The sequence below is a fragment of the Ictalurus furcatus genome, chromosome 4, assembly GCF_023375685.1.
Source record: "Ictalurus furcatus strain D&B chromosome 4, Billie_1.0, whole genome shotgun sequence".
NCBI lineage: Eukaryota > Metazoa > Chordata > Actinopteri > Siluriformes > Ictaluridae > Ictalurus > Ictalurus furcatus.
Genome location: NC_071258.1, coordinates 7,371,579 through 7,493,474, shown reverse-complemented (window position 1 = coordinate 7,493,474; position 121,896 = coordinate 7,371,579). Strand labels below are relative to the sequence as shown.

At 38.4% G+C, this 121,896-nt stretch overlaps 3 protein-coding genes across 9 annotated transcripts; 1 reads left to right on the top strand and 2 right to left on the bottom strand.

The window, feature by feature from the left end:
- Positions 1 to 883: 883 nt before the first annotated feature.
- wt1b (WT1 transcription factor b) lies at positions 884 to 21,643 on the top strand. 2 transcript variants are annotated; one of them, XM_053622731.1, is made up of 9 exons: positions 884 to 2,968; positions 6,545 to 6,655; positions 9,238 to 9,328; positions 13,048 to 13,119; positions 17,097 to 17,199; positions 17,953 to 18,100; positions 19,861 to 19,950; positions 20,849 to 20,932; positions 21,067 to 21,643. In XM_053622731.1, the coding sequence occupies exons 1-9, from the start codon at positions 2,605 to 2,607 to the stop codon at positions 21,186 to 21,188; spliced, it is 1,185 nt and encodes a 394-aa protein (XP_053478706.1). In that variant the 5' UTR covers positions 884 to 2,604; the 3' UTR covers positions 21,189 to 21,643. The 2 variants fall into 2 exon arrangements, with proteins under 2 accessions (XP_053478706.1, XP_053478705.1); XM_053622730.1 differs by having other exon boundaries at positions 20,849 to 20,941.
- A 997-nt stretch (positions 21,644 to 22,640) lies between these two features.
- Positions 22,641 to 73,255, bottom strand: kifc3 (kinesin family member C3). Of its 6 annotated transcripts, XM_053622699.1 has the most exons (22): positions 59,125 to 61,110; positions 45,988 to 46,096; positions 42,937 to 43,076; positions 39,632 to 39,818; positions 39,395 to 39,528; positions 38,665 to 38,730; positions 36,929 to 37,060; positions 36,547 to 36,777; positions 33,893 to 34,066; positions 32,471 to 32,618; positions 32,240 to 32,370; positions 31,535 to 31,646; positions 31,163 to 31,341; positions 30,969 to 31,073; positions 30,680 to 30,810; positions 30,161 to 30,284; positions 29,309 to 29,438; positions 28,613 to 28,842; positions 27,130 to 27,282; positions 26,755 to 26,881; positions 25,807 to 25,853; positions 22,641 to 23,487 (listed from the first exon to the last, which is right to left on the bottom strand). In XM_053622699.1, exons 1-22 carry the CDS (start codon positions 59,356 to 59,358, stop codon positions 23,479 to 23,481), a joined length of 3,033 nt encoding a protein of 1,010 aa, XP_053478674.1. In that variant the 5' UTR covers positions 59,359 to 61,110; the 3' UTR covers positions 22,641 to 23,478. The 6 variants fall into 6 exon arrangements, with proteins under 6 accessions (XP_053478674.1, XP_053478675.1, XP_053478677.1 ...); XM_053622700.1 differs by lacking the exon at positions 25,807 to 25,853 and having other exon boundaries at positions 59,125 to 61,105; XM_053622702.1 differs by lacking the exons at positions 22,641 to 23,487; positions 25,807 to 25,853; positions 59,125 to 61,110 and adding exons at positions 45,746 to 45,838; positions 73,030 to 73,255 and having other exon boundaries at positions 26,545 to 26,881.
- Positions 73,256 to 75,112: 1,857 nt separating this feature from the next.
- Positions 75,113 to 108,777, bottom strand: cngb1a (cyclic nucleotide gated channel subunit beta 1a). Its single transcript, XM_053622690.1, has 29 exons — positions 108,668 to 108,777; positions 108,456 to 108,574; positions 108,268 to 108,310; positions 107,902 to 107,919; positions 107,517 to 107,583; positions 105,614 to 105,638; positions 100,783 to 101,119; positions 99,803 to 99,952; positions 98,701 to 98,742; positions 94,774 to 95,062; positions 93,505 to 93,535; positions 92,232 to 92,358; positions 92,055 to 92,072; positions 91,840 to 91,935; positions 90,919 to 91,073; positions 90,036 to 90,254; positions 89,233 to 89,441; positions 88,986 to 89,036; positions 87,585 to 87,740; positions 87,377 to 87,441; positions 85,498 to 85,620; positions 85,244 to 85,385; positions 84,999 to 85,158; positions 83,402 to 83,499; positions 82,735 to 82,818; positions 81,569 to 81,687; positions 81,329 to 81,475; positions 78,293 to 78,470; positions 75,113 to 77,787 (listed from the first exon to the last, which is right to left on the bottom strand). Exons 1-29 carry the CDS (start codon positions 108,772 to 108,774, stop codon positions 77,548 to 77,550), a joined length of 3,615 nt encoding a protein of 1,204 aa, XP_053478665.1. The 5' UTR covers positions 108,775 to 108,777; the 3' UTR covers positions 75,113 to 77,547.
- Positions 108,778 to 121,896: the final 13,119 nt, after the last annotated feature.

Below are 121,896 nucleotides of genomic sequence, written 5' to 3'. Positions count from 1 at the left end.
TTATAATTTTCTTACACTTTTTTAATTTGATAACTTTTTCAGCTGATTGTTTTACTGCTCCTAGTTTTTTTTTTAATTTGACAAGATTATTTGTAGCCTAATTTCAGTCCCTTTGTTTTCTTTGGTTTCTTTGTTACACTCAGCTGCTTTGCAAATAAGAGCTCTACCTTAATGTAATATGAGTTTAAATGATTTAAAGTTGACAATTTTTGAGACAAATTTGGTAGAAAAAGGAGGTCATGCAATTACTGTAACATAGCTCTTGCTTCACTGTATTAAATTTAATCAAATCGTAATGATGAAAGACCGGATGAAATGATGGATTTGGAAATTGAAGCTAAAATCCTGTCAGTGTGCATCTCCGACAGACGTGCAGTGAATCACAGCTTTTCCGGAGTCAAGAATTCCCCCACTGTCCTGCTGTTAGAAGCCAGATGATGCAACAAGACTCAGCATTTCTGCACTCTCACTGACACCACCATCCCCCTCTTCTTCAGTCCATGGAGAGTTGAGTGCAGGGTCAGTGCTGTCATGTTCCCATAGAACCATTTCAGATATCCAGATCCTCAAGTCCTCATTCACATCTCCATACATTTTCAATTCCATTGAAATATGAATTACCTCTTTTGAGTGACCAATGATTGAAAATGGTTGCTATCGGACAGATGTAATCCGATGTTCCATCGATTTGGTCACCTTTCCAGATGTTGTGCAATTGTGAGCCTACATGCCCACTGCCTCATTTAGTGCAAAAGAGTGATATCAGCAGCTAGCGGTCAAAAATGGGAACTGCATCAAGCACTAAGCCTCACGATGCCCCATGCTCACTATGTGAACATATTCCCTCCATTCTGATGTTTCATATGAACCTTAACTGAAGCTCTTAACCTGTATCTGTATGGTTTTATGCATTGATGATTTGCTGGTTGGTGCCAGACAGGCTAGTTTGAATATTATTAAGGAGGTGTACTGGTATTCCCATTAAAGTGGCTGGCGATTGTATATCGTATAGCGGTGTAATAAATATTTATTGCTGTTATTTAATTGCACTGTAAGTCACTCCACTGTGTAGTCAGTTTCTCACCATTGTTGCTGTGGGTGTGGCTGATTAAAAGAGATGCTTGTGGTTATGTTCAGATGCTTTCCAGTGAGTTTACTGCCACAGAGAATTCCACAGTCTCACAGATGGGATGTTTCACAGTCTTTCTCTGTGACTGTGAACATGCTTGTAGTGTGTTCAAGGTATTTTTTTCGACTTCAGCGCCAGAGACACTTTTAATGGCATATTTCTCTTTTTCCCATGAAGCTGAATAATGTCACTGACAAACGACACCTGGAGAAAGCTGCAGAAGTTAATCGCAAAATACATTATACAGCCGAAAATGATTACTAAGATGTCATTTAAAACAATATTACGGTTCTTAATGAAGGGAGAGCCCCGTTCTGTGAGTTCATCTGTTCAATAATTAACCAAAAGTAAAACGACAGCATGTGTTATTACAGATATTACTGGAAATGACAGTGATTTAGCCCAAAATGTAAATAACTGACTTTTTTTCTTTTTCTTTCACGCGCTTTGACTGTTCTGGTGTGAACTCTATATTCATAGAATTATACCAAAAATATTTTAATTATAGTCTCAGTAGTCCATTCATGTAATAGTAAATACAAATCAATGTTTAGGTGCTTTCTCAAACTTGCTGACAGTGATTGTTGTAAAAGTTAAAAAATATTAATGAAAACCAGATGGTCTTCAAAAGAAATGAGAAGTGAAAAAGAGGAAGTTGTGAAAGTTACAGACATTGGAGATTTTCATCATAATGTATTTCATGTTTTTTTATTTTTATTTAATTTTTTTTTTTTTTTTTAGAGATTTTGTGTATAAAGACCAATTGCTCTTCCCCCCCCAGTGTTGGTATTATTTTCATTATTATCTTGTATTCCTGTTAAAGATGATTTAAGGTTTTACATTAAGACAGCTTTAAAGATAACACTCAGTCTATAGATATCCTGCTACTATTCACTATTAATATTACTAATTACCTGTCATTCAAGGCTTACAATCCTAATAAACACTAGTTCTTACCTAGTGGTAATAAACCACACCCCCCCACCCCCACAGACACATTAATCTTGACATTAGTCAGGTCACTGAAAGTGTCCAGAGGAATGACTAAAGCTAATGAAGTGCTCATCATTTCTCCTGTAACTCCTCCTCCGGGGTTGTTTTACATCCGACTCACACAGACAAGCTCCAGACACTGTTAGAAAGGATCGGGGTGACTCCTAGCTCACCCACTCTATCTCCTTGTGCCTCCTCGAACCCTTTTCCATCGCATGATCCTCACGCCTGAAGAACCAAGTCAAGAAGAAGCAGCACTCTGAAGTGCTCACTATGTCGGACTTTGATTTTTAGTGCATCTCTGTGGACTTGGGCAGATCTTCAAACTTGTTTGTAGGAAAACATTTTCGTGATTTTTGCCATAGGGGAAGCATTTGATACCGCTTTTATAAAGATTTCCAAAAAGTTACAGAGAGAAATTTTTGCCCATTGCGTTTTGCACTTGAGTCAATTGTTCTAAACTGACTGAGTCGTGTGGGGTGATGGGATCGGACGTGCGAGATCTGAGTCCCCTCATGCCCGCTGTACCCACTCTACCACCTCTTCCAGGGCCCAACAGCGGAGCTCCTCAGTGGGGTCCGATCGTCGACTTTCACCCCGGCTCTCCATACGGAGCTCTGCCCTCACACTCGTTCATCAAGCAGGAGCCTGGCTGGGGGTCGGTGGACACCCATGATGACGCTCACTGCACCCTCGGTGCCTTCACTGTGCACTTTTCAGGGCAGTTTAACGGAGGCTACAGGTACGGAGCATTCAATGAGCCATCATCTGGACAGAACAGGGGATTCAGTAGCACCCCGTATCTGAGCGGCTGTGCTGAAAATCCTCCAATCCCGAGGAGTCAGAGTAAGTGAGCCTCATTTATCCACCTGCGTGATTTTTTTGCTATAGAGGAAGTGTATGCCAGCTCCTTCAAAATGCTTGTGCAGACCTCCAACAGGATACAGAGCAACATTTTTGTATCTTGCTGAATCAGTAGTAAATAGTAGTATAATAGTAGCAAGTTGTTGAGGAGTTAATTATTCAGGAAACTAGATAAATATAAAGGAACTAATCACGTTATTCAAAAATGGCATATATAAGAGAATCCTTAAAATTAGCACTTAAACACTTACACAATTTCAAGGAAGAGGAAATATCAGTTTATCTCACTGCCCAGATGATTGGATATTATAATTTTATAAACACCATGCCTTCTTTTAAACCTGTATTACTTTCAAATATACTGAACGATTGAATACTGATTCCTCAGTCAGTACTTAAAATGATAGATTTGAACTCTCATAGGGATTACATTTATTATTAATAAAAAGTAACACTGCTTTTATATATATTACTACACATGGAGTGTTAAGTAACATGGTGGAATGTTGATATTTACTGCTTTTTGATTGAGAAACTTTTAATTCAGATTTTGAAATGCAGTTTATAAGTGCAATATTTCAACACAATTAAAAGAAAAAATAAAGCACCGCCGAATGATGAGCTCAGGTTTTCTTAAGCATAACGGCGATGATAAATGATCCCCATCCCTGCCCCCCAAGGCAATGCAATGCTAGAAACTTGTTGGCCAAGAAAGTGTGTGTTTAAATGAGTCAATATCGCTATGATTTCACTGTGAACTTTCAGTGACCTTCAATCACAGGCTAGGATTAAATCTCATGAAAAGGGCCAAGGACTACAAAACATATATGTATACTCTCTCACCTCTCTCTATCTTACTATGTTTTTACTTTATGTCACTACATTACACAAATAGTATGTATTTATGTGATATAGTGAGCAGTAATGATTAATATGCAGACTGAGATGACTGAGATATCAGGATCAAACCCCCGTGCAGGCAATGTTAATGATTTCCAGGTCCTAAATATTTCATTTGTGATATATAAATGTAGTTGAAAGCTACTCCGTGGATGATATATGGATGCGTAGTGGAGTCAGAAGTAATACAGGCTACTTGTCGGACATGAGCTACTACAGGACACACAATGAAATATAATGCAAATATGGGTTAATTAGTAAGGAATAAAAACAGTAGGGCTTGCTTTTATAGGAAAATAATCAACCACATGGTTGTGTGAAGCAAATTTGATTTTCCTATAACAGCAAACCCCAAATACCAAAGCAATTAGCAATTTCTTCTTCTGATTTTTTTAATGGAATTCTTTTTTATCCATTTATTGTTACATTTAACGTTGTGGAATGTCTGGAACAAGTTAGTTACCGTTGTCACTTTGAATATAACAGCTATAAACAATCGTTTCCACAACAGCCTCAGTTCTCTCTCTCTTTAAGCTGATGATAAGAAAAAAAAAATGCAGCTTAATGGAGAACCCAGTTCTATGTCTTGAAGACTTTCTCCACAGTACAAAACTTTGGAGGAACAGCTTTGCCTCTAAGCGTCTTATTTCTTCAATGTAAAATAAACTTCTCCTTACAGACAACGTCACCCGAGAACTGTTTATGTTCGTTGTTGTTGTTATTGTTGTTAAATAACAACGTTAAAAAAAAGTGTTTCTGACCAATCAGATTCAATAATTCAGCGCGACTGTGGTATAAAATAGTTTAACTTCCTTAACTCCTTAACTTATAGATGGCTCCACATTCCCACACCTTTAGAACATAATATTTGCTTATCTGCGCTGCTTTCCATGTACATACAGGATAATAAGCCTTAGGGTTTGGAAATATTCATTTGCAATTTAGCATAATGCACAGAGGCTAATCCACAGAGGCTTGGGAAATATAATATATACATAGCTCTGAAATGTCAAGTTTGAAACCTCAAAGCGGGGATTTAGAGACCCTTAACTATCGCCACCTGTGCAGCTTTAGATCCTGCATAAAGACAAGGAAAATACTTCCTCAAGAAACCTTGAGAGAAGCAGTTAAAGGAAGCATCCTCTTCTATGTAGCTTGGGTATGCACCAAGTGGCAAAAACAAGGATAAACAGCAGAAGAGCAATTCCATATCTAATCAGTGTTGAGTATTAGTGTGATTAGTGTTAGTGTGTATGAATTTTTGGAAACTCTTGTGTAGGTGTATTTGCATGTAGCTGATGCTGACACGTTGTACATTTTGTGATGATGTACAGGTGAAAGTGAAACTAGTCATTTTAATTGCATGTCATCTATTTCATATAGTGTACGGAGGAAGCAACAAATGAATAAATATGTTATACATAAGGAATAAAACACGACAGGGTTGTGATGTTATAGGAAAAGAATCAACTGTGAGCTTGACATGTTTTATTCCTGTTATAACACAACAATTTCACAACGATTGCATTTTTTATTTATTAAAGAATGACATGTTGCGTGTTTTATCCATTTATACTATAGTTACATTAATCTGCGAAACAAATTAGGTCCGGTTATCACTTACATTATAACGGCTATAAACATTTACTCCCTCACCAGCCTCTCTTTCCTCTCTCTCTTGAACTTAAATAAACATTTCCTCACAGAAAACCTTATTATATCATGAATTCCATGGGTTTTTTAATCCATTTATGTGGAGCGTCCACCATACAGTACAAGCCTCTGTGTAAGTTGTTAAAATAGAAATGATAACGTATTAGAACAAGAACATTAATATAAACCTGTGATTTGCCTTGCAGTTGGAACTACCATCAGAACTGCTTGATATGATAAAGTAGATTGCATTGGAGGGCTGAAAACTTGTAAACTTAAGCTGTAAACGAATTATCTGTTAAAACATCGCAATTGTGCAATATTAATACAATTAATACAATATTGTATCTATACAATAATATACATTGTGCCTATACAATAATATACAGTTAATATTGAGATACAATATTGTGTCTATACAATAATATTAAATTAATATCGAGATGCAATAGTGTGCGATTATGAGACAAAAAGTGACAACTGCAAGAAAATCTGCGTAATTTTTTCTCATGTGTGACGGAAGGAGCTTCCATTGGTTTCTGACACTGTATGATAAACTGTTTTATATATATAATGCAGTAGCAGCAATCTTGAAGCCGGAATCACTATCTTCCTCAGCACATAATTTGGTGAGACTCTGGGCAAGCATCAGACTCAAGTAGGAAGTAAAACCGAATTGTGCATTAGAAGTGATTTAGATCAGTATTTTGACCAAAGTGGACCTGCATTTTTATTATTTTTTTATACAAATGTACAAAATGACATTTTGACCAAAGTGTGTAACGACATACAGTTTTAAAAAGAAATTCTCCTACTTGCTGCCAACGGTAGCCTTGTAGCTCAAGTTCAAAATGAAAGAAGCGTCAAACTTCAAAGAAAAGTTGGCAGAACTACATTTGACAGTGGAAAATGTTATAGAACCCTAACCCTAACCCTTTAGAAATATAATGCAAGAGCACTGAGATTATGGGGCTAACTCTTTTTCTCTCTCTTATTCTAATACAGCAGATGTGGATGGAGCGTTAAGTTTTCCCCATACTCCTGTTCACCATGTGCCACCCTTTCCTTGTTCGCACCCATTCAAACCTGAGGATGCTTTGTCACAGTCCACCATGGGTAAGTACACCTGACACACCCACAGACACACACCCACACCCACACATTGCAACAGAATGAGACGTTACATACATTTTAGAGCCACCACTATTATATACTTTACTACACTACATTTGACAAGAGGGTTTCATGGTGGGGTAGTGGCTAGCACGTTTGCCTCACTCCTCCAAGTCTGGGGGTTCGAATCCTGCTGTGTACTCTGGTTTCCTCCACCAATCCAAAGAGGCTAATTGGCACTTCCAAATTGTCCATAGTGTGTGAGGAGGTGTGTGAGTGTGTGTGCGCCCTGCAACGGTTTGGCACTCCATCCAGGGTGTCCCCCACCTTCCCTGGGATAGGCTCCAGGCTCCCCCGCAACCCTGTGTAAGATAAGCAGTATGGAAACTGGATGGATATTTGACAAGAAATATACAGGAAAAAATGTGCTCCGAGTCATTGTGAGGTTAAAATGCAAAAGGAATTTTAGTGTAAATGCGGTAAATCTTGTAAGTGTTTCTTGGTAGAGGGTGTATGTATAGTGTGTAGAAGCTTTGTTCACAGTATATATTATGACTGCATAAAAAGTCATAATATATACTAAATATAATTTGTGAAAAGTGCCATCAATCAGTTGTAACAGTGAAAATAACTATGCATTACATCCCTCTGCTCCAAAAACTGTTCCAATTGGCTTTTAATAAAGGAATAAAACATGACGGTGTGCGCTTATAGGAAAAATATCAACACTGGGGTTGGTGTGATGCAGCCTGATGCAAATCCACCCCAAATGTGATTATTTTCTTATAACAGCATGTCCTGAAGTGTTTTATTCCTCTTATATCACAGCAGTTTATATTATTATTATAGTTAATAAAAAAATTTAAACAAATTTTTATTATAATTATTACAAACATGACTTTTTTTTTTTTTTTTTAAAAAGATGCTTTGTACTTTTTATTGTTATCACTGATATTATAGCAGCTATGAAGAGTTGTTCCACGTTCTCTTGTATGTAAAAATGTGTGTTACTGTGAATACTACAAAAGGCAAAACATTGCCATGGTGGAAACTTCAAGGAACAGCTTTAACTCTACCTTCTATAAAGCACTGGCAACTCCTTCCATGAATGTTAATTAAACATCTATTTGTTTTTTATTATTAAACACCAACACATTTCTGAAATCCATTTATTATAGTCTATTAATACATTTACTGTATGTTTATGCAAGTCCCTCTGATGGCGCTGTTACTATAGAAACAAGGAAGTATCGAACAAATGCATCAATATATACGTATGATTTGAATTAAAACTTGAAATATTGTCAGAGCTGCAGTTCTAGAAAATGAAAACCTTCTGACCAATCAGAATCGAGAATTCAAAGGGCTGTAGTATAGCATGTCTTGTCTGGTAGGCTTCAAATCCTACAAGCGTTCTGATATATTTTCTTTCATATGGCAGTTACTTTTGTTCAAAGTAACTTACAAATGAGGGTGAATACAGTCCAATTATAGAGCCAAGCAGTTGAGGATTAAGAGTCAGACAGTGCTAATCATTAGCAAAGAAATTTAACAACAAGGTAGCAAATTCAATTCGCTCTAATAGGTATCACCTTTCAGTGTAAACACGCAAACAGTCCTCCTCCTCCTCAGTGGAGAAGCTGGAGCAGACTGTGGTAATGGTTAGAAGAATGTATAATATTGCCAGGGGACCCATTTTTACCCCCTCAGTGCTGGTAAATTTAAAGGACCTAATCCTCTTTTAGTTCTTAGTGCTTGATACAGAAATCCATGTGAGTGCTTTATGGGCTTGGAGAACACAGGGACTGTTTGGATAACTGGAGTGAGGAAAAGGCCACACTTCAATATCTACTCCCTGAAGAACAATCTGTTAGTCCTCCTGTAAAGCTTAAACAGGAAAATAGGAGTTGGGGATCATGGAAGTATGAGAGCTTTTTTTTAGTCTGAACATGGTCATAGTCAGAAAATTGAATTGACACAACTTTCTTTCCATGTTTACTAAATTTATCCAAGACAAACTGTGGATGTTTGATTCTTTAGTATTCATCCGAGGAACTAACATGCAATGGAGGCCAGTCTCACTCGAAATCTTGGTTAGTAATTTGAATGCTTCAGACAATGTTGTTAGAACCAAACCATTTAAGTTAAATGTGGAGTTATATTATGATCTGCATAACTTCCATCTCCATCCAGTAGAATCCCGGCTTCAAAACCTGGAATGAAAGAGGAATAAATATACTGTATCGATAAATGTCAGAAGGATACTAATTGCCCTAAAAGAAGTTATTCTAGTTGTCTAAGATGGCTGCCCCTTGTTATTTTCAACTAGACAGTTAAGTTTGTGGATAACAGATAACAGTAATACTGTGTCCTAAATTACATCAGCAAGCGAAAGATGGTTAGGTTGATTTGGGGGAAAACATCACCGTTCCCATAACAACTCAATTGTATGTTCACAAACATTTGAAAAGGAATGAAGACAATACAATGAAAATAATAAATTACACTGATATTCTTTATACTACAGAGAGGAATGGTATATATAAGTCTTTTCACACCAAATTTCATTCCTTTCTTTTTCACAGATGAGCAGCAGTACCTGACCCCGCCCCCTGTCTATGGTTGCCACGCCCCCAGCGACAGCCAGGCTCTTCTTTTACGAAACGGCTACAACAGGTACAGCAGATGTCTTTTTTCCCTCTTACTTACTGGGATTCGTATTTAAAGCAATTTCATTCCTTGAACTAATCTGACATCATTTTCTGTGCTGATGCCAGATTCTTCCTCTGTGTCACTCAGAGTAAGCCTGCAGGGAGACATGCTGTCTGTGTAAAAGTTAAGAGCTGCACAGCAGCCCTCAGCAGGCCAAAATACACTCAGTGTGATCTACAGTCCGTTTCCTCTGAATTCCTCTTCCCTGCCTGGCCATCCCCAGAGAGAAAAGTACTGGGGTAAATCAGAGGTCGAGGACAGAAGTGGAGGCCTCGAACGGGAAATTATGGGGATATGATGAGTGTAGGGGACATGGCACAAGAACAGGAGCAGACTAATTGGTATGTGAGGACAATAAATCAGAGGACAGACTGGAAAACTGCAATATAGTACAGTGTCTTGAATGAGAATTTACCCTTGAACTTTTCAATATTTTGTAGTGTTACAACCTAGAACTAAAATGGAATTAATTGGAATTATTTGTAAACAAACAGCATTTTTGGACAAAATTCAGGGGAAAAAGTATCAATCAGGGTTTGGTTATTAAAAAAAAAAAATATCCCAAACGTTGAACATCCACCATTTAGTCTTATATTAAAAATATTATCAAGATTAAATCCCAATTAAGTCCATTTCAGTTTCAGGTTGTAACACTCCAAAATGTGTCATAGTTCAAGGGGGTGAATACTTATGCAAAACGCTGCGATAATTTACCACTAGAAGCTCAGAGATGAGGGTGCATTCTTGGAATAGTGTTCTCATGTTGTTTGGAGAAAAGGGAGATCGTGGAGAACCCAAAATATCAGAACTAGTGTTGATAAGACTCAATGACACCTCCTTGCCTTCCTGTAGCACTGCTGCGCGTTCAGCCAATTCCCCCAAAGCCCTTTGCTGTGATAAAACCCACGATCCAAAAGAGCTAAAACAGAGCATTCAACTCTTACTCATCCATAAAGTATGCAAAAGCAGAAAATATCAACTCAGCACTATAGAAACACAGTTATCACTAACATCAGAAACATCATTAATATGACTGTTCCTGCTGAGAAGAGCATTTCTAGTATTTAACATAAAGGCCAGTGGTGAATAATACAGCAGTTTAAAAATAGTAAGTCACGGGTTTCTAAAACAAACAGCTCCACAGATAAGAGTGTAAAAATTTCGATAACACTCAGTATTTGTGGTTCACTCTTCATTTTTTGTTTGTTTGTAGTGGATAAACTTAAGCTGATTGATGAGAGTACGATGGCTATTTACAGTGAACTTGAACAAAGCCCTGAACCCTCACCTACCCAGCTGTAAGCTTGGATTGTATCCTCCTTTGCTTCTAAGTCTACTTTCATAAGAGCATAGGCAGTGGTAGCTCAGTGGTTTAAGATGTTAACCTACTGATCAGAAGGCCATGAGTTCAAACCCCAGCAAGGCCCTTAACCCTCAACTGCTCAGTAGTATAAATGAGATAACTGTAAGTCGCTCTGGACAGGGGTGTCTGCCAAATGCCCTAAATGTAACCAACTGTAGAATATGCTGCTCAGATCCATGCTTGGATTAGATTCTGCCACACTGGGGGTAAAAAAAAGCCTCTTCCAAACTTTGAATTGGTGGAGTTTGTCTTGGTTTATGGTTAAAGTGAAATATTACAGCCGTTCCCTCACACTCTATAACTCTAACTACATTCACAAATTTGTTAGCTACTTGAGCACAGACTAAGCGCTTCATACTGGTTAATTCAGCTTCTTTCCCTCTCAACGCCTCCCTGCTGTCAGCACTTTCATGATGTTACATGATTACAACACAGTACCAGGCACGCTGACTCTCCAGACCTCTGCAGTTCTGCTGTCACTGATCAGATATGAGAGTGAGAGTGCCTCACTGCTCCTGAGGATACTAATCTGGTGTGTAAGCACGTAGCAGAGCAGCTTCCGTGCTTCTCTTGTAAAATCAGAACCAGAAACTGTTTATTCATTGCATGTACAGGGTAGAAAATTCAACATATAGGACATACAACACAGTGGACACCTATCAAATGTGACTATAAAACAAAATGCTAATTATTTGGGTGACTCGTGATCCTTTTGCTAGCATACAATGTTCAAAGAGAACTGTGAAATTAGGTCAAAATTGTTACGGCTGCCATTAAGCTAAGCCTTGTTACTGAAATGAATATGTTTTTATAAGATAAGATAAGCTAAGATAAGATAAGATAATACTTTATTAATCCCCAGATGGAGAAATTAGGGATTTATACATTCATCTTAAATCAATCCTAACAAAACCAATCTAATAAAATGTGTTTAAAAAAAAAAAAAAAAAGCAAACATCAGTAGCTTTTCTTTGCTAGCTAAGCATTACTATGAATTAGCTTTTGTCCTTGATTACAGTTTAGATGCAAAAGGTACCAAGATTCTAGCTTGTTATCAGTCAGAGCATCTGGTTTTCAGTAGAAAGTTGGTTATAATTTATATTTAAGATTCTACAGTGAGTTACATGGTGATCTATTTAAGTTAGCAGGCTCTTCAGTAGCGAACTAGAAGCTTACAGATTTCCTGCAAGGCCTCCTGTGTAGCTTTACTCCTGGTTTAATCTTTTAATTCTACTCAAGATTGGATTGGATAAACTTTACTTAAAGTTGTTGGATTAAAGTGACTTTCCAGTTAATGGATGCAAATATTAAACATTACCAGTAGCAGACACACTCACTCCTTTCGTTTTTACTGCTAGTTTTCCTACCCTTATCCACACACACACACACACACACACACACACACACACACACATCCCAGGCAGTGTTACTAAACAAAGCCTTAATACAGTACAAGAAGTGTGCAGTATGTCTCAAGAGAAAGAAAAAGAATAAAAAAAAGTGTATATTTATTAATTAAGTGACTTATACCACAGCGCTGTTGAATTATCGAATCTGAAGGTGTTGATAAATTTTCTAGAATAGCAGCTCTGTAGTTCAAATCACAGTTTTATATTAATGCGCTCGTTCTAATATGCTATTGTTTCTATAGTAACAACACATTCACAGCGACCTGTATGGTGGACGCTTTACATAATCTAAGGGTAACTATAAACCGATGTAAAAAATAAAAAAAATAAACAAACCCTGTTGTTATTTTTTAAAAAGAAAGTATAGTCATTGATATGCTGAAGCTTTCTGTAGAGACTTTTATTTAACATTTATGGAGTTTCAGTTGTTAGCACTTTGTAAAGGTCAGTAGGTTTTTCACCTGTATTTCACCTTTTTTTTGCGTAGAGAAGGAACGACCGCTTATAACTGCTATAATGTAAGTAACAACAGGAACTGTCTTGTCTCAGGACATACTAGACCATTAAATGTAAATGTAAATGGATAAAAATATGACATGTTATTCATTAATTAATTAAAAATTGTAATCACAGGCAAATTGCTGGGGCATAGGGTGAATAAAACACTTTGCGGTGGTAATGGCCCGTCATGCCACCGTTGTTGATAACTGTTATATAACAGCATGATGTGTCATAGTTTATTCTTTACTTCAAAGTGAGTCAGATTCTGGTTAAAGTTTAAGGCGTAGGAATTGAAGGTTAAGGGTCTTGTTCATGACTTGACAGGTCTGGGATTTAAACTCCCAACCTTCCAATCACCTTCCAGTCATTCTCTTTGTTTTTACACTGTGGTTTTATTTGTTCTCTGGCAGTGATAATCTGTACCAAATGACGGAATGTGTGACCTGGAACCCGGTCAACAGTCTGGCCTCCACCATCAAGAGGTACGACATTTCTCACATCACTTTGCACTATTGTTAATAGTGTTTTTTTTCTCTCGCTTTTTTAAAAAATTTTAATTCCACCACATCTTTCCTTTTGAACTGTAATTCAGAGGCATTGTTTATACGGGGAGTGGAGAAGTGAGTATAAAAGGGGGATCTTCAATCCCTCTGACCTGGACTGAGATGAGTCATTCTGGCAACAGATAGCCTCTACTCTGGGTTATCATCAAAGAGCTGTACTCAGTTTCATATCAGCGCACAGCTGCAGAGATTCACGTAGTGCTGAAAAGAGCACTCGCAAAATCAACAGGCCAAATTAGAAGGAAGTCTAGAAGCCGAAGTGATTCAGTTGAGTTTGATATGAATACAGTTATGACCTGCTGGCTCAGCCTTAGTCATTCATATCAAGTTTCATATCAGTTAGCTTATGCTAGGGATGGAATGGTACACTCTCAAAAAAGGTGTTGAACTCAGGTTTTAAGAAACACAAACACTTGCCATTGAGGTGGGACCCTCAAGGGTATATCATTTGTAGATTTATCTAGAGGAAGATTGTAGATGGACATCATTTAATAAAGAATAAAACATAACAGGGCACGCTTTTATAGGAAAACAAGCAACGATGACCCTGAGGTTGATTATTTTTCATTAACAGTATTGAAAAGTATTTAATTCCTCGTATACCACGGCAATTTGAAAACATTAAGTAAAACGCATGTGATACTTTTTATCCCTTTATAGTTACATGTAATGTTGTGGAACATCCACAAAACAAGTCACTTATAACTGCTACAGTAATAGTTTGAGTCATTCCCTCACCAGCCCCTCTTTTTCCCTCTCTCGCTCTTAAAAGAAACTCAACTTGTTATGTTAGAAACCCAAAAGCACCAAGTCCTCCTTTCTGAAGACTTCCCTGTGGTGAAAACCTGAGTGGAGACTCCTTCCAAAAATGTCTCATCAGAGAGTTTTTAAATGTTTGTGTGAGGTTTCTGTGTAAGTTGTACATCGGATCAGGATGACTGCACTGATACCGTATGAGCCATGCAGTTATTTTGCATTTTTCTCGAGATTGAGTCCAACACCATATTTTCGTGATCTTGGTCTTGTCATGGACTCAGGAGCATTTGGACTCGGTCTTGACAAGGACTCTAGCAAGTGTGGAATCGGACTTATTCCCAAGACCAGTTGATTCCCTTAAAAAAAAAAGCCCACTAATTATCATCATTATTACCTTATTTTCACACAAAATATTTCACCAAACTGATGACTTGATCGACATCCAATATTAACCAATGATTGATTATTTTCTTTTGCGCATGACGTGAAACTGCATGTGGTCAGGATTCGGGAGGTTGTATGGAGTGCTCTTCTGATCTCGGTCTTGAGACTCTCGGACTCAATCTGTTCAGGCCTCGGCCTGGACTCGGACTCGGATGAGCCGGTCTCGATTTCAACATTAAAATCCATAAAATGTAGTCATTTTGTGTTAGCAAAAGTAGATTATCAAGATTTCTTCCTAACTCCTAAAAGAAATGCAAATTCAACGAGCAGCACTAAGAAGTCTGGAAGTGTGCTCCCTTCCTTCCTGAGAGCACAAGGCATTCTGTTTGGATTCTTTTTAGCCTGCTGTAGTGGGAGACACTTCCTGTGAGAGGTTTCAGTTATAGAACACTGACCTTGACCATGGACTCGGAAAAGACACAAAAGAAAGACCGACAGGGGGAAACCTGCATAGTGTGTCTGGTTAAGTATGTGTATAATATGTATGTGTACAATAAGATGTGGGTCAGAACACAGAGAGTGAAGAAAGTCTGGCCAGGCTTTGTTTTTCACTGTCCAGTGTCCCAGATTAAAAGGGTATGTGATTTAGAGTGTGTTTTAGAGGAGCAGCCATCCTGCTTAACATCTAGAAAAACTTCACAGAATGAAATCAATGCTTAACTTGCACTGATGAAAGGGAGGTGGAGACAGAAAGGGGTCATGCTTTTGCTCAGTCAACCAGTTCAGAGAAGATAAAGCATCTTGACGCGGGTGTGGTGGAATGCAGTGTGATAGGCGAGGGTAGGTTTGGGGTGTGACTATTAGAGTGTGTTGCAAGGCAGAATATTTATGCTCATCCAGATACTCACAACGTCCCCACCCCCTCTCTTTGCCATGAGCAGTGAGGTGTTTGTCGGCGCAGAAAGATGGATAGATAATCTAAGGGATGACTGGCTTAGTGTTAGCTGATAGCATAGTCAGAGATGTTAACCTAACAGGACAAAGAAGGCTTTATATAGCCTTAGCAGTTCATCGGGTGCTACCCACACATCCTGACCCTGAACTTTATCGGTGCTGTGAACATTCACAAACTCAGACGGTGTTTTTCATACCGCACACACCAACCAGTGTTTTCTGGAGGAAAGAAGATAATTTAGTACATCAGTTCAGCAATTATCCAGGAAAAATTCTTTCTTTGCTTTTCATAATTTCCATGTCAATAGATGAAACATGCTAATAAGGATATTTCACATATAATATAGATATGTACTTACAGGTACTTATTTCAACCGCTACGCTTTTTTTTTTTTTTTTTGTAACTGTGCAACTAAAACTGAGAAAATATTTGACTGAGAAAACGAGAAGTATGTTTAAAATAAAACCACTGGAATATTAGAACCGTCCACTTTATTAGGAACACCAATCATGTGGCAATAAATTCATGCAGACACAGGTCAAGAGCTTCAGTTAATGACTTTGCTTGTGAATGACTCAGATGGGCTGGTTTGAGTATTTCTGAAACTGCTGATCTTCTGGGAATTTCACCCACAACAGTCTCTAGAGTTTACACAGAATAGTGCGAGTAAGTGACAGTTACGTGGGTGGAAACGGCTTGCTGATAAGTCAGAGGAAAATGTCCAGATTGGTTTGAGCTTCCAGGAAGGATATAGCAACTCATATAATCACTCTTTACACCAGTGGTGAGCAGAAAAGCATCTCAGCGTGCACAAAATGTCAAGCTGTCCAGTTTGGGTGAGTCTGTGCCCATTATAGCCTCAGATTCTTGTTCTTGGCTGACAGGAGTGGAACCTGATGTGATCTTCTGCTATTATCCACCTTAAAGTTTGATGTGCTGTGCATTCTGAGATGCTTTTCTGCTCACCACGGTTGTAAAGAGTGCTTATTTGAGTTACTATAGACTTCCTATCAGCTCAAACCAGTCTGGTCATTTTCCTCTGATCTCTCTTCGTCAACAAGGTGTTTTAGCCTGCAGACACTCTGCATGCAGGATGTTTTTTTTCTTCCCTTGCACCATTCTGTGTAAACTCTAGAGACTGTTGTGTGTGAAAATCCCAGGAGATCATCAGTTTCTGAAATACACAAACCAGCCCATCTGGTACCAGTAACCATGTTATGGTTAAAGTCACAAATATCACACTTTTTCTTCATTCTGATGTTTGACGTGAACATTACTGGAAGCTCTTGACCTGTATCTGAATGATTTTATGCATTGTGCTGCTGCCACATGATTGGCTGATTAGATAACTGCATAAATGTGCAGGTGTTCCTAATAAAATCGTTGGTGAATGTATTACGACTAAACTAATACCAATTTGGGCTCAAAGCAAACTGTTTAATTACTTTTCCAGAAGAAAAAAAAAGAAAGAACAATATTCCTATAACAATATGAAGTGAAGTACCTATTTTGTACCTATTAGGGTACATAACCTATTGCAATGCATTGTGGAATTGCATCAGCGAGTTGGATATTCTCTGCTATGGATTTGGACATATCTAAATATATACCATATCCACTATATGATTATACTGTATATGTGGCAGTCTGGGAAAAGTAGACTTTTAGACCATAGAATACATCTGCGCTTCTGTGCTGGCTGTGACGGTAATAACACACTGTTCTGTGGCTTTCAGAAAGGAGTTTATTCATGATGTGTAAACCTGCACCCTTCTGTGTGTTCTCTGCTGATATGTTGCAGTCCAAGTACAGGGTTTGAGAGCGAGCCAACGGCAGCTGTTGCTCCTGTGATGTACAGCACTCAGTACCACATACACACACATGGCATGTTCCGAGGAATTCAGGTGGGTGCACATACATACACAGAGTCACCATTAAATACGTTCAACTAAAGGTCACACATTCCCTCCGACCGAGTACTGACCCCCTAACCCCCCAAAAAAAGGGGGGGGGATCCAGGCAGCCAGCTGTATTAGCTATTGTGAAGCCAAGGCCAGGTCGAGGTAGATGTTTGATTAGTCAGGCCTGACCTATGATGTGTCACCGTCTGGATCAGTGCCTTAGAGAAAAGCAGTGGAGGTGTCGAGAATCAGTACTGTAGATCAGCTTTCTCTGGCTCCATTACCTTGCTTAAACATTTTTCAGTAACACTTTACAATACCAAAAGTGTTAATACCTAATATCTGAAATAATACTTATATTACAATATAATACAATATTTTTCATTTCTTACTAGTACCAATAATGTGGAAAATAATGTAGAAACAACAACAACAACAAAAAAGTTTAATCCACTGTCTCAGAACAATGTAGCTGAAAAAAACAACAACCCAAAAACCTCTCTTACAACAGAGCTGAATCGGATAAGGCAGATCAGACATTTACACAAAGTGTCGTGTGTGAACTCTGATCATTTTGAGGAGCACTTGAGTAATTTCTTGTTTCTATCAGCAAGACTAAACAGCAGTGATTTGAAGCTTTGACTGCTAATGAAGGATATTTGTTACACACACTGAGTTGCCAGTTTGTTAGTTATATGTATGCCTTTGTGTGTTACATACTGTTTTTAACCCAAGGCCTGTCTCTCCCTCCTCCAGGACGTGAGACAAGTACCGAGCATCACTCCCTCCATCATGAGGTCGGCCCAACACAGTGAGAAACGCCCGTTCATGTGCTCGTACCCTGGCTGCAGCAAGAGATACTTCAAACTCTCACACCTGCAGATGCACGGAAGGAAACACACAGGTAAGCGCCAGTGCCGTTCATTGTTTGAGTGGTGTACACACTTATTGGTGTATACCTTATTAAATACAATGACCATATGAAGCGTATGCATGGATAATAATATCATAATGCACCATTGTAGCACTGAGAAAAACATATCCAGTTATAACTGATCACAACAACTCTGGCAATACAGAGCATGATGTCACAAGGAATAAAACATAATGGGGCATGCTGTTATAGGAAAATAATCAACAGTGAGATGATGTAGATTGCCCACCATACAAGTCCCTGTACATCCGTTTAAACCTGTGATTCGAATTACAGCAGGAACTATAGTCAGAGCTGCTATTATAAAAGATTTATCAACACCTTCTAACTAATCAGATTAAAAAATATTCAAGAACACTGACTTAAATGATGGCAAATCACACGCAATAAATGCAAAGCACTTATTCCAGTAGATGCCTATTATGTAAAAATACAACCAAACGCTTTATAGGATGTAGCACAAGTGACTAAACTCTCTAAATGAAATGATTACACAATTCCAGTAATATACAGTGATTTCAAAAAAAAAAAAAAAAAAAAAAAAAAAGATTTCTCAACCCTTAAGAGGAACAACTTGGACATTCTTGTGCGTGGTGATTCATTGTGTGTCAACATGTTTATCCAAACAATTTCTCGTTCCAACACAAATCCATAAAAGAAGCTGGCAAAACTAAAAATATAGTCCTCAACACACATACAGCAACCAGAACTGCTGTTGTAACCATGGTGACATCACTGAACTGTCTCTCACCCAATTATTTAGAGCCACTCCCAGTGCATATGTATGTGTGTTAGAGTAAATAGTAGCACTAAGAATTAATCACAAGATGTTAACTCCTACTTATGGAGAATGTGTAGATTACTCAGGAAAATACTGATGGCTTAATAACTACCTGACTCACATCTTCTCTCAGTTAATCATGGCTAGATAGCTGGATATACACATCATGTCCATGCATTACAATCTTTTCACTATCTAGCCAGAAATTTCTAATGGCAGCTATCTAGCTTAGTTTTGTTTGGGTATTTGTTTGTCTAACATTAGCTAACTTTCTTGGGTACGATCTCTTCCTAATGGCAGCTAGCAAGCTTTGTTATAGTATAATGTTTAATGTTAACTAGTAAAATTTCTTGAGCACATTCTCTAGCTAATGATTTTTGGCTGGTTCTGTTTGGGTATTCTAATGTTACTAGCCGAATACCAGCTAGCTAACATTCTTGAGCACATTCTCTAGTTAATGCCAGTTAGCTAGCTTTGTTTAGCATTTAGCTATATTGTCTAAAGTTGACTAGAACCATTTCATGGACATGTTCTCTAGCTGATAGCAGCGATCCCGTGTTGTTTTAGCATATTGTCTAATGTTGACTAGACTATTTTGGGTACGCATCCAAGCTAATGCCAATTAACTAGCTTTGTTTTTGGTATAATGTCTAATGTTAGCTTGCTAACTTTCTTTGGTGTGCTTCGTAGCAAATGCCCCAGCTTGATTTTGATTGATCATTTCTGTTACATTGTGTAACATTTACAGCTAGCTAGCTAAGCCTGATGTGGGATGTTTGTGGTGTCCATTTAATTTAATGCAATGTTTAAAAATAATAATAATAATAATAATAATAATAATAAAAAATCCTACAAGTTCAACTTCCCCATGTGGAAGCTATCTGCCAAACCCAGAGGCAGTTTCAATATTTTGTGTAGTAAGGACTCCTATAATTAATTGTGTGTTCAGGAGAGAAACCGTACCAGTGCGACTATACAGACTGTGGCCGCAGATTCTCCAGATCAGACCAGCTGAAGAGACACCAGCGCAGACACACAGGTCAGACGCCGACCCTCTCTCTACTCACACTGTATAATTTTTTCCTTTAATCCTACATACGTCACCTTTTTCCTCCAGATCTTCAGTGTTTTATTATACAATGCCCAATGCTAATAACCATACAGATATTTGCATACATGCATTTACTGTTCCCTGATCCCATCACAATTTGTTCCCTATTCTTATCAGAATCTGTAAGTTATGATCATTTGAAAACAAGATCTTCAAAACAGGTTTTGGATTTACAACAATAAATATTACAAAAAAGTTTTTTTTAAACCATCATTTCAGATTCCATTTGGGGCTAAGATTTATTAAATATCTTAACTGATCCAGATGTTCATGCTGAAATGTACAGCAATGGGCTTTTCTTCTTCTTCTTCTTCTTCTTCTTCTTCTTCTTCCATATTTGGATTCATGAATATTTACAATGATATATTTTTAATATTTGGATTCAATTTCAAGACATTGTGTGGTGAAACAAATAGAAACAATTAAAAATGAATGAACATTTGATTGTTTTTCTTCTTATAATTTTAATTGATAAAAAATGAATTAACTTCCTGTTTTAGTTGTGTGTCAAGAAAAACAAAACAAAAAACAAAATAAAAAGCAGTTTCCGTGCTTTCCGTATTTTCATTAAAAAACAAAAAAAAAACCAAAAACAAATGAACACAACGTACACAAACCACATAAGCGGTCACAGTTTTCATTTCCATCGCTGTATTTGGAAATGTATTAATTACCTATAAAATCAAAGACATTTAATAAAATAACAATGTAATACATGATGTCATTATCAACATGGCAGGCAAACACATTCAAAACATTGATCAGAACTGGCTTGCTCTATCTTGCTCTCTTAAGGTCTCCATAATCTTATTTTTCTCCTCTTTAGGAGTAAAACCCTTTCAGTGTGAGACATGTCAGAGAAAATTCTCACGCTCGGACCACCTCAAGACTCACACGCGGACTCATACAGGTAAAACAAGTGCGTAATCCCCTTTTTGTCTTCATACTTTTCCAGTTAGAGTTCAGATTCATTAGCGACAAGTCTTACGTAGCTTAGCACTAATTTACAAACTGCTTTTGATTATCCTCACTGTCCTGTCTCAGGTGAGAAGCCGTTTACCTGTCGCTGGCCGAGCTGTCAGAAGAAGTTTGCTCGTTCAGACGAGCTCGTCAGACATCATAGCATGCACGAGAGGAACGTCACCAAACTGCAGTCGGCTCTCTGAACTTCCCAAAATCTTACACACAAACTATCATTAACTAACTCATGGCGATTATTAAAACAGACATGCTGTACAGCTTGATGACGCCAGTGCTCAGGACTGAACAGCCAATTATTAACATCATTAAACTGCTTTGGAATATACAAGTCCAGAAATAAAGTAAAAAAAAAAAAAAAAATAAAAATAAAAATCTATAATGATAAACAAAAGGCTTTAAATGCCTTGGTAAAGTCTTATAAGGAACATTTTAGATCATCTCATGTTGTAAATAACTCGTGATTGCTTAGAATCAATATCTAAAATGGATAGGCTGGTTCACTTAAAATCATGATTATTTCTGATTTTACATACATGCTTTCATTTTTATAAAAAGAAAATGCACTGTTATATTTCTTTGTACATACTTGATAATCTTTGACAAACTTTTAATATCCATATTTTGTATTAAAAAGCTTCGAACACTGAAATTTCTTTCTGTACATTTATGTTGCTGATACTTCAGGGTTTGGGGCACGTGACCATCATGTCAGATTCGACTGGAAAAATGGACATATTTGCTAGGACTTGATTCAAACAATTTTTGAAGGAGTGCATTTATTTATATTACATACAGCGTAGTGTATTGCTCGAGGCGTCTCGGAATAGAACTGGAGATTACATGCCGCCATCTTGTGTCCAATGCAGATATTCATCCTAATTTTTGCCTGCTCCCAGTTCCTTGACATGAAGGTTGAGGACTAGAGGTGAGAACCTTAGTTGTGATGCCTGAACCATTTGCTTATTTAGCTTCCTGGTGTGAAGCAGTACTGGATCCATCCATCCTCCATGCAGCTTATCTTACCCCCTACAGTGCAGTCTTTGGACTGGGGGAGGTAACCAGAGTACCAAGAGGAAACCCCCAAAGCATGGGGAGAACATGCAAACTCTGCACACACAGGGGAGGACCCGAAACCCCAACCCCAGAGGTGCGAGGCAAACGTGTCCCCCCCCCACCAAGCAGTGTTAATTCCTGTTATCATTTATATTACAGTTATAAACAGACGTTCACTCGCCAGCTTCTTTTCTCTTTATTAAAAGTAAAATTACCAGACTGTGCTTGGCTTCGGATATACAGGACAAGAGGGGTTTGCTTTATCATGTTTACTTTATTGTATTTTGTATTATATATATATAAAATACACAATAAAATGAGAAAAGTAGGAAAAAAAGTGAAATTTTTAATCTCATCCTGTCTCTCAACTAATCTTTGGTCCTGAAAGTCCTGACTTCAGGATGTTACTCAAGTACTAGAAGTTCCATTTCTGGAAAAGACTTTGGGTGAGACAGAAGTCTATTACTTGTTTGCAACAATCATATTTTGTCTGATCACCTACATTTGGAGTCAGTGGCTTTGTAGAGCCATCTTATAAAGATGCAAAAACACTGTTGGGAAAGTGAAGCAGGAAAGTAGACTGATCATATTTAAAGCATTTATTAAAAAGTGTACAAAACAAAAATGCACAATGCTATGCTAAAATGAACCGAAGCTAGCGAAACCCCACAGCCACCGATATCCGTTCTCTCTCAGTGGTCCATTTCAGATGAAAAAGTTCATAAAGTGGAAATGCAATTCTGACTGTGGGTGAAAGTTCAAAGCATTCCTACTCACAGCAGTATGGAATGACTAAGTCCACTGCTGATGACAAAGTTAGTATACATGCTTAGATCAGGAAGACTTCAATATGCTGCCTTCAGAATACCAAATATACACGACGAGAACATGATCGCAAAAAGAGACAGGCTAGACTCTGCCTTCGTTATTGCTTACTGTGGTCGCTACACAAGTTTTCGGAAGTACGATTTGTTCTTAGGCTTTGAATAAAACGGACGGTGCATTGAAGAACAAAAAAATTTTAAAAAAAGGATACATCAGCTTTTTTCCTCTCAAAAAAGAGAAAGAACACATTTACTTAAAGATCAACGCCAGTCATGTAATAGTCCTAAGCTTGACTGGGTTATTAACACCATGAATAATCAGATCAGCGTGTTCTAAAGTGCATAGATGTCCACGAACACTGTGACATGAGGGAGGAAGTCTTCACATTCTCCCCGAAGCAGCACAGAGCTTGGAGGGAACGCCAGATTCTTCAGTCACCAACAGAACAGTCGAGTCTCTCTCAGAAATGCTGTACATATCCCTGATTTGCCAGTTTGGTTCGTCCCTGTCCCCGGTATATAAAATAAACTTGGGTTGAGTGTGCTGAAACGCAGTTTCTCAACACACTCGCTTCATCATAGCATCATGTGGCAAGCTTCATTCGTCCTGAGCAAAGAAGAACAGAGAAATTCAGAAAATGTGTAAGAGAAACGTAAGATAAACATAGTCCACTACTCAAACCCATGTTCCTCATGTCGACCTAATAATCCAGCTGATTGCAGGAAAACAGAAAAAAAAGAAAAAAAAAAAACAACGAGAACACAGTCACCAATTTATTGTATTTTCCATACCATAAGATGCATTTTTATTTTTGTTCCTATCTAACAAGTCTTGCAATTTACAGAGTGAAACAACATATAGATGTTAAAATTATTGCATTATGTTGCACAGCTCATATTTACTTTTCCACATCTGTTTAAAAAGACCAAAAATGCAGTTAGGAATAAGCTTGTCTTGCTTACAAGCTTGTTACAAGTCACTGCGCAACTCCAAAATTGTGTGCCATGCGAGGATGCAGTAATGTGCACCTAGAAAACACTGACTTGTTAGGAGCAGGGAAGTGTACAGTAACACTGGGGTTTGGACGAAAACTAAAACACAACTGGCACAAATGCAAAGTGGAGATATTCGAGGAACTTCTGGCAAAAGTGCAAATGATAAAAGCACTTGTAGAGTCCGTCTTCATTACATTACAAAAACAGGATGTCACAATGAATTGGCAGAGAAAATTCTTAGCGAAGAATCAGACATGTACATCATAATAATAATAATAAAATGAATTTCAGTGCGCAAATTCCACCGATTACTTTTTTTATTATTATTTATAGTAAAATATGAGACCTTTTCTGTTTGTTTGTCATTAAAATGGTCATTTTCTGTACATACTGGTTTGATATATGACACTGCCCCCTAAAGCACACACTTACGTTACATGCAAAGGACATAAAGGACAATAAACTTAATTACAAGTGTTATTAAATGTTGATCAGTGGGTTTATTCTTCAGTCGGTCTCACTTATGAATTCTGCATATTAATCACCAAGAACCTTAAACCATTTGCTCATATTGTGACTTTGCTGTGACATTTTAGCCATTAATGGAATAAACATGAATGAATGCAGATATTCATTATTTAGTTAACATTCAAACAATTACCAGCTAAGATACGTGTTAATTACACTGTTAGCTTAATTATCTGTGTGCGCATAAGGACCTAAAATACATGCCTGTAAAGATATACTGTACACTAATCCAGTGTTTCAGGCCGATATTTGAGTAATTCTAGCATCTTTAAGAAATACAAACTGAAGTGGAATCACACTCTTTCTTATGATAAAATTGTACGAATTGTAGGACACCTGACCATCACACCCATATGTGCCCATTCCAAAACCATGGGCATTAACATGGAGTTGTTCCCCCTTTGCTGTTATAATAACCTCCACTCATCTGGGAAAAGGCTTTCCACTAGATTATGGGTTGTGGCTGTGGGGGTTTGTGCTCATTATACCACAAGAGCATTAGTGAGGTTGGCTACTGAGGTCAAGTGAGGAGGCCTGGGGTGCAGCCAGCGTTCCAGTTCATCCCGAAGGTGTTCAGTGGGGGTGAGGTCAGGGCTCTGTGCAGGACACTTGAGTTCTTCCACTTCAGCCTTGCCATACCATGACTTTATGGACCTTGCTTTGTGCACAGTGGCATTGTCATGCTGGAACTGGTTTAGGCCTCTCAGTTCCAGTTCTTTGTGGCAACAGTTTGGGGAAGAACCACACATGGGTGTGATAGTCAGGTTTCCACAAACCTTTGGCCATATAGTGTATGCAGGTAAAAGGTCTGATGGGATTAAGTGTACATCAGCCTATGAGCTACAGTCAGTACTACACCTAGGTAAGTGTAACTGATCAAATTAGGTTACCTAATACCAAAGTAGGTGTACCTAATAATCCTATTTTGTCTCTAAGCAGACCTTACACTCGGATGTGACATAGTATGGAAAATACGGTACTGAACTTTTCATTAGTCACCACCCATGAAAGAAACATGAACATGACAGCTTGCTTTATTCATGGATTAGACTAAAGCAAGCGCTCATCATTGGAAGGAGACAAAAAGTTATCTGCACTTCATCACTGGACAGCGCAGCCATACGAAAGCAGGTGTGAGTACGTACACACACACACACACACACACCCAACCCCACAGAAAACAGCAGGTACATTGACAGACAGGGAAATTAAATCACACACAACTACAAGGACATGTTAGAAAACAAAAAAACAAAAAACACCAGCACACTTTCTCTCTCACACACACAACTTCCCTGGGTTAGCACACATTGTGTTAGATGGGCCAAGAGCGATCAGGTGACACGGATGCCATGCTGAGCATTTCCATGCCGAGAGACTAATCGGATAAAACCCCACCTACCTGCCCACTGTCCCCAAGCAACGGACTGCCTCTGTCTACCTGTCTGTCTGCAAACCAACCAATCAGAGGAGACCAACCAATCACAATGCAGACGAGGTGACAAGGGACAGCAAATTGGAAAGATGTAGACCCCATCATGGGGACGATTTGAAGACAGTACGGTTACATTGTGAGTAAACAGAAATATGTTGAAAATATATATACAAAGTCACATGCAAGACAAATGATTCTTTACGTCCATTAAGTGCAAAAGCATTACAAGTACTGCTAACATTAATAACAGGTGTCTGATCTGCATCTGATCTAATAATAAGGATGACAGGAGAAAATGGAACTAGTTCACGTTTTCAAGACTGAGGACTTTCTGCTTTGCGGTTTCTTGCTAAAATCGCAAGTTACATATTTTGTATTATTAAAATCTAAGGAGGAAAAAAGAGAAGGTGCTGAGGGAATGATTGTTTATTGTGGCTATAGTGCAAGTGATAAGAAATAACTTTCTCAGAGGTAACCTTAAACATAACTATAAACGAATAAAAAGCAGGACATCTGCTGTGGTGTAAGAGGAATAAAATAAGCCAGGATGTGCTGAAAATAATCAAGTATAGTGATGTGTGATGTTACCTGATGCAAAAAAGTGATGATCCTATAACAGCACTCCCAGTCATGTTTTATTTCCTTACATAAACAAGTTTTTACTCTACATAACTTTTTATGGTTTAAAAATGACATGTTTATGGATGCTTTCATATTGTACACTGTTCCCTGGGAATTTATACTTAGTTTTTTTTTTTTTTTTTTCTTGGTTAAGAATTATGAAATCTTGCCTGAGAAATAGAGCTTGGCTTTGAAAGACTTCCTAGTATACATGGACTTCTAGATCTGTTCTGTCCCTATTCCTTAACGTTGTTCTGAAACAGATTGGGTGTGTGCATGTTTGTGTCTCCTCACCTGGAGCTTGCTGGCTCTGGGATCTTCTCCGTGTGCTGGAGATTCTGGAGATTGAGGAGAGAGAAGAGCCCACACTGCTTGCCCGGGAGATGGGTAAGAGCACGGGAGTTATGGGTGGAGAGTCCAACTGTGTTTGAGAGACAGAGAAAGACAGATGTGGACTATAATTTCCAAATGCACCTTGTTGGCTTAATAATTTCCTTAGATTTAGATTTATAGCGCGCTTCTAGGCACTCAGAGCGCTTTACATTGTATTGGGAGGGGAAGGTCAGGAAGTGGTGATCTCAACCACCAATAGTGTTTAGCAACCACCTGGATGACGGCAGCCTTTCTTATGATTATCTTTATCCTACTAAGAAAATTGCATGCGTGTACCTCTACGCTGTCGTGGGTAGGTGAGGAGGACGTCGAAGAGTTTTCGGCATGTCTTCGTGAGGAGGAGGCCGTTCCGAGCTCAACTGTGCGAACACGTTGGGCAAACTTCAGAGAGCACACAGACTCAATGATATTGCTGTCTAGAGGAGACACCTGAGAAGGCAAATGAATTAAAACAAAGATTTACTGCAGTTTCGTACATGAGATTCAGCTTACTTGTTTTAGAAAAGCTTAAGCATTTCTTACACATCTCTGCAGAGTATTACAGGCTACAGCAAAGACTTAAAGCACCTCAATCTAACCTCACAATAGTCCTAGCTTGCTGTAGCCGTAAATTGTGTAATGAGGGATTTTTCCCTGAAACAATGGAATTAGGGGCCAGTTTCACTCTCTGCTTACTTAGTGCATCATTAGTTCTCATACAGTGTAGATCACGGGGCTTTAAACGACAGCCAAGAGCCATTTCCAAACTAAAAGAAGACCTGTCCTGCTATTAAGAAACTCTGAAAATAAAATGTGTGGTTTGAACACAATGTCCCCATCACACACCCAATATATTCCTCTTCAAAATGTTAATCCTGCAGTAGAGCATTAAATGTTACCAAACCTGGCAACTGCATGCATGATACAACCCTAGGGGTTTGTGATTTTAGATCTAGTTTTAAGGAGATTTTGTTACACAGTCTGTGTTACTCTTCTGACAATTACAAAGAACGCAACTTGCTTGAAAGACCAGCAGGGGGAGCTGTGGGGGAAAAAAGAAAAAAAAAAAAAAAAAAAAAAAAAAAAAACCCAGTTCAGACCAGCTCAGGCGAAGCCCAGGTCTGTGCAAATGTTTGTGTGTCGTTAATTATTCTCTTTTTGCCGTTTTGGTAACATTAAATGGTCATGTGGTGCCTCCTTTAAACCTAAATAATAATGTAAACCTATAGTTTAATGAATCTCAGATTTAATCTTGCAGATTGATGTTTTGATGGATTGCTCATGTTTAAATAATATTCATACAATTGTTTATAAACATGGAGCCTGTGGAACGATCAGTAAACAGAATAATACACCTTGTAAATGATATTACTGGAACTACTGTAGAACAAAGCTTGTTGGTGGGTCTTGTTTCTCCTGGTTAGTTAAGTAAAGTATGAGCTTGTGTTTCATTGTCTTGAAACGAGTACAGTATTTTCTACTTTATTCATAATTGATACATTTTCTTTTAGTATTCTTTCCTCTTCATTGTTACATCCTAAAAACACAGCATAATAATAATAATAAATACTATTGATAATAAGCTGCTTCTTTCCTAGATTGCATCACGACATTCTTCAATAATAATTATCAACTGATTATGTATTACTGTTTAAAACAGACAGTTTTTGATAATAGAGGGAGCTGCATGAAGAGTTAAGGCTTAGTCGACATTTTCGGTCATCACAAGCCCAGGTAATTATTAGTGTGTGAAACAATAACTGAAGCAGTGCACACACACCTGTACCAGCATGAGTGTCTTGCTTTCTCCGCTGAGCGAGTCCTGCAGCAGGTATGTGAGGCGGGAGTTTCTGAAGGGAACATGTGAGTGACGTGAACGCAGTGCGTTGATGACATCACCCAGTGCCGAGAGCGACTTATTGATGCACTGAGCCTCACGCAAGCGGCTTCCCTCAGCGCCGGATTTAGAGATTCTCTCTGAACCAGCCAGATCCACCAGATTCAGCTTACCTACATACACATGCATAAGAGAAGCACTGACATTATTAAATCCATTAGTAAACAGCTTATAAAAAGTGAAGCTGCTGTAAGCTCCCTGGACAAATATTTAGTCGCATTCACTAATAGCAGTGCCTTATTGTACAATGTCAATAGGTTGTACAACTGGATCAATGTAATTTAGAATAAAAGAGGATAGTCAGTTGTTGGCCTTTTATGCTGAACATTACATTGAGATATGATGACTTATGTTGCACAAGGCCAATGATGGAACACTGGGACACTGTGACTAACCTGCAAATTATGGGATTATTTGGTACAGCACATGAAATAGCAAGAATAACCTTCAGAACTGATATGTTCTGATGAATCAACTACATTTAAGGTTTAAGGGCAAATTCTGGAGAGAAAAAAAAATTGTTTATGTTTATCTATTGCTTAAAGTGTTATTGTGTGTGTGTGTGGTGCGCATCGTCACCTGAGGTACGGTGTCCTGTGGAGGAGTTGAAGCCAGCCACATTAACGATGAGGAGAGCATGAGAGCGAGAGCTGTGCTCATTCAGGTTGGTACATGCTGTCGCCCTGTTCATGTGACCCAGCTCAAAAACCTACAGGATCAAAAGTCACAGATTAAGCTTCCACTTGAGCTGCAAAGTCATTGTACTACACAAACATGAGAACATTTGGGATAAGCACAGCCTTCACTCTTCACAGATGGAGCTGATTGAATTGTGCATGACTTTACTTTTGAGTTTTCCAGCTAATGGGTCCTGAATGTTTTTACCGGAGTGGCCAAGGTGGGACACAGAGTTAGTGTGGGGTAACCAAAGGAGGACACAGAGATGGTGTGGGGTGGTCAAGGTGGTTTTTTTATTATTATTATTATTTTTTAAAATAAAGTTTGCGGTCAAGTCTAGTTTTACATAACAGAATAAAGTATTAGAAATGTCTATTTCTGTTTTAATTTGTATATTCAATCAATAATTTAAAGGGATGGCTACACCCTTTCCTAATAGTACATTAAAGCCTATAAGCCTATAAACTTAGATAAAGATAAAAACATGAAACTTCATGTTTTTAACATTAGGTATACTAAAGAAAAATCAGAAACTTAAAAGTTCTGGGGTGGACAATCATATTTCAGAGGCCATCCCTTATCTCCACTCATACATTTCATGACCTTAAATCTTCTCACAAGACACATTACGTCTGTACTAAGTTGCAAGTGACATTGGACTCAAAACTCAAAGCATAATACAGAAATAAAAACATTCAGTAGATCACTGTTCACTTCAAAATGAAATCTAAACACCATTAAAACAGCTCTCACCTTATTAATATCCTCCACACTCTCCACTGTGAACTCGGTAAGACCAGGCACATACAGTTGACCGCTGCCATCTGGACACATCTTAATGTCCAGCTTCTCACTTGGGTTGTCTCCTAACAGGTTCCTGAGGAAAATAGAGTTATATAAAGGTTTCTTCCCAAAACAAAAATACAGAGAGTAACAATCTATCAATACATCCATCAATGTAATTACATTTAAGATTAATGCTTTATTGTTTAAACAGACATGTGCAGGATTCTCTCCGTACACGCTCATGCACTAGCAGCGCGTCCCAAATTGCACACTTATGCACTATTCTAGGCCATTTTGTAGTACAAATAGTGGGATTTACAGTGATTTTATCACAGGTAAGAGAGTTTTAGGCATGATGTTTTTGTGTCACCTTGAAGAACGACCTCACCCATGATAAAAATCACTGTAGCGCATGCCCTCTTGTGGCTTACTGCTTTATACCAGTACTTGTGTGGGTTTCGAGTCTGTGTGCATGTGTGTTCTTACCTTAGTGTCTCGTTGTAGATCTCCACCATGCTGACAGTAATGGTGTAGTGCCAGTCAGGCATTTTCTCAGACACCTCAGAGAAGAGCAGACGCAGAGCTCGCTGGTTAATCCCGGGGTCCTCAGGAATACCCTGCATGCGCACACACACACACACACACACACACACACAATATTATACACTTACAAGTCAGAATAATTAAGGGTGACATCCATCACTGTCATCTTCTTATTTGTTTTTGGTGAAACTATTATTTTGTCTAAGCATTTCCCCAGCCCCCTCACATTTACCTCCATGGTGTAGGTTTTTCCTGAACCTGTCTGTCCGTAAGCGAAGATGCACACGTTATAGCCGTCCATGCAGGACGTGACCAGAGACTGCACTTCCTGAAACACCTGTTCAATCATAAGAAGAAACTACAAGGTCACTTCACAGGTCACTAAACAAGCAACACAAGTAAAAGGAGCTGCTGTGATCTCCTGACCTCTGCCTGCGTGGCCTGAGGTGGGAAGACCTTGTCCATGTCAAAGGCCATAAGCTTGCCCTTATTGGAAAGGTAGAGCACTGCATCGTCATCAGAGTCAAAGGACACCACACTCTTGCCTTCAGCCTCCGCTTCCTCCTGGCAGATGGGACGCACGCGACAGAGCACACGGATGTTTCCTGTTGAAAAGACAAAATGGATAAGCATCAATTTATAAAATCAACTAAATGTTAAAGCATGCAATTTTACTTCATTTATCAGTGAGTTTAAATTACAAATAAACTAAAAAAAAAATGATGTTCTACAAAGATAAGCACGTGTACAACTCATAGACAAATTCTTAATGTACATCCTTCACAGTACAGTTTGTACCTTTGAGCCGGACTAGTTCGTTGTGACACTTCTTCCTCAGGTTCATCTCCCTCTTGTATTTGCGTAGCAGCTCCTGGTTGGTGTTGCTCACTTCTGCAATCATGTGGCATATCTACACACACACACAAACACACAAACACACAAACACACAAATTCATTATGTACAAGAGTGCATTTAGTGCAAAAGTAATGCAGAGGGTTATTCAGTGCCACGTTGAGCTTAAAGTTGAAAATATGGACTATCCCTGCTATTTAACTAAATGAATAATTTATTCAAAATAAGATTAAGCAGCTTAACAGTGTCATTTGCTGAAAGTATGTGAAGGACATGTATTTTACAGAAAAGAAATTAGGTGAGATAGACTTGGGTACTATTTGGTTGGGATAAGATTTCCGGATGTGCCTGTTAAGTAATGTTGCTGGAGGACATCTGTAGCAATTATCATCAATTTGCACGGGATAAATGATACCTCTGTACAAGTCACAGAGATGGGAGTGTCTACAGGATGTATGCACAATTAAAATACAACAACAAAAAAAAAAGTCCATGCGTACTACATACACTTCTTTTTAATACAAAGTGATTGCTTGATGTACATTTACATGCACATGTACATTTTGTGGCTATGCAGTGATTAGTAGTAGGTAAAATGACTATAAAATGTACTCATACCACATATTAGAGTGTTTATATGGGATTCTTACCTCCTGCTTAGCCTCAGCAATAGCGTTCTGCAGCATGTAGGGGAAGTCCAGGACCTGCCTCTTCAGACAGTTGTAGTCACATGTAAGCGTCCTCAGAGCAGGCTGCAGAGTCAGCAAATTCATCCTTACACCTGCATGGAAAAAGAGGATTATATATACACATGCTTACATGCACACTGCACACACGCTCACATCCAGATAAACTGATGGAATACACACACACACACACACCTGCAAGGTTTTGGTGCACAGCTTTCATTTCGCTCTCGGCTCTGACGAACGCCTCCTCGATGACCCTGTTCTTCTCCGCCTCAAGACTCTGAACCTCAGCCTCTAGCTGGCTTCGAGTCCGCTCCATTTCCCCCTCATATGCCAGGATCTGACACGCACACAAAAACACAGTGTGAATAAAAGAAATAATGATCAGCTAGATGAATAAATGTTAGTTGAATACATTAAATTAATATTTTCTTATAGTGAAAAAGGGAAACCCTGAGCGAAAAACATGTGGAAAATGTAAAAACGGGCAAAAAAATTATTTAGAAACTAAATTCATTAACACCTAACACAGTGAATGCAGCATTAATGCATGACAACCCACACAAATTCACAAGTCACATTTCTAAGACCTCTAATCAGACATATTGCCCACTTTGGAAAAAAAATAAACATTTGTTACACTAATCCACAACACTCTGGGATCTAATGTGGGCCAGTGGGAGACAGCGGGAGGCTGTGGGGGTCCCACCTGGACACACATGAAGATGCTGCGTGTTTAATAATGACTTTTTTGACATGGTTCCCACCAATCTATAGAACCTCAATATCAGTGTGGATATACACCATGGTCAAAAGTATGTGGACATCTGTGCTTCTTCCCCAATCTGTTACCATAAAGTCTAAAGCACACAATTGTCTAAATTGTCTTCGTATGCTGTAGCATTACAATTTTCCATCAAACTGAAACTAAGGGGCCAAAAATAATCCAGCATGTCAATGCCCATGTGCATAATGTGAGCCCCATGAAGACATGATGTGCCATGGTTGGAGTAGAAGAACTCAAGTGGGTTGTACAGAGCCCTGATTTCCACCACACTGAACACCTTTGGGATGAATTGGAACACTGACTGTACACCAGGCCTTCTTGCCCAACATCAGTGCCTGACCTCACTAATGTTCTTGTGGCTGAATGAGCACAAATCCCCATATCTACACTTCGATATCTAGTGGAAAGCCATCCCGCTAGGTTACATCAGCAAAGCAAGACTAAATCTGGAATGGGATGTTCAAAAAGCACATATGGGTGTGATTGCACAGGTGTTCACAAACATTTGGCCATACAGCACATCAGCCCTAATACATACATAAACCAGGATATAAAACCTTACTTCAATACCGGAAGAGACCTGGGAAACAAACCCTCACTGTTTTCCAAACAAAGAAATTCAAATCGACTCCAGAAAAGATCATGGGAGCGAATCTCACTACTCTCATACACATTCACATCACAATCAGAAGCGACCGCCCAAGCACAGACATACACAACACAGCACATCAGCTTTGTTAGAGTGTGTTCTGGTATTCACATTAAGTTACTTAATGGATACATCAGCAGCACAAGATGCGTCATGTTGAGTTTGTCTAAGTGTGTACCTGCTGGCGGAGTTCGCTGCTGGTTCTCTGGCTGTCGTGCAGCTTCTGCTCGAGCTCTCGGAGGAGCTGCCGCTGGACCCCCAGCTGCTCCTGGAGAGCCTGGTTACGTGCCTGAGCCTCCATCAGAGCCTGTTTCCACTGAGAAGACTCGGCCTCTGCTGCCTTGCTTGCATACTGCACACACACACAGAGAGAGAGAGAGAGAGAGAGAGAGAGAGAGAGAGCGAGAGAGCGAGAGAGAGATGCAACTTAAAATGCTTTGCGTATCAAATTTCATATGCACATGTTAGTGGCACTCATTTCCTTGTATTTTCAAACAAGAACCTGTTGCAAAATTGTGTGCATCAAATTTGACACTGTAGGCGTTGACATCTGTAGACTGTAGGATATATTGCCATTTATTTTGCTATATTTAGATATATTGCCACTGTTTTTCATCCAAATAGGTGGGTAAGCTAAACAAAACATGAAAAAAGTCTGTTGCAAATAAAATAATGGTCTTAAAATATTTAAGTAATTTGTATTGTTGGATGCCAAAAAGTTCATGTTCTGGAGCTGGTGACTGAAGTGACTGACAAGTGGTAGTAAATAAGGATAGAGATTATGATGTAAAGACCAGATAGTTCGGATGAATTAAAATCATTACAATTAATTGTTTTAAACAAAGAAAGTCAATAAAAAAACCCAAAAACAAATAAGAGAGATTTAATATTTTGATAATAGTGCTTTAACAAATTGTAACTGCCCATAAACAAGCAGAAAAGATTAGTATGGAAAGAAAAAACCCTCCCCCTGAAACTACATACAGGGCAAAACAATAATCTGGAAAAAAAAATAAAATAAATAAAATAAAATCATCATAAAATCAAGTTATAATATTTGAAAAAGGAAAGTTAGATTTATTTATTTTTACATAAACTTGAACCAGTGAAAGGTTTATTCATGTTTTATGGGAATTTTGAATATGTTTATCTTGTGCCATGCTTTTAATGGTTAAAAAACTGCACTAGTAACAAACAGCCCAAGGGAAGCAAACCAAACACAATAGAAGTATTGTTTCCAGAGCATGGCTCAAAGGTGATGGAACACCATCTCTCTCATGAAAACTCACTGATGGACGTAGCGTGGTAAAGTTGATTTTATACTGGATGCTTGCTATGGATTTGCTGCTCATTATTATTATTTATTATTTAAAAATAATAAATAAATAAATAAATAAATAAATAAATAAATAAATAAAATTAGTATGTTGCCACTATGAAAGAAACAAGTGCAATCAAACATATTTCAAAAAGTTCTCCCCTTAAAAACCTCAGTGATGTGGATTTGTGACTAATTCAGGGACCATGTACATTCACTAAGCACTTTATTAGGAACACTATATTAATACTGGGTAGGGACTCCCTTTGCTCTCAAAACTCCATGGCATTGATTCCACAAGATGTTGGAAACATTCCTTTGCGATTCTGGTCCATGTTAACATGATTACATCACGCAATTCCTGCAGATGCACTTTCATGCTGCGAATCTCCTGTTCTACCACATCCCAAAGGTGTTCTATTAGATTAAGATGTGGTGACTGGGAAGTCCACTGAAGAACACTGAACTCATTGTCACGTTCATGAAATCAGTTTGAGACGACTTTTGCTTTGTGACACGGTGCATTATTATGCTGGAAGTAACCATTTGAAGATGAGGAAGTTGTGGACTTAAACAGTCTGCGGTATACAAATGATGATTGATTGGTATTAACGGGCCCAAAGTGTGCAAAGAAAGCATTCCCCACACCATTACACTACCTCCACCAGCCTGGACTGTTCACATGAGGCAGGTTGGGTCCATGGATTCATGCTGTTGGTGCCAAATACTGACCCTACCATCCGTGTGCCTCAGCAGAAATCGAGATTCATCAGACCAGGCTACGTTTTTCCAGTCTTCAACGGTCCAGTTCTGGTGAGTCTGTGCCCACTGCAGCCTCAGCTTTCTGTCCTTGGCCGACAGAAGCTTTTCTGCTCACCACAATTGTACAGAGTAGTTATCTGATTTACTGTAGCGTTTCTGTCAGCTCAAACCAGTCTGGCCATTCTCCGTTGACAAGGCATTTTCGTCCACAGAACTGCCACTCACTGGATGTTTTATCTTTCTTGCACCATTCTGAGTAAACTCTAGAGCCTGTTGTGCACGAAAATCCCAGGAGATCAGCAGTTTTACAAATACTCAAACCAGCCCGTTTGGCACCAACAATCATGCCACAGTCATAATCATTGAGATCACAGTTTTTCCTCATTATGAAGGTTGATGTGAATATTACCCGATGCGGGCCTGTATCTGCATGATTTTATTCTTTGCCCTGCTGCCAAACGATTAACCGATTAGACAATTGAATGAATAAATGAGTACGTGTACAGTGGTTCCTAATAAAGTGCTGAGTGAGTGTAGAGTCTAGAAACTATGGATTAAGCTAAAGAAGGCCAGAACACAAAATTACTTACAGTAAAGATAAGCTTTGTTTTCCAAAATGCTCACTAACTAAAATATATGATTTATATTTTAGTCTGTTTGTCATTAGGATTTGTTCGCCACCTTACATAAAAGTAAATGCTGAAGGCAGTCTGACATTGCAGTGTGATTGAAAGTGTTTGCGCAGTTCTCACCATGGCCTGAGATGGCACTGCTGCACTGTGTCGTCGCAGAATTTCCTCTGTGTGTATGAGCTGCTCCTGAAGCTTGTCTCGACTCTGTCCCGCCTCCTCCAGTCGCACATGCAGCTCGTCCACTGCGCCCGTTCTCTCCCCAAGCTGACGCTCAAGCTCGGCCATGTGCCGCTCATACTCCTTACAGCGCTCCTCACATAAGGAGAGCGCCTCTCGTAGGGCCGCTGCCTCCTGCCACAGACACGGGGATGAAGTGAGACAGGGAACAGACCACATTTATGCATCTTCCTGCTCTAGGATCATTTTTGCCTTTTACATCACACTGAACATTAGACAAAGAAGTCTGATGTGGCAGGTGAGGGCAGGTGTGTGTGTTAATTACCTGGCTGTGAGGGCAGGTGGAGGTGGAGCAGGTGTGTGCAGGCTCATGGATGCTGCTGGACTTAAGCTCCTGTCTGAGCCGCTGATTCTCGCTCTCTAGGAGCTCCAGCTGCTTCTCCAGGTCTGTCGCCCCCTACACACACACACACGTAAATGAATTCCGCTGAAAGCCTGCGCTGCTCTCATATGTAAACTAGGACGGGCTCAGTCACAAAGTGTGACAGGGAGCGTCTCAGCTATCACCGATAAAAACAGACAGAAAGAAAACGACAAAAACTGAATAGAGACACTGGACTCACTGTTACTGCAGTCCTGAAAGTCATCTTATCTTAATAAAACCTCTCCTTTTAAGATTAAAAGTATAGTCAGTGGTCATCGCAAATGTTATCTGAAGCTAGCTGTTTTGAAATTCAAAATTCAAACAAAAACCAGTGAGCTGCCTTGGATAGGAGCCTGCACACTGGTACAAAAGGAGGAGCTGTCTTGACTGACAATATAATTGACAGACAAGTGAAGATGTCAAGCCTACTTTAATGACATCTGCCAGACCACCTTACCAAATATTCTGAATTATGTCATTTGAAAAATTCAATGAGTGTCAGGGTGAATTTGGGTGAGCATGCTGTCAAACTGAGAAAAATGTCACTGCATCAGTTTTATAAGAAACAAACTCTGAGATGCTTTGTGGTGATTTGTAGACATTTATTTGATCATAAATAGTGGTAATGCATGTTTATAATATTGAAAGATATTTGCAAGTTATATTTAATATAATATATTTCATTAACCAGTACAAGAAAGATCTGAGATGAATGCTTCACGCCCCCGCTGTATGCTCGCTGAGTAGTGTTTGGCAGAAAATGGGCTTAATGCTTATGAAAATATTACACAAAATGCAAAACATGAACCCGACTACACTAACAAACACTTTGCTAGCACTTATTTATTGGACGCAGGGTTCAGTGCCTTGCATGCATCTAATCAACAGTGATCTAAGTTGGATATAGTCGTGCTTTTGATTACCTCTCCTGACTGATAAGCTGCAGTGTGGCACACAAGCCCAGTGCTCATTCATTTGTGAGAATTAAAATGGGGGCCATTAAAATAGGGTTACCGACCCTGATCTAAGCTAACAGGTCATCACATTGCTTATTGCTAAGGAGAGAAGTGTCAGTTGGTCTAAAAGGTGGAATTAGTCATTTTGATGAGACTAATGAGAATCAAAGTGTGAATTAATATCTTTAGTTAATAAATTGCACAATTTCTGTGATTCTGAATTCATCCTACCTTCATATTAGTGAATGACTGACAGACAACCAGACGTTTCTTGTGGCAATGGAGCTATGAGTACAAGGAGCTATGATTCTTGTGACAGGAACAAGGTTTTCTCAATTCCATGCAAAACAGCGTGGACTGTACAGAATTTTCGCCGATATGCAACATCAAACGTTTTCGTGTCATACAGTTATACTTATATTCACAGCTCACCAAACAACATTTTCATGGATAAACTTAAACGGCTAGAAAACGTGTGATAAAACAGGCAGTGTATGGAATTTGCTAGTGTTTGTTATGCAAAGTACTCAAGGAGGTGACAATTTAAACACTTGGCTTCAGTAAACTCCTTAGACCACTCCTATAGCACACGTTCTCTGATTCCTGGTGTTCCCCTGTTCTCTAGTCTCCAACTTTCAGCTCCCAGTCTTCTAGTGTCAACACAGGCCAAGTCTCACTTACCAGCTCAGAGCGCAGTCTCTCCACCTCCTGAGTCCGGTCCACCAGTTTCTTCTCCAGCTCCTCAATCTGAGAGGAAGGAACACGAACCCACACACACACTGGTTACTTTACCACCAACAAATGTGATATGTGTGTGTATGTCAGGCGTGTCAATGTTCAGATATCTGCACACTAAACTGGTATCACAGACACTTCAGAGTAGCATGACTGTAATGACCATAACACTGTTCAATAGACAATTCGGCATTCAGTGATCGTTTGAAAAATACGGCAAAGGTGCATAGAACAGTGTGCTGACTGAAGTATCTTAAAAGTACAGTTTGAAATATAACATGGTTCCTGTCCTACAATTAATCAGATAAATATAATGATTATTATAATTATAATTATGTAATTATTATAATGATCCATTATATTGTAGCTACGTATATATTTGCATTCATTCGTAGGGGTATATGGCCATAGATACATTTATTTAGCTAATGTAAATATAAATATCTAGCTCACAATAGCTAGCTAGCTATAAGAGTCAGCTTGCTAGGTCAAAATACAAACTGTAGTTTTATTTAAACCAACAAGCGTCATGCAAATGTTTCATGAACTGTGTTCCATTATGAAAGATGTCCCGGTAACAAAACTGGAACGCAAATATTTTTATATTACTGTTACGCCAGGTCAAATAACTGACATGAACATTTATTACCAGCACATGCCTGCCTGGTGTGTTCACCTGTGTCTGTAGCCCTGTGATGAGAGCAAGCTGGTACACTTCTTTATGCCGAGGCTGTGCGTGACCTTTCCTCTCTGCAGCAATGTCAGGATGATCCTGTAGACGCTGGGATCCTGCACTCAGTCGTTTCACACCTACAAAACACACACACGCAGAGTCAGTGAGCGCAACAAGATCACTTCTCAACTCTCATCTCCACTACAGATTATACACTACATCCTGTACTAGTTCACTTACTTGTGGTGAAGCCAGCTTGGCTGAGCTGGCTGTCCTGTTCGAGAATCTCTTGATTGGTGAGTGGATGCTCTTGGCTCGTGTCTGTCTGATTGACCTGTGGTGTGTGTAGTCGCAGTAGAAGCCGCCTGTCTGTGGCGTCCTCGCTACGCAAACGAGCTTGGAACTCGCACACTTTCTCTTGCAGTGCCTGGGAAGCAGAAAACACAAACTAGTCGTTTTACATTCTCTACAGTGATGTATAGATTCAGCAGTGTCGTGCATATCTATCAAATCATTGTACTACTTTGTACTAGGGATGTGACGGTGGGGAAATTTTCCCACTGGTTAATCAATGTGTGACAACACCGGTAATACCGGTATCAATGGGCACGAACCCTGTTTTCCCCCTCGCTTTTAAATCTCTTATGAATGCCCGTGCGGAATTCGGGGGGCGGCAACTGCTTGAATGGTGGGTTCGTTATTATTCTTAATGAAAAACACAAAACAAAACGGTACAATGACAAACTCGCTTATATTAAACATAGTACTTTTGAAACCAAATCTTCCGCCATCGTCTTGTCAGTCAGCTTGCTTCACTCTCATTACATGAAAATTAAACCTGATCTGTGCTGCGACTCTGACTCATTCGGCCCATGCTGAACTGAGCAGATGTGTTCAGTTTTAAACTGTAGCGTCCATTCTCTAACTGAATTAAATGATTTCTATTATTGTAAAAAAGCAAAACAGCAGGGCGGTGCTGCAGTGGGCAAGCGATGTAATCGGTGTGTAACACCGGAACACCGATTATCGCAGCAAGCCTACTTTGTACACATCAATACTAGAGATGAGGCTTCTGCCGAATTTTAATATTTAAACATCTGTATAGTTAATATATTGGGTGACGTTAAGTATAAATTTCCCACTGCAATTAAAGTGTTGGCTGCTTTAAAAGTATCTTTCAATTGCTGGGAGGACCAAGAGTCAATGGAGCAAAATCAATCAGAGCGACAATATCCAATCGCATGTGTCTGTGAACCTGTGCATGTAGAAGAGTGGAGATAGTGCTTTCCTGAGTGTGTTACTCTGCCCTGTGATGCAGTACAAGTAGCAGTTCTAAAACATATGATTGGCTGGCTTCACGGGGGGGGAAAAAAACAAACACCCTCAAAGAGACACCTTAATATGTGCATTTTAAGAAGACTAAAACGTGACATGTCCAGTCACTGCATAACCGCATCATTCTACAGTTTAAAAAAATAAAAAAAATAAAATAAAATCTATCCATGAAAGTCATGAAAATAAAATAAAAATTGAGACGCTTGCAACTCTCTCCACACTGGATCAGCACATCCACGACTGACAAAAAAACAAAAAACAAACATCAAGCACATTCACACACAGATAAACTAGCAAAGTCGACTAGCAGAGAGCAGCACTATAGAGAACGTTCTCTGTGGAGAGAATCACAGAGAGCACAAAAGAAGCTCACAGCTAAACACAAACACGGAGAGTGAGAATGGAATGCGAGTGGATGACCAGAAATGAGAGTATGTGACCTTCTGTACAGGTGAGACGGTGCAAAGAGAGCTAACGCGGGCAGATACGTACATCAGTGTACCTCAGGCTTAAAACACAAGTTTCACACTCGGTAATAATGTTAACAGCTTGATGTAGGCGTGTTAAGAGATCAGCAGCGTGGACTACCCGGGGTCCCTGAAAACTGATTTGAGAAACACAGAGTTAGGGGAAGGCAAAGTGGTCAGAAGACTTTATCGCCATAGTGGCAACGCTCAGACAAACAAAAGCTAGAATGTTAACTGCAAGGATTTACTATTAAGCATGTAAGGAACGAAACGTGACAACATGCTGTTAAACAAAAAATAATCCATGCAAGATGGTGTGATGAGGTCTGATGCATACAGAGTTACTGTAATCACCCCAAAGCTCGTACTTTAGGTTTACTCTCTACACAACAGCGATTTGCCAAGAAGTACAAGTTTGATTTATTAATGAATAAAATACATGCTGTGTTTTTTTTCAACTTCAAATTTTCTCTCTCTTTCTCTTGAAGGTAGTAAGGTTTAAAAAAAAAAAAAAAAAAAAAAAAAAAAAAAAAAAAAGGGCAGATGGATGTGAAGTTACAGAGAAACAAGAAAGTGCAAACTGTCCTGAATACATTCATGTAGTGGAAAATTTTCTGAACATTTTAAAGTGCTGACACTGGAGACTCCTTCCACAAATGTTAACAGATATCTACAGTTACACATTATTCTATGCTAAATAAGAACCGTTTTAAAAATGGTTTATTAGACTTAAATTATGTAGTGTGCACAGTTTCCACCATACAAGTCCCTGGGTATTAGAGAGTACGTTAATATAATCCTATTATTTAAATTACTTCCAGAACAACTGTCAGAACTGCTGTTATAGAAAATTAATCAACAACGTCTTCAGATTAATCAGATTTAAGAATTCAACAAGTGTTGTATAATATTATATAGCACCTTGATAAGGACCACAGAGACAATGGAAACAGGGAAATATAAGAAATAAAGGAAAAGGTGAAAAAAAAATGAATGCAATGTAATATGAATATATTAAGAGGATGAATTACATTGCAAAATGATAAACAGGACTGAGAGTGGATGAAGAGGCTGAGCAGAACGATATTAAGACACAGCAGCACTTCACTGGAAGTCAGTCATGTTTAGTTCTAAACCAGAAACCTTAATTGCGTAACATAAAGAGACAAATATACTCACACATGCCGACTCTCTAATCTATCTGACCGAGTTGGAGTGTACTGTAGAGTTGAGTTAGCTGGACGGTAGAGAGTGCAGAGTTAATAATAAATCCCGCTTTGCTAGGCGTTAAGTCTTTAAACTGAGCTCGACTGAACGTCAAATCACTGTAGGCCGGGTACACAGTTGTGACACACACGCATGAGCGTCCCACGTCAAAGCTTTTGTGTTTGATCATAAAGTCACAGCACGTTCAAAGGAAAAACAGTGGCCTCTCAAAGACATTAACACAGCTGGGAAGCATGTGATCGGCGGCCAATCAGGGACGAGCAGGAGATGTGAAATGAAGAGACTAGAAACTCGGGTATGAAGAGCCCAACTCACAAACAGACAAACAACAAACACACAAACAACATGTTCTCTTCCTCTTGGACTACTAGAGAAGCTGAAATTCAACGAGTAGAACACAGCACAGCCAGTATGAGAAATCAAACAAGCTCAAGATTCCATTCATTATAAACAGCTTCAAGAGGGTGGTGTGTGTGAATCTAACCCTTCTAACCCTCAGAAGGTAGGTAATGTTACCTGTATGAGCAGCTGCTGGTCAGAGAGGGCGGGATCGGAGAGGTCCGAGGTCAAACGGCGGCGTTGGAGGACCGGGTTGGGCAGCGTCAGGAAGGAGCTCTCCTCCTCACCATCGCTGATCAGGAAATCCACTGAGCTTGCTGCATGCGCGCGCGCACACACACACACACACACACACACACACACCATATATTAGGATGTAGCCAGATACAAACAGCATAGGAAGCACACACTTTAAAAAAAAAAAAAAAAACACAACATTTTTTTCAAAGAAAGTTTGCTGGAGACTAAAGGTATGTGTCGAGCCTTGTATATGGCAGAACAAAACTAAAACAAATTGTATGAGTTGGAGGTTTTCACTTTCATGTGGGCACAAGCAAGGACAAAGATCAGAGAACATGATGTCCTTACAGTGCACTTACAGTGTTCATATATTCATCCTTAGTAACTGCCTGCTCAAGGTTGCAGTTGTTTAATTTACACTAAATGTTAATATTTTGGGAAATATAACCAACTAAATTAAAGGCGCAAACAAATATAACAACTGCGTGAGAGGGATTAAAAGCAGACTCATGCACATTTCTAGCTGAGACAAATTATTAACTCAAGTTATGTAGCTGATGTTGAGGAACTGATGTTGAGGAACCCCCCCTCCCCACAGTGTTTCCAGGGGCATAGTGTAGGGCTTAAAAAAGATAAAATAATTAAATAAATAATAAAAAAAATCAGGTTTAGATATGGATTTACTGATTTTATTATGTACACCTAACATACATTAGGCATACAAATGTCATTCATTGGCTTTTTCTATGATATTCATCGTAGATCATCAACAACCATAATTTGCTGACCTCGTCTCACTTTACTCTAAATGTAATTCTCAGGTTAACGTTAGAAACACTAAATTGGCTACTGTTGGCTACTATTTGAATATCTGGAATATAGGGGAAATTGTGATCATATACGCGCTGGACAAATTATTTGTTCAAAGATGGAGAAATGTTACACACACAAGATGTACTTGTATCATGTACCGATAATCCTTTCCATTCTCTAGATGCTCCCTTGTCCATCCATCTCCACAATAACAAATTCAAGGTCCTCCAGTCAACGTGGAAAGAGGCACAGTGCGATAAACACAGTATGTTAACAGATAGGGCTACTGTGAGTGATACATTAACCTAACATAGGTGCTTGTGTGTGTGTGTGTGTGTGTGTGTGTGTGTGTGTGTGTGTGTGTGTGTCTGTGTGTCTGAATTTCTCAATCTCCTACTGCACAGGGCTTCAGGGTCTTATCATGGGATAAACAATCACGGCTCTGTGCACCTACAAGCCCTGACTACTCACAAAACAAGGTAGCTATTGAGACAGATTTCAGTTTCACCTGAAACTTTCTGTAATCTCTGTTAAAGGCTACAGAGACAATACTGAAGGAAACACACACAGCAGACTTTCAGAAGGTGTAAGGCTTGTAAATTCAATAATGCAGCAGATTAATGACGTCAAACAGAACCTGTGGCTTCATGCTTTCGACATAGGAGGGCTGAACACAATATGCTTGCCATTCAAGTGGTTAAGGTTGCTAAGCAACTGGGAAGAATGTACTCCGAGCATGGCTAACTAAAGCCGGCTTTACGCTGTACGATGTTCAAAAAATGACCAAAGAAGGCGTACGACAATGTTCTACGTCAGAGAGTGACCGCTGCTATAGTAATAATCTAAAAACGGGGCAGCTACAAATATGATAGCGCTAATGGACGGAAAAATATCCTTATTTGAACCTCAAGCTCATTTTCAAGAATGTTTGCCTGTTTTCTGTAAGACTCTGGATCACTCTGATTTATGACGTAGGCAGGATGTAGAAGTTTTCACAGGGCTATCGTTAGAGTATCTTCATTTAATCTGACCGGAGAACACATTTTATTCGCACGTTCTGTTATAGAATTCAGCCGAGATATTATTGGATTCGTCTTGCACCGTGTGTCAAGTAATAATCTTAAAAGGACCGGTGTTATGTAGTCTAGAACCGGCTCAATGAGTAACGCTAATGATTTTCCAAAAGCAGTTAGGTCTACAAACAATGTAAGGGCAGGACGACACTTTTGCAAATATTAACATACCCCTTACGTGTGTTGGAAGTTAGAAAGAAGATAAAAAGTCTATACAGCTAAAATATGACTTCTCAAAAGCAACTGAACTTTCATGGATTCAGACATCGCTATTGCATCGCAGGTCATGACCTCTGAGCTCTCCAAACGACAAGCGTGAACTGTTTAACTTTTTGTAAATGCGATACGCACGGCCCCGCTTGAACACAGCATGTCATCATGTTCTCACAAGGCATGTGCCAATGCGAGGTTCTCACACTGTGAATGTCTTAATAATGGTTTATGATAACTGCAATTTAATACAATATGCTGATTGTTTATGAGTGTTTACGCAGCTGGAATGCTGTTTCTCAGAACTCTAGTCATGAGGGATTGACTCCTCTGAGAAGGTTATATGTGATACTTGTTTTAATTTTGTCAGTGGTCTTAGAGGAACAGCTTGTCCTTCAGCTGTTCACCTGTCAAGAATGTCATCCAAGACACCCGCTTTCTGTATCTAAAACAGGGACCTGACAGCTCTCAGCTATCCACAATAATGACACTGCGGGCTAAATATTTTCGTACATCATATAATCTATTCTCTTATCTATAGCGCTTACATAGCACGGTCAACATCAGCGGCTTCGCAGCACAAAAACGAATTAACACACCGCAGTATTTTTAATAAACCTCCTTCAATCTCTAAAGAGCAAGAGCTTTACCTGGAATAAGTGTAAATACCTTCCCCCTCATTCAGCCTGATATCCTTTCCTTCGGTCACATTCTTGTCCTCCTCTCTCTCCTCTCCTCTCTGACTGAGCTAACCAACCACACACACACACACACACACACACACACACACACACACACACTCCTACCCTCACACTTTCATTCACACACACATTCTTGTTATCTGAAAAATGTCACCACACTGGTTTGAGCAAAACCACGTGAGCGCACTCACCGTCCAATGAGAGGTCTTTATTCCAGAGCTCCTGCAGGCAGGGGGTGTGGCCAAGATCCCACGTCTTCCTTGTGCCAAACATGACCGCCGGGCCAAGCAGAGCGTACCGCTGAGAGAGAGAGACAGACAGACACAGAGAGAGACAGACAAAGAGAGAGAGAGAGAGAGAGAGAGAGAGAGAGAGAGAGAGGTGGGGAACAAAAGAGAGAGACAGAGATAATCATTGCACTGACCAGTGCTCGGTTCAAGCTTTATATGAAACAAAGAACAAAACCTCTTCTGCAGGCTTCAGATTCCACAGCAGTGTGGTTCTGATTAATCAGATTACTGATCACAGCTTTTACACACACACACACACACACACACACACACACCTTAAAATCAACGAGGATGTAGAAAATCCTGATCCCGAGCATAATCCACACTCACACAGACACACACACACACAGGGACACATGAACGTACACACACACAGCTCATTTGCAACTTTATAGCACAAACAGGAAGAGCCTGAGGCTCTACTGCCTTTGCTCTAAATCCATCTGACAGGACAGATTTTCCAGGATCGTTACAATGTTGTGGACGTCACACAGTGACATTATAATCAATTATAATACTCCAAACCAGGGGGCCTCCAAGGGGTCCAATGCACCAAGAGCTGCTGTAGCTGTCAGTTCTATTTCCTCTCAAAGAGCAGAATCACCTAATATTCATCTGAAGACCAGAATCAGTTCGATAAACGGGTGGAAGGAATATAAAGCTGCATTCACACCAGCCCATTTGCTGAGAAGAGTGAAGACCCCATGCTCTAGCGCATTTACATTCTACAGTGCATATTCAAAAAACAAGAACCAGCCCAAACAAGAAACAAGATAAGCATTTCTAGTTCATTTTCCACCAACAGGAGCAGTCACGATGCTAATAATACCAGCAAGTGCACTATCATGGTACACAGTGACCCCGTTTTCCTGTCAAGTTTAACCAGAAGACGTGTTAACACTGTTTCAGTCAGGTAAAACCAGCTTCTCCTGGCCGCAACCGAGTAACAGACAAAAAGGCTCGTTTGATGTAGAGTTTTGAAAGATGAACGTTATACGTACACTAGCTCTACAACAAGTAGTATAAATAAATGATAATGTAGATTATGAAAAACTGCACAAGCCTCTATTCCTGTGTAGAACGTAATACCATAGTGACACCACTGGGGGCAGCAGCAGCGCTGATACTACTGCACCACACACCACTGCGTGCGAAACCGTTTTCAGGCACAACACTGACTATATTTACATGCATGTCAATATTCCAATATTAATCGGAATTTGGCAATATTCGAATTAGTAGTGAGTCACGTAAACACCATAATCCGATTAAGACGATATTCCCCAAATTCTGATTCCCACCCCGGGAATATGCCTGTTTTAATCGGAAATTTGTTACACAAACACCTTATTCAGGATATCCACTGAAAGGAGATATTTGTGCATGCGCAGTCGGCAAGGAATTGTGGGTAGCAACGGCAGCATCTTGAATCTCCTGGGAAATAACAGTGGGAAAGATAAAGAACTTGCGTAGATCGGCACACTTACAACAACCGTACACGCCTGTACGCGTATAAACATTTCCGGAATATGGCTGCAACCTGAATATAGACCTTAAAACAGAATTTGATGTGCATGTAAACAGTCACAGTTGAGGCAGTTTTAAAGAGTTTTAAAACAGATTGATGAATTTTCACTTGTAACACGGATGCTTAGATAACAAAAAGCCGAACAGAGCAGTCGGACCGAACGCGGAGAAAAGGTGTTCCGTCGTTTCGGAGTTCATGTTAACATGACCAATAGAAACACAAGTGCTCTCTTTCAATGAGGCAGCAACAAGAGAGGAATTAAAAAAGCCACAACTAAATTACAAATAGTTTCACTCGTATAGTACAATCATGTGTAGTCTACATGAAGCAGAGACACCTTTCGTAGTAGCACGAGCACTAATAACTAAAGCACCTGAAAGCTCCTGCTTGGTACCTGAAATATACGAAATGGTTGATGGTATAGTATCATATTACATTTTATTCAAGTGGCTTCATTTTAAAAAAATGTAAAATATGTGCAGATATTTTACCTCATGCACACAGACATTTGTACATGCGTACTGAAACACATAACAATTACAACGTTAATTTCTCTCCAGACAAAAACATTCAGTAGATTCAACAGAATACATCAGCTATCCAATTACTCTCGGGTATCAGGAGTCACCCAACACAGGCAACACACACACACACACACCTGCTTTCCTGTTTTCCGGTAATCTGTGGTATGGATGTGGCGATCCCACTCCCGCCGGCCTTTGTGAAAAAGTGATCCGACCCAACCAAACATCTTTTCTTATTGAAGCACTGATGCTCAGCTTCTACACTACCACAGTGAAGGAGGGAGTGAAGACAGGCCAAATGGAGAGAAAGGGAACACAGCCGGTTGCTGAGATGTAAGAGAATTGCTGCATGTTCGCAGTTGTGATTACCCATAATCCTTTAAACCTGTAAGCAGATGGCTTCCTCCCTCCCTCCACCTCTTACTGTGGTCAAGGGCGAAGCAGACCAGACATCCAAGGCCAAATCCAGAAGGGAGTTACCACCTGTCCCTATCTGTAAGGTCTGGACTGAGCGGATGGGGTATAGCATCATTTGCTAAGGACTCATAAAAACAGTAAAGTGTAGTTCATTAGCCTGCCTTAAAAAGGTGCATCTCGGCCCAAAATAAAATGTACACAACTTTCCTCTCAGCACAAATGCAGTCGATCAGCTAGGACATGTTCGATGTTTTAAATTTCCTTCATTTGAGATTCAAGGAAAAAACAAAACAAAAAAACAGCTAAACAAGTAACAGAATCTTAGCGCTTTTAGTTTATCAAGGTTCAAATGGCATTCAAATACCTAGATAATCACACGCTCATCTCAAACTGCAAGTTTTTGGGGTAAACTGACTCTAAAATGCTAGAACTTTACTTGCGATTGAGATCTGTGCAAATGCAAACCTATTTCAGCTCAGGAACGCCTGTGATTTTTTGAACTATAGTAGTAGGATGAAGAGTTGGTGGAGGATACAGTGTTCTCCACTGAATATTGGCACCCAAAATACTCTCATGAATATCAAACAATTGCAGACAAAACACATTTATAAAAATAAATCTTCGCTAAATATAGGTGTGCAACAATTACTGGCACCCTTTTTTTCAATACTTTGTGCTACCTCCCTTTGCTAAGATAACAGCTCTGTGTCTTCTCCTATAATGTCTGATGAGGTTGGAGAATACTTGGCAAGGGATCTGAGATCATTCCTCCATACAGAATCTCTCCAGATCCTTCTAATTTCGAGGTCCACGCTGGTGGACTGTCCTCTTCAGTTCACCCCACAGGTTTTCTCTGGGTTACAAGTCAGGGGACTGGGATGGCCATGACAGGACCTTGATTTTGTGGTCAGTAAACCATTTTTGTGTTGATTTTGATGTACGTTTTACTGCTGGAAGATCCAACCACGGTCCATTTGAAGCTTTCTTGCAGAGGCAGTCAGGTTTTCATTTAATATCTGTTGATATTTGAGAATATATCAAACGGGAATATAATTCAAATATATTTTTCTCACATGAATTCATAGCAGTGCCAATAATTATGACATACACATATTTAATGAAGATTATTATTTTTTGGATAAACCGGTGTTGTGTTTGCAATTGTTTGATATTCATAAGAGCAGAGTATTTTTGTGAATTTTTTTAACAAAAGATCAAAAGGTTAAACAATGAAGAATTTTTCACAGCCTTCTTTTCTCATATTTACCCAGGGTGCTACTGGTCTCAGGCTGCACCACACAAACAAGAAACAAAATGAAAGAAGAAACAAAATGTCTACCATCTCAAGTTATTACATAACACGTCATACAGTGTCAAAACCACATAGCTGATGCAGCTTGAGACGAATCTGTGAACATCGCAAGACGTCAAATTGCAGTTGGTTAGGACATTATGTCATGAACTTGGTTAGCCTTGTAGCTCTGGTATAAGCCCTGAGAAACAAAATTTATATACCAAACATGTCTTGGCTGAGCCAGTGAGTTTCCCTAACCTTGTGTGCTTTTCCACTGATGACCATTAGAGGGCTGCAACATTCCTGAGAGTTCACAGACATAATGAGGTTAATGTCATGGAGTCACTTATCATGGGACGACCTAAATGCGTTCAACACACTCTCCTGGATCAGCACCTCTGCTCTCTTCTCCCTCTGTGTAGAGTCGCTCTGAGGAGAGCGAGACACTATCGGAGTTTCAGCACAAAAAGCTCGCTGTTCCCCTGTCGAGATCCTGAACAGAACACACGGCACCTCGACACTACTACTAAACAAGCACATCAGGCACAACATACCGTCAATTTCCACTTCTTGAAAACACATAATTTATACCTTGGTTAATTGTTCTGTGCCTGTGTGTTGATGTTTTAACAGCAGTTGTGCTACTCCAGCAGTTAGAGGAAGGTACACCCTCTTTACTTTGGAGCTAACATAACATTAAAAATACTGCAGCAGCATCACAGTAGGAGCGCCTGCACAAACAGCTCCTTATAAAGTCCTTATAAATTAAACACTGTCAACATTAAGCACTGCTATGAAACATGTCCTTTGTAAGAACCGATTGAGACATTTTCCAGAATCAAATCAACTCAGAAAACAACAAGTCACCAGTAGGACAAAAACTAAACTAGACCACAGCATTGGAGACCGATTTAGAGCCAATAAAAACAAAATAAAAATTCCAGATACATTAATGCAACATAAAGGTAAAGTTCGATATTTTCTCTAAGCAGGTATATTGAAAGGGTGTGTTATGGTCTAGAAAAAAGGTTGTCCAGTATTTCATGCATGTGTGTGTTCATCTATGTAGGTCAGGATTACAAATGTCAAAAGCATGAAAGAAAACCACATTTAAACGTGAAAGCTTTAATGTTCATCTTCGAGTCACCAACCAAACGTCAGAGTACATGTCTCCTGACATTTCAGACCAAAATGATCTTTGTTGCTTGACAAAGTTCACAGAATAAATGAATGTGAGCGGTGCAACTGAAAAGCGCTCGCCCTGTAGTCTGGTTTCCCGTGTCTCAGAGGAAGCACGTGTTAGCTTTCACCATCACCGGTTGGTAGCTTTTGTTCGATATAAGCACGGTTTGTAAGATAAGGACTTTTAGTTTAAAATGAAGCAACATACCAAATGAAAAAAGTCAGTAGAAAAGCAGGGTTTTTTTCCCTTTTTTTTTCTCATTCTCCCTACAAATAAAAACCATCAAAAGCCCGGTTATGAAATCCGGCTGTCCTGGGTGCACTATTATAAGGCTATTAAGTTGTCCTACTTTATTTTTATCTAATATAAAAAGGAGATTGTAATTTTGCTGCCTGAGAAATGAACTGAAATGAAAACAATGTAATCCGCCCTCTTTTTCCCTTTCCCCTAGCTCCTGTTTTGAAACGACATATGCCTAAGGAAAAGACGAAGAGCCGAGAAGCTGTATTTCAACAGCGGGCCAATTTCCAGAAGAGAAATTATTATTATTATTATTTTTTTAAACAGTCTTAAAATGAAGAAAGCAGACTGATCTATGCACAGCTATAGAAGTATCACATTGTTGATACTTCTACATCAACAATATGTGATACAGAGTATCACATTGTTGTTCACATGGCTTTTTTGAAATATAAGTATAATTAAAATGTTAAAAATCGCTCCTTTAAATTATGCACCAATTTTTTTTTATGCATCATATGTAAGTAGTTCATTTCGAACAGGCACTTTACCTGGGAAATATATACTGCATTCCCAGAACACACAATGCCTTATGTGTGATGAAAAATCACAATGTTGCAACATGTTTGTTCGGTCTGAGGGAGTATATGCTTACAGGACAATTCATATTTAAGGCATTTCACTGATATGCAAAAGGCAACAATATATATCCAGTGGAATGTAATAATCACTTAACAGGCTGTGACGAGAGACCAGAGAGATACTACTGACAAAGAGCATTTCATTAGATCACCCATAAGCATCAATTATTCAACACACACACACACACACACACACACACACACACACACACACGATCCACTCCCTGTATGGTGTGCCATAACGAAGCCAGCAGGCTGCTGCCGTCTGCACTGCATCACACATCAGCCTTTGTCTCATGCACGCAGGCACGCGCGCACACACACACACACACACACACACACACACACACACACACACACACACAGTATGACAAGTTTACACAAGACGAGACCGATAAAAGGTGCTGCTCCTGAGTGTGAATGAGTCGCTATCACAGGCTGTACATTTCTTTGATACAAAAGGGTCACTGCCTCTGCTATAATTAGGAGCTAGCAACATTCAAGCTAACAAATGCTCCAGTTATAATAGTTAACACTACAACCTATCAACAACGTCCATCTGTACTCACCTCCCGGCTCTCATCATCCTACCAGCGGCATGGAGAGGAGCACACACACACACTGTAACTGTACACACACCACCATGCACGGTTACACTGCCACCAGCTTCACCCCCTGCACTCCTCCTCTCTCTCTCTCTCTCTCTCACACACACACACACACACACATTCTCCCTCTCTCTCCCCCCAACACTATGCTTTCACTTGCAGTTCCTTAGTAACAGAAATGGAACTAGCATCACTGTGCTTCTCCCCTCCTCTCCATCTTTTGTCCAATGCTCCCTTCATTAGCTGCAGAAATAAATATTTTAACTACAGTAGACGCTTTGGTCCTCCTACCTACAGTAGTTATTACTGTGTGTATGTGTGTGTGTTGGGGTCACATAGCAACCTCAAATATTGATGCACATCACACATATGCAAATATAATATAGACACATCTATACTAGGGATGTTACTGAACGCGAATTGAAGATAATGTGTTCTAAACAAATACACATATGAATAGTAGGTGCACATCTGGTCGAGACTTGAGGTGCGCATGAGGACTGCAACTTGAGACGAAAAAAGCATTCATTTACAAATCGGTCTGTACTGGATTTCTGCAGTTTTTTTGCGATTGTTTCGGCCAAAAATGCTTGATTTTGCTGTGGCTTTAAAAAAAAAAATTGTGATGCCATTTGAAGAGTTTTTTTAATGCTTTTTTCTGTTAAACTACCTGAATTGGCGAAATTGCACAAAATTGCTTTGCACGGTCTTTCACAGTGATGTTTGTTGGTAAACGAGACCTTTTAGCTGTACTCATGTTCGACGCATGTGAATAGAAGGGGGCTTTGACTGAACACGGTGTGATGATGTCACATGACATGTCTTGGCCCAAATCAGCAGAGAATCTGTGCGTTCATTTCTGCGATTGGGACCGACAAATAGGTGGTGTGCGATTCTTTCTCGGTCTGTCTTCAGTGGTTTGCTCCACAAGCACGTCATAAACACGGTCACATGGAGCTGAAGATATTTCTTCCATATTTCTGTACAAATTAGGTTTTGTTGACAGAGCTGTTGCACCATAGCCCACGCAGTCCACACACACTGCATCTCTCTGCTGGGCTCTCCAAAATCATCATTTCCATTTCAAAAAATATCAACTTGTATGTCGAGCATGTTTCTAATCAATTTTAAAAAGCATGTCCACTAAACAAAGCACAACTAATATTTATAATTCGAAACATAAAATTGCAAGTTATTTTTTTATACATGCGTTGTGTTTCGGCACTGCTCCTCTGCGCGGATGAATCTGATGGCTTGAGGTACGTATGGGTTCTATATTAGCTCCAATACTTGAGAAGGGAGGTGACAGCTGGCATGGTTCTAAGAATTTAAAGTAATTTGTTGTGAACCACACAATAACCACCAGGAGGCGCATGGAACAACATACTGTTGCTGAACAGGTACAATAAAAAATGGAAAGTGTGGTTGAATGGTCCACATAAAAAGATTACGTTTCTCATCAAAACTTATGATAAACCTAATTTAAACAAGTTTCTAATTACAAGATTTATGTATATAAAGTGAGCGTGATTGAGTCTCGTAGTACAGGTACAATAACTATAGTATTTAAATGAATGTGGCTACAGCATTTGGCAGACACGCTTATCCAGAGTGACTTACATTTCTCTCATTTATACAACTGAGCAGAGAAGATTAACGGCCTTGCTCAAGAGCCCAACAGTGGTAGCTTGGCAGTGCTGGGGCTTGAACTCATGATCTTCTGATCAGTAACGCAGAACGTTTAACCACTGAGCCGCCGCTGCCCCTACATGTGTACTACAATAGCGAAGCGGTAACATGCAGGATGTAATACGCTGCAGTTCGAGCCCCAGCTCAGTTTAGTGTTTCTTAAATGTTTATTTCAAGATATTAAGGTATATAATACTGAAGTAGTTTGAGAGTATAGGAACACCGACTCGATTACGCCATTCTCATTGCTTCATGGGATGGAGTGTTCGCTGCACGATTTTATCAAAATTAAAGGGTGTTTTTTTTTTTTTTTTTTTTAAACACACATCTGCATCATTTATTTATATATACACACACACATACATATATAAAAAATATACACACATACATATATAAAAATATATATATAAACACACGTCTGCATTGTTATATTATATATATATATATATATATATATATATATATATATATATATATATATATATATATATATATATATATATATATATATATACACACACACACACATACATACTTATATATATATATATATATATATGTATGTATGTATATATATATATATTTAAGTACACCACCCATCAAAAGTTTTGAAACACTTGCTTATTCAAAATATTTTTTTTTTCTTCACATTTTAGAATAATATTACCGTCTGCTGAGCTACTTCATGAAATAACACAAACGGGTCAAGTCTGTGTACTTGATCTTTCATGTAGGAATGAACTACATCCCAAATTATTGTTAAGTCACGTTTGGGGTTTTTTCCCCCCCAGCAAATATAAACAGAATACATAATGTACAATGTAAAGTTATTGAAAGTTTGGAAATGATCTGCTACATGCCAGTGTGTCCACCCTGACGCTCAACCACAGCTGGAAGAACTTTAAACGGTCTGTTGATATAATTATTGCATGCTGTTTCTGTCAGTTCCTCAAACCAGAATTTATTTATGGCAGCAACCAAGTCAGACTTTGTTGTCTTTTTAGCCTTCTTCCGAATGTAGCTCTGCATAGCGTGCAACACCATTTCAACTCGACTTGTATCCGGGGATTCGGCAGGAGTCTTAACCCAGTTTATACCCTCTTTAGCAATGACTCTTCTCGCGGCAGTGTGCTTAGGCTCATTGTCCTGGGGAGGGAAAAAAACCCCCAAAAACTAACAAAAACAAAAAATAAACGGTGGTATTCTCCAAAGTTATCCTTAATATACGGCTGCTGTTTCTTTTATAATAGCATCAAACGATCCATTACCCCTTCGAAGATTGCAATAGACCCCGGTGCTGGTCTGGGTACTGCTCCCCACACATGAGCTTTCAGGGGTGTTTTGGCTTTGGTTTGTAGAAATGTCTCCCTGTCTTACGGAAAGACATGGTGGCAAAGTGCTCCAAAGCCACTGCTGTTTCATCGGTGAAGATGACGTCGTGAAACGTCTCCTCCTCGTTGATCCACTTTTGTGCTTGCTGGAGACGAATCTCTATTTTTGTCTGTGATCATGGGACAGCGTTGGGTTTTCATGCACTTCCAACCCATTCTTTGCTGGATACTCCGAATACATCGCTCAACTGATGTCTACTCCATTTTCATGCCACAGCTGTTTTTTTCACAGAAGCTGAAGTCAGTTCATCATTCTGGCTGGTGATGTTATCAATGGCTTTAATAATGTCACTAAAAACCAAGGGAAAAATTAAACATTTGTCAATACCAGTCCTTTATTTTATTTGACTTTTTAAGACCGTCATATTGTATGAAGTTGGAAAGATATAACTTGTGTATTTATCTTGCGAGGTTTACGCATGCGTGGTCTTTGTTCTTTGGGATGTCTTCTGATTGAGCTCAATGTAGGGAACTTAGATGGTGGTGCATTTCTTGGGTGAATCTTTCAGCAGCCCTCACTGTCCTGAAGTCTTGCGATCTTGGGCATTTTGAGTTGCCTTTACAGACGGATCATCGGTATTTATCCACGCAGACACAGGTGGCCATTGGGGGCGTGAACAACACTGAATGGCGGCCCATGCCAACGTGAAAGGTTCAGGTCATGGACTATTAGCAAATTTTGTTCAAAGGACTATTAGCAAAAAAATGAATTTCAGACTACATGGAGAACTGTGCGTGTGTCCTGACATGCTCGTTTCTTTCCCCTGTCCAGGATGCTTAAAATGTGAGTGGTTGTTGTGTCAGACCACTGCAGCGTATCACGAGGCCCGCGACCTCATTATACGTCATTTAAATTAATAATTAAAACCACATATATGCATTATTATTTAACGGAGGAACACCACCGAATGTAGTGAAGTAAAAAAACACAACGAAGTAAATGTAGCGCATTACTGATTACACACACACACACACACTTACTTTCCTATGCTAATTAAACAGATTTCACCCATTCTGGTTGTGAATTAAGAGCCTATTCATTCTCTGAGATACGGCACCGATACACTGACCTCGTTTACTTCGGAAAAGCAGCTCTCCAGAGATGAGAAACTCTCGCGCACACATAGAAACACATTTTCTCTCTTCCCTCCCACTGCTCAGTAACTGGGTTACAAACACAAACACCATTAAAGAGAAATCCGAGCCACGGTGGAGCAGCTTCCCTATGAGAGACTCTGGTATAAAAAAAACAAAACAAACAAACATAAAAAGTAAATGTGCAAAACCATTTCTAATCATTTGGGTCAGGAACAAGCCTCTTGGGGCACTTTCACATCTATTCATCTGTTTCCTGAGTTCGAATCAGAGCTAAATTGTAACGTGCTTATCCTGGGCTAGAGATTTTTCCACCCCTGACACGCTCACCTCAAGAAACTGTTACAAATGAAAACCAATCACTTCTAATGTACGATTCAGCCTTCGCGCTTTGGGTCGCACCTTGTACCAGAGTCTGATGATCACAGATTGATAGCAAAGAAAGCATACATTGTGGAAGAACGTCATTTGGTTTCAAGATGGCAGTTATTTTTAGTTCTGCAACTTCCGTTTTTAATAAAAAAAAAATATAAAAATAGATAACAGATGATCATAGATAACAGATGATCATAGATTGTCAGAATCGAAATAAGCAACTCAGATACTGAACAGCTCAGCATGGTTTGAGGCAAGTATATGGCAAATTAATTTAGGTGTTTTGAACAGGCCTCATCTGGTAGCGTTTAGTTTCCCAGTGCAAAATTAAAAAAGCCATATTCACAAACCAAACATGTCTTTGCTCATCACCATATGCTTTACAAACTAGCTGGAAGCAGCTGATTTAATGTTAAAATTTTGTACATTTTTTTTTTTTTTCATTTTGTTATAATTTTCTCCTTTTGAGCATGTGTGGGGAGATATATATATATATATATATATATATATATATATATATATATATATATATATATATATGAATAAAGTGCTCAGTGAGTGTGAAAACGAGAGAATAATAATTATTAAATAAGATATGATATTTTTTGTTCTCTCCTAGTAAGATTTTTTTTCAAAGAATCTTTGACCAAGAATCCAAAAAGTGACCTGAAACAGAACAGCAAAGCTTTTGATGCGATTTGGAACCTGAAAAGGCTCAGTGCTGTGTGTGTGGGGGTGTGAGGTGTGCTTAGAGACATAGAGAAGCTCTGAAATAGCACAGGATTAAAAGTGAAGAGCATTAGGCGCGTCACCTGAAGAAATCAGATTAATCTCACTGCTTGCTGCTTGTTACAACACTCAGCACCGTTTACTGTCTCACATACACAAACAGGATTTTACATACACTCCTGAGAATCTAACTATATAACTCGACATGAGACACCAGAGAATTTCAGACAGCACATTAACACAGTGCTGGTAACCTGTGCCCCTCCCCTCCTTCACTAAAGAATGCCTTAAGTCGTCTTCAACGTCTCTGTGTAACTCTCTCCGCTTCACCTTTAACATTCCTTAATCACAGATCACAAGCTTCTGACGCAAGAACCACGTCACACCTAATACAGCCCTCTTTCTCTGGGAGACAGAGCCAGAGAGAGAAGAGGACAGAGACAAAGGAAAACAGCCGTGCTGAACAATGAACTAGAAAAACTCCCATATCAATAATACAAGTCATGCAACACCCAAAGTCATTAAACAAAACATTCCCACAGCAGCACATTTAAAATCAAAGAGATTGAAAATAACAAAAACCATTTCATTGTACAGTGACAGTGGTCACCATAGCCACCCATACAGCAGTCAATGATTAAACAGCCTGGTATTTATAGAACTACTAGTACAGTGTTCACTAGGCAAAAGCTTGAATGGCCCCTTCACTGGGACTTACAGATACAGAGGCCACACCCTCTTCACTGAGATTTACAGATACGGAGGCCACACACCCTTCACCGGCATTTATAAATACAGAGGCCACACCCCCTTCACTGGAACTTACAGGTACAGAGGCCACGCCTCATCCGTTGGAACAGACAGATACAGAGGCCACACCTCTTTTACTGGGACTGATGAGTACAGAAACCAAATCCCCTCCACATGGACTGACAGACACCATGCCTCTATGGGACTAATAGCCACAGTGGCCACACCTCCTTCACTGGGTTTGATAAGCATTCTACTCTCCACAGCTAAGACAACACTTTCACACAAAACCAAATGACATTGCATTGGACTGAAACTGCTCCAAATTCCACCCTTAAGAATCATAGACTGCTTGAACACATATTGAGGTGCTTACCTTATCGCATCAACACTACATAATCCCTCTTCATCTCTCATCTTTAATAAACGTATACAATATGAGCATCATGGAAACCCCAAAAAGCACTGTTTGACCCAAAACTATTACAGCAAAGCTGAAAATAACTTGTTTCTGATCATTTGCTTATCTGCATCAACACGACTGTGTGCGCACACACTTTCTCCAGTCTCTCACCTGGGCTCTCTTTCTGTGCTCAAGTTCCTCCAGCTTGGTGGTGGTGCATGACCTGCGTCGGCCCTGGGTTCGGCCCCTGACGGGGTTTCCCACTTTCCTGCACTGTGTATACGGTGATTTTTTGCTCGGTTTCTCGTCGTACTCTGCTGTCTCGCCTTCATGAAGTTTCACAGCCTTCTGTCTTCTCAGCAGGCTGTGTATGGACAGCACCAGCATTGTGCACAGCACGTACATGATCTCAGCGACTGGGACAAAGCACTTTTAAGATTTCAGTAACACCCAGTAGCACATCGAGTCCTCTGGGGGACATTCAACCTGTTTCTGCTCCACAGGGAGACTGTAATGCTATCTTCTGGTGCGTGTTACAGCTGTCTGTGAGATCAGCTGTTGCGTTGGCGACCTTGGTGTTCAGTCAGAAAGCCTGGAGTGAAACATAAGCAGCACCTCACAGCCGCAGAGATCAATGTCTAATGAAGTTCTTCTATTCCCTTCTCTATTCTTCAGTCTTCAAAGACAAAGTTCACTTCTGCAATATATTTACAGCGTGTCCCCGGTCTCGTACTGTAAATCCATTCTTTAGGGTTTAACAACCACATAGCCTGTAAGCGCTCACTGAGAGTGTGGCGTGACATCAGAACGAAGCTGCTCCTAATGCTCATTTAGATTCCAGATAATCCAATGTCCTTGTGTCCCTAATGTGACTGTCTCAGGCCGGGTGCATGCACTGCTTTTATAGCTTGTTATTGCTTTCATAGCTGAAGCTGGTCATGCCCTGCTTACCTGGATACACACAGACACACCCCTGATAAAACTATGAGCTCTTTGGTGGAAAAATGATAGCGTTCTAATCCAAAGTCTTTCACATCCACCCGAATAACACTCCTTTACAGAACCTGCCAGGTCACGTAGCTGAGTTAATAATTTCTATATTGGAATCAAACTTTTGCATCAAAACAATCCCATAAAGTCTTGACCCTGGTACTCAAGAGCCTCAGCCCTATTTACTCCTAGAATACTCAAACTTCCTGTCTGGAGGAATAGGTGAGCTCCTGGGGATGGTTGTTCATCTTAATCTTTTAGTATTGACTAAAAGGGTGCCAATAATTGTTGCACACCTATATTTAAAATATACTATTTTTTGGATACACCTGTTTTGTGTTTGCAGTTGTTGGATATCCATGAAAGCACAGTATTTTTGCACAAAGGGTTAAACCATAAAGACAATTTTTCACTGCCTTCCTTGCTCATATTTACCAAGGGTGCCAATATTAGTGGAAGGCACTGTAGACCGATAGACAGACAGACAGATAGAGAATAGGAGAGAGAAAAGAAAGGCGAGCTATGAGAAAGAAATAAAAAAAAATGAAAGAAAGCAGAAATACTATGGCCAACACATATATACCTTTTCAGCCTACACAGCAACAAGGCCATAAAGTTTGACCACAAATGCGATACGGCTTCCATTTGGTAAACATATCTAAATGTAACACTTTCTAAATCATCTTAATCACAAATAGAATTAGCAATTGAACAACCTGCGATTGACAACCTGCAATTGAAACAGACCTGGGATTTTTTACCAACTGATTGATATAATATATAAACACTCGAATGTGAAAAATGTGTTTTTATTGTGACGCACAATTAAATTGAACAAAAAGAAAGCAAAAACAGACATTTGTTGGTTGCATAAGTATTCACCATCCCCCGTTTCAGAAACAAACAGGACACAAACATAGTACTTTGTGCCACGGCCAAAGAGTTCAATTTTGAGCTCATCAGACCAGATGACCTTTTCCTACATGCTTGCTGTGAGACCCCCGATTCCCCCAAACAATGGCTTTCCTCTTACCACTTCTCCATAAAGCTCAGCTTTGTACAGTGTCCAGGCTAGGTTTTCCTGTGAACAGCTTCTCCAGTCTGAGCAGTGGACCTCTCCAGCTCCTTCGCAGTTACCCCTTTTTTTTTTGCACAGTCTCTTCTAGGCAGAATGATGATTGTGACATGTTCCTTTTTAATAATAAATATAATGGTGCTGCATAGGCTGCTCAAAGTTTGGAATTTTTATAATCAAACTCTGATACTTTCCCAGAACGTTGGCCAGGATGCTGTTTAGGCGTGCTCTGTAACTCTGGACAAATCCATTTAATTATGTGACTTCTGATGGTAACTGGTTGCACTAAAGCTAATTTAGGGGTTTTTACAGGAATGATGAATACTTATGTTGTCACTACATGCTTGTTTTTATTCGTAATATTATGATTACAACACTACAAAATGTGGAAATGTTAGAGGGGGTGGTGGTGGTGAACATACTGTATATACACAAGGCATTGTACTGTATGAACAGAGCATCCTTAATTGGTTGAGGGCTTTAGAGGGATGGTCTAAATATAGCATGACCCATATTATCAGTACTGAGGCAATCACTGCAATGCCACCTGATGGGACCTGACAGTCTCAATCAAAGCAAGAGAATTCTGATGGCCTGACTGTGTAGTGGCACATTTTGCAGTTTAATTTGTATTTGTTTGGAAATGGAGCAGAGAACATGGGGATGGTGCTATTCTATGTAACCTGTGTCAATGCGCACATCATGATGAAACACTTGAACACTTGATTCAAACTGACCTTATACGAGTTCTTCCTCTGTTACAAAAGACAAATTTTAGATCACTGACATCCATTGCTTCATGTCTTTAACTTGAATTCTACCATAAAAGTCAATCAATTACAGCTCAAAATGGCTGATTAAATGGGCCTACAACAAAGTGTCAAATTTAACACTTTACAAATTACGCTAATGGGGACAATAATTAGAATGCAATTATACATGCCATTTTGTTTTTTCTTTCTGAGTGGTGCACTTCTGCTGAACACAGTGAAAATCTCAGCCATGTGAACATGAGAACTGACTTCTAAAAGCGTTATATCACAATGTGCGGTTACATATATATTTAACCATTTACTGTGCATTACCGCAGAATCACTGAAAAATCCACGATCCAGAATGCTTATATCACGGAAAGTACACCCTCCCCTACACGCCGTAAACCAGAAATAGTGGAAATACTCGTTGTTCTGTCTTTTTTAGGCTTACATTTGCGATTAATGATTGAATAGTTTTTTCACAATGTTTTAAATATGCAAAAAATTGCAATCAGGGAAAAATTTGGAACCAGTTTGGACAGTATGTGTATAGTGATAAAATGCAGCTTACACTGTATTTTGTGTTCTAACAGCCTGATCCATTGGCTGTTTTTAAATTTGAGTATCTGCCCTCTGAAGGTCTCTGCACAGGACCGTCTCAAGCCTAGTGCACACACTGCTTTATAGCTTGTTATTACTTTCTCAGCTGGAACTGGTCATGGTTCATTCACCTGGATACACACAGACACACCCCTGATAAAATGATAAGCTCATCTGGAAAAATGATAAACAGTACTGGAGTACGCAGTCAATCATATCGACCCGAGTGACACTCCTTTACAGAACCCTGCCATGTCACGTAGCTGAGTTAATGTTTTCTTTGTACAAAAATCAATCAAATCTCAGTAAATAATAACCCTGATACTCAAAGCCTCAGCACCATTTACGCCTAGAATATTTTCCCCCCTAATGCACGTGACTGGACTTAGTCTTGAACGTGTAAGTCTTCTTCATCCTCATCATACTCACTTGTACCCCATCCCTCATCCTATTATGTCCATCTGTTACTGTTATACAGTCAAAAGTTCAACTGACTATTTAATCCTTGTATGTAAAATGGAGGAATTCAAACGGATTCCATTTTCCATTTGATTTACACCTGTCTAACATTCGAAGGTTCAAAATCATTTCATTGCAACACAAAAATTAAATCAACAACAAAAAAATCATTTGTTTTCCGGTTGCATAAGTATTTACTCCTCTGGGTCAATACATTGTAGAACCACCTTTTGCTATATTACAGCTGCAGGATTTCTAGGAAATGTCTCGATCACCTTTGCACATCTGTCAGATCCTGATATTGTTGCCCATTCTTCTTGACAAAAATTGCTCAAGCTCTATGGGATTTGGCAGAGAACACTGGTGAACATCAACTGTCAAGTCCTGTCACAGATTCTCAATTGGATTGAGGTCTGTGCTGTGACAGGCCCTTTCTAACACATTCAGGTTCTTGGCTTTGTACCACTCCAGTGTTGCTTCGACAGTATGCTAAGGGCGGTCGTCCTGTTGGAAGGCAAACCTCTGCCTCAGTCCCGTCTAGGATTGCGATTCCCCTGCTGATGAAAAGAATCCCTGCAACACGGTGCCGTCACCACCATGTTTCACCATCGTGATGATGTTTTCACATTTTACAGTTGTAAAACGAATGTACACATTTAACTTGTATTTGTTTGAAATAAAACAGAAGAACGAGATTGTACCATTCTATGTAACTTGCGTGTATATACACTGATGAAAGACCAATTTAACAAAGAACAACGTATTAAATTGTACCTTTGGTGACATACACAGGGCAATAGGAATTCGTACTCTGGTTAAAAGTCACTTACTTTAGATTAGACATGCAATTTCCTGTATGTGAATTGCTTCGTGCTTTGACTAAATCCTCTGAGAAAGTCAATCAGTTACAGCCCAACATGGCTGCTTCAACCCAGAGCATAAACACATATTTTCTGTGCTCCAAAGCCTACACAAACCTTATCAGACCTTATCTTATAGCCGAGTGCCCCTTTAGAGCCCAATTCGCTCATATCACCAGAATAAAAGTAGATAATAATCTAGATTTATATACACAAAGGAAGCCCATACCAGAATTTGTAGCAACCTTGTGGTGTCATCTAAGCTGTAAGCTATATATAATATTAAAATAACTCATTATAGCAGTCTCTGCGTTGCATCTCAGTGTTCCACTTACTATGACTCTTGCTTATGATGTTCACAAGCAGCTAACAGCTCTTACACACACTACTGAACCTCAGCATGTCAATTCACAGCAGAGACTTCAGGACAAATCTTCCATCCATACGTCACATCAGCGATGACTCACAATTATACTGCAGGATTACAGAAAATATGACAGGGTGGAAAAAGAACCGGGGGGGGGGGGGGGGGTGGGGGGGGGGGTGAAAGCAGAGAAACAGACACACACACACACACACACACACACAGAAACAGACCCATTCAATCATCATTAAAATACGAATGGGCCCAGAAAACCAGACAGATGGAGAGAAGTAGTAAGACACAGGAAGTGAGAACGTCAAAGAAACACAACAAGAGAGAAACAGAAACACATGGAAGATGATAGATAGACAGATGGAGAAGGAGGAAGGCAAATGGGGGAGACAGACAGGCATATGAGAGACAGACACAAACACAAAGAGGCTGTGAGACATAAGTAGAAAAGAGACAGACATACAGTATAGATGGAAAACGATCAACACAAAAGGAGGGAGAGGTAGAGACAAAGACAAATCACACAGAATTTCTGTTGTTCATGAGCAGCACATTTGGCATGGCTGTCCTTACATGCCCAGCGTGCGTGCGTGCGTGTGTGTGTGTTTTATTTCAGGAGCTAATTATACATCGAGTCAGACGGGTGGGAAGCGCCGTAATCACAGAGCACATCTTAACTTGGGCGCGTGTGTGTGTGTGTGTGTGTATAAGTGTGTGTGTACGCGTTTGCCATGGTGTTTAAGTACAGAGCATCCTGAGTGAACACCGTAACGTCCAGTGTGACTCAGAGTCTCCGTCAAAGCATCCAGGCATGGGCACACACACACGGACAGAAGTAGCTATACTGGGGCTCCACATCTGCTCACCACATGTGCTCTTTTTTTTTTTTTCCCCCCCCCAAACAGAGCAACATCAGAAAAAACACCATGGTGTGTTTGAAACTAGTTTCAGCAAAATACATTCTGATGCCTGGGAGCTTACTACAAATAGCCTACGAACATCTACAAACGTACTATGAACATCTCTACTCCTTTTGCATCCTGTAAAGAAGGTCAGGATTTATGAACATGGATGACTATGCAATTTATAAAACACACCTATGTTCTCATGTCATTACAGTTGGAAAGTCTCAGTATTAAATGGAAGAACAAATTTGATCTCCATAACTGTAATCTCTCTTCTGTGAGGACATTACCTGGGGTGGACAAACTGTTATAAATACTGTTGGTAGCCCTCATGGCAAGTAAAAGCTCCAGTGTACTTGTCCAGTTCCATGTTTTGGTTGCCTGGAAACCTAATTAAGACCTAAGTGGTAGCTAACATACTGTACCGAGTTTATGACTATTATCCTCTACTAACAAAGTTTCTAATGACAGCAGGCTGCTGGACAATGCTCTGTCCTCACACTGCATGTAAAACAGTTTAGTCAGTGTTTCCACAGCAGTGATTCAAAAAAAAATACATCCATAATCCAGACACGCTAATTAATCCATCTAGTAAAAAATGTTCTATAATCAACCAGACCATGTCTCTGTTTTTTTCCCTCTTTCTTGCTGTTGAACTTACCTGTCTTTCAGGCAACTCTGTATAAAAACTTAAAGCCTGGACATGAAAACTGCTTGTCCCAGGCACCTGGGCTACTGATTTTTTCCCCCCAACCAGGCATCATGGTGAACCAGCTCAGAGATCCACCACGTTCAAGATAAAACTCTGGGTTCAGAATTAGCTAAAATAATATTTGCTGTTTTTTGTTCTGTTTATCAACAATTCTAAATTTTGTGCATGAGCACCTCAAATACTTCAGATAAAGCCATCATTAAAGAGTGTGATGGTTCTGTCTATACAATGCTGTCACCATATCTGTCTTTCATTTAAAAAATAAGGAACACAGACAGATAGAACTTAAGAGAGATAAATAGAAATGGATAGAGATAGACATTCACAGAGATCGTCAATGGGGAAAAACAGACAGAGTGAGACAGTTATAAACACACAGAGAGAGAGATAGACAGATATAGACAGAGAAAGACATAAGGGGAGATAGGAAAAGGGAGAGACAGACAGAACAAGACAGATAAACACAGAGAAATGGCCATAGAAACAGAGGGACATAGAGAGAGGCACAGACATAGAAAAAGACAGACAGAGACATATTAAGATAGCCAGAGACTGACATTGAAAGACAGACAACAAAAGATCCAGATAAGATGAGATAGAAAAAGGAAAGACAGACTGAATGAGAAGGCGAGAAACAGGAATTGACACTGAGATATAGAAAAAGAGAGAAAAAGAGAGAGACAGAAGAGATAAAGAGAGGCAGAGAAAGACTGACATCAAGAGACAGAGAGAGAAATAGAAAAAGGGAGAGAGACAGAATGAGAGCGCTGGAGACAAAGAGAGACAGACATAGAAACAGACCGACAGAGAGAGACGGAGATAAACATTGAGAGATTGACACAGGGAGATGGAAAGAGACAGATATACATTGAGAGAGAAAAAAAAGAGAGAGATAGACAATGAGAGATAGACATAGAAACAGGCTACATAGAGAGCGAGAGAGAAATAGAGACAGACAGAGACACAGAGATATATCTAGACAAAGATAAACAAAGATTGATGCAGGGAGAGATTGAAAGAGACAGAGATAAGCAGACATTATGAGAGAGAGAAAGAGCTGCTCAAATAGCACACCACAATTATTCAGCAACACACTGGGATCAAAACAGATCTTGCAGTTTATACCCATCATGTGTCAGAGTTTAAGACTAGCCTGTACTTATTTGACCAAATGATTCTTTTTTAAGTCACACCAATGCTATGATTTTAAAAAATGTGTGGTTTATCTATCTCTCTCACAGTATTTCAAATCACAACACTGAATTCACGACGACATGACAAGGCTCTGATGTCTTTCTGATCTGCAACACACTGCTCAGGCTGGAATGGAGAGAGCAGCCAGCAGACAGGTGTAACGTGGCACAGAGAGCAGAGGAGAGAACAGTGCCACCTGCTGGTATGATGCAGCCAGTGCCACACACTTCCACCATCTGTTCTCTATTCAGCACTTCACATCGCTTCTGGAAACTAGTTTTTATAGTAAGTGCTTCGAGACTTGTGTGCGAGTGGCCCAGTCCAAACAATTATGATTTTCAGAACTAACAGAATCATACAAAACCCAGGACACAACAAGGTTGCACTGGATGCCATTGTGTAATGAGTAAATCCATTACCACATAGACAACACTTACGACATGGATCTCCAAAGTCAAGCAATCTTTATTCACTGTGGGAAAAAAATATGGTCTTCAAAATAAGGTTTTGGTTGACTTGTTCAAGAACACAACACTGGGACGGGAACTCACAACCTACCGGTATCCATGTAGATCCTTACATCTTTCAGAGCGGCACAATTCATTGTATTTTAATCAAGAACATGATGTGTGGCTTGCAATATTGGTGAGCTCAGCTAATTGGCTAATGTTAAATATAATTTTTTAAAAATAGTTTATTGTATTTAGTCATATACTGTGGTGGCATACTGCTTTTATTACTTTAAGTTGAATTCTGTTTATATTTAAAGGTTACACTCAACGTGACCAAGAAGGAATGTTATTTAAGTTTACAACCTTATCTTTTTCCCCAAAGCTAAAAATTTATATTTAGTCATGAATCATGTTGAACTTTTTATCCGTTTATAGTTACATTTAATGTGTAGTACAAGTTAGTTGCTACATTTTATTCCCTCACTAGCCTCTCTTTAAGTTAATAAGTCAAAAAACATTGCAGCTTTTCATTTGATAGACAAACAGTAAGACTTTCCTGTGGCAGAAAACTTTACAAAGATTGTTACAAAGCTCGAACACTGAAGACTCCTTCCGAAAATGCCTCACAGAAAACGTCACCATATCAACAATTAGAAAATGTTCTCTGTTAACTAAAAACATCATGCACCTGATGCATCAGAACGAGCACATTAATATAAACCTGTGATTTGTCTTTCAGTCAGAGCTACAGTCAGAGCAACTAGTATAGATATTATAGAAAATACCAATCACAATCGAGAATTCAACAGTGCTGTGTTTGTTCTAAATAATTTTTGAATAATTGTACATCATTTTAGTCATTATTTTGCAGCCCCGCTGTCTTTCTGCACTGCATAAGCCTTGTAAAGCTTTATTTTCTACAGCATAGCTGATCACATCTTCCGACGTGGAATTTTCTACTTTCAGTCCACGTCTTTGTAAAGTTATGTAACCGTTATCGGTCCCGAAACTAGCTCCTGAAACTTCGCTCGTCTTTCTGAGAAGACCAGAATAGCAGGATGAACTGCCACCCTATACAGCATCCACTCACTGTTTATTTCTCACAGTAAATCTCCTGAGGACACTTCGCCTCACTCTCGGCTCTGACTCGCAGTCTGGAATGACTCATGCTGAAGCAAAGGATTTGCAAACGGCAGCGATCTTGCTCATTTAATCCCCGTTTTATTGCATTTCCTTCTCCAACACACCCATTTAACGTCTTGAAAGGTGTGGTAATGAGCTGATGAGAATAGGAAGAACACTGTTAGAGTATGGAAAAATACCAAAATGTGTAACTTTCTCTAGTGACAAGACTCAAAGACAGTGTTTTACAGACTAAAAGGGAAAAACAGGAGTGAAGCAGGACACAATGTTCTTCATGCATTTATGTGTAATGGCCTGGGCTTGTTTTTAAAACCCACAACGCTCACAGGTCTCCAGTCGCACACTATAGGCCGCAGCTTTGACGCTGTATATCCAGAGTCCAGCGCAGTTCAGGGGTTTCTCAGCTCCTAATTAAACCTGACCATATAATAAAACACTATTAGTGTGCTGGGGCATGACACAAAGCAGATTTACTGTTCCCACTGTTCAATTATTTTAATAGGACAGGAATTTTCCAGTGATTACAATTTTTTTTTTTTTTAAACTGAAAGAACAACATGCTGTGCTGTTATCAGTGTATACTGTAGTTACATCTAACGTCGTGTCTGCAAAACAAGCACGTTCTTGTTATCGCTTTTGTTATCAACTGCTGTAGCAGATATAAACAGTTATGCCTTGCACAAGCCTTTCTTTATACTCTCTCGAAGTTAATAAACAGAAAACAAAAATGCAGCTTGTCACATAACTGAGAAAGTGCAAAGTCGTCCGTCCTGAAAACTTTCCCTGCAGCAAAAAACCTTAAGGAACAAATTTACCTCAAAAGCACTGATGTACTAAATTCTTCTTTCATAAATTTTTAAACGTCTCTTTACAGAAGGATTCGCTAAGAGAGCATTTAAACGTTATTAAATAGCAACATTTGACCAATCAGAATCAAGAATTCAACCCAGCTTTAAAGGGACGGTTTAAACATTTTTCACTATAAGATGTAGTCCACCTTCTAAGACGTGCCTGACATTTAGTTCTTTACTGTTATAGCTAATGGTAACCAAAGACCACACTTACAAATATACAGTTGTATGCAAAAGTTTGGGCACCCCTAACCGACTTACATATTTTGTTAATTCTTGAACTCAAAAGAAGCAAACTATTTAAAAAAATATTTTTTCTGCAAATGTTAATGCACAGTTACTTTTTATTTGACAAATTTAAACAAACAAAACAATGATTTAGTAATTGTGGCATGTGCAAAAGCTTGGACACCCTACTAAGCACTTTGTAACAGGAGCTTTGACAAAAATCAAAGCTTGCAAATGCTTTCTGTAGTCAGCTAAGAGTCTTCATTCTTCCTTGTAGAATATTTCTCGTTCTGAGATATTCTTGGGCCATCTTGCATGTGCTGCATGTTTAAGATCATTTCCGGGTTTTGCTTTGCCTTTCGGCCCGGCACATGAGCAGTTCTACCTGAAGGTTTTGCAGTTCCCCATAACTTCCTTTTCTTTATGACATTTTGGACAGTAGAAGCTATTAATCTTTTTTATAGCTTATCCCTGTGTTACAGACATTAATTAGATTCATTTTCAGATCCTCTGTCAGCTGGTTAGAGGAGGTCATGTCGAGTCAAAGTCCAACAAGTTAATTAACTTCTGAGGCTTTACAACTGGATGAGTGTCCAAACTTTTGCACACAGCGAAATTATTATTATTATTATTATTATTATTTTTAAGTTAATCAAACATAAAGTAACTGTGCATTAACATTTTCAGACAATGTTACTTTTTAAAAATAGTTTGCTGCAAAGGTTGTGTTTATGTAAAGCAGCAAAATATGTCATTTGGCCAGGGGTGCACAAACCTTTGGATACAACTAAGTTCAGAGTAGGTCATCAACCTTTCAGCTTCTGGTAAAAATCTACCTTCAAACTTTGACAGGGCAGAATGATTTCAAACTGGGCTAAGGGGAAAATTTGAAAATTGTGCGAATTTGACTTTTACACCAGTATGCATGTTCCCTGATCTTATATTCCTTATACATTTTATGCTCCTGATCAGTGTTAGGGACAAAATCATTAGCTGAGTATAAACGTTTGCATATCTCAGAACAGAATAAAGACACAACTGGAATATATAGCAATAGGATTCTATCAATACATCACAAGTGGCAAAAATGGTCAAATAGTATGGTAAAAAAGCAACAGAAGAGTGTTAACCCTATTGTCGGGAAATGACGAGTTTGAATTCTGACACTGCTGAAAGAGTAAACCTGGCTGTGCTCGCTAGGTGGGAGGGATGACGTGTTCTCTCTCTCCTGTCAATCAATCACAGCAAAACTGGCCAATCATGTGCATCTGTGAGTTCATGTATGCGGAAGAGGGCGAATAGCAAGTGTTACACTGTCCTGTGTAGAGGTCGACCGATAGTGGATTTTTACTGATAGCGATAACTAAGATGGCCAGTACCCAACTTAGGTGGACTTTATTACGAAAATAAACAGTACAGACTGTACCTTGAAAATGTACTGTACTTTTTTTTTATTAAATAAATAATAACTTATATAAATAACATTATTTAACATAAATATTAAAGTAAATAAAAGATATACAAAATAGAGACATCCAAAAGAAATCAAAAAACACTTCAAATAAACAACAAAATTGTTAGAGATGACCGATAGTTTCAGCAATCGATTATCCATGCCGTTTAGTCTGCAAAACCGATCAATCAGTCGAACTTTAGTCCTGTGATCTGTTAGAAAAAGATGGAGACACACTTCATGTGTCTCGGAAATAACACGTGATGGGTTGTTGTTTGTTGCAGGATTGTTGTTAATTGTTGTTGCAGGATATACATACGAGGTGGGACCCAAAAATACCCAGAATTCGAACGTGGCGTGCGCACTTGGCATAGTTGCAGGGTTTGCCACAAGGTAGTATATAATAACAGGCTGGTGAGTCAGTCTCCCGAGTGGTGAGAACACATCCAGAGGAGTGGTGCACCCAGAACTGGATCTTGCACCATGATAATGCACCTGCACACTGCATTTTTAACCATAGTTTTTCTGGTGAAAAACTCCTTGGTTATCACTTCACATCCACCGTATTCACCAAATCTCGCTCCTTGCGACTTCTTTTTGTTCCCAAAATTAAAAAAAAAAAATGAGACTAAAGTGGAGAAGATTTACCACCGTGGAAGAAATCCAGGAGAAAAAAAAACTAAACACAGGAGGCTCTAGAGATGATAACAAAAGAGGACTACAAGAAATGTTTCCAGGAATGGGAGAAACACTGGGACAAGGGTACTGCATCACAAGGAGAGTACTTTGAAGGTGATAAAATGAGAAATGCTGTACGTTTTAACAGACCAAGATTTATTATTTTTTGTAATTTTTGGGTTCCCCCTTGCAAATGTAATTTTCTTTGTTTAGAATTATTTTTATTTGCAGATAATTAAATAAATAGTGGATTTTTTTTTCATACAAAAAAAAACAAAAAAACTAAAAAAAACACTCAGCTGTGCTAGAAGACACAATTTTATGAACACCTCACACTCACACCTATTAAACCCACTCATTACCTGAGCTCAGGTGTGTGTACAGAGAGCAGGAATATTCGTCACCCCAGACACTATGATTTTGCTCCAACATGTTACTTACTTAATGACTATTTAGGATTACTCAGTGGCTGATCGAGCACGGTTTGAGTTCAGGTGTGTCTGTGTGTATGTGTGTGTGTAATATATATGTATGCATGTGTGTGTGTGTGTGTGTGTGTGTGTATATATATATATATATATATATATATATATATATATATATATATATATATATATATACACACACACACACGCGCATACCCACACACCTTGAGTGTTAGAAATGGGCTACATAATTCATCACCATCATTATCATCATCATCATCATCATCATTATTATTATTATTATTATTATTAGTAGTAGTAGTAGTAGTAGTAGGACTGTTCTAAAACAGCTGCATTTATTTATTATTATTATTAGTAGTAGTAGTCCTATTCTAAAACAGCTGCATTTATTTATTATTGTTATTATTAGTAATAGTAGTCCTGTTCTAAAACAGCTGCATTTATTTATTTATTTATTATTATTATTAGTAGTAGTAGTCCTGTTCTAAAGCAGCTGCATTTATTTATTTATTATTATTATTATTATTATTATTATTATTATTATTATTGTAGCTTAACTATAGGCCTCATTATAATTATAGCTTGTTTGTAGCACTTGACCAGTTCCTTGCAGAATATTGTAGATAATAACGGCCTCTGCAGTCCAGCTATTTCAGATCCAGCCGCCTTACAATTAGTTGCACCAGAGTTTTCAACGTCATCTAAACTTTTACATTTTTCCCCCCCTGACCGGACAAACATTACTTCTAACAAGAAAAAACGTTCATATGTTTGTCCAGAGTTAAACCGAACACAAACACAGACAAGATACACAGAAACCCGAAACGGAAACTTAAATCATTTCCTAGACTATATTTTCCCCAGCCGAAAGCCCAAGTATGGAAAGGAAACCAACTTACAGTTTGACGCCAAGACGCCAAAACCTCTCCCCAGGACTCGTCTTTCCCGTCTTTCCGTCAGTCCCAGGAGATATTTTGAGCTTTGTAAATAGTAGCACCTCGACGTCGCTTAAAAAAAGAGCGTCCAAAGTTGAGTTAAATATGAATGAGAAAACTGTTCAGTCAAACCGAAAAGACAACCAGTAGCACTGCGCGGGAACGCGCACTGACAGACTCATGGAAAACGACGGCGGGGGCGCGCACAGCTGACCGCGCGCGCTCTGACGAGCAGTGACGTAGCTGCGTTCCAATCTGTGAACAGTTAGTGCGAAAATCTTCTCAGACTCACATACTTACATAGTGTTCTAGATACTGTTCAAGTATGCATAACTGTCTGCCCACAAGAGTGTATTAAATCACATAGTTTTATACATAACGGTTCATACCAACCACTGCCACAAATATCTACACTTTTAAATACTTAAAAGTAATTACTAGTAATTACTGCGATGGACTGGCACCCTGTCCAGGGTGTACCCTGCCTTGTGCCCGATGCTCCCTGGGATAGGCTCCAGGTTCCCCGTGACCCTGAAAAGGATAAGCGGTAGAAGATGGATGGATGGATGGATGGCTGGAATCTAGGTTGGGGCAAAATACTTACCCGCGTTAATAGAAAATGACATAATATGCCCCCTATCTGTGTATGATATGCTGAGTAGGGGCTCAATCAGACATAAGCAAGATTTGTTTGTCATCTAGCAAGCTATAAAGAAAAAGTCATAGCTAACATAACATTAGGCTAAATTCAGTATCATTAGTCAAAGGTAGCTAATAACAAACTGAAGAAATCCAATGTTATTGTTGGCTATGAAAGACCTCATGTCTGTAGCTTGTTCCATCCCTCTGGATAATAATGAAATTAAGTTTCCCAGAGATATTGTAATGGGAGCGCTGTTATTATTCCATCTAGCTATGATCAACAGTATTGGCCTGCATGTATATGGGATCAATAAAGACTCATTATCATTAACATTATCATTACCATTATCATAAAGTCACTCAGCTTGGCCTGTTTTCCTTAAAAAGCAACTCATGATGCATCATTTACCAGAGATGGTGGTGTCAGATGGGTGGAAGATTTTCACAGCAATTACAGTTTACTTTGCAGTTTAATGGAACATTTCCACACTGCTCCTTTAAAGCAATTTAAATATGATAGATTTTTTAAAATTCAGATACTAAATATAACCACTTTGTACTTAAGGGAAATCAAAATATACTTGAAACAAGAGTGACAGATTGTGTTTAGTGCTTGCTACATTATCCAATGGTATTTTTAGTGCTACGTTTTATTCGTTTTAATGTACAATTCATTATCCGTAGCAGCACCGCAGACAAATTGTTTTACATGCTTTTGCTGTCTGTTATCTGCTACAAGTAGTCAAAGTGCCCATCACTTTTAGACAGCAAATATAATACACCACATGGGTATTTATTTATTTATTTATTTATTTATTTCCAATACTAAGGTTGTTAACACTCAAAAACTAACAAATGTAGTATATTGTGCAGTGTAATGAAAATAGTCAGGCACCATATTAGTTCATAGTGTCTGAAAATGTACTTGTGTATTGTACTATGCTTTTTTGTAGAACGATTAATATAAACCTGTGATTTCAATTATAGCCTACCTTATAGTAAACGAATCACCTTCTGACCAATCTGATTTGAGAATTCAACAGTGCTGTGGTATAAAAGGAATTAATCATACTGCTCCATCTTGTACACAAATGAATCAACACATAAAGAATATCTTTATATCCCTTAAATAATGAGCAACGTTTATGCTGTCACCAACTGTAGAGCTTTTAAAAGACTTGGCTATTATCAGTGTTTCCCGTCTGCTGAATGAACTCGGCTCATTCAGTATTGTTTCCTAGATTCTCGCCTTTTTTCACTTCCTGTCTTGGGTATACTAGAGGGTGGGAGAAACAATGCCAAAAATCCTCCCATTTCCTGCCCCTTTTCCTCTCTCTCTCTCTCTCTCTCTCTCTCTCTCTCTCTCTCTCTCTCTCTCTCTCTCTCAATATGTCCAGTCATTGCTTATGGTTAGTGAGTGAAGAAACATAAAGATAATTTACATTGACAAAATACACAATATGGTGACAGAAATCACATACGGAAAATTTGCTATTTTATATGGACAAGTCTTCAGCTGTAGTATGTTTATATTGCAAATACAACGTTCCTGCAATTGCTCAATTTCAGTGCAACTTCCAAAAATCAGAGTACACCCATGTTGTTTATGGCGGGTTAATGTTACTAGTAAATTAAACTCTGTTTAATGGGGCAGTGTTAATACTTCCTTTCCTGTTCATAACATATAAAATGTCTAAAAAAAAAAAACCTCACCTCATATTATACAGAAAAAGAATTTTCTACAGAGTAGGTGAGAGCCAGCACAATCGCAACACGCTTGTTTACTCTAACTGCACACATTGGTTATAAATCTGTTTACAGAAACCTCAAAGTCTCAGCTCAGGATGGGCCCAGCTCCTTGGAACAAAAACTGATCTATAACTGTAAAAGCTATACATATATAAACATTTTGCACATTCTTGTTCCTTATACTTGGACCTTAAATCCAAATGTAATGCTCAGAATTGCTCACAGTTCCACTTTTAGTGCCAGTTTATAATGGGAAGGGTTCAAGTCCCGGTCTTAATTTTGTTTGGAAGGTACCTAGGTGAGTATAGTGTGCATGAAGATTTCAGGTTCTAGACTTCTCTTATTTTTTTTTATAGGGGCTAGAAAGTACATTAAAAAAATTCCCCTCATTTTTGGGTTGAATATCTCTGGTGGGGGACCAGATACGAACCTGAAATTTTCACAGAAATAAGTCCTCTATAGTAGCATTCTGCTGTAACAATTTTGAATTTGACATTCCACTGATTACAGAGCTAGGGCTCGTAGAAATCTGGGGAAAAGCCTGCTTTATTCATGCATTTTCAGAAATGAACAGATTTACTATATATAAGCAAAACAAATAATAAAAATGAACAGTATTTTACAGTAATTATGTTTATGATTGACATACAATTGATATACAATAGGTCTAAAATGTTACTACATTTGATATTGGCAACAGTGAAGCATGATCTATCACAGGATTCTTCAAGTCTGCAGAGTTTAGCTTCAACTTCCAAACGTACCTGCCTATAGTTTTGTAGTAATCCTGAAGACCTATGGTTAGCTTGTTCAGGTGTGTTCGATTAGAGTTGGAGCTAAACTCTGTAGGACAGTGGAACTCAAGGGCCAGATTTGAAGAACTCTGTACAGTTGGTATGTATGAATAGGTTTTTTTCCAAATCTGGAATTACAGCGTTCAGTTAGGTGTTTTTACAAATGAACAGTGTCATATATAACAGAGCTATTATGTTGTTTCTCCTGTGATAAAAGTGACAACAGCTCAGAAGTCACTTACTGCTTTTATACTGCATAATTTATTGAAAGAAGTGCTACTTTATTTACTGTTGATGCTGTGAGCCGCCATGTTGATTTGATGTCACTTGCTGAACTCAGGGTTGAGGAAACTGTCTCAAGTTTACAGGTAGGAATTTCTAGTATCATTTGTTTTTTAGTCTTTTCTAGATGGAGGTCAGAAATTCACAAGTCATGAGTTTTAGTCGAATGCAGCATTAGCCACCAAAATAAAAGACCCTCTTAAGATAATGCGTGCCGTAATGATTGCTTTTTACCTCACCATTTTAAGCTGTAATGCCTTTGTATCTCAACATTTAAACTTTAATATTCACGTAGTAGTATTATGCAGAAGGGCTACAGGAGCTCACAGAGAAAAACTTGCACACAGAGAAAATCCCTTGTCTGTTGATTTTTACATTATTGTTAGATTGGCTGACGGCTTGGGTATTCTGTACTATAGGTACATGCTGAAATCAAGATTTATCTGATAGGCAGTACTAAAAATGGTGCCAGGCTAACATACACTAACCTTCCTGTCTCTGCTGGAGTAGTGTATCTACCATACATGCACAATTAAATTGTCATAGTGCAATGAAGGTAATGCAAAAACTATAACATCTACGTTGCTTTGCTGTAAAGGCCAGAAAATGTGTGCATATTAATGTGTGTTTGTGAGTGTATTTGCTTACATATAGCTAGGACTATAATGGAAGACAGCATGGCAATTTAAAAGCAGGCAAGGTAGCATTCCTGAAATCAGAGCAGTGTGTTTTATAGGAAAAAGAAATCAGGTTCCATAACACACTCACTCACACACGCACACCTCCTTCTTTTAAAGCTCATCTAATGTTAAAGTCAGCTATGACTTTAAAACAGAAAAGCATCACTAAGCGTAATTAAATAGCAAACGCCCCTTTGGTTTGGATTCAGTTAGAATAGTTGCCCATAATACTAAAAGCATAATAATAATAATAATAATAATAATAATAATAATAATAATAATAACAGGTTATTTCTCAGCCTCAAGCCCTAATTTCTCATTCTTTCTCGCAACTTCTATTCTTCTTTCCTCTCCTCCTGATCAGTCTTCTCAGCTGTTCCATCTTCTTCCTCCGCCATTTCAACACTGAGGATCTCCTCTCCGTGTTGGCGTGGGATCATGCGGATGATCACCGTGCTGTCCGTGGTCTGTGTCACCAGGTCATCATCGTCGTCCTGTGTGACTGTGCGCTGCATGGGTGATCGACGGTGAATGGGTGAGGGAGGGGGCACGGGTGCTGCTGTGCTGCTGGAAGGCTGAGAGATGGAGATATGGAAATGAAAGGTTATAAGATACATCATGTACCATGTATAAAAGTTTTAAAAGTACAATTAAGATCATATGAAGGGAAACTCTAGAAATGGTAAAAATGCATGAAATAAATTAGGCATACTGAATATTACTCTAATAGGAAGACCTCTACGCTTATAAACTGAATCTATTAGGCTTATAGATATTTTGTGGTGGCAGATATCCAAAAACTTCAAAGCATAGTAGTCACTGTGTGAGAAAAAGCACACTTAGCTAGCAAGCTTAGAAAGAAAATAAAAAGATAATTTTACGTTTTCTTAACGTTGAGTAGTGAAAGTATGTTATATTCAGAAAAACACGATTTTAGCTGTTATATATGCATACATACATATACATATATGTGTGTGTATATCTATATATGTATATATATATATATATATATATATATATATATATATATATATATATATATATATATATATATATATTATATGAAGGTAGGGCAAGCACCTGTAGTGTGGCTCCAGTGTCTTTGTAGGTGTCTTTCAGTTTGGCAAACGTTTCTCCTTGGCCCACCACCAGGGCGGCCTTAAACAGTTTGGGAGTCTCTGGTCGTAATGGGATCACCTGACCAGATTCCTTACCCACACCCTTCTCTTCTGGCTTTGTATCCTTCGTTAGCATCTTCCTGAGTAATAGAAGCACACAAATGTGCTCAACCAAATAGGTCATGAGCATCAGTCCATGAGGGCACACAGCACTAAACAGCACTTCATATACTGTATATCCTCTAAAACAACTGATGTAGTTAGGGAAAGACTTGGCATGCTAATGATTTGAGCATTAATGTTTGTTAGAACAGTAAACAGTGCTGTGGGCCTTCAGGACATCTGTGGTTGAGGCCTTCACATCTTAATTACTAAATAAAGATAAATTCAGCACACTAGAGTGAGTACAGTGAGTACATACACACACTGATGATGAATCGGATCCATGGGTGAGCAGTAAACAAGTATCATGAGACCCACTTCTGACTGATTTCAATTAACTCTCCACTAACATCATCACAAACAACGTTTTGGTTTAGTACACTGTTTCAACTGTAAGCAGATCTGTGCTGTGATTGGTTCACTCAGACAAGGCATTAATGGTGTACAGTGAGGGGAAATAAGTATTCAGCCCCTCTTGTTTTTGTTATTTAATATACTTCCTGTGCATATATCCACTACAAACTTAGAACTTAACACACACGTTTTATACTTATAAGTACATAATGTCTTTTGACTTTGTGCTTATGTATAAACATGAACAGAAAATTAAGTATTCTTAAGCATAAACAAATACGTTTAAGAACCTTAAAGGGGTCATATGATATTGAAACATTTTTAACATTCATTATTTTGTTTGTTGGGTGTAATAGAATAGGTTAACATGCTTTAATGTTCAAAAAATGCACTATGTGTCACATACTGTACATTATTGCAGTACCTCTATTCCCAGGCTGCCTGAAACGCTCAATGCTCTAAATCCCCTGCTTCCAAAAGGCCCAGAGTGCTCTGATTGGCCAGCTGATCCGCTGCGTTGTGATTGGACAAAAACCTCAAGTGTGTTTCGGAAATGTAACATCCCTTGGGTTAGCTTCAGCTTCCAAGGCTTCTAAAGCAATTCTAAACTCCTAAGCAACATGGCGTCGGGTTTGCCGTATGAGTTTGAGCCTCAGTCAGATTCAGAAAATATGGACGATCAAGCGGAGCGAACTTTGCAAACACGACTTGAGCAGAACGTTTCACAGCGGTAAGTTTTTACTTTGTAACTCTCTTACATTTCAGATACGATGTAAATTCCACCATCATGTTGTTAAGTCCAAAACTATGCAATGTACACAGCTTCTGTGTGTACATAGGTACTCATGTGATCTATCTTAGCTATCATTGGAAAGCTAAAATTCTTGTGATTCGATTGATATAAACCGTTTCAAGATACAATCACAACAACAGCTACAATCAACGTCTCTGTCAGCCCACCAACATACAAAGAAACACTTAAAAAAACTGAGGCAACTTAGCAAACTTTAGCTAGCACCTTAGCAAAGGTCTTCAACGGAGCCCTGGGCCACAACACAAAACTCCACATTTGGACAGTCAGTAGCAGATACTTCATAAAATAATCAAACATACTTACAGGTTCTGATTCAGAAGCACAAGACTGTCCAAGCAAAGTGGGAATCGCCTCACTTTTCAGAAGTAGCCTTTGAGTGTGGCCTGCCTTGTACTCTCCCAGGTTCACGAAGCTGTCCTCCGTAAAATGTGCTGTGCACAAGCAAACGTTTGGGTTGTACTGCTCAGGAACAGCGTTATAAATAAACAGTAACCACTGATTCCTAATTTTGTCCGTTTTCTGAGGGCCAAACAAAGGAGTTTTGCTTTTGCACCGAAACACACAGCGTCTCCATGACATGATACCTGAATTCACTGAATCCTCACCTTATGCTAATAGTTCATGTAGTGACATGGACGTTTGTGGAAGTAATATCTGGACTTTGAATGACACCCAACCTTCTGGTCAGTAACCTAGAGCCTTAACCCACTGCCCATGGACTTGCAGTTTTCATAAATAAAGTCAGGAGATCACTCTATTCATATTTCCTTCGATGACATAATTCCCCAGTTACATTTACAGAGAAGCAGCCCCATAATCATGATGTTCCCACCTCCATACTTCACTGTAGGATCATACATGCAACCCTTCCTTCTCCAAACATGACGAGCTAAATTATTGCCAACAAGTTCTATTTTTGTTTTGTCTTTTGTTCTGAAAGTGTTCTGATTTCTCTAAATGATTGTATGCAAATTTTAGACATACATCTCTGTGCTTATTTTTCAACAGAGGAGTTTTGCATAAGGTGTAGGAACTGTGATGATTGTAGTATAGTACATTGCTTATTGTTCTCTGTGTAACTGTTGTTCCTGCTGCTTTCAGGTTGTCCTGCAACTCTTTTCAAGTGACTGTTGGCTTCTCTCTTACCTTCCTTATCATTAGTCTGAGAGTGTGCTGTAAAAACTTCCATTGCGCACCTGTCCAAGGGCGATTATTTGTTGTTTCCATGAACTCTTGGAACCACCATTTGTACTGTCAAGAATGTTTAAAGTCTTTGCGATGGATCTGTAGCTTTTTTTCATTTGAGTGTTGTTTAGAATTTGAAGAAGCTCCTTCAATTTCACCATGATTGTTTGCACGATTGTGTGAAAGCTTCCCAATCAATAATACATTAAATATAGTATCCAAATATGTATCCCCTATCTATAGTATCACCTATCATTTAAAAAAAAAAACATGCGTATCCTTGTTTATGTTTATAAATACAGATTTTTTTTGGTTGTATTTATAAGTACAAAGTCAAAAGACATTAGGTATTTCAATTTGAAGTAAATAAATGCACTAGAGGTATATTAAATAACAAGAACAAAGGTGTCTGGATACTTATTTCCCCTCACTGTATGCATATGTGTGTATGAGAATAGTTGCTGAGGCAGATCATCCTCTCACTTGGCCTTCTTGCGTAGTATTTTCTGGGACTCTGGGTAGTGCACCAGGATCTCAGAGAGGTCCTTTTTATCCAGGATGAAGAGGTTAGCGAAGCCGTGCGCTACCACATTAGCTGTGCGCCTATTCCCTCCACCTACAGCCAGCAAGCTGATAGAGAAATGCACTTAATTTGTTATACACAAAAATATTGTTCAGAAATGATGGTAATTCATCATACAGTGAAACTTCCAGAACACTCACCTGATTTCCCCGAAAACAGATCCGGCCCTCAAAGTGACAAACACAGTTTTACCATCAGGGCCTCCAACCACCTGCACCTCTCCAGCTTTGATGATATACATCTCCCTGCCGATCTCACCCTGACACAGAGGGAGAACATTCACATAAGCTACATAAGAGGATAAAAGACTTAATTCCAACTTAACCCCATATATATTTATATCACTAAAGTTATTTACACCCCCTCTGATCAGGAGAACCCTTGAGCATGGGAAGGTTTATGTGTCTATTTCTATAAATACTGTTTATATAGCTAATAACTGGACGAGCCAACTGAAGATCATTAACATTTAACATTAACATTTATGGCATTTGGCAGACTCCCTTATCCAGAGCGACTTACAATTATCAAATTTTTTATCCAACTGAGCAATTGAGCGTTAAGAGCCTTGCTCAAGGGCCCAGCAATGGCAGCTTGGCAGTGCTGGGATTTGAACTCATGCCCTTCCGATCAAAAATCCAACGTTTACATTTTATACAATATTCTACTAGCCCAGGGGTGGGCAATCTTATCCAGAAAGGGCCGGTGTGGGTGCAGGTTTTTCCAACCAAGCAGGAGGCACACCTGATTCCACCTGTTTAATCAGTTGGTCTTGGCTTTCAATAGATTCAGGTGTGGCTTCTGCTCGGTTGAAATGAAAACCTGCACCCACACCGGCCCTTTCCAGATAAGATTGCCCACCCCTGTACCAGCCTCAATTGTAAGGTGATTGGTAAGCATTTTCACTGGAACTCTGAGGCTAATGTATGTAATAAATGGAAAGCTATCTCACTCAAAATCATTTATAAGCAAAGTTATCAATAATGAATATTTTCCAATAATAGCATGTACTGAATTGTTTTATTCCCTTTACACTGCAGACATTTTCCACATTTACATTTTTATTACTTTGTTGTAACTTTTAATGTTATGGAACGTCTGTGAGAAAAGTTAGTTCCTGTTATACAGTTCTGGTTCACTAATTTGATTGGTCGATTGGTTTCAAGAGTGTTTATATTTAATAGAACTACACTGGGACGTTTCACTGTGTTTATCAATCCGCTTGTCTGTGTTCGCCACATAAAATTCCACTTCCTAATTCGTAACATGTTACTACAGTAGTGTTAGTGACATCATCAGCTCTAACCTTCTTACACACGTAGTCTCCTGGGAGGTAGACCACAGACTTCAGTCTCTTCAACATGTCAAATATCATCTGTCTGTCACAACCCTGAGAACGAGAGCAAGACACATGAAGATAAAATGGCAAAATTCTACTGTCTAGCACTGTGAAAAATAACATCTTATCGAGTTAAAATAGCTTCAATATAGTCAAACATAGCCTATATATTATTTCCTGTTATAACATGACAATAAACCAAATAGAAGATTATTAAACCTGTTTCTAGACTTTATTCATTCATTCATTCATTCATTTATTTATTTACTAATCTCAAGCATGAAATAGTCTTATTTTATTGGGTTTTATTTTGGCTTGTATTTTTTTGTTGTAATTTTAAGCATTTAGCTCTAGAAAGAAGCAAATTTATCTGCTAATACAATAAGAACATTTAATGCTTGAAATTAGTAACAATGTCTAGAAATAGTTTTAATAATCTTATATTTGGGATATTGTAATCTTATAATCGGAAAAATAAGATAAATTTTTCACTAAGATGTCATTTTTTTTTGCACCAAGATAAACTGTTCCTGGTTTTTGACTTTCAGAACCTGAGGTGAATTACTATAAGTGTTCCTTCATTTATCTATACCATGTTCTACTGCATGTGAGAGCATGTTTTGAAGTGACTCACTTGGAAGAGGGCCACTTTGCTGACAATGGTGTAGTTCACATCCACTGCAATGTCCAGACGCATCTTATCAGGCAGCTGTATGAGCAACTCCTGTTCATCTACACACAGAGATACCCCTCTCTGTAGTATATGCAATGTGAGGAACAATACCGAACAATACATGACTAAACTAGGAAAACGCAACTTATCTAATTTCCCACTTACATCAAATGTAATCAGCCAAGACATGCGTTATGTATGAATATTACTTCTTTAGTTTTGCAGTGGTGCAAGAATTTCAGATTTTATTTCCTGGTATTTATATGCAGATGTGTTAAAGGACATAGAACATAGCACATTTTGTATCAGACCACCCAACTACGGGAGCAAAAATATTGGAAGGTGACTGACAGGTGTCTCTTGTTACCCAGGTGTGTCCTGTTAGATTGACTGTTTAAACAATAAATAGCTCTGAACATCCATTCTTGGTTTTAGGATTTGGTTTTACCGGTGAAGACTGCATTTGTTGTTAAAAAGGATAAGTGTATCTTAAGAGAGCTGTCTGTGGAAGAAAAGCAAGCCAATTTGAAGCTGAGAAAAGAGGGAAAATCAATCAGAGGCATTGCACAAGCATTGAGCATAGCCTGAAAAAAAAGAAAAGAGATCACTGGTGTACTAAGCAACAGACACCGAATGGGTCAGCCAATGAAAACAACAACAGTTGATGACAGAAACATTGTGAAAGCTGTGAAGAAAACCCCCAAAACATCAGTCAGTGACATCACCAACAACCTTCAGAGGGCAGGGGTGAAGGTAGCAAAGCCAGATTGGAATTTGCAAAGAAATACAGAGAGGAGCCACAAAAGTTCTGAAACCAGGATTAACCTCTACCAAAGTGATGGAAAGGCCAAACTGTGGAGAAAGAAAGGATCTGCTCATGATCCAAAACATACAAGCTCATCCGTGAAACATGGTGGAGGAAGTGTCATGGCTTGGGATTGCACGGTTGCAACTGGAACAGGCTTACAAATCTTTATTGATGTAACTCATGATGGTAGCAGCAGAATGAATCCAGAAGTTAACAGGAACATCTTGTCTGCCAATTTACAGAGAAATGCATCCAAATTGATCGTGAGGAACACTGCCAACTCAACAAAGGACTTTCTATGGGGGACAGTGGAAGGTTTTATACTGGCCAAGTCAATCACCAGACCTTAACCCAATTTGAGCATGCATTTCACCCCCTGAAGAGGAGACTGAAAGGAGAAACCCCCCGAAACAAACAACAACCGAAAGATGCTGCAGTAAACGCCTGGAAAATAATCACAAAAGAAGAAACCAACAATACGATGATGTCAATGAGTCATAGGCTTGATGCAGTTATTATAAGCAAGGGATATGCAATCAAATATAAAATTTTATTTACTTTAATTTGCTTATCTCTTCCTATACTTTTGCTCACCTAACAATTAGGTGGTTTGATACAAAGGGTTCTATGTTTTATTTTGTTTAACCCAAGTAGATGTAAATACCAGGAAATATAATGAATTTCAGCTGAATCCCATCACACAACTCTGTATTATATAAATATATCCAACTCCATCTGACTAGCTCTTACCCAACATGCCTTGTGATTGCCAGGTATAGTCATACCAGGTCTTGACTCTGTTCTGAACCTCACGTGGTATTCTATAGGCGGTCATGTAATTTACCGTGCTGTCCACACATGACCTGTAGTACGCCGGACCTGCAGTAGCTGCTCCTACAACATCTCTCATCTACACACACAAACACATTATTTGAGACTTTTTCTGATATCTGAAATCACTCTGTAGCATTGTAGCTCTTTTTTTTTCCACCCACCTGACCAATCATAATCGAGAAAGCGAACACACCCACAAAGTAATTGACTAACTGAAAGACGATTTCAAAGACCGTCGTGGGATCTGGGAGACCTCCGATAGTGATCAGAGTTTTTACAGCAAAGTAGTAGCAACGGATATAACTGCATGATGAAAACACACACACACACACACACACACACACACACACATTTTTTTTTCTGTATGGTATTGAGACAATATCACAGACTTTGGAGTGCATGGTGAAGGAGTCACCTGTTGCCTCTGCCATCATAGACCCATTTAGTGGAGCCAAGGCCTTCATAGTCAGAGCCCCAGTAGAACAGACAGGCGTTGCAATGCAGTGAATAGAGCAAGTACGCGCTGGTCCGGATCACTCTGAGAGAAAGACATGGGCGGAAGAGGACACAAAACTAGCACCCTATTTGAAATGGATTAGTTTTACACGAGGAGTTGGGGTAATTCAATTATTACAGGAGTGCGTCTGGGATTTTATCCTTGTCCAAATCCATCATGTCAGTAATTTTTATGAAGTGTGCATGAACGTGTCTGGAAAGATAACACATTTCCTTCTATAAAAGGCCCAGTAGAAATAACCCCAAGTAATAAACTATAACCTGTCATGTTCAAAACTACATCCTGTTACTCAAAGCCATTATCGTACCTGAACCGATTGGAGTGAATGACCAATCATTAGATGTACAGTAGGGTACAAATGTCTGAGACCACTAGTGAAAATGCTTCTATTTTCTATTCTTTTTTAATTAAATACAGCAATTTCAATAAATCATTATTAGAATTAATTCTATCACTTACTGACTATCTGGGAAACAGCAAACAGAATAAGAATTATTATTGTAAGTTGATATTCAATACATTTTTCGTATTGAGAGTTTGTGTGTTAAACTTTAAGTTGGTTTAACAAGATAATACGTCAAAATACTGAGGCAATAACTTAAAGGAAATAGCTTAGTATCTTGTAATAAAGACATGTCAAAATAACAATATAATATCTTAAAATAATTCGTTATTAAAATGAAATACAGTGGTGCTTGAAAGTTTGTGAACCCTTTAGAATTTTTTACATTTCTGCATAAATATGACCTAAAACATCATTAGATTTTAAAAGTCCTAAAAGTAGACAAAGAGAACCCAATTAAACAAATGAGGCAAAAATATTATACTTTGTCATTTATTTATTGAGGAAAATGATCCAATATTACTTATCTGTGAGTGACAAAAGTATGTGAACCTTTGCTTTCAGTATCTGGTGTGACCCCCTTGAGCAGCAATAACTGCAACTAAACATTTCCAGCTTCCAGGACTGTTGATCAGTCCTGAAACAACTCCTTTTTTCTGTGGTCTTTCCACAGACATGTGTTGTGAGGACCAGACTTCGATAGATCCCTGTTTGTTAAATAAAATAGGGTGGTCACTCACACTTCATTGTCAACTCATTATTTGAAAACACTTTTGACACTTTTGCCACTCACAGATATGTAATATTAGATCATTTTCCTGAAAAATAAATGACCAAGTATACATTTTTTAATTGGTTTCTCTTTGCCTACTTTTGTGAAAATCTGATGATGTTTTAGGTCATATTTATGCAGATATATAGAAAATTATTAAAGGTTCACAAACTATCATGCCCCACTGTAATAAGATATTAAGCCACTTCAACCCCCCCCCCCCAACTTGCATTTCAGTGGTTCCAGTAAAAGTTGCCCAATATATAATCTCTTTATCTTAATTATTAGCAGTAGTAAATAAATAAATAAATAAATAAAATGGTCACTGAAATGGAAAGGATCCTCTTGATGACAGGTGTATGTGTGTGTGTGTGTGTGTGTGTGTGTGTGTGTGTGTGTGTGTGTGTGTAACTCTAAATTGGCAGTGTAAATATGGTGGGAATGGGACACTAACATCAGCCTTTTGGTTTAGATTTGCAAACACACTTTTATTTCAGCTAATATTTAAAATAAGTCCAGTCAAGGAAGATTTCATCCAGATTTCAAGTAAAATTTCATTTGAAATAGAACACAATGTTAAGTATGAATTAAATACTATATAGTGTATAAATAGATATACTGTACATACACATTTTAATGTATGATGTGTACTCTAGGCTTACCTGTAAATGTAGGCTTTTTTCATCACTGCCTCCAGACGATCGTTAAATTCAAAGAATGCCATGTACTGACAGAAAGAACGAGTAGTATTAATATGATTTAGGCTGTATGGCAAACAGAGAAGTATATTTATTAACTAATCTTCTGTAGTCCTAGTTGAGTATGTATCTAAGTGCAGTGTAAATTGTGCGTATTTAGCACTGCTTTTACCTTTAAAATGCGCGGGAAGCGCAGAATGGATTTAACGCCTGTGAAATAGTACAGAACATCCAGGGGCAACAGACTGATCATGTCCATCTGAAACATCCAGATATCAGTCAAGCCCTGGACAGGCAAAGCTAGTTGTGTGGAAATGCCATGGCTACTCTATTAATATGTTAAAGGAAAGATTTGCCAAAAACTTATTTAGTTTATCAGCCAGGAGAAGTTTGATGTCTGAAGTTTTCTTCTTAAACTTTTTAGATATAGCAAAAATATACACAGTTATAGATATACAATGCTGTGAAAAAGTATTTGCCCTGATTTCTTCTGATTTTGTTTATATCTCATACTAAATAGTTTTATATCTTCAAACCAAATACAACATAAAACAAAGGCAACCTGAGTAAACATACAATACAAAAAGTATTTATTTATTATATTTTTTTTAAACTGAAGCAAAAAGAGTTATCCAACACCTATCACCCATGTGAAAAACTAATTGCCCCCTTAAACTTAAAATCCGGTTGTGCCACCTTTAGCAGCAATAACTGCAACCAAACGCTTCCGATAACTGGAGATCAGTCCTTCACTTACTGAGATAATGGCTCTCACTGTGGTCCTGTGGATTCCCAGAGCCTGTGAAATAGCTTTGCAACTCTTCCCCGACTGATGTATTTCAATCAACTTCTACCACATGATTTGGCATAGTGTGTTACTGGGTAAAACCATCTTTTAACCAACTGTTGACCATGCTGTCGAAAAAGTTCTATTTAAGTGTTGATTTGATTGAACAGGGTTTGCAGTAATCAGGCCTGGTTGCGTCTAGTCCAGCTGAACCCCATTATGAATGCAGTTTCATAGATAAGTAACAATAAGTAACATTATCATTTAATTTTGTGTTTACTCAGGTTGCCTTTGTTTTATCTTAGAATTTTTTTTTCAATTTCTGAAACAATTTAGTTTGAGATATACACAAAACCAGAAGAGATCAGGATGGGGAAAATACGTTTTCACAGCACTGTACACAGACATCTTCAAATATTTGCTTCACAGGAATCTCATTTCAAGTAGTGATATTTAGAATAACTTCAAAGCACGTAAAGTTTTCAGACTAGCAGGTCATTGCAAGCAGGTCGTTGCAAGCAACGTCCTTTTTATCTACAGGCTAAAAATTGATGTCAATTAAATTGTTACTGTTACTCATGCGCAGAAAATGTGTTACATTTAAAAAAAAAAAAAAGTATTGTGCAATGCTGCTTCAAAGGAGGCAAGAGGGTGTCCTTAATGAAGCACTGTGCTTGTACAGCTGATAAAGGGCTTTTGAGCAGTTCACTACAATTAGGGTAAGAGGTAAGTTTGTAAATGTATTTTTTTTTTTAGCAAACTGTTCCGTTAAAGGCTAGTACTCACCTTAAATCGTTCTGTTTTCATGTAATTTTCTCTCATATCTTTTTTATCACACTGAAACACATATATCCAGAGACACATCTATTAATAAAAAATATATGCTTATTATTTTTTTAAATGATGCTGAGCTTTAATAGGATTTGTTGTTGCTGGATGGTGTTGTTTGTGTGCATTGTCTGAATATAAGTGCATTGTTTACTGTAAAACTGTGAAATCTCATGCATGTGTTTATCCATCTCACTCTACGCACCACTATATCTCCCCCACGGACGAACTGTAGCCTGGGCTGAAAGACCACAATGTCCAGGATGTAGATGGTGTCACATAAATAGTCAGCTAGCAGCCACAGGTGGATGTTCTCTGGAGTTTGATACGGGAACGCCCAGCGCACCGGGATCAGCCACACGTTATAGTTCCAAGCACACATCACAAAAAACAGCCACACTACATAGATCATATCTGATCGGAGGAAAAACATACAAACACAAAGCCATGATGAGCAGGACAACAGCAATTCCACCTACTCTATCATTCTTCTGCATTTCCTAATATAACAAATGCTAATAATAATAATACTATATATATATATATATATATATATATATATATATATATATATATATATATATATATATATATATCTCCAATTTCACATTATGTCACATATTGCATGTGATCACATGTAGAAAAACATGTGAACGTGCATTTCAGCATGCCATTCCCTGAATTTGAAAGAAATAACTCTTTTGGGCAAATTTTATTATTTTTTTCCTGTTATCTATTTCAGCCTTATCAAAATTATGCGCTGATATGGAGAAATCAAATCAGAGGCGCAAGAAACACACACATGGCATTTTTCAGCAATTGTAATCATTAGCTCACAGTACTTTTGTGAAGATTAATAGTGGGTTGTCTGCTTCAATTTTCATTTTTCAAACAAAGCCAACTTTGTAGTGAATAAGGATGAGTTTGCTGCCTGTGAAATTACACATACAGTCTAAGAGTGAAGAATAGCATGTTGCTGTAATTCTGGAGCACCGAGCATTGTCTCACCAGTGAAAGGATCGATGCTGGAAGGGAAACGATACTCCACGATGGCTCTCAGCCAGTCTGGCATGGGGGGTACCTTGGGCACTTTGACTTGGTAGCCCATGAACTCCAGGAACTGCTCCTCGTCACTCTCGTCATCAGCAGGAACATCTTTCTTCTCCTCAGGGGGAGGAGGTGGAGGAGGTGGAGGAGGTGGAGGCGCGGCGGCCTTTTTGGTAGGTGCTACACAAAATGAAAAAGTGCATTTCATTCTGGAAACCATGCATTCACATACAGTAATATTTATGGGCAAACAAGTACAGGCAGGGGACAAATGAGAGAAAAAAAAGCGCATTTTGCTAGAACACTTCTGTCCATAAACCAGTTTTTAACTATGTGATTACAGAGGACTTATAAGATTATGAGATGACTCTAATGACAAACTTTGTGATAACGTGTTCTCCATGTCAGATTATACTGAATGATGAACATCCTCTAATGATAGACCTGCAATTATAGAAAATTACTATGGTACTTTATGTTTACGTTAGTAAATGCAATCCCGGCTCATGCAGTAAAATAAACAGAGACATTGTTCTACGTGAACTTGAAAAAATGAGGACATTTTTTCTGTCCATTAGCATGTTTTGTTCACATTTCGCCATTGCCACAACCACATTTGTAACTGCCCCAAGAGTTTCATGTCCTCCTATAAATGAGCATTTAGATGAGCATCATAGCAGGGATTATACTCTGAGATGGTGTTCATCCCTCCAGTACAGTTCTAGATACATGTAGAATCTATGTCCGTGTACAACAAAGATCTCCTTGGATCTTATGCTGGCCTAGCAACTTAATAAGTCACCTTTTGTTGGTTTTTCCTTTAATTTGTCACCCCTCTACTCACTTGCTGAGGGGCTCTCTTCTTCAGACTCATCTGGGTCAATCAGCCTCTCTTTAGTACGTTCTGTTCGTTCCTTAAACAGCTTGATCAGCTCCTGCAGACGTTCGTTAACCACAACACTTGTCTGACTGGCCGAAGAGAGAGGACGCTCAGAACCACTGCCACAAACGATACAATACAAACATGGGAGTACAGGTATACGTAAGTACAAGTACAAATGCCAGTGACAAACTGTACCACATTTTAAATTACCCTCTCCCTTTATTTCAGTCAGGTGACCTATACACAATTTCTATCCCTAAGCTCTGTAAGGATGTTCTAATAGCATTATCGATTGCAAAGAAACTACATGAAAAAAAATGATCATTAGTCAGCGGTCTGATCTCTCCATTGAGGATATCTCTAGGGACAATAACACAGCTTAATGGCAACCAACAATTTCAAATATTTCAGCAAACTTGGCACCCATTTATCATGGCTATACTTTAGATACCTCATTCCAATGGTTTCCTTTTCATGTCTGTAAACACCAAACAAACATACATTCTCATTCTGTGTCTCATTATATTTTTTATTCTATTCTTCCACGCTCACTAATTGTAGCTACCACATGGAATAAGAAACCTTAACCAGTGATAGAACAATTAAACAATAAAACCAAATCGGTCATCCTTAGAGGGGGTGGTGGTGGCTTGGATAAAAAGCAAAAATTCCCATAAAGTTTTCACAGTCATTACTTTAGTAAAGCATATAAAAGAAATATGATTTATTTTTAGTAGTAGGTCTTTATTTGGAGTGCAGCTAAGAATAACCATGTATTCTTTTAATGTTTCTATTAGATTCTGTTCATTGTAAGCTTGTTGGTTGTACCATTCCTTTAACAAGACTATTTAAAAGAATGTAGTCTTAAGGCCAGTCACTCACTCTTCCTCCACAGTGAGAAGGCCATGCCGGGGGGTCAGATCTTCCTCTTTCTCCTTTTCTTCCTCTTCAACCTGTTCGTCTGGCTGGAAAGCCCTCCTGAATTAAAAGACAAACAAGCATGCTGTATTAGCTAAAAGAAAAACAGCAGAACAATGAAACCAACCGGACCAAAATTTCAAATGATTGATAGTGTAAATAAATGCTTCAGGACTCACTCAATGAGCACTGCTTTGCTGTAGCAGTTTAGAAAGTAAAGATAAAAAAGGACGATGTGTTATTGTCCTACAATTCCAGTCAACTTCACTTTACTACATTTAATATGTCAATATTCAATGTCATTTCAGTATAAGCGTGCTGCTGTCCACTACACCAGCTTTCAAAGTGAGGCTCACCTCTGGGTGGCCATCACAGGAACGGGAACAGTGAGGCTGACACCGTCCGACTCCTGGGGTTCAACAATTTGAGGTACGATAGGAATGGATCCATCATCAACTTCCTCTACACTCACATGAGGACATTCTGAGATTACATCAAAGCATCAAAACATTTCAGAAACAGCTACTCTCTGGCACTTTTGTATCTCTGTGGTCAAAAATCCAAGAGGTAGTCATAGCCAAATCTCCAGATCTAGGATCTGAATGAATTTTCACACCTTTGTCCATTTATGTACAACTAACTGGAAGAGGTATCAAATTATTCACTTCTTTATGAAGATCATGCAACCGGACACTCATCTTAATCAACTTTGTTAGTTGCTCACAAATTCATTCAGATCAATGGTGAAATGACTTCAGATTTATACCACATGACTTACTACTAATACATAAGGCAGAATATTATTCTCCTTAACACCATGGGATCAAACACTTCATACTCACAGCAACTACAGCAACAGCAATTCAGCACGGCACAGACTAGCATAACATGACAGGGTAACACAGACCAGTAGCTAATTCACCTGAGTTTTTGCTTGAGGGCTGGTGGATCTCAGAATAAGGGAATGTTGAGGTTGAAGCCCTTCAGATTTAGTATGAAGCAGGTGTTGCTAGGGATGATGGGATGTTCTATGCTCTGGGTTCTCTGAGGGTGCGTTTGGTTTCAAGGCACTAGCTACAGACAAACTCCAGGCCTATACTTTGCTGTGCTTAGGAAGTCCTCTTGAGGCTTAAGCCTGTTGCGGCGCAGGAGAACATTCCGACAGTGTTGCTGCACCTGTTTTGGGAATTTGCAAGAGTTCATGGGAGCAGGTCTTGAGGCAGGGAGGGCAATTTGTGACGGGTGAAGTTGCTTTTATTCAGTAGTTGGCTGAAGCTACTGAGGTACTGAGAAGCATGAAGGAAGCACAGCATCAAGTGCCTTGCTGCAGAAGAGCTAGACGGTGCTCAAGGCAGGCAGACAAGCAAGTGCTGGATGTTACTGCAAAAGTGGTGCTTGCATGGCCTTTTTTTATTTATAAAACTGCTTCATCATAACTAAGCATAACAGCTAATCCAGAATTATTGAACTTCTGAGGTAATAATGGATTGTTTCTTTTGAGTGTAATCCATTGGAGCAGACAATATATCAAACATATAAAACACAGTATCTCGAATATCAGACTGTTTTCTAGGTTCCTTGCAAATTTACACCTAACACATGTGCAGCGCCTTGATGATCCACACTGACCTCCACATTCCTCTTGAAATGCCTCATCTTCCTGTAGAGAGATGAGATGATTGTTAGCCAAAATATGATGATTAGCCAAAATAGCAATCCATCTAAAAGTAAGCCTCTACTCCTAATTACAAACCCATAACTACAGAAACCCAATCCATAATTCCAAAGGCAGAATGCCAATAATCCCTACTTGCAGTTTCAGAATGGCAATTCCTAGCTGAAATAATGGATATGCAGTGTTACAGTCAGTGTACCAGTCTGTGATGCTGAAGCAGGAGCTCAGTTTGTGGACAAAGCTCTGTGTTTAGCAGTTAACTTATGTCCTTATCCTCATCTATGGTCATACGCTATGGGTAGTGACTGAAAGAATAAGGTCAGATGGCAGGAATGAGGTTCTCTGCAGGGTTGCTGAGCTTACGCTCTGTGATAAGGTGAGGAACTTGACAATTCAGGAGAACCTGAGAGTACAGCCAATGCTCCTCCAAATTCAGAGGAGCCATTTGAGATGGTTTGGACATCTTATAAGGATCTGTATCAGGAAAGTCCCACTAGACCAGGGGTGGGCAATCTTATCCGGAAAGTGCCTCCTGCATTCCAACCAAGCAGGAGGCACACCTGATTCCACCTGTTTAATCAGTTGGTCTTGGCTTTCAATAGATTTAGGTGTGGCTTCTGCTTGGTTGGAATGAAAACCTGCACCCACACCTGCCCGTTCCGGATAAGATTGCCCACCCCTGCATTAGACAGAGGCCCCGGGGCAGATCCAAGATCTGCTGGAGAGATTATATCTCACAGTTGGCTTGGAGTTATCTGGTGACCCCACAGGAGCATCTGAAATCTGTGGTTCAGGATATATATGGCTGGACTGACCTTCCCAGCCTGTTGCCACAGGATAGCAATCACTGGCATAGCAAACCTAAATTGAAATATTAGAATAGCAATCCTTGGCATATCAATCCCAAGTTGCAATTGCAAAAAAGCAACCCCTAGTTTCAACAGTGGAATAGCAGTTCTCAGAAAAGCAGTCGCTGGTCGCATCTTCGAAATACCAATCCATACAATACCAATTCCTAATTGCAATAACAGTATCACAGTCCCTAAAATAGCAAATCTTTGCAGTTGCCAAATAACAATCCATATGCTACGAATCCCTACAATGGTTGATTTAGCAGAAAAGCGGTCCCTAAAATAGGAATCCTTACTTGTAGTTTCAGAATAGCAATCCCTAGTTGCAATCAAATAGCAATCCCTCATTACTGCCCTGATTTGTTTTATTACCTGTACAACAGCTGGAGTAGAGGGACCCGAAGTAGCTGTTTCTGGCTGAGTGGTTATGACTGGAGACACTACAGGTGAAGGGGTCTTTGCTATAGCATGATCTTCTCCATCAGGTTCTGGTTCGACAGCTGGCTCTCGTGGTGGGGTGTGTTCTATCTCAGGTTGACTTGCAGGAGTGAATTCCTTTGGAGGAGGTGACTCAGGTGACTCCTCTTTTTGTGTGATCTGCGCTGTAATCTCAGTTTTATATGTTTTAAGCTCCTCAACAGGGCACACATCCACAAGACACCTGCACATGGAGTTTCATTAGAGAGGGAGCATGATGAGAGCAACATAACCCCACAAATCCCAACACCACAGACACATGAGACCATGATTGGACTATGACAGCTTGTTGACATTTTTATGTGCTTTTACACAAGAACGAAACTACATTGGTGGAAATTTCTGAAATTGGCCTGTTTAAAAGACCACTTCACCACAGTGTTAAAGGAATAGTTGGGCAACATGGTTTGATGTTTGCTTCTTCAAGATTGCACTAAAGCTAAGATGCTAATGTAGCTAGCAAGCAATGTTAGTCTATTCATGAATTCAAATTCAGTAATCACTTTATCTTGATCAGGGTAACGGTGACTGATAATACTGGATGCAAAGGCAGAAATACACCCTGGATAGTACGACAGTCATTTACAGTACACGGTTTTTCTCACCCACTATATTTTTTACAAGTGCTTGGGAATATCAGCTTTCTGTTATAATGCTGGCTTCAAAATGTGGGAGACAGGTCTTTGAGGATGGAATGATACCAAATTGCATTTAGACAAAAATGAAGCAGATTTTTCAAGATGGCTGACCTCATAACAGCAAACAACATTAAATAAATAATTGAACAGATTATTTTTTAATGGAACACTCATGTATTGTTGTCAGTTTGTGAGCAAACCTATATATCATTATACATATCGTGTATCATAGAAATACCTTTGCGAATTGTGATATGATATTTTTGCCACATTGCACATGTGAACTGTATAAGCCCTATGAACCTTATTGATGAAGATGCAGGTTTTGTGTGGAGAAACATACCTTTTAATGTCTGTCCTGTTTACAATGGAGAGCAGGGTTGTAGTAAAAGCAGTAACACAAGAAAACGTTTCAGTTCAAGCACATAAACAATTTATTTCAAGCCAGAAAGCTTGAAGCGAGCTGTCTGAACTCTACTCAGCCTCCCACCATAAAAGCTAGCAGTGCAGGAAACATTAATTTGGAAGGGATGAGTCAGATAAACATGTGGTGAAGTAAAGGAGGATGAAACTAGTAGTTAGGCTCTGACATCATTTCTCAAAAATAACATTCTGACCAGAAGACAAGAATAGATGGACATTTTAGGGAGAGCAGTACCCATTGTTCAAGATGAAGACTCATTACATTACATCCTGTACTTGATCTTTTAGAATAGTATATGCTACAGGCCAAAAGTTCAGAAGCAAACTCATGATTAGAATTTCAAACATATTTAGCAAAAATAAATATATTGCACTGAGCAGTTGAAAAAAAAAATGTGCAAACTCTGTTAATACAGTAATTCCTTAGTTAAAGGAACTGGTCACAAAAAAAAGAAGAAGCTTAGAACAATCAAAGTTTGTGCCATAAAAAATGTGGGGTGACAAAGTTTTAATAGGTAATGTTAACCAACCAACATCTGTCCTTATCAGCTGGCTGGTTCTCAAAACATCTTGTAGTTTACAACCTTCTCATACAGGTTGTGAAATTTATTTCAATGTAAATTATTACTCAGCTGAATTTTTAGCCATTATGTCAGTAGCTAGATATAGCTAGTCTACAATGCATCACAACTGGCATGAACCTGAAATGCTGTGTGCTGTCATTTAATTCAAATCCCACCTTTGTCAAATAAATAAATTAATCAAATCAAATCAAAACCAAATGGTGGGATTCATGTTTAGGGCAGTTAAGTGAATTTAAGATGATTCAAATTGTTACTGTCAAGCCTTGTTACTGTCTGTTATCTCATAAAAATGTTTATTCTTTGCTTCTTAAGTTTGGCATATAGTATAATTTATAGTATAATCTTTCTATACCATCATGTGCTCCCAAATGCTGTAAAATACTGCAATACATAATGTAATAAATAGTTAAAAGTTAAAAGCAACTCTTTAAATCAGGGGTGTCAAATCTTATCTGTGAAAGGCCGGTGTGGGTGCAGGTTTTCTTTCCAATCAGGCAGGAGCCACACCTGGTTCCACCTGTTTAATCAGTTGAGCCTGGCCTTCAGTAGACACAGGTGTGGCTTCTGCTTGGTTGGAATGAAAACCTGCACCCACACCAGCCCTTCCCGGATAAGAATGGACATGCCTGTTTTAAACATATGAACAAAAAATACATGGAAGTTATAAGCAGTACAGCAGGTAGCATAGGCCATGCACAAGCAATCATGTTCGAGCACCCAACCTCCAGCACAATCACAGTCACAATTTTAAAGTAGATTTGGAGCTTTTCAAGTCTGAGATGTAGATATAAAAGTAGAGATTAAACAAGCCACCAGTTGGATATCTATATATAAAGTACATGTACTGTAGATACCATTGGTCCACTACCATTCACTGTTTATCAGTTATATCAGTTATATAGCATATATAATATACTGTAACTGCATTTAGACAGTTAATAAGTAAGGAATAAAACCTGACGGGATATACTGCTGCAAGAATATAATCAATGATGCAGACACATGCACAGTTATTGTTGAATTGGTTACATTTAATGTTGTGGAATGTTTGTGAAGCATGGTTGCTGCTGTTATCACTTATGTTACAGCAGCTATAAACAGCCATTCTCTCACTTTCTCTTGAGGTTAATAATACAAAATACAGCTTTACTTCTGACTGTTATACAGTGCTGAGAATGGAGACTTCCTTAAATATTAAATAAACACGAAAAAAATCACCACATCAACAGTGATATGATCTTCCAAGTTATATAACTAAGAATTATGTATAATACAATACAATAATATCGCACTTTGCAGGAGATTGAGAATAGGAAGTGCAATAAGGTGCCATTTTGGTCACCAGGGTACTTTATTAAATATCATTTGCTAGTACTTAAAAGACAAGAATGAATATGTGAAATGTGTTACTATTTTAAAAAAAGAAATTTGTGAGTGCAAAACTCAATGGCACAAAGAGTGACTGCTAAAGTGTTTAACTGAATAATATATTTGAGATGGGAAGGTGGTGGGCGTGGAAGTTAACTAGGAAGTCATTAGGGCTTCAGACATGGTCTTTCTCCCAACCGTTAGTTAATTGGGATAATTCTATATATGGCATCAATCCCATTAAAATTAAGCAAACTGTAATTTGTCTCAGTTTTCAAATACAGGATTAACCGAGTAAAATTGTGCATTCATTTTTGAAAGATGATGGACACAGTTGTTGGTAGTGGACTCTAGCTTTTAAACAATGCTATATGTCTGAGCAGGTGAACAAAGTATTTTGCATAACAGTACCAGATTTCACGAAAGCGCTCTCTTAGATTTTAATATGGAAACCTTATTAGTTCAAGAGAAGTTGCAGCCCATCATGTTTTAGTATCCATGATACACACTGTAAGTTTGGGTGCTACTTTTTTTGTCCTTATTTATTGAACACCCTTACTCTGCATTTTTACTCTCTCCACTGTCTTCCTCACTCTCCTCACGCAGCGGCTGTAACCTGTATGGCAAGCCACAAACAACTCCTCAGCTTCCAAAAAGGCACCAGACAAAGAGAATCCACAGCAAAGGGAAGTGAAAAAGCAGACTGAGCATCGAGTACTGTAAGTGCAAACTCTCAGTCTGCACCAAAGTGCAGTGGGTGGGGTGTGGAAGGAAAGAAGCGAGGGAGGACAGGGAGTGATGGGACTTACTCTGGGTCATCTTCATTCTCTTCCTCCTGGATGTTGGAAAGTCTTTGAAGAAAAAAAAAAAACAGTGAACAGGTGAAGACTGAAGACTGTGTGGATGAGTTTGGTGAATATGCAGAGGAACAAAGTTAAGAAATTACAAATACTTTGTTACTTTGTTACTGTAAGTCTGGTTTTCAAGTATGTTTACTTTTACTCATATACTATTAACTCATATAGTATTGTACCTTGAGTTACTTTTACTGTTACCATTTACTTCTATAGTTTCAAAAGTATTTGCTACTTTCTACAACATCACAGCCTTAAATCACTCATTTGTACAGTCATAAGGTGATTTTAAGCTCCAGACAGCTTCAAGCAGTTGATCTAAATTCCTAACAATAGAAACTTTAAGAGGTGTGACAGCAAGAATGAGACCTAACACCAATCACTGGCAATTGTCTGTTGCTATGTACACTTTTGTTGGCATTTGTATACATTGACATTTGTATTGTGACAGTTCACTATTAGCATTTGGTTAGTTTGTATCGTCAAAATAATCATCGTGCTAGCTAATGTTTACATGGGATTAGGAATAAAGCTGTTGTTAGTTGGCCTTGGCTAATTTTTTCCCATGTTCCTTGGTTCCATGGTGAAACTAATTAATATCAGTGCATGATTCCAAGCAGATCTGTTTTTTTTTTGTGAGTCTTTCTTGTATTTTCATACTTTAAAGAAATTCAAGAGTTGAGTGAAGAATTTGAAACTGTACTTCAACTTTTACCAGAGGAGTTATTTTGATCAGATTGGTAGTCGCACTGTTACTTGAGTAAAGATTTTGGGTAATTTGACCACCTCTCTTTATATAGAGAATATTATTTGAGAAATCTTTGAAGCTATACATTTTTGTCGCATCTCTAGATCTCCATATTAGACTACAAGATCAAATACAAGCTCTATCCGATGTGATAGGTGTCATTATGCTGCATTATGGTGGAGTAGATATTGTAACTGGTTAGAATTGGGTGGTCTTTTGTATCTTTGTGAGTGTGTGTGTGTGTGTGTGTGTGTGTGTGTGTGTGTGTGTGTGCGCGCGCGCATGTCTGTGTGTGTTTATGTGACTTACTGCTCTCCACTGTCTGGTTCAGACACACGTTCTGACTCTGTGACTCTGATTACAGTGTGTTCCTCCTCCAGCTGTCTTACTGCCAATTCAGCAGCCTGGCGTGCCAACTCCTCCGCTATCCTCGCCGCCTCCAGACGCTCACGCTCCAGCCTGCATGTTCATTTGTTCATTCATCCATTCAAACAGCTAAAATACTGAACTATAATGTACTTTACTATACTATACTATAACTAACCCACTTAAATGTTAGCTACTATAACTATATTATCTTCACAATGATAACAATCTGCCTTTCTCACAATCATGATCTACATGTACATTTCAGATTAAAGTGGCCCAAATCACTTTTTTTTTTCATCAGAAGTGACATGGATTTGGATTCTTTTCCTATGATAGCGTGAACAGCAAATGTTACATTAAATCTTTTGGACCATGAATCATATGTAGTATTGAAATCCACTATGTGGCAATGCAACTTCAGTCTTAACAGTCAGGTTAGAATTTATTTTGATCATAATTTCACACCAGCATGAATTAAGGAAGAAAGACAGAGGACATGAGGTGTTAGGCCTAATCGGTATTTGGACCAAGGTTTCACTCTGCATCACGGTGTTGCCCTTTGTGTCTTCTTTCATACAACATAGTTGCAGTTGCTTTACAATTGTACAAATGGGTAAAATCTAATTTGTTGTTTGTTTATTTGTGTTTTGTTCTTTATTTATTTATGTTAATTAAATACATGCTTTCCATTAAATAAATATTACAAAATGTTTTCTTATGCTTTATTAGATCATTTAAAAAAATGAACTTAGGAAAATGGAGATTAAACAGTGTTCAGAAATACACAGACTTGACATCTACAGACACAGACTCTGCTTAGTCCAGTGGGACAAATCAAATTTAGTGTTTATACGTATAAACAGAAAAATTTTAATATTTGGTTTATGTCATAACATTGAATCCAGAGACATGTCGCTCACCTCTCTTGTATGGAGACCAAGGCAGCTTCCTCAGCCTCACGTCTAATGTTCTCTATTAGAGGAGTCCAGCGCTCTGTTTGTGTCTCAGCATCCTCCTGCTGTGTGATGAAGATATCAGGTATGGTGTTGTTTAGGACATCCTGCAGGGGGCAAATCTGATCCTCCATATGAACTTCAGCCTGTTTCTCCAGCTTGGCATTGAGCAAACAAGCCTGCTCGACCTGCTGCTGCTCCCAGTCTGAGTCCACCTCCTCTAGCACCAGGTTCTCCTCCAGCACCAGTTTCTCCTCCAGCACCAGGTTGTCCTCCTGCACAAAGTCTTCCTGCAGGATGCAAACTGAGCCAAAAGTAAACAAAAAAATCAGAAAAGAATAGGAGGGCATGTAGTAGTGGATTATTATGCATTATTATGAAATTTGAGAGACATAGCTGTGACCTGATCAAGCCTTTTACATGTATTTTACATAAAAATGCTTATACATTTCTTAATGGTTAACTTGAGATGTTTTATGCTTTATTCCACCAGATTCAACTTACTTTATATGGCCAAAAGTATGTGGACACCTGACCATCACACCCAAGTGTGGTTCTTTACCAAACTATTGCTACAAACTGTGCGGAAACACACAGTTGTCTATATGGATGCACCGATACCACTTTTTTTCAGACCAAGTACAAGTACTTACATTTGGGTACTTGCCGATACCAAGTATCGATATGAGTACTTCACACTTTTCGGAATGCCCCACGTCTGAAGCATGTCATCAAATGCACCTGCTATGGCTTGGCCAGTGTGCGAACCCCTAAACTGCGTTGCTTGTAAAACGACTCTCTGGGGAGTAAAATCCTCATCAATCCACTGTGCTATTAAACTTATAAGAGACATTGGGCTGACACTGCTAGTCCAAATATCAGTGGTGAAGCTGAAGGCCAAAATGTCTTGGTTCCTGATGTACTTTTTCACCAAGTCATGCAGCTTTGGTAATGCGGTATCTGTAATGTGGTGATGGCTGGGAATCTCATACTTCGGCTCAAGTACACCAAGAAGACGATGAAATCCTGTATTATCTACAACTGACAACAGTTGGTCATCAAGAGCAATGAACTGGGTAAGAGCTTCTGTTATTGTTACTGCCTGTGGGTTGTCTCTGGACATTTTCTCTCGCTTCTCCAGCGTTTGCTGAAAAGTTGGTTGTTGCTGTTTCCCGCTGCAAGCATTAGCAAACTCTCTGCACTCGGCATTATGGTTGTTCTTTAGATGTTTAATCAAATTGCTTGTGTTAAATTAGCTATTTTTCCCCCTCCTCTTGATAGTTTAGCAGAGCATAGTTTGCAGTCTGCTCTACTTTTATCATCATCACATATCTTAAAATATCTCCAAATCGCTGACATTGCTCCTTTTCCGACTACCTGCTCAACTGAGGAGAGGTTATGCTATGTCACGTTGTCACATAAAATGGTATCAGTGCGGTTGTATCGGGGTAGTTTTACAAGTACGAGTACGAGTACATGAGCACAGTAACGGGACGACACCCGAGTACTGGTATCGGTATCGGTGCCTACCTAGTTGTCTAGGCTGTCTTTGTATGCTATAGCATTAAGATTTCCTTTCACATGAACAAATAGGCCCAAACCTGTTCCATCATGACAGTTCCCCTGTGCACAAAGCAAAGTCCATGAAGACATGATTTGCCAAGGTCGGTGTAGAGGAACTCAAGTGGTCTGCACAGAGCCCTGACCTCAACTCCACTGAAAACTTTTTTGGATGATTTGGCGTGCTGACTGAGCCCAGGCCTCCTCACCTGACATCAGTGCCTGATCTCACTAATGCTTAACCCTCCCAACATGTTCCAAAATCTAGTGGAAAGCCTTCCCAGAAGAGTGGAGGTTTTTATAACACCAAAGTGGAACTAAATCTGGAATGGGATGTTCACCAAGCAAATATGGGTGTAATTAGTCAGGTGTCCAGTTACTTTTGGCCATACAGTGTATCTGGCAATTATGAAGCCTTTCATGAGTAAGCATGGGCTAAATATTTGATATACAATAAGCATACAAGTCATACCAGTCCTGTGCAAGTTGTTACTATAGAAACAATAATGTATTATAATGGGTGCTATGCATATGTAATAAACCTGTAATTTGCAGCTGCATGACTGAACTGCTGTTACGGAAAATTAACCAACACCTTCTGACTAATCAGATTAGAGATTTCAGTAATCAGTTCAACTGAACACAGACTTGGGTTAAATGTTTGTGTAGTTTGAAAATATAATGGAGATTAGTTTTAATTTAAGGGGAAATAAAGAATTTATTTAATCTCATTAAGTCAAAGGAACCGTGTGGTAGTGAATATCTTCTTGAATATCCAATTGTCATACTCTGGTGTGACAAAATGATGCCTTCTCTTGTTTTCTATAGACGTCTGAATAATAATGTCACACTACACAGAGCATTTCAGCATTTCAAAAGTAATTTATTAATTATTACAGGCGGCAAACATTTGCAATAAGGTCACCCTGGGCCAAGCCAGCAGCAGCATCTCACACACAAACAACAACAACAACAACAACAACAGCAACAACAAGGACAACAACAAATAACATTAACTAAAAGAGCTAGCTAAGGATGTAGCTTGGTAGCACATCTTTCTTTAGTAATTTTTCTCTCAAGGTATGCTATTGTCAGACCCATATTATATCACTCAGTTTGTGATATTCTGCGAAATCACAAACTGAGTTCATATGCAAAGCTTCCCAAACTGATTTTTATGTTAGCATTGAAAAAGACTCCATTTTTAATTAAAAAAAAAAACAAAACATTTTGGAGCTTTGGTCACAAATCTGCGTAATCGGATCAGTCATCCAAGAGGAGTTGATTTAAAAGTTATGTTTTTAAATTGAAAGGGAACCTTAAAACTGAATTTCTGTCGAGTCAGAAACATTCTGTTGAATGAGATGCAATATGGCGGACTTTTTAAGCATAATACTTAGCAGGTGCCGTACAATATCACCACAAGCTGTAAAGAATTGACTGGAAAACTCATCTGTAGCGTGACATTTATGCTAACTATTAGCACAGCTACTGACAGGCTAAGCAAACCAGCTAACCATACTCCTGGAGAAACAGAGAAAGTTGAAAAAAAAAAAAGGCTCTGTAATACGAACTAAACAATTATAGCACAGCTATGCAAGCATGGCTCACATGATCTGATCAGACTAGCTAATTCAATTACAGATCATTATAACTAAGCAGCCAGCTGGTATTTCTACAGAGAAATGGAATATATGTGTGTGTGTGTGTGTGTGTGTGTGTGTGTATGTGTGTGTGTTTCCACTGGACTGATTGTTCTCTCTCTTTCTCTCTGTCTCGCTGGGTATAAGTCCCTCTCCCAGTCTTCTTCTCCTTATGTTTAGGGGGCTCTCATGGCCTTCTCCCCTGAAACAGAAGGAGAAGAGGAGCTGAGTTACAATCTGTCTCAAATACTCAAACCTCCACAGTCCAAATACGCAGAGAGACACTTCAAGTCCCAGTGCACTGACACCAGCACACAGATCTCAAATTTAACCATCATCTAATTTAAGAGCTAAGTCAGGTGTTTCAGAGTGGAGTAAAATGCAAAATGAAATGAGCCGTACTACTGAAATCTAGAGAAACTGTGCAGTATTAATTTTTTTGTCCTATCCTGTTATCTGTTTAAAAAAATAAAAAAATAAAATCAAGATCAAAACGTTCTACAGTTTTTATTGAGACTGAATAATGATAGGAGATAGATGGAAGTTGAGCACAATGTTATATGTGACAACTCTTTAATAATTCTATGAAATTTAAAAGGACTTCTGCCTTGCTCTTTTCCTAATTGTACCTGTTGGATAAAGTTGCAAAAAAAAATCCCCAAACTATCTAACATAAGCTGTTCTCTAAACCTCTTTATACAACATTTAGCTCCGATCCACTAATTTAACTGGTCAAGTGGTGTTCCAAGAGTGCAAATATTTCCTATATATATATATCCGTACTGGGATGTGTGAATCAATTTCGCTTGTCTGTGTTCACCACGTATAATTTCACTTCCTAGTTTAAAATGATTACTACAGTAGTGTTAATGACGTCAACAGTCGACAAGGCAACCGATACTTTCAGGAATATAAATTATGACTTAAAATATGAAAGCTCATCAGGTGAAGATGAAAAAAAGGAGGAAATGGCAATTTTAATGGGGATGTACAAATCAATGTGAGCTAGCTAGTTACAGTATCTAGCTGATGTGCTATAAAGTGAGTGTGGCTTCTCCAGGGTTTATTTCCACTAGCGGCGCACAAATTTGGTCATATTGTGTCCAAAATGTTCAATTCAAACCAGGATTCAAAGAAGGATTGTCCATAATCAGCTGATTTTTATCACCACTTTAGTGAAAAAAAAAAATTGTGTGCAAAATATCAGTGTGACCAGTGATTAATGCATGTATTTGGCCATTTTTAAAGCCATTTTTTCCTCATTCACCACCTTGGAAATCAATCCCTAATCAAAATAAATTCAAAAAGGACCACACAAACTCTTTTAGACATCTATTCATTGTCTTGTGTGAAACATCATTATTCACTATGCCTAATCTAGTAATCAGACATATACTGTAATACAGGCAAGCTTCTTAAGCATTATTTTATTTTATTATTTTAAACACCTTTTTTTTCCTCAGTAGATTTATACAAATATTATGAATTGTTAGTAATAGATTTGGATGCACTCATGTTTGGCAGTTCCATGTCTAGGTTTGATGTGTGAAAGTACTTTGAGGGTATATGGGGAAAAAGGTATAATATAGACTTACTGCTCTGAACTGTATCCAAAGTGTCCTGTGAAAAGACATTAAACCATTAGAAGGAAGTAAAACCGACATTTTTAGCATGATAATGATTAATTTCATTGACTGAAACACAACTTTCTGCAGCCGAAGTGTGATTTTTTAGGCTATTAAATTGTCCTAGGTGCAACTTTCACATTTCTCAAATAAGTTCTCATTCATTGTGGTCATTATTTATCCACCATACAGACTTTTTGGGTTCACTTGATTTATTGGCTTTGCCTTCAGAAAAGTGATAGACAATTACATCACTTTGAAATGATTTCCCAGCTTTGGCCTGATGAGACCTTCAGGAAAAAAAATGACTGTAATAATTCAATAATTCAAACTCCCTCACTTAACTGAATAGGCACATGTGTAATATGCTGATATGACACTTTTCAGGTGCCAATTTTGTCGACAGAACTGAACTGATGAAGTGACACGAGAGTGTGATATTTTAGATTAACTGGTGTAGTGGTATTTTAATATGCAAATTGATGCTAATCCTACCCTGGCTGAGACCTACAAGGGATATATACATGGTGTCCATATATACATATATATATTAAAGGGATATATACAGTATCTCACAAAAGTGAGTACACCCCTCACATTTTTGTAAATATTTGATTATATCTTTTCATGTGACCTCACTGAAGAAATGACACTTGGCTACAATGTAAAGTAGTTAGTGTACAGCTTGTATAACAGTGTAAATTTACTGTCCCCTCAAAATAACTCAACACACAGCCATTAATGTCTAAACCGCTGGCAACAAAAGTGAGTACACCCCTAAGTGAAAATGTCCAAATTGGGCCCAAAGTGTCAATATTTTGTGTGGCCACCATTATTTTCCAGCACTGCCGTAACCCTCTTGGGCATGGAGTTCACCAGAGCTTCACAGGTTGCCACTGGAGTCCTTATTGAAATCATTCTCATGGCTGGCTTGGTAAGGTTGTGACTTACGGTAACACTGTTGCCAAACTTATTAACAAATTCAAAAAGACTGGAAGTGTTGCGGTCCAACCAAGAAGTGGACGCCCATAAACATTCACTGATGAAGACACAACCGATGTGGTTAACAATAGACCAAAGCTATGCCCAAAGCTGGGATTTAAGGAAGAAGACAAATCATATGAAATGTCATTTGGAGTTTGCCAAAAGACATATCGGAGACTAAGCAAATATATGGGAAAAGGTTTGTTGGTCTGATGAGACCAAAAATGTAACTTTTTGGCCTTAGCACAAAACGCTCTCTTTGGCAGAAAACTCAGCAATGTTTATCATCCTGTGAACACCATCCCCAGAGTAAAGCGTGGTGGGGGTAGCATCATGTTGAGATTTGCCCCTAGCTTTTGATTACTTCTCTGAATAATCCCCCTCTTTACTCAGTTACTGACCTTTTGGTGGATGGCCTTCTCTAGCTAGAATTGTGGTTGTACTACTAAGGGATAGTTTGAGTAGATTCATGACATATAATCCCAATTACGTCCATTTCAGTTCCAGGTTGTAACACGACAAAATGTGTCAAAGTTCAAGGGGTGATTACTTATGCAAGCCAGTGTATGGCATTATGCCAATGCTTACTCTGTGTTTAATAGGATTGAGATGTGCCGATGTGACTGAATGTTCGAGCCTCACATCTAACTGCACTTCTTGATAAAAATATTAATTCTAACTCCATCCCTTTTTACAATTCTACCGCTCTGAGACAGTTTACCACCTGGTAGAAAAATATCAAGAGTATCTTCAAACTTCTTTGAACTACCTTTAACTCTAAAGTTTTGTTGAATTAGAAATTAGAGAAAAACATTTAATTCTTACAGAATATGATTTACAATACCTAAACATATTTCTGAATGCTGATGTAGCAGCTATGTTATCATACCTCTTTTGGCTTCAGAACAGGCTGTGGCATAATGCGACCGAGTCCCTGCGCAATCCAGCTAACCACGCTTAAAAATGAAAGAAAATCATATTAATTTATGGGTAGTCCTGAGCTTGCATTCTGTAATCTGCAAAGTACAAGCCAATAGTAAACTAAACAAATGTTCTTATCATGCCATAACAAGGACACTACAGCAGAAGCAACTGCAAATATTAGCTATTTGCAACTCAAGTGCATTTGCTGGAAAGGATGAAAAACATTTATTCAGTTCAGCAGTGGAGCATTTCGGTTTTATTTTCTTCACAGTTAGCAGTTTCAATTTAATATGCATTTAAATAGTTTGGGGTCTTGGCAGAACAGGAACAGTATACAATAATCCACTTACTTGGATTCCTCCTCCACACTGGGTTGCCATGGAAACAAACAAATAAACAGTTAATTCTCAAGTTAGAGGCTGTGTTCTATAAAAACATGCCTAGGTTGTCAGTTTCAAGTCCAATAAGGGTTTTAAACCTTCCTAGTTCATGACAAAACAGTCAAAACTGTAATGGATGAGCAAAAACAAAAACAACAACAATAACAACAACAGCAATAACAAAACAACTATAGAAATAATTTTAATCAAAATCAGCCAAATGGTTTTATTAACCAGGCTGATGCCATTTTTTAAAAACCGGTGTGATAAAAAATGACACAATGAAATGGGAAAACTGTCCAATCTGCCCATGAGTAAATGTATAAGTGGACCAACTTTGTTCCCTTGGTTGCGTCCTCAGCTGCTGATAGATCAGGTGCTAAACATAGAAAGAAAAATATGAGATTTTTACAATGACTTTATGTAACAGATTCCTATCCAGAGCATAGTTCATTCATTTTCAGAAACAAAAGAGACAACCTTTAAATAAATAAAGAATCCAGACAATAGAGAATATTTTCTACCCTTTGGAGGTGCAGTATTAGGAGCAGGTTCTTTTTTATCTGAAGTGTCTGTAATAGATGGAGAGTGTCCTGGCTGTGGAACAACCTTCTCCAAACCATGCTTTATCCACTCCATCACCCTGACAAGGCAACAAAGATGAAAGTCAGACTTTGAGAAACAAGCACAGACTAAACTAAAATGCTTTAAAATTTTAGTAAAATAAGTGGAATACCTGGGAGTTAATGGCTTGTCTCCTTCAGGTTCTGCATCAGAAACCACCTCCACCACAGGGACTTGAGTTGGAGGCTCAGGCTCAGGCTCTAAATGGATATAAAACATAAAATACACACACACACACACACACACACACACACACATATATAAATATATATATATATATATATAAACACATATCCGTTAAAGGGCCAAACAAATATGTATTTCTGTAAACTAAATGAAAAGACTACTTCTATTTTATACACTCACCCACTTTAACCACTTTAATCTCCTGCACATGTGGCAGAAAAGCAAAATATTCACATAGCACTGAATAATCTTTACCAGTAAACAATTTCCATAACTTTTATGTTTTATTTACATATGGACACCTGATACATTCTGATACATTTAGATAGTGATTTGTATAAAATGACAAATTTAGTTTTGCTAAACATAATAATAAATAAAAAAAATCATGCTTTTATTTAAACCTAAATGTTAAATGAAAATATGAAAGATACATGTAAATGTTAAATGTAGGAAATTGGAGACTTATTAAAAGATATACATTTCAAATTTTGCAGTTAATATTTAACATTTACATTTAGGGTTTAGATTTAATATTTATATTTATATGTAATATAAGATGTAATATTTGTATAAGATGTAATATTTGTATAAGATGTAATATCTAAATGTAATATTCAGATTTAATATTTATATTTATATATATAATATTTGAATTTACAAGTAAATGTAGATTAGGATTTGTTTTAAAAGTATGCAAATTCTTTTTTTTGCAGTGGCTCTCTAGGAGCAGTGCACTGTGGGATTTTAGCTTGTAGCAGTTACAGTGTCTTGGGTGATCTACTTACAGTGTGCACCACCTTTACTTCTGGCACCACTTTTGGAACCTGAAGAAAAATTCCATTAAAAGCAAAAAAACTCATCAACAGTTCAAAAAAGAAATGAAGATGGTGGCATTCACATGGTGATAGTTGAATATAATGGGTGATGATGAATGTCTACTCTGGCCATCCTTTTTATCTATCTATCCATCCACTTTCCATACCGCTTATCCTACACAGGATCGTGGGGGAGCCTGGAGCCTATCCCAGGAAACTCAGAGCACAAGTTGGTGGACACCCTCGATGGGCTGCCAACCCATTACAGGGCACAACTGCACACACATTCACACACTACAGACAATTTGGAAATTCCAATCAGCCTACAACGCATGTCTTTGGACTGAGGGAGGAAACCAGAGTACCCGGAGGAGACCCCTGAAGCACAGGGAGAACATGCAAGCTCGCCGCACACAGGGAGAAGACGGGATTCGAACCCCCAACCCGGAGGTGCAAAACAAACGTGCTCATACATAATGATATATACAGAACATAATATTTAGTTTGTAAGAAAGGAAACCATTATTCCTTATGGTATGAAAATTGCGTACTGTTATAAGAAAATAATCAACAAGGGGAGTTAATGTTCCCAACCCAAAGTTGATTATTTTCCAATAACAGCACGTCCTGATGTGTTTTATTCCTCTTATACCCCAGCAAATTGCTGGTGATTGCAATTTTTAATTGATTAATGAATGAATAGTCATGCTTTTAAAAAAAAAATCATTTTCTAGTTACACTGAATGTTGTAGAATGTCCGAAAAAAGTTAGTTCCTGTTATGACATACAATATATAGCAGCTAAAAACAGTCCTTTCCTCACCAGACTCATAGCATGTTTTTAAAATCTGTTAATTACCTTCCAACCAATCAGATTCAGAGCATAGTGTCCATGTAGTAAATCTGATTTTAGTGTGTTATGATATTGGGTTGTATGATTAATATAGTGGCTTTTGCACAGTACTATATGCTACATTTTGTAATGTTAGGTGATGAAATTACTGTTGTGTGCGTCTGTGTGTGTGTGTGTGTGTGTGTGTGTGTGTCAGCATACCTCAATCACCTCCTGGGATTCTGTCTGCTGTTTGTGCTTGTCATCAGGTTGTGGAACCACTTTGCCTAATCCCTGCACAATCCAGTTTATCACCCCTGTCCTGAGAAGGTGGAAAATCACTTGGTAAACTCACTGGGTCTGAAAGCAGGGTGTGTGTGTGTGTGTGTGCAGGGAGGTGCACTGTTCTGAGTAAACACTATGAGGCAGCAGCAGACAGGAGCAAAGCTGAGTGTGTTCTGCAAGCAGGAGTTTATATAAAGCATTAACTACATAGGATTACAGCTTTTATATAAAACCATAGTTTTTTTCTGTAATGATCAGTGGTGGACAAAGTACTGAGAAACTATAGTGACGCAAAAGCACAAGTACAGAATCTTACTTAAAAGTAGAAGTATGCAGGGAAAAATCAACTTGACTGACAATAAAAAAGTATCGACGTTTAAACATACTCAAATATTTAAGAGTAAAAAAGTAAATATTTCTAACTGATGAATAGAGCTGACCACAATGCAGACAACCATATACTTTGGCTTGCTGGTTAGCTAATGTCTAATTACACATTAGCACATTAACAACAAAAACAAAACATTACTAGCTTGCTAATTTATCAAGCTAAATTGCAAAACTCAACTATCTAGCTAATTTAACAAGCCAATTTACAAATCTTAACAATCTAGCCAATTTAACTAGCTGATTTTTTTAATTAATTTTTTTCTGCCAAACGTAAATAAAATGTATTAAATTAACGTAGATTTGATGGCCAATTTTAAGGGCTGACATTTGATGTTTTATGTAGGAGGCAAATGAGACACCTCATTCTATGTGAATGGGAAACTTCAACAAAAGGCAAAAAAGTGGGAAAAAACAGAAAAAGAACCTCTCATTTTATACAACGTGTAGAATATTTTGAAGCAGAAAATGAAAATTTAAGGAGTAAAAAGTATGTTACTTTGTCTTGGAAATTTATTTGATTTATTTACAATCATTCAAATTTTATAATACTTCAGTAAGATACCAAAAACAACAACAACAACAACAAAAAAAAAACAATTACACAAGTAATTTCCAGTTCTTGTCCATGACTGGATGATTCCAGCAATTTTGCGTTAATTGTCAGTGAGGATTGTATTGAGATTACTAGGGGTGGAACGCAATGCCACTATCTGTATCTGTATCTAGTTAATGCTCCAAATATCTGTATCTGTATTTGTATTCAGATTTAAAACTGCAGTGGGCATGGCCTAAACCAGAAAAAAGTACCCTACACTGGAAAACTCGGGGAAAATGTTTTCATGCAGTCATTATTTTTGCTTGTACATGTCTGTGATATTTTCTATATATTAATTAGTAGCCTAATTTAAACCATTACAGCCTTGACCAGGCAGTCACTAAGAATGAACAAACACTGTAAATGTGTTCTTTTTTTTTTTTTGTCCTGATATCGTCATATCTGACCACTCACTCGAGCCTTGATACACACCTCTAGTATCAAGTATCTAGTATCAAAAGGTCCTAATAAAATCGTGCACCTCCTATTCGTATCTGTATTTGTATTTGTTTAGAACATATTATCTGTTCATATTACCTAGTCAGAAGATATGTCTACATTACCCCTATCTTATCCACACTGCATTGGCTCCCAATCAAATTTCACATTGATTAGAAACTACTACTATTGACCTATAAAGCAATGAATGGTCTTGTGCCACAGTACCTGAGCGAATTTTAGGCCTTGCCTATTCAACCAAAAGGTGCAGGCAATTTGTTGGTATCTTGTATAGTGAAGGCTACAGCAGGGAGCAGAACTTTCAGACATTTATTTATATTTGGTTATATTCCCAGAGTTGAGGCAGTGTTAAAGCACAGATTAAAGATGTAGTAAAAATGGTCTAGTAAAAAACAACAACACTGGGTATGAATATGAAATGAGTCCATCCTTTCTGTATATGTGGACTACAGAATAAAAAGGGTGTTTATATCTTATGTAGTACACAATATGTCCAGTAAGGGGGCCAGCTTGGGATTCAGCTCAGGGTTTATTTACCAGACGTGCCATAAAGGGAGAAACCACTATAGGCCTATATATAAATCTACATAAACCCTATAGCCCTAGATCCTGTGTCTTAAGGCCTGTTCATACCAAATACGATATAACTACATACAGAAAAATCACTTTTTTGGCATAGCTACCCTTCACACAAAGACTCAATTCTTCATACACATTTTAAAAAATAGCACATGCAATTTTGAATACCTGTGAAAGACAATATGTATTTTTTATGTTTGAAGCGCTACTGTGAGTGCTACATCATAAAAGTATGAGAGTGTTGATCTTTCACAGGTATTCAAAAATGCATGTGCTATTTTTTAAAATGTGTATGAAGAATTGAGTTTGGGGTAAATAAGCCTTTAAGGCAGACTCTGCTAAAAATGGTGTGGCATAAGCTTTTCTCACGGGCCCAGGGATTTATTAGCTACTCTCTACAAATGACATCTGTATGACAAATACAGATGGCAAATGACAAATGTTCTTTACTACCACTGAGTTAGCTACTTTTGGAAATTGAGGTTTGTATGCCTTCAAGAGTAGCCTATTATGTTGTGCTATTTGTTAGTGTTTGTTACTTTTTCATCTGGATTTGAAAGGATGAAAGAAAAATGCATTTTTTCTCTCATGTATTTCTCACAGCTGTGCTGTGTGTAATCGGGTAAACAGGGTAGCTTTCAGTTTCCCTGAAAATGAAACAGACTGTAAGTGCCCTGAAATTGTCAATAAATGCTGCTGTGCTTTGGAATTACAGCACTCTCCAGCATAGCACCCTTTGGTGTCTGGCTGAAGTGGCTATTACCCCAGAGATGCTATGACCCTTGAAGTTTCAAGAGCAAGGGAAGTTCAGCAAAAGGCAATGCTGCATTTCTGGCTAATATATCATTTAATATGAGTATGATTTATTGGGAACGTTCAGAACACCATACTGATTCAGTGTGTTTTTGCCCTGAGGTGTGGGTGGGTTTACGCAGGTCAGTTAAATACATGTTATCTATTAAAATACAGTCTGTTGCAAACACTGAATAATGCAAACACAACACCCCTACCGAGAACATTCTTCTAATGTACAATAACATGCTTACTGAGATATTAATAACTTGGATGCCGTTACAGTGCCGTCTATAAGTAATCTCAGGGATGGCTTACCAACCAGGCCTATTGGGCACTTTCCCAGGGACCCTGGTGATTAGGGGGCCCTCGACGAGCAGAGATTTAATCTGATATTATTTGACTGATTGGCTATAAGGGGTGGGAAATGTAGTGAAATTATACTTAAATGAAAGTATAGAGTGCTACTTTTAAATGTACTCAAGTGAAAGTAAATAATAATACAATAAACTCAAATAATAAAAAGTCACATTTTCACGTGAAAGGTAACTTTTAGCATAATATCTTTTATCTAAAACTGTTTAAAGCAACTATGTCACTATGTCTCAAAACATCATCCAGTCTCTGTAAATCATGCCAAGTAATTGGCTAATGAATGAATAAGAAGTAAAATATCCTGTCAATAACCAACATTAGATAGATTTTGATGCTGGATAGCCATTTTTTTTTTCTTGAAATTGCTATTTTGTAAGAATACAAGTATCCAATTTCAATAATAGTTAAGTAAACTATAAATGCACCAAAATAATACTATCACTAGTAATGAAGTACAATTACTCAAGTATTTTCCACACCTGTTCCATGGTCATTATGCTAAATCACAAACAACACCTGTCATGTAAAGACATTTTTCCTAATGTCTCGGATTAAAAACAGCTTGTTAAACAGCTGGACTATGATGTATCGCGCCTAAAATTCATATATTGCTACTAGCTATTGACCTATCCAGCTCTCTATACTATGTTTTAGAGTGTACTATTTGACCTTGTCCTGTATGATTCTGTCTGGATTGTGTTGTTGTGTGTACCAATTCAATGAATAAACTATGTGCTCTATAAAAAGCATTTTTCAAAGAATGATCTATGGGTAAAATCAAATTTATGCAAAATTTCAGCAGAGCTGAAAACTTTAGTGGCAGCCATTTTGCCAATTTGTCATCAATCACTTGATTTCTACTTGAATCTGCATGCATGCAGGCCTAGTTCACCGTTTCACTGTTTTCATGAAAGAAAGCCACACTTGCCTGTCTGAGGCTTTAACTTACAGTCTATATAATGCAAACTGGTGATCATAAGCCTTTATTACTTTTTAACTACAGTATATTAGCCTTACTGCTCCAGTATGCTCCACATCTAACATGTTTTGGCCAAGCACATTGGAGGTGAGGGTTAGATTACTTAAATTTGATTTCCCCCTTAACCATTCCTTTGACTTCTGCACAGTATACACCTGCTAAGTAAGTATAAATGTTGAGCCAGATCTACTCACTCTTCATTCACTTTACTGCAATCCATGATGACATATAATACAAAAAATATGATAGAGTAAATCAAATATGCAGATAATCAAATGCCATACCTCTCTCTCTCTCTCTCTCTCTCTCTCTCACACACACACACAGAATTAATAGTAATGAAATAGTAATGTAAATTGTACCTATTGCATTCTTCCTCCTGTTGCTAAGAAATGTAAGAGAGAAAGAGAGAGAGAGAGAGAGAGAGAGAGAGAATGGTTGCTCAGTTAGAAATGAGAAGGACATGTATATTTAATGGATAGTTTTGTCAAGCACATGGGACTTCAGTGCTGTCATTGTACCCTGGCATCACTGTCTGCTGCAGGCTGGGGGAGGGCACTGGTCAAACCCTGAGAGATCCAGGCCAATACACCACCCTGAGACCTGCAGAGAGAGAGAGAGAGAGAGAGAGAGAGAGAGAGAGAAAGATTTGGTAGGGTGGACGGGATGTGGGCAGTCAGAAGTGGCACATACACACACACACACCCACACATGCACACACGCACACACACACGCACACACACACACACACACACACACACACACACACACACACACACACACACACACCTGTTTTCTTCTGAGACTTCATCTTCTTTTGGCTTAGCAGGATTGGCTGCTATTCAAGAAAATGAAAAAAAAAAAAACAACAACACACCAATAGCTTTTTAAAACGTAAAAATACAAATGATTACAAACATTATAACATCTCACTTTTATTAAATTAATTAATACGATAATACTAAAACTCTGGCTCTATATGAGTCAATAATCCATCCATCCATCCATCCATCCATCCATCTTCTATACCGATTAATCCTTTTCAGAGTCACGGGAAAACCTGGAGCCTATCCAGGGAGAATCGGGCACGAGGCAGGGTACACCCTGGACAGGGTGCCAATCCATCGCAGGGCACAATCACATACACACTCACACACCCATACATACACTACGGACATTTTAGACACGCCAATCAGCCTACCATGCATGTCTTTGGACTGGGGAAGGAAACTGGAGTAATGAGTCAATAATACGATTTATTATTATATTTTAACTCTAGGATGTATGCATTCAGCCCCACCATCACGGGGATAACCTGGGAAGCTCTCTCAGTCCTGTTTACATTTCACAGCTTACATGTGTGTGTTTCCGTGGTTTTAATGGATTGTCCCAGGCCCGGGTAATATGCATTGCAGGCCTGTGTGCACGTGTACAGTTAATATGTTGCACTGTGAGCAATTCACTGGTGTAGTGTTCAATAAAGTATATGGTGCCTATTGCTTTTCTCCAACCTTATTATTAGACTAAAATCCAGATGTCTTGCATTTCTCAAAATTTGATAGTTACGTTAATACGACCTAAGATATCATACTGTAATGTTTATATCACCACTTAATAATCTAGCAGCTGCCAAATGATCAGATTATACTGTACGTATATATATTCACTTAAACTCACTCAGTGCCACATAATGATTTATATACAGTATAATGTACTGACTAATGGTCAGCTGTCATGTGTGTAATCACCCACCTTTTTTCACCTCTTGCTCTTTAACTGGTGCTTTTTGTTCCTAAAAGAGCGAAAAGCAACTTAAGTTAAGCCATGTGGCTCATTACAACTCAACACCCTGAGGTACATTTATCCTGCTTTTCACTGGATAAAGATTTAGCATTTTACATTGTTCAATAATTGTATGATGTGTAAAGACATTTTGGTTCCCAAGTGCTTAGAGCCTTTAGTAAAACAGTTTCGAAGTGACTGGTGTATTTAACAGACCACAATTGCTTTCAATTCATCAGCTGACAAAATAAAACATTTTACTGTACTGTCTTCTTCTTTTTATTTTCTCAGTCATGACAATTTTTTTTTTTGAGATTTTTCTGGACACCAAAAGAATATAAAATGCAGCCAGAATTCTGTTAGAAAAATCTAACTATTCATCAGTTTGTCCTAAAACTTGCAATAATGTGTATTTAATTTACACGATACATTTATAAATATAAATAAATATAAATTTATATATAAATATAAATTTATAAATGTATTCATTAACATTTTACATTAATAAAAAAATGCACATGTAAATTAAATGCACATTGCAAGTTTGTGATGAATAGCTTGATTTTTTACATAATTTTATTAACGTAATGTTATTTTACATATTTACATAATGTTTAGTCTAGTAGTTTTTGACCTGTTAGGGTTACTGCACTTCAGTGCTATACTGATTTCTGAGCTGAAGCCTTTGCAAACCTAACTACCTGTGTTTTTACAGATAATTAACCCTAACCATAGACCTAACCCTAAACCATAACCTTACAGTATTGAGAAAAAGACAATGGATGGACTCTTTAATGTCATCATCAGTAGCCATGCTGGTTCAGACTGTTATCTGTTATAAGCCCATTCTGTAGGATTTGATGGGAGAGGTTAGTGCAAAAACTATTCATCACTTCACACTTCATTTGTTCTTCAAATATAACATGTAGAAAATCTTTTACTGTACTACATATGTGTACATTTCTCTTTTTTAACACATCAGACAGTTATATATACTCTGACCTCTGGTAGTAATATTAAATGAGGCTAAAATCAACTAGCTATCAGATTTTTGCTCAACAATAACTCATTTGTACCTGCTGTCCTTCTGTCTATTTCATATTGTGGAACCTATAATGTTCCACATGCTATAGCATAAATGCTATTGATGTTCTGCACATTTACTCATAAATCACAGTAGTATTTATTATAGAAATATAAATAACTGCAGTTTTGGCTAGTGCAGTGAACATTTAAGGTTAGTTACATTTGGAAAAAAGTCTTTCTGAATTTGACAGTACCTATATACTTACTACACAGGAATTGGCCATTTATTTAACATAGATGTTGCACCTACTTGTGAGTGGCGTAAAAGAAAATAGTTTGCCTATTGTTGGCAGATTGTAAGCTCAAAAGTAATTAGGCAAACTAACATAATAATAAATATCCTACAAATCCTTTACAGTCAATGACTGCCTGAAATCTGTAGCCCACGGACATCATCAAACGATGAGTTTCTTCCCTTTGCCAGGCCTTTACTACAGCCACCTTCAGTTGCTGCTTGTTTGTGGGTCTTTCTACTTCAGTTTTGTCTTCAGTAAGTGAAAAGCACGTTCAATTGGGTTGAGGTCAACAGACATTTAAAAATATTTAATTTCTTTGCCTTAAGAAGCCCCTGGGTTGCTTTCACGGAACGATTTGGGTCATTATCCATCTGTACTGTGAAGCACTGTCCTATCAGTTTTGCAGCATTTGACTGAATCTGAAGAGAAAGTATAGCTTCATACACTTCAGAATTCATCCTGCTACTTCTATCAGCAGTCAAATCATCAATAAACAACAGTGATCAAGTTCTATACATGCCCATGCCATAACACTTCCTCCACATTAATTCATGACAAAAATTAATGATCCAAATGAAGGATTCCATACATTAAGCGTGGCTGAAGCAGTAGCTCAGTGGTTAAAACATTGGACTTCTGATCGGAAGGTCGTGAGGTCAATTCTCAACACCGCCAAGCTGCCACTATTCAGCCCTTGAGCAAAACGCTTAACCCTCAACTACTCAGTTGTATAAATGAGATCATTGTATGTCCCTCTGGATAAGGACGTCTTCCAAAATCCCATAAATGTAAATGTAAGTTTTGACAGATGATATGGTATGCCTTAGATCATGAGCCCTTCCTTTCCTTCTCCATACTTGTCTCTTCTCATCATTCTGGTACAAGTTAATCTCGCATCAGAACTGGTCAGGCTTTTTTAGAGTTTTTTTTTGTCTAATCTGGCCTTTCTGTTCTTAAGTGTTATGAGTGGTTGCATCTTGAGGTAAAATGTCTGTATTTACATTCATAAAGGTGTCTCTTGATTGTAGACTTTGAAAATGATATGCCTACCTCCTCCAGAGTGTTTTTGACTTGGCTAGATGTTGTGAAGGGTTTTTTCTTCAACAAAGAAAAAAGGAAAGAATTCTGTCATCATCCACTTTAGTTGTCTTCCATGGTCTTCCAGGCCTTTTGGTCTTGCTGAGCTCAATAGTGCATTCCTGCTTTTTAAGAATGTATCAAATTGTTGACTTGGCCACTCCTAAAGTTTTGTTTTATCAGCCTTATGATGGCCTCCTTCACTTGCATCAACACCTCTTCGGACCACATTTTGAGAGTCCCTATGAACAGCTACCCAATGTAAATCCAATGTCTGGAATCAACTCCAGACCTTTTATGTAATTAATTTGTCATGAAATAACAAGGAAACAGGCCACACCTGGCCATTTAATTGCTTATCAGTCAATTGTACAATTACTTTTGAGCCAGTGAAAATGGAGGGACTCTGTAAAAATGACTGCAATTCCTAAAGGGTTAATGCAATATTTTTGTTGAACTGCTTGAAATAAAATTGAAAGTCTACACTTCAATTGCAATTCAATCATCTCGATTGCTTCATTTCAAATCTATTGTGGTGATGTACAGCGGCACAAATACAAACATCGTGTCACTGTCCAAATACTTATGGATCTGACTGTATGTGCACACAATGATAATAATAATAATGATCACATCCAATTATCAGCACATCAGTAATAACGGTTAGAAATAGAATGTGTCATCCACGCTTTCCATCCACTCACTCACACACACACACACACACACACACACACACACACACACACTTACTGATGTTTGAAGTGTATTGCCTTTGCCTTCCTCTTCTAGCTTTGCATTCTTCTCCGGGGGTTGAGGAACAACTTTCACCACCCAACTAAACATCCTGCAGCTCAAAACACACGTCTATAAATAATAACACGCACACAGACACACAGACACACAGACACACACACACACACGCACATACGCACACACACAGACACACTTTGTTTCTATGTAGAAGTATACAGAAAGAGCATAAAGCAATAATTAGCTAAATCATAAAGATTCTTAAAGCCTAGGGAGCAGCACTTAGGCAACTACATGGTTAAATCACTAAATACATGTGTAGCTAATATTCTTCACAGATAATATTCATCACAGATCACTTCCCATTCCTTTCAGTACATGATGGGCTCGTTAGTGAAGCAGTTAAGGTGGTGTGAACACTGTTGCAAAGCAACTGGGAAATGTGGGCAAGCTTAAACTAAGATAATGACTGAGGCTAATGATTAAGCAGTTTAGTGAACCACAAAACCAAAAAAAAAAAAAAAAACATTTGTTAAACGCTTCAGTATCTCTGCCCAGGTTTTATTTGAACCCTTTGTATGATCCATGTTTGTGTGGTGGTCTGGGAAAGCCCATGGGATGTTCCTACAGCAAAATTCTGTCGAAGTCGAAATTCTGTTCTGTCAAAAAGTCGACAAATCATGTTTTGGCCAAAACTTTTCTGCCTATAGCACTTCTATAACTTTAACTTTAAGAGCATGTTGGGAAGGAGCCACTTTATTAAACATGGTGGAAACAGTCATTCTGCCTAAAGCTGTCTAAAATCTGGCTGCTTTGAAACCGGGCACCAGCTTTTACAACATTATCTTTCAAATGCAGAGTGAGTGAGCATATTTCTTTTTTTTGGTGAGTACATATATATATATATATATATATATATATATAAAGTATACTGCATATATCAATGTCAAACCTTCACCATATGAAGTATTTTTCCAGGCTTCCACACATATGTCATAAACAAAAAATATATATATATATGTTGTCCATCAAGGCTAGCAATAAAATGAGCAAACTAGTAGGACAAGCCTTCATCTCTGAGCTCCAGATAAACTCATCAGCAGTTTATGATCAGGTTGAGAAGGTGAAAATGACCAGACTAATAGTCTTGGTTTTGCAGCTATTAGGGATGTGTGGGTATGAAAGTGCCACAAATCTGATTTGAAACAATAATTTTTGTGCTTAGAAATCTCTGAAATATATTAGACCTATGTCATATTTAAGCAAAAAAAAAAAAGTGGGAGGGCACTTCAGCCTTGTAATATGAGTGTATCCATAGTTACAGGATGATCACGGCTGTGTGTGTCAGGAGCTGTCAGTGTTAATCAATGATAAACGTATCTGATCCTAATCTGCCTTGGCCCAGGCAGATGCATGAAGAAAAATCCCGACCTGAATACTGCACTGCACTGGTAAAAGAGTGGATCAGTCTATCAGACTTTCTCAGTTTGATTCAAGGCAACTTTATTGGCATGCATTTGGTACCTTTTTTTTGCACATGATCAGAAATACATTTTTATGAATTTCCATAACTCAACATATACAGGGTGAACATTACAAATAACAGTAATAATAGTGGCACCTAACAATCCATTCAGATATTAATAATCACAGTGAAGTCTACTAATATGGAATACTATATAAATGTTATAACATTTTTACCAGGACATGGGTAAGAGTAAGTTTGGTGGTATTTTCAATCATAGAATGTGGATATATTGATGTCAGTAAAAGTATTGGTGCATTTGTGATATGAAATTTTTTTTAGTGAAGCTGCCAAATCAAGGAATCTAGCGTTTAAATAAAATATTACTTTGTTCATGTGTTGAATCCGGAGCCTATCCTGGAAACACTGGACACGAGTGCAATAGTATACACCCTGGGTGAGATGTCAGTCCGTTAAAGTAAAATAAAATATGAGTTTTTAAAACATTTATATAAATAAAATTATTTTAAAAAAATTCAATTGTTGTTCAAATTTTACTTTAAAAGTTTTTGTGCTAGCTGGGTAAATTGTTAGCCTCAATATTTATTTAGTGTATACTTGGTCTCCATACCTCCCAGTTGCCTTGCAATAGTGTT

What these genes read in the sequence shown, in the direction of transcription:
- kifc3 (XM_053622698.1), bottom strand. Translation starts at nt 59,358, where the DNA reads ATGTACGTGCTGTGCACAATGCTGGTGCTGTCCATACACAGCCTGCTG. An exon ending in TAAAGACCTCTCATTGGACG is followed by an intron (nt 43,077 to 45,987) that starts GTGAGTGCGCTC and finishes GCGCGCATGCAG; the next exon opens with CAAGCTCAGTGGATTTCCTG. An exon ending in TGTGCACCAAAACCTTGCAG is followed by an intron (nt 32,371 to 32,470) that starts GTGTGTGTGTGT and finishes TTTTCCATGCAG; the next exon opens with GTGTAAGGATGAATTTGCTG.
- cngb1a (XM_053622690.1), bottom strand. Translation starts at nt 108,774, where the DNA reads ATGTTTTATATCCATTTAGAGCCTGAGCCTGAGCCTCCAACTCAAGTC. An exon ending in GAGAATGAAGATGACCCAGA is followed by an intron (nt 95,063 to 98,700) that starts GTAAGTCCCATC and finishes CTCCATGTGCAG; the next exon opens with GTGTCTTGTGGATGTGTGCC. An exon ending in CTACTCCAGCTGTTGTACAG is followed by an intron (nt 93,536 to 94,773) that starts GTAATAAAACAA and finishes ATCTCTCTACAG; the next exon opens with GAAGATGAGGCATTTCAAGA.
- wt1b (XM_053622730.1), top strand. Translation starts at nt 2,605, where the DNA reads ATGGGATCGGACGTGCGAGATCTGAGTCCCCTCATGCCCGCTGTACCC. An exon ending in GCATGTTCCGAGGAATTCAG is followed by an intron (nt 17,200 to 17,952) that starts GTGGGTGCACAT and finishes TCCCTCCTCCAG; the next exon opens with GACGTGAGACAAGTACCGAG. An exon ending in ACACCAGCGCAGACACACAG is followed by an intron (nt 19,951 to 20,848) that starts GTCAGACGCCGA and finishes TCTCCTCTTTAG; the next exon opens with GAGTAAAACCCTTTCAGTGT.